General features: G+C 38.9%; 1 protein-coding gene across 2 annotated transcripts; it reads right to left on the bottom strand.

Moving 5' to 3' along the window:
- Positions 1-23824: 23824 nt before the first annotated feature.
- LOC126168177 (inositol polyphosphate 5-phosphatase OCRL) lies at positions 23825-114774 on the bottom strand. Of its 2 annotated transcripts, XM_049920537.1 has the most exons (19): positions 114588-114774; positions 114317-114448; positions 108377-108558; positions 108149-108283; positions 107839-107990; positions 100450-100592; positions 99818-99988; positions 90568-90730; positions 88432-88610; positions 73412-73633; positions 72705-72840; positions 58477-58656; positions 58292-58388; positions 54813-54950; positions 51289-51386; positions 51013-51196; positions 46657-46784; positions 42467-42578; positions 23825-27849 (listed from the first exon to the last, which is right to left on the bottom strand). In XM_049920537.1, the coding sequence occupies exons 2-19, from the start codon at positions 114370-114372 to the stop codon at positions 27689-27691; spliced, it is 2637 nt and encodes an 878-aa protein (XP_049776494.1). In that variant the 5' UTR covers positions 114373-114448; positions 114588-114774; the 3' UTR covers positions 23825-27688. The 2 variants fall into 2 exon arrangements, with proteins under 2 accessions (XP_049776494.1, XP_049776493.1); XM_049920536.1 differs by lacking the exons at positions 108377-108558; positions 114317-114448; positions 114588-114774 and adding an exon at positions 114100-114230.
- Positions 114775-144179: the final 29405 nt, after the last annotated feature.

The raw sequence follows: 144179 nt of genomic DNA, 5'->3' as shown, positions 1-144179 counted from the left end.
TGTACAAAGGCAATGGTTGACACCATGAGTACTACTGGTACTGATTATAAAGACTCAAATTGTTGTGTTGAACATGATTGTAGCAGTCGCAAGGCTGTTATAATTGTTAACTGACAGCATCTGGGATGCATGAGTGGTAATCGTCAGTTTGCAAAAAGCCATCAAAAATATGATGTATGTTAATAATGCATCAGAACCTGAACTAATTCTCCCCATACACAAGTCCATGGGTGTGTATCTGCAGTACAGATGCCACAGTCTATGCAGCAGTACTGGGAATCAAAATGTCTCGTGGCCACGACTTTGAGCATTACAATACCTGGCACCATACTTGTTCTGATAAAGATGACACCCTGGTGGTGCAGATACCAGCAGGCTGGATCACCAGTTGTATATGAGATATGAAGAGTGGCAGTAGAGAGTTGAAAACTGTCCTGTGCATGAACATTGCAATGTTAGTACAGTAAAACCCCACATTTACACTTTTAAAGAAAGGAAAAAAAAAAAAAAAAAATGGCGTAGACAAAAAATATGGTGTAAACTGCGGTAAAATGTAAGATGTGGGAAATGACTTTTTAAATTTTACTGGTTATGTATAGGGCACCCTTTCCATTTTCGTAGTTTTGTATGATATATGTCCCCCTCAGGAGACACCGCCTTAACGAAACACTGTCCGTGTGGGCAAGGGGGTTTGTGTGATCCAATGAAGTGGAGGGCTATGCTGGCGGTGGTGTAACTACCGGCAGGGCCTCCCAAGCTGGACAGGTCTCCATAGAGGATCCAGACAAAGTGTGTCTCACAACGTCCCGTCTAGTGTCCTGTCCTATCCTATTCTGTTCTGTCCCATCCTATACATTCCCTTCATTTCCTTTTCCTCCCTGTGATTGTGTGGCAGCAGACACAGTCCCCTAATGTGGACAACGGAAGATGCTTGGAAACCAGAACGACGTTGATGCACATAGGCCTTACTGCGAAGGGATGGATAGCGTTCTGTAGTCGTGGTGAAGACAAGCTATCTAAGGGGTAAGGCCCTGAAATAAAACCTTGGCAGGTGTCCAGGCCATGAGGTGGCAACCCCACCAGGACACTCGGGGGCTGTGGGCTGATAACCCGCACCACCAAAAAACACATATCACAGAAACTAAAAGGAGAAACAGCCGGATGGATCTTAAGGATATGACCTTTGGCCTGAAAAGGAAAACCCGTATCGGTTTTTGGAATGTAAGGACGTTGAGAGAGGCAGGAAGGCTAAGACAAGTTGAAAAAGAGATGGAGAACTATCGACTAGATATATTAGGACTAAGTGAAGTAAGGTGGCCAGAATCTGGGGAATTCCAAACACAAAATGGTAGAGTGTTGCTGTATGCGGGTCAGACTGGTGAGGACGCGATGCACAAGAATGGTGTAGGGCTCTTACTATCTAAAAGCAGCAAGAAGAGCTTACTGGAGTGGAAACCAGTCTCAGAATGGATAATAACCGCACGCTTTAAAACAAATGTGCGATATGTCACTGTAGTTCAATGCTATGCACCTACTGAAATAGCTGAAGGAGAATTAAAAGATGCATTTTATACAGAGCTTAACGGAGTTCTTAGACAGATAAATTCTAGGGACATAAAAATTTTAATGGGTGACTTGAACGCAAAAGTTGGTTCAGAAAATGAAGGGCTTGAACATATCATGGGCGTGCATGGCATGGGGATCAGGAATGTAAATGGTGAACTGTTGATAGATACATGCGCTCAACATGACCTAGTCATTGGAGGCACATTGTTTCCACATCGTAACTGCCATAAGGTAACATGGGTTTCTCCAGACCACGTTACCGAAAATCAAATAGACCACATAGTCATAAGTCGCAAGTTCCGACACTCTCTGTTAGATGTCAGAAATAGAAGAGGGGCAGACATTGGAAGTGACCACCACCTAGTTTTGGCGGAATTCAGACTGAAGATAGTGGCAAATAGAACCAAGCTCAATCATAGGTGCAAGAAAATAGAGGTGGCAAGATTAAAAGACCAACAGATCAAAGAAACATTTGCCCTTGAACTACAAAACAGATTCCAGGCCCTCTCTGAAGAAAACTTTATGGAAGAGGGAATTGAAACATGCTGGCAAAAAATCAAGAACTGTTATTTAGATGTGGGAGAAAAAATCCTAGGATTTAAGGCACATCAAAGGAAAGAATGGATCTCCGATGCTATGTGGAATGAAATCAGCCACAGGAAAGAACTAAAACTTAAGTTAAATTTTTGTAAGACAAGAGCGCAGAAGAGCTAAGCGCATAAAGAATACATGGAGGCAAACAAAAAAGTGAAAACATTGCTACATCGAGATAAAAGGAAATGGATAGATGAGCAAGCAAAACTAGCAGAAGAGGCAGCAAGAGAAGGAAATATGAAAGACCTCTACAACATTACCAAACGGTTGTCAGTGAAGAACTTCAGACATGAAGGACCAGTTAAGAACAAGAATGGTGTGATGCTTACAACTCAACAGGCACAGCTACAGAGATGGGAGGAGCACTTCAGGGAACTGTTAAATTGTGAAGACAACCAAGAGAAACAAGTACAAGATGTTCCAGAGGAAGTCGAAGAAGACCAAAATATAAATTTGCAGTGCCCCACAATGGACGAAATTAGGATTGCCTTGAAAACACTAAAAAATACAAAGGCTCCAGGCCTAGACAACATAGCACTGGAGCTCTTAAAAGCCGATACTGAAAGTACTGTTAAAATGCTCCATCCTTTGCTGAAGCATATTTGGCTTGAAGAGAAATCTCCAAAGGAGTGGAAAAATGGCTTGGTGGTAAAGCTCCCAAAAAAGGGAAATTTGTCAGACTGTAACAACTGGCGTGGTATTACATTGTTGTCAGTGCCCAGTAAGGTCCTCACCAGAATTATTTTAAACAGAATTAAAGAATCCCTTGAAAAGCGACTGCGTAAAGAACAGGCCGGTTTTAGGGCACAACGCAGCTGTGTTGATCTTATTAACACTCTTAGGATCATCTTAGAGCAAAGCAAAGAATTCCAAGCAACCATGTACCTGGCATTCATTGATTTTCAAAAGGCCTTCGATTCCGTGAAACATAAATTGCTCTGGCAGGTGTTGCGGAATTATGGCATACCACAGAAGATCTTAAACATCATAAAAGATCTATATGATGGCTATGAATGCTGCATACTCCACAAGGGAAATATGACAGAGCCCATAAAAGTAACAACCGGAGTCCGCCAGGGTTGCATTTTGTCACCAACACTTTTTCTACTCATTCTAGACTCTGTTATGAGAAGAGTCACAGCAGGCAGGAGACGAGGAATCCAGTGGGGGATCCACGAACGCCTGAAGGATTTGGATTTTGCAGACGACATAGTTTTATTAGCTCCAAGGCTGACTGATATGCAAGCTAAATTAAGCTTGCTGAAAGAAGAAGCAGAGACTGCTGGCCTCAAGATAAATACAGCCAAAACAAAGGAAATGAGAGTAAATTCATGTAACATGGAGACGCCCCTGTTAATAGGTGAGCAGCGAGTGGAGACTGTCAACTCATTCCTGTATCTGGGTAGTATAGTGGCGGAAGATGGCGGAGCTGGAGATGACGTGAAAAACCGCATTAAAAAGGCAAATGCTGCCTTCATACAATTGTATCCAATATGGAAAAGTAGAAATATCACATACAAAACAAAACTCCGTATTTTTAATACAAATGTGAAGGCCGTCCTTCTGTACGCCAGTGAAAGCTGGAAAATGGACAAAAAGACAACAACCCAGTTACAAAGCTTCATAAATAGATGTCTTCGATGCATCATGAATATCTGGTGGCCAGAAAAAATATGTAATGAGGAGCTTTGGCTAATAACAAACCAGATACCTATAGAAGACCAGATACGAGAGAGAAAGTGGGGCTGGTTGGGGCACACCTTGAGAAAACCAGATGGAGCCATCGAGAAAAAAGCATTGGAATGGAATCCCCAGGGAACAAGGAAGAGAGGAAGACCAAGGGGCACATGGAAGAGGACAGTGGAAGGGGAAGCAAAAAGAGTTGGCAAGACCTGGGCAGAATTGAGGCAAATGGCCAAAGACAGAGACGGATGGCAAGTTCTCCTGGATGCCCTATGCCCCCATAGGGGCCAAAGGAATTAAGTCAAGTAAGTCAAGTCAAGTATGATATATGTGGATAACATGCAACAAAATACTCATCAGGGAATGTTTATTATTTACAAGGGTAGTTTTTGGAATCACCACGAGACGTCAGCACTAGTGCAACAAACTGTTCACGTGATATTCATTAGACTGTTGCCTGTAAACATATGCCACATCAGTGTTCTTGGAAGAGAGCTGTAGCAGTGAGGTTGTTCTGTTGTTCCCCATACTGACTTGCGAAGATGGAAAAAAATCGAGATTCGAGCAGTGATTAAGTACTTCGTAAAGAAAGGCATGACAGCAAAGGACATTCATGCCGATTTACAGAATACACTGGGAGACTCTGCTCCTTCATATTCAGCTGTTGCCAAATGGACAAATGAATTTAAATTTGGTCGGGGGAGCTTAGATGATGATCTGTGCAGTGGTCGACCAAGATGTGTCACTATTCCAGAAATAATTGCAAAAATGCACAAAATGGTCATGGAGGATTGCCGACTGAAAGCGCGTGAAATTGCTCATGCTTGCCAGATTTCATCTAAAAGGGGACATCACATTTTAACTGTAGAATTAGAAATGAAAAAATTATCTGCAAGGTGGGTGGCGCGACTCTTGATGCTGGATCAGAAAAGCATGAGAGTAGACACATCGAAACAATGTTTGGCCCGTTTTAGGAGAAACGAACAAGATTTTTTGCACCGGTTTGTAACCACAGATGAAACTTGGGTGCACTTCTGTACCTCAGAGACAAAAAAACAGTCAAAGCAGTGGAAACATGCTGATTCTCCGCCACCACAGAAAGCAAAGACAATTCCTTTGGTGGGAAAGGTCATGACATCAGTGTTCTGGGATGCGAAGGGGATTCTGTTTCTAGATTATCTCTCTACTGGGCAAACAGTTACTAGAGAATACTATGCTAACTTCCTGGACAAATTGTAACCAAAGATATGCCAAAAAAGGTCAGGTTTAGCAAGGAAGAAAGCCATCTTCCATCAAGACAGTGAGCACCCACATGCGTGCAAATTGCCATGGCAAAGTTACACAAACTAAGGTATGAATTGTTGCCACACCCACCTTATTCACCTGATTTGGCTCCGTCAGACTTCCATCTCTTCCCATAGCTGAAAATTTTTCTTGGTGCACGAAAATTCACTTCAAACGAAGAACTGATAGCCAAAGTTGACAACTATTTTGCAGGCCTGGACGAAACTCATTTTTGAGATGGGATAAAGGCACTGGAACATCTACATCTACATACATACTCCGCAGTCCACCATACAGTGCATGGCGGAGGGTACCTTGTACCACAACTAGCATCTTCTCTCCCTGTTCCACTGCCTATACGCCTCTGTACGAGCCCTAATCCCTCCTATCTCATCTTTGTGGTCTTTCCGCGAAATGTAAGTTGGCGGCAGTAAAATTGTACTGCAGTCAGCCTCAAATGCTGGTTCTCTAAATTTCCTCAGTAGCGATTCACGAAAAGAACGCCTCCTTTCCTCTAGAGACTCCCATCCGAGTTCCTAAAGCATTTCCGTAACACTCGCGTGATGATCAAACCTACCAGTAACAAATCTAGCAGCCCGCCTCTGAATTGCTTCTATGTCCTCCCTCAATCCGACCTGATAGGGATCCCAAACGCTCAAGCAGTACTCAAGAATTGGTCATATTAGTGTTTTACAAGCAGTCTCCTTTACAGATGAACCACATCTTCCCAAAATTCTACCAATGACCTGAAGACGACTATCTGCCTTCCCCACACTGCCATTATCTGCTTGTCCCACTTCATATCACTCTGCAATGTTACGCCCAAATATTTAATCGACGTGACTGTGTCAAGTGCTACACTACTAATGGAGTATTCAAACATTACAGGATTATTTTTCCTATTCATCTGCATTAATTTACATTTATCTATATTTAGAGTTAGCTGCCATTCTTTACACCAATCACAAATCCTGTCCAAGTCATCTTGTATCCTCCTACAGTCACTCAATGGTGACACCTTCCCGTACACCACAGCATCATCAGCAAACAGCCGCACATTGCTATCCACCCTATCCAAAAGATTATTTATGTAGATAGAAAACAACAATGGACCTACCACACTTCCCTGGGGCACTCTAGATGATACCCTCACCTCCGATGAACTCTCACCATTGAGTACAACATACTGGGTTCTATTACTTAAGAAGTCTTCGAGCCACTCACATACTTGGGAACCAATCCCATATGCTCGTACCTTAGTTAGGAGTCAAACGCTTTCTGGAAGTCAAGGAATATGGCATCCGTCTGACACCCTTCATCCATGGTTCGCAAGATATCATGTGAAAAAAGGACGAGTTGCATTTAGCAGGAGCGATGCTTTGTAAAGCCATGCTGATGCTTGGAGAGCAACTTCTCTGTCTCAAGGAAATTCATTATATTCAAACTGAGAATATGTTCGAGAATCCTGCAACAAACCGATGTTAAGGATATTGGTCTGTAATTTTCAGGATCCGTCCTTCTACCCTTCTTATATACAGGTGTCACCTGCGCTTTTTTCCAGTCGCTCGGGACTTTACCTTGGGCAAAAGATTCGCAATAAATGCAAGCTAAGTAAAAACATCATTGGACCAAGTGCATTAATCTACAAGAGTACGTTGAAAAATAAAAAAAGTTTCAGTGATGTAAGTACTTCTTTCTACTCCGTTCCAAGAACTTTTCAAACCAACTTCATAATAAAGACTAACTGAATTTAGTGTTGTGTTTAGCAGGTGACATGACATTCACCGACACTTTAGCACAACAAATCACATTAAAAGTAACGCTAACCGAGTGACTGCCATGTTGATTTACATGTTCTAAAAGGTAAAGTGATGCAGTTGGAAGTTTTAGTATTTATACTTGACGCCTATGAAAAGTGCAGGTCAAGTGTATACTGCATTAAAGATCTCTCTCAACTGCATCATTTTTAGTGTAACTTTCCTGTGAAAGTGACATCAGCAGCTGTATACAGTACCGGCCACTTATCTAGCAGCCAGCCAGAGTGGCTGTGCGGTTCTAGGCGCTACTGTCTGGAAACGCGAGACTGCTATGGTCGCAGGTTCGAATCCTGCCTTGGGCATGAATGTTTGTGATGTCCTTAGGTTAGTTAGGTTTAAGTAGTTCTAAGTTCTAGGGGACTGATGACTGCAGCAGTTGAAGTCCCATACTGCTCAGAGCCATTTGAACCAACTTATCTAGCTGTTTGTTTTGTAAATATAGATGTGTGAAATATTGTAAAGTGCATTAAATATGGCACTACACTATAGATAAATCTTTCACTGCAGCACTTATTTCACATTCATTAGCTTCGTCAGCTCGCAGCCAAATTGTCACTTTCAAATCGATGTAGACACCGGGGTTATGATGGGGATAGATCGGTCTGTATCCACAGCGAAGATTACAGGGAAGGGAACCATACTACACTTAATCATTTTGAGCACACATTTACAAAACATTAATAAGCCATTTTTATTTATTATACTGACCTTTAATTTGGATGGTCTATAAATGCGATGTGAACAAATGGATACAGTAGTTACTACTTTTTAGCAGAAAAATCTAAAATTGTGGGTTTTTTAATTTTTTCTGATGAATTTTTTCAATGTGGTTTTCAAGTTCGTAAACCACAATGGAAAAATTTGTCATCAACATCTGCAGCTGAAATACATTTTTTTAATTGTTTCTGCTGCTGCATTAACATCTCCAAATGAGGGAACGTCATTACTATCACAGTCACTGTCACTTACTGCGTTTTCTTGTGTGTGAAAGTCAATCACGTCGTCAACAGAAACATATTCCGCAGTGACAACATTGTCTTCAGTGTGTACAAAATCATGAACTAGATGTTGCAGCTTTTCCCATGATGAAGTAAGCAGTTTTGCACGTAGTCACTAACACTGAGGTCTGATTTGTTGGATCCATTTCCATTGTTGGCTTCAATGAATCCCGCTTCTCAGAAGCAGTTGGAGATGCTGGCCACCGTAACTCCTGCCAATGCCTTCACAATATTATGCAAAGCATTTAAAATGGACACTTTAAAGGAGGCTGGGCCTTTCCCACCCTCAATCAAAGTTAATGCCTTCTGCACAGTTGCCTTCCTATAGTGTGTTTTGAAAGCACATATAATACCCACATCCAAAGGCTGTAATTTGCTAGTGCAGTTTGGTGGTAGAAATTCTATTTCCACATTACATAGACTTATATTTCCAGGATGTGCAGGGCAACAATCCACTAACGAGAATTTTTCTGTTGTGACCGTCCATTCTTGCATGAAGGCAATGTAATTGCTTCTTGAATAATTGTGATGTCATCTATGCTTTTGTGTTGGCGCTGTAGTTCATTAGTAGTGTTTTTATATTTTTAAAACACTGTGGTTTATTAGATTTGCCAATCGCAAATGGTTTAATTTTTTCAGAACCATCCGCATTGCTGCCTAACATTACTGTCAGGCGAACTTTACTGCGTTTACCTCCATGGCAGTTTTCGCCTTTAAGGGCAAGCATTTTATTTGGGAATATGCTGAAAAAGAGATCTGTTTCATCAATATTGAATATATACTTTGGTTTATATTGTTTCAAAAGTTCTTGTGACCTGCCACTCTGCAATTCCATAACAGATTTTATGTCCACACTGTTTTCTTCATTACAAACAGTTTTACACACTACATTGTACCGCTTCTTAAACCTGTCTATCCACCAGTTAGATGCTGTAAAGTCCTGGATTCCAAATACTTTGGCGATTTTCAGTGCCTTTTTTCGTAACATAACGATGTTTATTGGAATGTTAGAAGCACGTGCTGCCTGAAACCAGTTATTTGTAATTTCTTCCAGTTCTGCATATTTCGAGTAGCTGGCATATTTCATTTTTTTTGGAATTTGGTCCACTGTTTCTTGCACTTTCCAAACTAGAGTCTCTGTTTTTCACAATGATGTTCAACATAGATATGGGTATTCCTAAACTCTGCGATAATGTAACACATGTTCCACAGTGATCTTAAACTCTTTCCAGAATTTTTACCTTTTCTTCCATAGAAAGTGTTTTCCAGGCTCTTTTGGCAGTACCAGCCTTTTCCATCTTAAACTGTGACAGAAAACAACAGCATGAAAGAAACAACTAACCACAGACTTTGACCACTTAACACAAGGCTACAAACATGCTACACACAAACAAAGTCACAAACACAAATTCTTTGCACGGCAGGTGTTGACTGTTGAGAGTAGCTGTGTCAATTGAAATCAACTGCCTTCGGTTGTAGGAACAGTTACTCCTATCAGCCACAACACCAAGTAGTGGATGGCAGTGGCAGGATACAAATCACGATTTGTTCCGACTTAAGATTTGCTGGGTAGACCATCCTGATATCAAGAAAGTAAACGGTGTAATGTATGTAAACACTACTTGAAGGTCTACGCAGTGTCTGCATCATTTTATGCCAATCACACCATTTTTTTTTTCCTCCATGAATACTGTTTCCTAAAATGTAAATCGCGAGAAAATTACTGATATGTTAATTAACGGAAAAATGGGTGTGAATTAACACTGTGACCATAGAAAATTTGACAGGTGTGATGTTAAAAATGTTGTAAATGGTGGGAAAATGTTAATTACAGGAATGCAAATGTTGGGTCATACTGTAGTAAGAAATATGTTTTCCAATAAGTAAGATGTTATAAAGCACTATAGAGCAGACAGGGGCCACTTAATGATTCTTGTTAAGTATTAAGCGATAAATGGAGATTTGCCATGGTGGAATGACTAGTGTGAGGGAATTTTAAAAGTTGTATACTATATTTTACAAGGAGGTAAGTGGCTGTTAATTTGTGAGAATGGGAGGTTTGACCTGTTAGTTGTAAGTGACAATTCTGGAAGAATTACTGGCCACAGATGATCGATGAGACAGAGGGCTAAAGATGCAGGCTAAATTTACATTCTTTGAACCTTATGATTCAAGCTGCATGGTACTTAGGAAGAAAATGGTAAGTAATGTACATTTTTGTCCATGTATGCTGATTTTTGTTTGCAAACTGGTCTAGGGTAGAGCTCTGGGGCCAGAGTTCTTGTACAAGGGAGCCATTGTAGTGCAATCACTTTTTTTTTGGGTGGGGGGGGATTACTGTGGAAAATAGCAGCTCCGACGCACCAGCTGAAGAAGCAATAAGCAGCTAGCAGGCATCAAGGCATCAGCATGATGGTTGCAGCAGTAGAACTGTTTGTATACTGTGAGGCAGGCCAGGTCAAGCACCACAATCCTGTTGACACAGCAGATTCCAAATATGGCTGAAAGCAGTACGGCATATCATGTGTACTTCTAACCAGTGTAAATAGCCGTCAGTTCTAGCAGTGGTATTTGTTGCCTGGCAGCACCTACTATGACAAGAGCTTTCAGCAAATGAGGCTTTTGTCAGAAGTAGACCACACACACCCACTGAGTCGCTGATGGGTTCAACAAAAAGACTAGCTGAAAGTGAGCTTTCAGCCAACAAGGCTTTTGTCGGAAATAGGGTCTCCCCCCACTCACCCACCCACACACACAAACTCACTCACTCATGCCTTGTTGGCTAAAAGCTCACACTCTGACAGTCTTTTTTTTTGTTGTTGCAATCTGTGACTCAGTATCTTCCCTATATGATATGTGGTAGCCATCCTTTTCATAATATGTACTCTTCAGTTGGTATATCTCAAAAGTTAATATGATTCTTATGTGTTGGAATTTAGAATCGATGCCTCTGCTACATATTTATCTTGCCGCAGTTACTATGGATGCTTCTATAGACGTTCCTATTAACATGGTTGTGTTTTGCCTACCCTTGTGTTACGTTCATTCTGTGCATGTTGATAAAAGCATTTATGTTCACTTTTAAACCGTAACCGCATTTTTATTTCAAGTTCAATAACAACATTATGTTATTTTTCTATTGCGAATTTAATCTTTTTATGTATCTTCTCAGTTTTGGCATGTATTTGCTTATGCTCTTGAATCTCAAACTCACAAAACCAAGCACCACTTTGACACATGCTTCATAGACTCAACAGTGTAGGGCAGAGGGGGAGGGGGAGAAGGAGTGGAGTGTGAGAGTTGTGCTTATGTGAATGTGTGTTCTACTTTACAAGAAGGCCTTGTGACCAAAAACTAAACTGTATAGCAGTCTTTTTGTTCTGTCTGCAACCCAACACCTCCTGTATATTGTGAGTAGTAATCTATTTTTTCCATAATACTGCAGTTAGCGCAAGACCAGTTGTGTTCCACAGCAGTTAGCTTTTAAAATACAAAAGCTACAAAGCAAAAAGATTGTGACATAAAAATGTTTCAATGTGTTATAAGTGAAGTGACAATGCAATGTCTAATCTATGACCATATTGGCAGATTTTGGATGGAAAAATGAATAACTGCAAGTTAGTATTTATTTATTAATATAATAATTACGACATGAACTATTTCCTAATCTGTAAGTACTGGATATAAGAACAAAACTGTATTATTTCAGATTAGTCAACTAACAATGCCTTACATTAATGTATGTAAATCACTAAGAACAACAAGATGGACTGGAAGAACAAATGAGCAGCTTGCAGAGCTTGGCATGACAGCCAAAAATTTTGTAACACGGCATTGGGGCAAGTATCCTCCCTGGTTAGTATAGATGCTAAGTGTGTTTTTAAATCTGACGAAGTACACGAAATTCTGAACATCAGATTTTATTTTTGAACACTGCTTTTTCAAGAGGCAGAGAAATTCAGTAACTATTTACACCTATGGGCCTTACTGTCAGCTGCCCAGTAGTTTCTCACGGCTATCTCTAGGGATGTATTTCCACACAAAAATGGTCTTTGATATAAAGCTATAAGCAATCAAAGGCATTGTAGCAGATGAGATGCAATCAGTTTTGTTTGTTTTACTTTAGGGTGCAAAAAACAATTGGGGTCTACGTGCCCAAGTCAAAACTACAGGACACAAACACAGAGAGGAGTTAAACAACTACACTCCTGGAAATTGAAATAAGAACACCGTGAATTCATTGTCCCAGGAAGGGGAAACTTTATTGACACATTCCTGGGGTCAGATACATCACATGATCACACTGACAGAACCAGAGGCACATAGACACAGGCAACAGAGCATGCACAATGTCGGCACTAGTACAGTGTATATCCACCTTTCGCAGCAATGCAGGCTGCTATTCTCCCATGGAGACGATCGTAGAGATGCTGGATGTAGTCCTGTGGAACGGCTTGCCATACCATTTCCACCTGGCGCCTCAGTTGGACCAGCGTTTGTGCTGGATGTGCAGACCGCGTGAGACGACGCTTCATCCAGTCCCAAACATGCTCAATGGGGGACAGATCCGGAGATCTTGCTGGCCAGGGTAGTTGACGTACACCTTCTAGAGCACGTTGGGTGGCACTGGATACATGCGGACGTGCATTGTCCTGTTGGAACAGCAAGTTCCCTAGCCGGTCTAGGAATGGTAGAACGATGGGTTCGATGACGGTTTGGATGTACCGTGCACTATTCAGTGTCCCCTCGACGATCACCAGTGGTGTACGGTTTGTGTAGGAGATTGCTCCCCACACCATGATGCCGGGTGTTGGCCCTGTGTGCCTCGGTCGTATGCAGTCCTGATTGTGGCGCTCACCTGCACGGCGCCAAACACGCATACGACCATCACTGGCACCAAGGCAGAAGCGACTCTCATCGCTGAAGACGACATGTCTCCATTCGTCCCTCCATTCACACCTGTCGCGACACCACTGGAGGCGGGCTGCACGATGTTGGGGCGTGAGCGGAAGACGGCCTAACGGTGTGCGGGACCGTAGCCCAGCTTCATGGAGACGGTTGCGAATGGTCCTCGCCGATACCCCAGGAGCAACAGTGTCCCTAATTTGCTGGGAAGTGGCGGTGCGGTCCCCTACGGCACTGCGTAGGATCCTACGGTCTTGGCGTGCATCCGTGCGTCGCTGCGGTCTGGTCCCAGGTCGACGGGCACGTGCACCTTCCGCCGACCACTGGCGACAACATCGATGTACTGTGGAGACCTCACGCCCCACGTGTTGAGCAATTCGGCGGTACGTCCACCCGGCCTCCTGCATGCCCACTATACGCCCTCGCTCAAAGTCCGTCAACTGCACATACGGTTCACGTCCACGCTGTCGCGGCATGCTACCAGTGTTAAAGACTGCGATGGAGCTCCGTATGCCACGGCAAACTGGCTGACACTGACGGCGGCGGTGTACAAATGCTGCGCAGCTAGCGCCATTCGACGGCCAACACCGCGGTTCCTGGTGTGTCCACTGTGCCGTGCGTGTGATCATTGCTTGTACAGCCCTCTCGCAGGGGAGCAAGTATGGTGGGTCTGACACACCGGTGTCAATGTGTTCTTTTTTCCATTTCCAGGAGTGTATACGTTAGTCCCAATGGACAGAACAGGGGACAGCTAAAAACAAGCACGTGGAAAAAGGACTAAAAAAACACCATACAGGAATGGAGATCCAAAACTAAAAATTAAATGGCCTTCGCCATATTGCTTCAGCAGATAAAAAGTAAAATGCGGTCGACAGCCTGCGCGTCATTCGCTAAAACGGCTGATGAAGCAGGTGGCAAACCCAAGCTGGATAAAAAAATGGGCATTCCAGCAGGAAGTGGCAGACAGTTTAAAATTTGGGTGCAATGTGTACAAAGTGTTGGGGTAGCGTCACTCAGCAAATGACAATGGCTAAAAAGGCAGTGCCCAGTACGCAGTCAAGTTAAAATAATCTCCTACCGGTGGGAGGGCCGAGAGGCAGTCGCCCAAAGCTGGGAGAGGCTCAATAAGATGAAGCTTATTCCTGTGAAGGGAGGACCATTGGCGATGCCAAACAGACATCAACTCCTGACAGACGGCAACACAGAGATCATCGGAGGGAATATAGGTACTCGCGGGCTGAGGTACGAGGACTGCAGCCTCGACCACCAAGAGTGGGCACGTGACAGTTTTCCTGGACCTGCTGCACTAAGGGATGGGGGGTGTACAGCGCACATAGACTTTGAAGGGCGCTGAGTGAGTCTGAGCAGAGGACACAATTAGAAAGGCTGTGTCGCCGGAGATACTCCGTGGCCTGATACAAGGTGAAGGGCATGGCTGTCAATACTGAGGAGTGTGCCGGAAGCTGATATCAAATGACATGGGTGCCAATAACGAAGGCACACCTGACCCCATGGTCAGTCCATGAGCCATCAGTGTATACAAAGGTACTATCGCAAAGTTCCATGTGAAGGTCATGAAACTGGTGATAGACCGAGGCTGGAGTAGTGTCCTTAGGAAGTGAATGAAGGCCAAGGTTAACATGGGCCGCTTCAAGAAGCCAAGGTGATTAAGGGTTCACACCCACTGGGAAAGTTGCAGGTAGTGTGAAGTTAAGCCACTGTAGCAAGTGGCAACAGCAGACTCCAGGAGGTAACAGAGAAGAGGGACAAGCCCCACACTGATGATCAAAGGAATCATCAAAGAAGGAGGCATAGGAGGGGTGGCTGTGCATGGCTGACAAACGGCATGCATACCTCCTGAGGAGAAAGTCATGGCAGTAGGACAGTGGTAGTTCAGTGGCTTCAGCATACAGGCTCTCAACCGGGCTGGTGTAAAAGGCGCCTGTGGCCGAAAAGATGCCATGATGGTGGATAGTGTTGAGATGGCGTAAGAGGGACGGGCGTGCAGACGCATAAACAAAGCACTCATAGTCAAGTTTCGAAAGGACTAGGGACTGGTGCAGACAGAGCAGGGCAGTTCGACCGGCACCCCACAAAGTACCATTGAGGACATGTAGGAGACTGAGGGACCACATACAGCGGGCTGCCAGGTAGGGCACGTGGGAGGACCATGAGAGTTTCCTATCAAACACAAGCCCTAGAAATTTAGTAGTTTCAATGCAGACAGTTTTGTCAGTGGAAAAGCAAAAGCCATTGTCGATGCTCCAGGAGTAAAGACGACCAAGACAGTGCTGAAAATGCCGCTCAGTGAGACAGGCCCATGGAGAACTGCAATAGATGGCAAAATCGTCAGCAAAAAGAGGGTCGGAAAGGCTTGGCGGGAGACAGGCCATTATAGGGTTAATGGCGATAACGAAGAGGACGACGCTCAGGACGGAACCCTGAGGCACACCATTTTCCTGGATAAAGGTGTCTGACAAAGCAGAACCCACACGCTCCTTGAAAACTCGGTCTCAAAAAAAGGTGTCTAGGCCTTCCCCAAATTGAAAAACACAGCCACAGTCTGGGACTTCCGCAGAAAACCATTCATGACATGGGTGAACAAAGTAACGAGATGATCAACTGCAGAATGCCGCTCTCGAAACCCACACTGTGCATTTGTCAGTAAATTGCGTGACTTGAGGCACCACACCATCTGTGCATGAATCATACGTTCCATCACCTTGCAAACGCAGCTGGTAAGTGAGATGGGGCGGTAGCTAGAAGGAAGGTTTTTATCCTTACTGGGCTTAGGTATGGGTATGACAGTTGCTTCACATCAGCATCCAGGAAATGTGCCCCCTGCCCAGAAGCGGTTGTATGTGTTAGGCAGAAAGTGCTTGTTTGCAAGAGAAAGGTGCTGCAACATCTGAATGTGGGTGGTGTCTGGCCCTAGGGTGGAGGATCGGGATGAACTGAGAGCATGATCTAGCTCCCACATAGTAAAGGCAGCATTGTAGCACTCATGATTCAGAGAAGAGAAGGGTATCGCCCAAGCCGCCTCCACTCGTTTCCGATGGAGGAAGGCAAGCTGATAGTGGGAAGAGCTCTAAACTTCCGCAAAATGGCGGCCCAAGGTGTTGGAGATAGCAATAGGGTCCACGATGACATCATCAGCAACTGTCAGGCTGGAAATTGGGAAGTGGACCTTTGTTCCAGAGAGCTGTCAGAGGTTAGCCCACACAACAGAGGAAGGTGTGGAACTATCTCGAAGAACATGACGACACTTTGCACGCATCCGTTTATAATGAATGCAGTTCGCCAGCGAAGGGCGGCAGTTAAAAATGCAGAGAGCTCGTCTACATGTGCGAACTGCATCGCGGCATGCCTCAGTCCACCAAGGGACTGGGACATGACGTGGTAGAGAAGAAGTGCGGGGGATGGAACATTCTGCAGCAGTAAGGATAACGTTTGTGAGATATTCGACCTGGTCATCACGACTGGGCAAATCTTGTTCTTTGAAGGTCGCCAAGGAGGATTAAAGCCGCCAGTCAGCTGTAGGAAGATGCTATTTAGGCGTGCACACAGATGAGGTAGGAGTCAGCAAATGAACAGCACACGGGAATTGGTCACTCGAGTAGGTGTCAGAGAGTACGGTCCACTCAAGACGATGGGCAAGCTGGGCACTGTAGAAGGATAGGTCCAAATGGGAATATGTGTGCGAGGAGTCAGAAAGGAAAGTGGGTGCCTCAGTGTTAAGGCAGAAGAGGTTAAGTTGGTTAAGAAGGCCAGCCAAGAGGGAACCTCTCTGACAGGTCCTGGGAGAACCCCAAAGGGGGGAGGTAACTGCCCAGTAAGTTGAAGGAAGTCTGTCCTGGTGACAGCGAAAGATGGAGGGACATATATAGTACAGAGGGAAGAAGTCAGGTTGGGAAGGAAAAGACGAACTGCAAGCGCTTGAAGATTGGTAGTCAATGCCAGCCTCAGGGGGAAAAAGTCAAAATAAATCAGTAAGAAATGAAAAAGCTCAAAGTGGTCGTTAAGGCACAATTTCGTTTCCTGAAGGCAGAGTACAAGGGGACGGTGCAATGCTAAAAGCAGCCGTAAATCCTCTTTGTAGGACCAAAGGCCGCAAATGTTCCATTGGAGGAGAGTCATGATGAGGAAGAGATGTAGGGGTGTCACCTCGGCGGCTGCCAAGTGACAGCTGGGGAAGAGGTGCTACTATAGGGCACAGAAGCGGAAGGGTCTTGTTCCATGGGGTCCTCAGGAGCTTCAGTTTGCTTGTGCAGTCAGTCTGTAGAGTCTAGCCCAGAAAACAGTTGTTTGTTCGCACCGGTGACATGGAGGATGGATGGGCTAAGGTACCAAGTGCCGACACCATTGAAGCGGATCTTCGAGTTGGCAAAGGCGAAGACCATTTGCCCTTGGTGGACTTCTTCAAGCCCTTCCGGTTACATGAGGACTCGGGTGTTATTTGGCTGGAGGGATGGAGGAAGTCTTCACGGGAGTACTCCTTCTGCCCTTTCCAGCCTACTGGTTGTGTAGCTGGTGGTTTTGCCCCTTGAGGCGAGAGCTTTGACAGTGTGTTGCACAGCTGGACGGGGGGATGGCGATGCTACCTTCACACTTGGTGATTTCACAAACTCAAAGCTGAACTGGATGTCGCACGTCTGCATGGCCATGTCCTTCATGGAGCGAGGGGTAACAGGAATGGAACTATAGGTGTCTGATGGGAGAAAGCAGGGTTTGTGACTAGCCAGTAACTTGCGAGTGACTGAATAAAGCACCTTTTCCTTTACCCAGATCTCTTGAACAGCCCACTCATCAAGATACACTGGACACTCCCGAGAGAAGGCGGCATGGCCGCCATTGCAGTTCATGAAGCAGGGAGGAGGAGGTGGACGATTGCCCTCATGTGTATCCCTACCACAGGTGACACATTTGGCTGGGTGTCGATGAGACGTTCAAGTGTGGTTGAAATGATGACACTGGGTCGATGAGACGTTCAAGTGTGGTTGAAATGATGACACTGGTAGCAGCGCATTGGGTTTGGAATGTATGGCCAGGCAGTCACAATTTCATAGCCTGCTTTGAGCTTGGACGGAAGTACCACTCGATCAAAGGTGAGAAAGAGTGTGCAGGTGAGAAAGAGAGTGCAGGTGGGCACTAAGGAGGAATCTACCTTTTTTATTATACGATGAACGGCAATGATACCCTGATCAGAGAGGTAAGATTGTATTTCGGCCTCGGTTAAGCCATCGAGCAGCCTGGTGTAAATTACACCATGGGGAGAATTCAAAGTCCTATGGGCCTCAACATGAACAGGGTAACCGTGGAGAAGCGAGGCAGCAAGCAGTTGTTGTGCTTGAGAATCAGAAGTGGTCTCCAATAGCAAAGTGCCATTCCGTAAACAAGTGCAGGATTTCACAGGGCCAACAATTGCATCTACATCTTTCTGAATAATAAACGGATTTAAGGTGGAGACAGGCTGACCGTCTTCAGTATGTGAGACCATGAGGAACCGTGGTGCAGCGGGAAGGGTCTTTGAATCATTAGCCTCATTGCATTTACATTTTGTAGATGTCGAGTGGGAAGATGATTGGCTCATCGCGAGGAAATCCCCGATGATTGCCACCGTCACCGATGGCGTGCTCTTTCCAACTGGGGCACCTGCCTTAGGTGACTGTTCACACCTCAGGTTACATCTCCCGAACACTTGACGGATGGACCAATCGGCAATTTGGGAAGGTTACAGCTCAGGCAATCATCCCTACCTGGCCTGGCCTGTACCAGGGGGTATGTGTGAACCTTACCTGTCAACCCGGGGCTGGGAATTACGTGTTACCTAGTCACCTGTTATGCTTCAGACATGTGGGCCAGATTTGAGGAGGGCATGAGGAGGAAGAAGAAAAAAAGAGGATCCTCAAATGCTGAAGTGGAGGAATGAGAGGAGAAGGGAAACCAAGAAAAGAAAAGGGAATGAAAAACAAAGGTGAGACTGTTCGCACATCAGCAACAGAATGCAGAACATTCCCAATAATACCCCATACATGTTGCCCAAGGGAGAGGAAAAGAATAGCAAGAGGATAGACATGCAGCACAGAATGGAGGAAAAAAAAAAAAAAAAAAAAAAAAAAAAAAAGCAGCAAAGTCCGGGGCCCTGTAGTAACGAAACACGAACCTGCCACAGCGGCGAGCCACCAGGGTGGGGGGATGCAATCAGTAGAATAACTTTAGACTATATGAACTTGCACCAGATATTCAGCAAATGTACTTGACAGACAAAGTGGTCCGAAATGTACAAGACACACTTCACATACTATAACATCAAAGTTAGGAAGCATTATTATGGGTACCAGGCCATGTGGAAATCTTGAGAAATAAGCAAGATGACTTGATAGCAAGGAGTGCATGATAGGAAAGTTATGTATTAACCTATGCTGCCCCATGAGTGCTGCTATTACCTAACTGATGTGGAGAAGAACTGCCTGTCAGTGGGAAGAAGTGTCGCTAGAGGTACATAACAACAACAAGGCTGTAGTTTTGCCATGACAGTCAAAGTGGCTTCAACGCAACTTAGAACGGGGCATTGTCCTTGTGCCAAATCTTATCTGATTGCATTTTATATTCTGACGAGAGGATAGCAATATTTTTATCATGATTTGACCACTTTTTTAAACAATAAGAGGAGTGTGGAAAAGGTTTCATGCATAGACACTGTTTAGTCACTGATCAAGCCATCCACGATTGAATCTGTTTTGGACCTTTAGGTTGTGCAAATTTCTTTTCTAATATATATTTTAAATGTAGACTCAGGTTTTTATTTAAGTACTCTTATATCGACATACTAAACTGTTACCCAACATTTTCTTGTTCTCGTTGGCCCTTGTCCTGCTTTTGTTAGTGATACACCTGTCACATGTACCAAGGAATAGTTTTTAGCAGTTTCTTCAGCTAATTCTCAATGAACATGTCAAAACTTTGATGATGTATGAGGGTCATGTCAATATTTGTTGCAAATAAAACCATTATTCTTACAAGTATTATGTAATTTAGCTCACATTTGGCTATATTGGCTCTTGACTATATTTTTGTTTATAGGAGATGAATGGAATCTTTTTCTCTTGATGATTCAAGCAAGAAACTTCCCTCACATACTCTTAACACATTTTCTGTTATAGTTCTTGCTGATGTGTTGCAGGTTCCGCAAGAGTGTACACATCAGAGTGGTTGAAAAGATAGATGCTGATCTGTGGAAGAAATGGTCTTATTGTCATCTCAGAGCTACAAAATAAAGAGACTTTCAGAAGATTCTTGAAACTCTCAAATAATTCAGTTTATTGTATAAAATATAGATGGGAGTAAAGTTAGTTATCTAGAGGAAGTAATAGCCACAAAAGGTTCTAGAAACTATCTACATGTAATATTGCAATTAATAAACCCAAACATGTAGCAATTTCCACAGATACAAAAGCCACACAGAAAATAATTCCACACTATCTTTCCTCATTTGACAACGATGATGCAAATGTAAAATTGTTAGGTTTGAATTCTCTGAATTTTCCTGACTTTACACACAAAATTTCTGTTTCCTCCAACAGAGTAGGTGCGGCATTGTTTCAAAATGGCATCTGTAAGTGTCGTATTTTAACACACAGTGTCGCCATCGAATATTCACTGTGGAAAATCTTGAAACGTTTGTGTGAAATCCATGGAGCATCAGAAGTCAATAGTAGTACGGTTTGTTGCTGGGCATAATTTGCAGCAAGTGGGAAAACCTTCATGGCTGTTCCACCTGATATGGTGCATTGTGCTAATGTTCTCACTCACGGGGATCAATGCATTATGACTTTGCAGGTGCCACTGCTTCTGTCAATCAGCAAAGGATACTCAAAACAATGTGCAAGATGGGCTCTGTGCTTAAAGTGGAACCCAAATCTCAGAGAAAAAATATTTATTCTGGTTGTTTGCAACATTTTGTAGCTTAGAGGGAGGCTTTGCCTCGGATTGTGAAAGGTGATGAATCATGGGTTCATTTTGAGCCTGAAATAAAAAGACAATTGATGGAATGGCATCATCCTTAAGCTCCACAGAAGAAAAAATTCAAAGCAACTGATTTCGTCATTATGAACATGATTGTAAGAGTGTGATTATCAAAATGCAGTATCATTAATTCAGAGGCAAGCATGAATACAGTAACACCACTCGTGAAGCATTTCCATATCAACTCGGGATGTTTTGATTCAACACTATAATGCTTGGCGTGACAGAAGTTTGAGGACTTCTGAACAAATCACAAAACAGGGTTGGAATGTTTCACCGCATCCTCTCTACAGCTCTGACCTAACTCCACTGAACTGCCACCTATTTGGGCAGTTAAAAGATAACATTTGTGGTCAACATTTTGAGCGTGAGGAGAAAATTATTTGCAAAGTGACCAGAACAAGGCCTGGTACCAAAAGGGCATAAACACCCTTGTGCCTTGCTGGAGAAAGGCCATAGACCTTTAAGGTTATGTGGAAAGATAGTGTGTAGGTGAAAGTCTTTCATGCATGTAATTTTCGTTGTGTGGAGTAAGTAACAGTTTCAGGGAAAAATCTGGGGCATTACTTTCTGCGCAACACACTTTTTCTTTCATCTGGTGTCAGTAGGTTGAGGGGGTAAAAAGATATGTAGGAACTTTATTGACACATATATTAATTGGTGTAAATGATGAACAGAAGTGTGAAAGTTATAATTCTGATAAATTAGTCATTGCAAAGCTACAACTGGGACGAGCAAGTACAAAACTGAGAACATAGGACATGGAATGAAATTAACTACATCCTTTTCAAAGGAACCATCCTGTCACCATAGTTAATATATGCAAAATCTAGACTGGGATTCGAGCCCCAGTACTTAACCGCTCAACCTCCTTGCTTAGGTCCTTCATAACAAGGCAAAGGCATCAAATAAATGTCAAACAGTAAAGGTAAAATGTACATAGAAAAGAAGAGATTTTCCAAGTTAGACTATCATCTCTCATTTTTTGGTTAATGCTTACCAGCAGCCCAGTATTAGTACTCAGGACTGGACAAAAGGAAAGAAAACTTATGAAGAAAACATAGCATACATTATTGTACTCTGCATCTTGTAAACAAATGCCTTCTTCTGTGTAAGTGATCTTTGGTTCCATTTATTAATTGATTGTATCAGTTGCAATATTTCAACTGAAAATATTTTGTTCCAGATGTCTGGAATGACTTCTTCATATACCTCTTATTGCAGTGTGACTGATTTTACCTCAGGATTCTAAGATGTTCCACAAAAAGTGCAACATCCATACATGGGGAGACTAGTGTGTCTTCAGCTGTTTTATTGCTTTACAGGAACCACATCAAAGAATTTGGGCGGTACTCTTAGTACTACTGTCCTTTAGGAAGATAAAGTTGTTTCATGCACATGTATACTCAGCAAGCCACCATACAGTGTACCAATTTACTCATGTACCACAGTCATTTCATATTCGCATACTTCTGTACATGATTACATCATGTTGCTCATTATTCCTCCAATGAAATACAAATTTCAGATACCACTCCAACTTAATTATGCACCCCAAATACATGCAATGACTCCCCTCAGAACGTTGTGGTTGGAAATTTTGGACTGCAGCTCCTGATGTAATAGGTGTGAAGTTAAGAACATAAGGGAAGTCATCATGATAAGGTCACTGATATAGAAAAATTGTATTTCTTTCAGTAAAACCCGAAAAATGATTATTTTATTTTTTACTGACCAAGCATTGTACTGTTTGTCTTTGCAATTTTTCTGACTTAAGACTTTTGATTTTGAATACATACAACAATTTAGAGAAGATAGAGTACAACATTTCTCAAGAGGCTTTATGAGACTGAGAATTTGGCTATTTTTCTTGAATGCAACGACTGTCCATACTTTGTTAGGTAGCTGTGAGGGTACACCAGTCCTTTTCTACATGTTGGGCACTTTTTGTTGCAATTTGATGGCATGTTCAAATATGTTACCTCCTTTTGTCACTTCAGCCTACCATGTTGCACAGATTCTGTACAACTGACTGGCACACACACAAATCACTGCCATGCCTTACGTCATTAGTGGAAGGTTATGTGACACCTGGTACAAGCTGCACACCAGAGCACTCCAAAGTGACCTGTATGGCCAATATTTTGTATAGTCAACTTAGTACTTTGTGTGAATGATGTCTTTTAGGAAACCAACTGGAAGAACAGACTGAATACATAACCAAGCCAACTAGCTCTTGAGGGTGCTCCACTGCCAATGCTCAATGATTTTGATGTAAGTGCCCTGCAAGTCAAGTCAACTAACTGGCAATAAGAAAAAACTGTTAGGCAGGATAAGTAAGAAAAATGTGGAAGAGAGACCAATCACTTAATTTGGCAACAGAGATCACAGTCCCTGCCCAAGTTTTGGATCTGATTTAATAAAGCAATTCATTGCTCCAACACTGCTCACTCAAATTGAATTTCTGTGTTTATCAGGGACCTGCACAATGCCATACCAGCCACTTTCATTACCAATAAGTAAGTTTTGCAAAGCTTACCACAATACCTTAGTGCCAGACTCCTGTCTAAAAACTTCAACATTGCACTTTGGTATCACAAATTTGAGGCAGGCATTTAACAGAAACGCTGCCACTGCTGTGTTGGCGTTAAAATTTTTTTTTCATAATTTGTTTATTTCATACCGTTATGTGAATGATGTCCATGTACAAACATTGCAGAATAAATATTTAGCTTTTTGTGTCAAAGGGTAAGTATGAGAAATATTGAAACAGGTTCTGAAGTTGATAAATTCATAGAATTCTGAAATTGTGCTTTGTTTGTCAACCTGTCCTTATTTTCATAATGGTTATGTGTACCTCATTTTCTTTGCCGATGTTCAAAGCTTTTTGTTAGATGGTTTCTTATAAGCTACATTCAATTGACCACATGTTGTATATATTAAAAAGAGCAATTTATTAAGAGTTTTTATGAATGGAACTATGAGGTAGAAAACTATACATACAATTAACATTGCCAGTTGCTGCTACATAAATTTAATATTGCAACTGAAATTATAACAAAAGGACTTCAGATAACAACGTTCCACAGCAGGTTATGGAAAATTTAACACAAAAAGTTTAGATGATACAGACCAACTGAATACGAATTCAGCAAAGTGTGCTATAAAATATACTGACGTACATCACAACAATGTTAGCCCATTATCGCAAAAAGAGGACTAGAAATACTACACAAGCAAAAAGATACAGCTAATGGAAGGAAGACACTGTGATAAACAATGGAAGGAGTAAACAATAGTAAAAAAAGATGGCAATGACAGTATGGGTGTGTTGGGAGGAGGGCATATAACCTGTGAGGAAGGACACTTTTAAAAGCTTAGTGACTATTTCGATCTTGTTTATGTATGTGTAGCCCACTCCATGTCTCAACTACATGGCACATACTGTAACTCCTTCCATTGTTTGTATTCCATTGAGGACATTTAAGTATTTCACAAATTCAAAGGTTCTAAGTATAAGAAATAGACAAGGAAGCCATTTTAAAATATTTGAAGTGGAAAGTGCACCTACAGGTCATTGCTGAAATATACACACAACCCTAGACAAACCTGTGGTGCATAATAAACAAGTAAAATGAAAGTATCATTACTGCCCATTTGGGGGAAAGGTGAGAGGATAACTCAAAACAAGCAAGTGTTTTGACAACTGCTCCATTTCATGTATTAAATGCATTCAGTGATGTCCAATATTTATAGGAAGATAGGTAAAGAACAAAAGGGTCCAAAAATGGATTTTTTTAAACTTAACAAAGAAAATATAAAATGAAAACACATTCAACCCTCATAGATAAACAAACTACGTCAAAGCAACATAGTAATATTCAAATTTTCTGTGTGTATTCTTGAGGACTTCTTTGGAATGTATATTTTCCCATCTACATTACTTTCAATTGCCTTTGTCACCATTGTTTACTGAAATCTTAATCGGGGTATTTTAGTTGACAGTTCATGCACCACAAACTATTTACAGCAATTTTAGAGTTCTTGCTTGCTCCTACGGTATTTCTACAGGCTACACATTCTCCAGCTAGCTGCATGTGGACCACTGGTCAGATCCCTCCAGATTTCATTAACTGTGTACTGGAAACAATATTAACAATACAGAAATATCTTTATACAGAAACATTTCAAATGACTAGATTTCTGAGTGACAATTTTTTCAAAATATTTAAATAATAATACTACATTCATTTTATAAATATTCTAGTGCTTCATCCTTCTAGTAGGCCACCATTTAAAACCTAATATATACTAAAATTAACTACATATGCACAAAATATCACTGCTTTGGCTACATATAAAACTGACATGGGAGGGAAGAGGAGAGGAGACATTGTTTCTATTGTGTCAGAGAAGAAGCAAATATGTACAGGCACAACATAGAACTCCTCTATCTTCATTGCAGTTAATCATGCTGATGTTTCAAAATGCCTTGTGTGTTGGTTGGATGGGTTCCTTTGCAGAAAGGTGACAGAGCTAATGCGAGAAACACTGCTCTTTCCTTCCCGAATAAGTGAACAATTTGTTTCATATGGAATTTTTATTTAGTGGAAAAAATTTTCTTATGAACTCTGTGATTTCCATGTTAAATGTTCATTATGTATTTAAAAGCAAAATAGAAATGAAAGAAGGGGAGGTGGCATAACTCCAAGGTTTCAAAACTTTGGAAAATTACCAAAAAGTGAGTGTACATAGCCATAGTCTATGGTGAACTGTTGCTGTACATTTTAACTATGTTTATAACTGCACTCTTACATCAGGTCAGGTTCGTGAACAATTATTGCATTTTATACTGTCGATGTGTTCTCATATAGACTGTGCATCACATTGTGGCAGATTTAAATATACTCTAGATTAGAGACTATTGTCATTGGAAATCGCCGAGCTCATAAGAATATTTTTTCCACTAAATAAAAATTCCATATGAAACAAATCGTTCACTTATTCGGAAAGGAAGGAGCAGAGTGTTTCTCACATTAGCTCTGTCACCTTTCTGCAAAGGAACCCATCCAACCAACACACAAAGCATTTTGAAACGTTTTTTACTGAGTCCATTATATGGTACAGTAATGAGTTCGAAACTTTTTTGGTTCTGGAGCCATTAATATCAGAATTTTTCCATGGCATACGAAGTCAAACTATTCATCTATCTGACAGCTGATGTGAGAAGGCTGGTTTACAAATATTATGAAACACTTTAGATTCGCAAACAATTTATACAGTATATCCAACATTAATATCATATTCTGGTGGTGTCCTGTAGCACAAATGTGATGCTCCTGCAGCACGCAGTTAACAAATCTCTGCACTATAGTGTTCAAATAGATAAATTTAATTGGAGAGTCTAAGATGAGACATTGACTGCTGCTGAAAAAACCTTGTATGACCAGTAAAGCAGACATGAGTAAATGATAACTTTAGTTTTCCAATTAGCTACAGCAAAAGTCTGGTTCACAAACGAGCAAATGCAAAAGTGAGTCAATTGGTGGCTGTATAACTTGCAAAGATTCAGTGAGGGGCTAGGTAAAATATGGTTTTAATGTCTCATTATTACACATAAGTGAACTGACACAGATAAATTAACAACTTACAATATAATTCTTTTGAAACAAGCTCCAACCATCAAGGTAAAAAAAAACACAAGAATGGTGTTCAAGGAGGGTTATGATCATATCTCTCTCCATTGAGGCAGGCCACACTGTAACTGTTCCCTTAGAAGAACAATATGATGAACTGATGGAAGAGTATGTTTCACACAATTTTTCAGACAGTAAGGTCAAACATTATCCTAACTGATGACTCCACTGTCGCTTCACCATCCACTACCGCAATGCACCATATCAAGCATTTGTGGGAGCCGTAGAGGCTTTATATTGGGCTCTGATCCTAACACTTGAAATTTCAGAAAATATGACAGAGGAAATTATAATAAAGCTGTGGCATAAGGCATTAAATGATTTGGCATTTGTGTGTGCATATGCAGACTGACACACAGGTAGAGCATTTAAACAGCTAAGTACACACTATTAAACAAACCAATTTGTTTAAGACTAAAAAATTTGGCATATCATCATATTGTAATTTTACTTGGAAGAGATGTTGCAAGATATATTTATATGTACAGTTTTCTATAATTTATACACTGAACTCCAAACTGCTTCTTCATAATATCAAATAACAATGTCACCCTTGGTCATCATGCACACTGTAATGGGTCAGCCAAATCCATGTAAATTTGTTCATGAAGTTTTAATGTCACACATGACATAACTCTGCAGTTTCAAAATTGAAGGACTAATCACTACATGGATGAAAATTGTCAGACTTACTGTTACATCCAGTGCACATCATTATCACATAAAAATAACCATACTGGCTCCTGCTTAGGATAAACAATGTGTACTTTTGAAGGAAATAGTACAACGATATGCAGTCAAATTACAGTTTTTAATATATGGCAAGAATATCAGTTATTCTAGGATAACATTTTCTGATATTTAATTTCTTGCTGTAGCATAAACTGAAACCATTTTATTCTATAGTGCAGTACATGGTACTGCTTTACATATTTGCTTCTTCTGTACAAATAATTGCACATTGAAACACACACATGCAAGAATTTCTTAATTAAAATAAATATGCAATCTAAATATTAGATAACAATATATATAAATATGTGCAAGGTGGGTCCACTTTAATTTGAGTATAACTGCTTGTAAGTACTACACATTTAACAAATGCAAAAATAAAAAAGTTTCATCGACCAAGTATTAAATCACTTTGGTCATTCACTAGAAAATTGTAAACAAAATTCGCCTTCTTCCTGTCAAGTGCCTGCTGATTTGTCCGAACTCTTGAACTCAAATCGCCACGACTACGTGGTGGATCACGTAGGAAGATTGTCCCAAACAGTGTGGCTGAAAAAATTGCAATATGTAAGATTTTTTGTAATGGCCTTCACAGCTCACAGATTTTATTCTCATCTTGGGCAATAATTGGCACACCTAATGGAATAAGTTACCTTACCACTTTTAAAGATCTTTTTCATACTTAACACAGTTATTTTATATTGAAGAGCTAATACGCTAAATAATAATAACAATAATAATAATAATAATAATAATAATAATAATAATTCCCATGGAGGCCCGGGAAAAGAATAGGCCTCCGGTATGTTCTGCCAGTCGTAAAAGGCGACGAAAAGAACAAACCACTAATAGGGCTAACCCCCCTTTTAGTGTGATTAGTTAGTTCAGGACAGAACTAATGAAGCCTCGGACAAGCGCTGTCATGGTCGGGAACGACGCTTGAACCCTATGCCCGTCCACAATGGTAACGACACTGCTAGCCACACAGAAAATGATTTAAATCCAAATAGAGGTGTTTTGCAGGATATGCTTCTTGCAACCACTCTAGAAGGAAAACAAAGACAGAGGATGAGATGGTCAGATGAAGTTAACTGACACCTCGTGTTCTGTTATTACCAAGCAACAAACTTAGGAACCAACACAACTGGATACAGATCACAAGTATACACAACATTTATTACCAGATACCCAGAATTAAAATTTTTAACAGAACAACAACTAGCTGATCAGATCCGTGTAATAATAAAAAATAACAGGATACCCAATCAGAATTAGAAAACATCAAACAACAAGTACAACAAATACTGGAACAAAATAATGTGCAATCAGAAGAAGAAGAATATACAGTAATGGACTCAAACACCCCAGAGCAAACAAACAAAGAACAACACGCATCAAACAATCAGAGGAAAACAAAACCTTACAACAGCCACCAGAACAAGCACAAATAGAACACGAAGTGATACACATGTTAGATATAGAAGAAAAATTTTAGCTGACATATATAGAATACAGACACACAAATACAGACATTAGACCATTCTTGCATAGACCACCAAATAACCCACAAGTCAAAACAACAATAACAACTATCAACACAATCATACACAACAAAATAAATGAAAATACAACTATGGAAGAGTTACAACTACTGGTTTATATAGGAGCACTCACTACACTAAATATACACACTAGGCAGAGACAGAACCAACCAACACACAGAAGAAACCCACAAAACCAGCATGGCAACACAGGCTACAGATCAGAATAGAAAAACTGAGAAAAGACATTGGACAGCTAACACAATTTATAAGAAATGAAATATCAGACAAAAAACGAAAAAGGTTAGGTAACATCTCACAACAAGAAGCGATAGAGCAATTAGATGAAATTACAAGCATTGGCGAAACGACTTAGAAGATACAAAAAAAAGTGAATAGAAGGAAACAAAACCAAACATTCAACACAAACCAAAAGAAATTTTACCAGACATTAGATATCACACACATTAAAATAGACAATCCACCAAACATAACAGACATGGAACACTTCTGGAGCAACATATGGTCAAACCCGGTACAACATAACAGGCATGCACGGTGGATACAAGCAGAAACAGACACGTACAAGATGATACCACAAATGCCCGAAGTGATAATTTTGCAACATGAAATTACCCGAGCAATTAATTCTACTCAGTTGGAAAGCCCCTGGAAAAGATAAAATAGCAAATTTCTGGCTAAAGAAGTTCACCTCAACACATTCACATCTAACTAAATTATTAACAGTTACATTGCAGCCCCATACACATTCCTGATACGCTTACACATGGAATAACTTATCTGAAACCTAAAGATCAAGCAGACACAGTAAACCCAGCTAAATATCGCCCCATAACATGCCTACCAACAATATACAAAATATTAACTTCAGTCATTACACAGAAATTAATGACACATATAACACAGAACAAAATTATAAATGAAGAACAAAAAGGCTGTTGCAAAGAAGCACGAAGATGTAAACAGCAACTGATAATAGATGCAGAAATGACATATCAAGCTAAAACTAAACAAAGGTCGCTACACTACACATACATTGATTACCAAAAAGCTTTTGATAGTGTACCCCACTCATGGTTACTACAAATATTGGAAATACACAAAGTAGATCCTAAATTGATACAGTTCCTAAACATAGAAATGAAAAATTGGAAAACCACACTTAATATCCAAACAAATTCAAATAATATCACATCACAGCCAATACAGATTAAGCGTGGAATATACCAAGGAGACTCATTAAGTCCTTTCTGGTTCTGTCTTGCTCTGAACCCACTATCCAACATGCTAAATAACACAAATTATGGATATAATATTACTGGAACATACCCACACAAAATCACACATTTGCTATACATGGATGATCTAAAACTACTGGCAGCAACCAATCAACAACTCAACCAAAGATAACAGAAGTACTCAACAATGATATAAATATGGCTTTTGGAACAGACAAATGTAAGAAAAACAGCATAGATTATTACATATTGGATAACCACAGCGACTGCATAGAAGCAATGGAAAAAACACTTGCCTATAAATATCTAGGATACAGACAAAAAATAGGAATAGGTAATACAAATACTAAAGAAGAACTAAAAGAAAAATATAGACAAAGACTAACAAAAATACTGAAAACAAAACTGACAGCAAGAAACAAGACAAAAGCTATATATACTTATGCTATACCAATATTGACCTACTCATTTGGAGTAGTGAAATGGAGTAACACAGACCTAGAAGCACTCAATACACTTACACAATCATAATGCCACAAATATAGAATACATCACATACATTCAGCAACAGAAAGATTCATATTAAGCAGAAAGGAAGGAGGAAGGGGATTTATCGACATAAAAAACCTACATTATGGACATATTTAACAAGAAAGATGATGAGACTTACCAAACAAAAGCGCTGGCAGGTCGATAGACACACAAACAAACACAAACATACACACAAAATTCTAGCTTTCGCAACCAACGGCTGCCTCTTTCCTGACGAGGCAGCCGTTGGTTGCGAAAGCTAGAATTTTGTGTGTATGTTTGTGTTTGTTTGTGTGTCTATCGACCTGCCAGCGCTTTTGTTTGGTAAGTCTCATCATCTTTCTTGTTAAATATATTTTTTCCACGTGGAATGTTTCCCTCTATTATATTCAATACATTATGGACAGGTAGATAATTTAAGAAAATTCTTTATAGAACGAGCAGAAACTAGCAAAATACACAAAGCAATCGCTCACATGAATACATTGGCTACACCACTGTAGTTTCATAACCACTTCTACAACCCTTTAGATCACATAACATCAACAGATACAATGAAAGTAAATTGGAAAAAGAAAACACTACATGGCAAGCACCCGTATCATCTAACAGCCACACACTGATCAAGACGCATCCAACACATGGCTAAGAAAAGGCAATATATACAGTGAGACGGAAGGATTCACGATTGCAATACAGGATCAAACAATAAACACCAGATATTATTAAAGATCCCAATACCAGAACAGATAAATGCAGACTTTGTAAACAAGCGGATGTACAATACTAGCAAATACAGAATACCCCAGAAGACATGACAATGTAGCAAAAATAATACATCAACAACTTGCCAAAGAACATAAACTAATAAAACAACACGTTCCCACATACAAGTATGCACCACAAAATGTACTGGAGAATGATGAATACAAATTATACTGGAACAGAACCATTATAAGCGATAAAATAACACCACATAACAAACCTGACATCATACTCACCAATAAAAAAAAAGAAATTAACACAACTAATCGAAATATCCATACCCAATACAACAAATATACAGAAGAAAACAGGAGAAAAAATTGAAAAATACATCCAGCTGGCTGAGGAAGTCAAGGACATGTGGCATCAGGATAAAGTTGACATCATACCAATTATACTATCAACTACAGGAGTCATACCACACAATATCCACCAGTACATCAACGCAATACAGCTACATCCAAATGTATATATACAACTACAGAAATCTGTAATTATTGACACATGTTCAATTACCCGAAAATTCCTAAATGCAATGTAACATATACTGTACAGTTAAAAGGAAGTCACGCTTGATCAAGGTCCGCGTCACTTCCCATTTTTAACCAGACATAACGTCTGAGACAGGAAAAAGAAATAATAATAGTAATAAAGGTATAGTGATTAAGTGGATACTCCACCCTCTTCAAGTGGTTTTATTATTCTGTAGTCATGCAAACGCTCGGTCTAGATATATTGGGGATCAGTATAGTGAAAATGGGAAATTTTTTTTAAGGATTTCAGGGCAGATGAATATAGGGCAATATCAGTAGCACCAGACGATGAAATGGGGGTAGGATAATCATGAATAGCAAGGTAGAGCAGAAAGTGAGCTATTGCGAGTAATTCAATGAAAGGATTATGCTTACCAAAACAGACAATAAATCAATACCAACAACAACTGATCAGATATACATGCCGAGGTTGCAAGCAGAAGAGAGAGAGAGAGAGAGAGAGAGAGAGAGAGAGAGAGAGAGAGAGACTACATGAAGGTATTGAATGTATAATTCAGTATGGAAAGGGAGGTGGAAGTCTAATAATCACTGGTGACTGGAAAACTCTATAAGGGAAGGAATAAAACACTGTTATAGGAGAATACGGGTTCGGTAACACGAATTAGAGAGGAGGAAGACTAAATTCTGCAGTAAACTTCAGCTTAATGGCAAATGCACTATTCAAAAATCTCACAAGGTCATGGTGAACCATGAAAAGATCAGCAGACACACTATCATCAGACATAAATTCCGAAATAAGATACAGCATTGTAAGGCCTACTCAGCTCATAATTTATAAATTATGAAAAGTATGCTGAAGTTCAAGAGAATTATCAGAAATAATCAATGTCGAAATAAGGGAGGTACTGGAGTACAGAAGAATGGTGAGATGCATTTGAAGTACTTTAAGACTGTAGATACTGCAATAAAGAATACCACAAAAGGTAGATCAGTTCAAGAAAAATTGAAATCTCAAAAACTACAATGTCACAAAGTTGGTCATACAGTTGTAGATATAAGGAACACAGCTGTTTGTGAACATTTCAGCTTCACCGAGTTACTGCTGTGTCAGATTTGTCCATCTTGAGCTTTTGATGACTCCCTACATCATCACCACGATATTTCAATGTCTATGACTGAAGAACATTGGTAGTAATGCCAATTTCTTTAGATAAGTGGCTCGTTGATTTATCTGTCACCTTTCAGTGTCAAGCATCAATTTCCATGCACCACTAAGCGTGTAACCGCTGACTCGGTTAAAGTAGCTGTTACACATTCTGATGTTAACACCTTCATTGATGACACAATCACAGTAAATAGATGCACAGGACAATATTTGTTTCATCATACATAATCACGTGCTTGTTCACGAGGCTACAATTTGGAATAGCAAATCTGAGAAAATCACAATATTTTGTGTGTTGTTGGTGCTCTTTGCAGTCTCTGAAATTAGTGGTATTGACTGACCAATCCAACTGCTACCACAGTCGAGGTATTTTGCAAATTCCATGAACACTGAGACTGAGGCTGTCTTTTCCTGGGTGCAGCATTTCTAATTTTCTTGGGTGATAGTAAAAAGCACTGAATAACTTTTCATCTCACTGACACTAATAAACTCGAGGACACAATTGGCTGAGCATGTGTCATCTCCTAAAATGGTAGATATATCAGACGACAGCTGTAGAAGGGCGCGTAGCAGAGTAAAATAGGGGCACTCAAGTAAAAGATGTCTCACCGTTCACAGTTGAGAGCAGTGGGGACAAAGCAGGGGGGGATTGCCACTTGAAAGATGTCGATGGTTAAAAAGACAGTGCCCTATCCGGAGTCTAGTTAATATTACCTCCTCCCGACGACGAGTTTGGGAGGAAGAGGTCCAAGCACAGGGAAGAGCCTTGATGTCCCACAATTTATTATTGGGAAGTGTAGACCAGTGTGCATGCCAAAAAAGAGCAACACGCCGACGCTGTAGATCGGCGAAGGGAACAATGCGAACAGCAGGCTGAAGAAGAGAGACTGCAGCCTTGGCCACTATAGTGGCCGCCTTGTTTCCATGGATATCAACGTGTCCTGGGATCCAGAGGAATACCACAGAGACGCCGCCCAAGTGGAGTTGGTCCTGAATCCGGTGGACCAGAGGGCAGATAGGGTAAAGAGCTTGGAGACTGAGGAGAGAGCTGAGTGAATCTAAGCATATAATATACTGTATCCGCTGATGGCGACTGATGTATTTGACAGTCTGGAGAACAGCGTAAAGCTCCGCAATAAAAACCGAAAACTGGTCAGGAAGCCTAAATTGATTAGGGATGTCGCTAACAATATAGGCACTCCTAATACCAAATGATGTTTTTGAGACATCAGTGTAAATATCCTTCATTTGTGCGCATAGACCAGCAAATGCCCGACGATAAACGAGAGAAGGGGTACCATCCTTGGGAAGCTGACAAAGGTCACAGAGCAGGCAGGTCCGGGGGCGGAGCCAAGGCAGTGCTGTACTCCCAGTTGTCAAGAAAGTTTTAGGAAATTGGAAGGAAAGAGAATGTAGCAGTTGACGGAAGCAGACTCCCGGTGGTAGGAGAGAGGAAGGGTGGCCTGCATACCCTAAATCCAAGGAGGCATCAAAAAAAAGGTCATGGGCCGGATTAGCAGGCATGGAAAACAGATGGCTAGCATAGCAACTCAGAAGGACAGCTTGCCAATTGGACAGCAAAGGGTCAGCAGTCTCAGCATAAAGGCTTTCCACAGGGCTGATGTTAAAAAGCTCCAGATGTTAAACGCAATCCACGGTGGTGGACAGAGTCGAGACGCCGAAGAATAGACAGCTGAGCAGAGGAAAAAACTATGCTTCCATAGTCCAATTTTGAGAACTAAGGCGCAATAGAGGCGGAGAAGGACCCTGGGGTACCCTGTTTTCTTGGGAGAAAGTACAGGAGAGAGTAGTGTTCACCGGCACTTTAAATGTGTGCTCTGACATAAATTCAAGAATAAAAAGGGACAGCCGACCCCAAAAGCCCCAAGAGAACAGTGTGTGGAGGATGCCTGTCCTCCAACAGGTATCGTATGCTCTCTCCAGATCAAAAAATATTGCTACCGTTCGGCATTTTCTGAGAAAATTTTTCATGATATAAGTGGAGAGAGCAACAAGATGGTCAACTGCAGAACAATGCTTTCAGAAACCGCATTGGGCAGGTGTTAAAAGGCTTCGGGACTCCAGCCAGCAGGCTCCAGCCAGCAGGCTCCAAAACCTCACAAACACTACTAGTGAGAGAAATGGGGTGATAGCTGGAACGGAGATGTTTGTCCTTTATAGGTTTCGGAATGACGATAGCTTCCCACCACCTTCTGGGAAAAGTACTGTCGGTCCAAATTCGATTATAAAGGCAAATGAGGTAATGCATACTATGGTAGGATAAATGCAGCAACATTTGGATGTGGATACCATCCGGTCCTGGGGCGGAAGAGCGAGAAAAAGAGAGTGCGTGTTGGAGTTCCTGCATGGAGAAAACAGTATTATAGCTTTCGCTATTTTGAGAGGAGAAAGCAAGAGGTCGCACTTCCACTGCACGTTTCTTTGGGAGAAAGGCTGGCGGGTAATTTGAAGAGCTCGAAATCCCAGCAAAGTGTTGACCCAGTAAGATAGAAATTGTGATGGGGTCCACTAAGGTATCGTGCGACAGTGAGCCCACAGATCGGGGAGAAACTAGGCGCGCCATAACCGTCGAAATCGACTCCAAATTTCCGAAGAGGGAGTGAAGGTGTTGAAAGAGCTAGTAAAGAAGTCCCAGGTTGCCATCTTGCTATTGTTGATGACGTGACGGCATCACACACGTGACTGCTTATAGCGGATACAGTTGGCCAAAGTAGGATGGTGGCGGAAAATGCGAAGAGCACGTCGCCACTTACATATTGCGTCATGGCACGCCTCGTTCCACCAAGGAACTGGGGGGCGCCGGGGCAAATTGGAAGTGTGAGGTATTGAACGTTCTGCGGCTGTAAGAATAACTTCTGTAACATCAGTGACCTGATCATCGACACTACGAAAGTGATGGTCATCGAATGTTGCTAGCCAAGAAAAAAGTGTCCAATCGGCTTGGGCAAACTTCCAGTGTCGTGGGCGCATATAAGGCAGTTGTGGCTGCAATCTAAGGACACATGGAAAGTGGTCACTCGTGTGTGTATCGGCAAGGGCGAACCATTCGAAGCGCTGAGCACGGTTTAAACACACACACACACACACACACACACACACACACACACACACACTCCATCTCCAACTGCTGCGTCAACAATCTCTGAGAATCAGATCGAAACGAACGACTCCTCACTCCTCCCTGCCTCTGGTCAGCAGCTGCTAGGCTAGCGGGCGGCACGAAGTGGTGGCAGCACTGGCTGCAGGCTGAGGGGAGTGGTAGAAAGGGAAGAAGCAGTAAGAATGAGAGAGTAGGGGAGCAGCACACACATTCAGTGGCCCCAGCCAACAATGATGCAGGATATCTCAGCAAAGAAACGATTTCACCTACCGAGACAAAAAAAACAGTGTATAGAGTCTGGAGATATCCTCCACAAAATTCGTCACATAGCAAAGGCAGATAACTACAAGAACAACTGCACATTCAGCTCACCAATTCAAGCATCCAGACTGCTAACAAGAGTAATATACAACAGAATGAAAAAGAAAATTGAAGATCCATTAGGTGGCTTTAGGAAAATTAAAGGCATCACACTGTGCTTGATAAAGGATGCCACACTTATGAAACATCAAGACAGGTTTCTAGGATATATAGACCTAGAAAAAGCATTCACATTATAAATTGGTACAAGATGTAGGTGAAGATGGATAACACAAAATATGAGAGTCATTCAATAAGTAAAGCAACACACTTTTTCCCCGCCAGTTTTAGTTGAAAAATGCGAAATTTGTTGTGTGACATCGTGGAATTTTCCTGCTTCAGCACATACAGTTTCACTAAGTTTTGATAGTTGACAGTGATATACATAGTCTTCAAAATGACATTTGTAATGGAGGTGCGTTCCAAGCTGAGAGCTGTCATCGAGTTTCTTTTGGTCGAAGCCCAGGGCTTCACAGATATTCATAGGCACTTGCAGAACGTCTACTGAGACCTGGCAGTGAACAAAAGCATAGTGAGTCATTGGGTGAAGCACCTGCAACCATCACAAAAAAACTAACACAAACCTGTCCAATTTCCCGCATGCTGGCTGACCACCCACAGCTGAGACTCCTACAATATTGGAATATGAGAACACTCATTCGAGTTGGTCAATGAATAAAAATCAAAAGCCTCACTGCTCTCTTAGATGTCTGTGTTGGTAGTGCTGACACACTCATCCACCAGTTGGGGTACTCAGTGGTGTGTGTCCGCCGGGTTTATCGCCGCAAAGAGAACCAAAGACCATTTGTACAGAATTTTTTGCATGTTATGATGCTGATCGTGATAATTTTTTGTCAATCACCATCACAGGTAATGAAACTTGGGATCATCAGTTCGAACTGGAACCAGACCACCAATCTCACAAAGATAAAGTTCAAAGCCGCACCCTCAGTTAGTAAAGTCAAGCGACAGTCTTCTGGGACTCTGACGGAGTTATTCTGTTTGATTTCCTCCCTCACAGTGCAACGATCAACTGAAATGTATCGTGCTACCCTCAGGAAACTGAAGAAACTACTTCAGCATCTTTGTTGCCACAAAAGCATACTAACTTCTCCTTCACCAATGACAATGAAAAGCATCACATGAGTCTGCACACCCAAACAGAGCTCACAAAACTTCACTGAACTGTTCTTCCTCATCCACTTCTATCTGTTTGGCCAAATGAAGGATGCACTCCACAGAAAGCAGTACATGGATGATGATGCAGCAAGACACTGGCTCTGACTTCAACCAGTAGAGTGGTACCATGCGGGCATATACCGTATTTACTCGAATCTAAGCTGCACCTGAAAAATGAGACTTGAAATCAAGAAAAAAAATTTTCCCGAATCAAAGCCGCACCTGAAATTTGAGACTCGAAATTCGAGGGAAGAAAAGAGTTTTAGGCCGCACCTCCAAATCGAAACAAAGTTGGTCCATTGTAATATGAGAAACAATTTAGGTCGAATGAATGACGATACAGCTACAGTAGTTTGGTTCGAGTCTTAAGCTTAGCAGTTAAGCTTTACCAGGTAGCCACTGCTATGCGTCAGGCGCTCCATCCGTATTTATACAGATACCCTTCCTTTTTCACATGCTTCGTCTGGTTTGAATTGATTGCTTATTTTTCTTTGATCAGATAAGCGCCGTTGTCTTTGTTATAGGTGTTTATGTCACCCTAAGCTGAAAATGCACTACTGTACTGTCATGCATTGTTTGTCGCATTCTGATAATGAATGTTTACGGCGTATCACCGCTCGCGGCATGGGTTGCTTTTGTGCACGCTACCGCCGCTTACAATTACAAAAAAAAGAAAAAAAGAGAGGAATCGTCTTATTAGCGTGACAACGGCAAGTGACTGCTATTTGTTGTTACTTACGCTGCTGCTTTCTTTGATAATGATCAACAAGAACCAAATAATAGACTGCGTATGATAGATGTTCTGAACGAGAGTTTACCGAAAAATTTTCTCAGTTTGAAAATCTTTGCAGACGCCTCTTTAGTACTTTACATTCTGCACAGAATGTAGAGTCATCTTAGATTTAAAAATCTAGTCAATTGCCGTGCTTCATTTCTGACTGTATCACTATTAGGTATAAGAATAATACGAATAAAAACATGACATAATATGTATATTCTTCACAGTTCGCTGTTGCCTCACTCTAGTTTCGTAGTTTATTAGGCAGACAGAATTTAAATGAGATAGCAGCAAACCCGAAAGAATACATGGCAAAATGTTTATATTCGTATTATTCTTATGGTGTAGAGAATACTGCATGTGATTCACAATTCATAAACGTTCCCAACCATCTCGTCACAGGTAGGAAAAAATTCTGAACGTAGAGTTGGCCATATTGGCAAACATCCCAAACAGTCTTGCCAGTCGGATTTTCATAGTACATTGAAATGCTGCTACATTTGAAGATGAACAATACGGAATTTGTATTTACTTCGTTGGATAATGTATAAAATGCAGTGGTCGAAACTAGGGGCGGAGAAAAAAGCTCGTCTTCCAGCTTTTTTATTTATTTATTTATTTTACTGACGCAGAGGTTTTGGCACCAGGATTTATCTTTGTGCCTGCAAAGCATGCCTGTGTAGCGCTACATATATTCGACGGCAGAAGTTAGTTGTGGCGGCACCTACCAACATTTTTCAGAACTTCCGCTTACTTTGCACTCAATTCTAAGCTGCAGGCGGTTTTTTGGATTACAAAAACGGGGAAAAAAGTGCGGCTTACATTCGAGTAAATATGGTAGGCACTCCCAAGTAAAATGGTATAAGGTTGTCACGCTGAATGGAAATTATTGCGAAAAATAGGGTTTCATAGCCAAAAGAGTGGGGAATAATATAGTGTATTGAATCCTGAATAAAACCAACCTGCTTTCAGAAAAAAATATGTGGTATTACTTGTTGAATACCCTTCGTACTGTACGTAAAAGAATCAAGAGGGGAAAAATAAGAATATAAGATTAAAAACTTAAGTGTTCAGATTAGAAAGGATATCAAACAAGAATACAGTCTTTCACACCTACTGTTTGGTCTGTAAATCAAAGAAGCAATAACACATTTAAAATAAAGATTCAGAAGTGAGATTAAACAACAGGGTGAGAGGGTGTCAACAGTAAACGGCGATCACATTGTTAGCTGCAGTGAAAGTGAGGAGGAACTGTAGAATCTGTCAAATGGAAAGAATAGCACATATTAGGGATTGAGTGTAAATGTAAGGAGGATGGAAGTAATGAGTCGCAGTATATACGAGATTAGTGAAACTCATCAAAATGGGGGCCATGAAGTAGATTAAGTTACAGAATCGTGGTATCCTGAAGCAAAATAACATGACTAATTAAGCACGAAGGACATAAAAAGCAGACCACCAGAGACAGGGCATTCCTGGATAAAAGAATTCTACTGTTATCAAATATTGTCCTTTATTTGATGAAGGGATTTCTGGTAATGCATAATGGAGGAAAGTAAGCGATTCATGGACTCTTGGGGGGAGGGGGGGGAGCATCCAAGATCTTGTGCTTTGGAAGGATACTAAAAATTAGATGTACTGATGAGAAATGAGTAGATTCCGCACAGAAATGGTAAGGAGAGGAACATGTGTAAAACACTGAAAGGGGACAGACAGGATGACAGGATGTATGTCAAGGCATCAAGAAATAACTTCTATGGTACTTGAGGTAGCCACAGAGGGTAAAAACTGTAAAGACAGAGATTGTAATAAATGCAACAAATAATTGAGATCACTGGGTGCAAGGTGCCAACAACCTAATTATCTCAGAGTATCATTTGCACCCAATGATCTCAATTATAAAGAGAGAGAGAGAGAGAGAGAGAGAGAGAGAGAGAGAGAGAGAGAGAGAGAGAGACGCGCGCGCCAGAGAGAGACGCGCGAGAGTTAAAAAGGAGAGCCAAAACAGATTGATAGTTGAATCTACAGTGCAAATTTTTACAAAAGATAAAACTGAGCAGAGAGAGAGAGAGAGAGAGAGAGAGAGAGAGAGACGTGAGGGATAGAGAGAGAGAGAGAGAGAGAGAGAGACGTGCGAGAGAGAGAGAGACGTGCGAGAGAGAGAGAGAGAGAGAGACGTGCGAGAGAGAGAGAGAGAGAGAGACGTGCGAGAGAGAGAGAGAGACGTGCGAGAGAGAGAGAGAGACGTGCGAGAGAGAGAGAGAGACGTGCGAGAGAGAGAGAGAGACGTGCGAGAGAGAGAGAGAGACGTGCGAGAGAGAGAGAGAGACGTGCGAGAGAGAGAGAGAGACGTGCGAGAGAGAGAGAGAGAGACGTGCGAGAGAGAGAGAGAGACGTGCGAGAGAGAGAGAGAGACGTGCGAGAGAGAGAGAGAGACGTGCGAGAGAGAGAGAGAGACGTGCGAGAGAGAGAGAGACGTGCGAGAGAGAGAGAGACGTGCGAGAGAGAGAGAGACGTGCGAGAGAGAGAGAGACGTGCGAGAGAGAGAGAGACGTGCGAGAGAGAGAGAGACGTGCGAGAGAGAGAGAGACGTGCGAGAGAGAGAGAGAGAGAGAGACACACACGTGCGAGAGAGAGAGAGAGAGAGAGAGAGAGAGAGAGAGAGAGAGAGAGTGTGCGCAAGTGGGGGGGGGGGGACATTATGAAGTACGGGCTATTTCCTAGAACAATCAATGGTGCAGTGGGGCTACTATGAAAAACAGGCTATTTCCTAAAGCAATCAATGATATCAGACTAACCTTACAGAGGAAGATCTTTGACGAAAACATATGAGAAGTTCTCATCTATGACAAGAAGCAAGAGAGAAGTTAAAAAGGAGAGCCAAAACAGATTGATAGTTGAATCTACAGTGCAAATTTTTACAAAAGATAAAACTGAGCAGAGAGACTACCCTTAAGGATGCATTTACCAAGAACTTCACACATTTATTACATTATACACTAAAAAAGAAATTGACTATTAAGTTATGTTAACATCTTACAAAAATTTTCTTTAACTGGAGAGTCATTTACTTTATGGTATGTCACTATTAGACTGACATATGCATCACAATCACTCCAACTGCCATCATCAATGCTCCTTTCATACCTTGTCACAGTTTGCCTTTTGAATAACATGACATCACTTTTATTCTTAAAACTAGCTGACATATCTGGCACTGCCCAGGTATGCATTATGCCAATTTCCTATCAGAAACAAAAACAAAAAATTAACGGTGTTTTTAGTGAAGCACAGAAAAAATTTCGTTTCCACATATTCATGATAATGACCTTTGATATTATGACACAGTTGTACAAACAAATATGCATAATGAACAAAAGAATAAGTTCTGTAACCACATTAACAAACATGATCCTGTGCACTGGGTGCAGCTGCTTCACGTGTCTACAACACAATTTTGTAAACATCTCTATGGCAATGCCTCTTCATAGGTCTACAGATGGCTATAGTTTTCACCTACAGCTGTTTGCACTTCAGAGTTCAAAGCTGTAAAAAGCACTGCCAGATGTCAGCAATTTCCTTACGTCACCTCGACTATAAGAGCCTCTTAGGCGGCTGTTTTTCCATGCCTCTCGCTCTTTATGACATCTTATCTGCTGAACTAGAATAGGTAGGTGGTTCTTAGCCCCACAGCAATTGTTGCCTGACAGTAACAGGTGTGTGTACTAAGTCTGATTGGAATCGGTCCAATGATTTAGGGGAGATATGAAACACACACACACACACACACACACACACACACACACACACACACACACACTCTTAACATATGTATGGATGGAGGACTGTGTAACACTAGACTGTATTCCATAGGAACATGGAACTTTTTTTATTCAAGTGTTTCATAAATGTGGCATTTAATCATACACACTAACCCTCAAACAAAACATTTTAACTACCAGTAGTTCCTCACCTACTGTTTTTGCATCCAGGCCGTTATCATTCATGTGACTCAGTACCTCTTGTAGAAAGGTACACAAATACAGGAAGACATTCTTCCTATGTTCAGGCAGCTGCATGACAATCTAAATTTGAAAACCAAAATGAGCAAAATAGGAAAATTTACAACAAAAGATACTACTTAAATTTAAAAACAATTATGTTATGAATCCTGCATTATGCTCAGACCACAAGAAAAGATGATATTTTTGTGACTTATTAAGTAGTTAATTGATTATTCATTCAAAAATCAATATTACAATGATGTTAGACATTTCAAGTTGGTATAAAGAGAAAACAGAATTAAAAATTAATTGATTCATACATGCAAACAGGTAGTTACTTGGAAGTCTAGTTTAACAACTACCTATAAAGTGTTCTTTTGTATATGCATAATTTCAAACATTTGTTTGATGGTATGCCCTCTTGCCACACCTGTGGATTAAAATGAAAAGGCTACTTCAACAAACAGCCAACCAAAGTATATCATGCTATACAGATAAATTACTTTGAAGTATTTTTAAGATAATTATTGTGTCATTAAAGCTGTAAATCTCCGAGTTCTCTTTCAAATTAACTTTCTATGAGGATGACATGATGGATATTTTTCATTTTACTGGACAAAATATTAAGTCACCCTCTTATACGAGCATGATGGTACCACCACTGATAAACATCACAGCAGTGAGGTAATGTGTATGTTCCAGTCAGCACAGTCAGATGGGTCAACATGGACACGATACAGAAAGGAAGTATTGTTTTGGATGTGCCAATGACCACACCATGAATGGAGTTGCTCACTTTTTGGTATATCAATGTGGATTTTCCAACTCGCATACAAGATATAGTGTATCACATGAGGCTATATAACATGGCATATGAACAGTTGTTGTCAAAAGATTTTAACTGACAGGAACCAGAGGAGTGTCACATCTTGTCAATGACAACTGGTTTCTAACCTGACAAAAACTGCTGCTGTCAGTGAATGTTAGTCCATCTCAACCAGATCCAAAGCAAACTTTGTTAAGGTAATGCAATGGTCATGCGGCACATAAAGCAGCACTAGTTCAACAGGCCAGACACACAAACTGGACAGTAGAGGATTGGAAGCATGTAGTGTAGCCTGATGAGGTGAAATATTGCCCCTTTTCAATAATACAAGACACTGAAGGCACAAAGGCCCAGTGAATTGTTTAACCTCTAGTGTATGGAAAGTGTAATTGAGGCTGGAGATGGGTCTTTGATGTTTTAGGGGTGTTTTCCATATCCTAACTTTGACTGACTCCTTTAGATTCTGGTGAACAGAAATCAAGTGACCAAGTGTTGCCTTTTCTTCACAATTGGCATAATGAGCATGCTGTGGACACTTACTTCTTTTAAGATGACGACAGGTGTGTTCATATGGCTGCACACATTTGTTCCTGATTGACAGAAATATAGGCACTGTATTATACCTCTACTGGCCTGCTAATACACTGCCTTAATCCTACAGAAAGTATCTGGGACAATTTGGACCAATGGGTGAAAGAAAGCAATTAACACCCCGCCTATTTTGGTAAATGTACAAGCTCTCATTACCAGTGAATGGCTTTAACAGACACAGCATACCTGAGAAAATTTTTGGTCACTCCTGACTAAACTGAGGTCATTATCACTGCTAGAGGTGTGTTACATGGTATTAGCATGTCATCTTCTGCCAGTGACTGTCTTGTGTACTTATATAAATGTGTGTGTTTATGTAGAAATTTGAGTGTCAGTAGCAAAAATCATCATCTGTATTAGAATGTGCTATTATTGAAATTTCTTTAGTCTGCAAACAAACAAGAGGCAGAATAATGTTACTGGGTCTTATGCAGTCTCTCAACTCATTTGGCTCACTGCCTTCTCTATGTGCACAATTTAGTCCTAGTTGTGTATTACAGAAAAAAATTGGTAATACACTATGAATGTGACAAGTGGAGGGTAAAAGTTTTCACCCAATATGGTTTTCACACTTTGCAAACAATGAAAATTAAAACTTCCTGCCCAATAAAAGGTAGGGTAACATTTGAAAGCAGCCATGTTCTGTATCAGCTTTGCTGCAATTACTGTACAGCATTCTATGTGGGTATGACATGTAACCAAATGTCTACTCACGATTGGCCACCGTCAAACTGTGGCAAACTGCAATCTGAACTGTCCTGTTGTTGAACATGTTGCACACCACAAATAAATTACTTCAGCAGCTGCTTCACTACAAAGGCTATTTGGATACCCCCTCCAAGCACAGGTTTCTCTTAACCAAGCAAATGGGAATTGTCTCTCCAACATGTCGCACGCACTCAGTATCCCACTGGCCCAAACCTTTGCTAATCTGTTTCACTTTCTCACCTTGCCTTTTCCCCTTCACTCTTCTGCCCATACCACTACTCTTCCATCCAGATCATGCACTGCCTTCTCTCCACCCCCCTCCACCCTTTTCTCCCCAACCCAAACCCTTTTCCCTCCATCACTTTTTATTGTGCCATCTGCACTTCTTGTGCAGCTATGAAGTCACCTGTTCAAAGACCTAGCTCTTTTACACTACCCCCTCCTTGCATTCTTGCCTATTCCCTCTCCACCTCTATCAGCTCAGGCACCTGCTTTCGAAAATTAGTCTTGCTGTAGCCATGGGAGTGTGCGCCTGGGTGTCTGTGTAATGTGCGTGCAAGCGTGTTGTTGCTGGAAAAACTGCTAGTGCTTGAAAGCTAGTGTGAATGTTTTTTTCTGTTCTGTGTTATTGTGTTCCACGCATTGATCCATTATAGGTAAATGGTTGCCCTTCCCTTATTTTACATATTACTACATCCAGCAATTTTCGTTACTGTTAGAGAGCAAAAATTTTTTAATTAAATTTTCAACTATGTTTTTCTGCCTTCTTTTGTTTGTGTTGTTGTTGTCCTCAGTCTGACCACTGGTTTGATGCGGCTTTCTGTGCTAATTTATGCTGTGCAAGCCACCTCATCTCCAAGTAACTACTGCAACTTATATTCTTCTGAATTTGCTTACTGTATTCATCTCTTGGCCTCGTCTATGATTTTCTATTAAAATGATATTAAAGTGGTGATCCCTTAATGTATTAGAATGTGTCCTGTCAACCGATCCCTTCTACCAGTCATTCTGTGCCACAATTCTTTTTTCCCTCCCCAGTTCTATTCAGTACTTTCTCATTAGTTGTGTTACCTACCCATCTGATCTTTAGCATTCTTCTGGAGCACCCCATTTCCAAAGCTTCTATTCCCTTCTTGTCTCAACTGTTTAGCACCCATGTTTCACTCTCATACAATGCTACACTCCACTTCCTAACACTGAAATATATATTCAATGTTAACAAATTTATTTTCTTCTAAAACGCATTTTTGCCATTGCCAGTTTGCACTTTATATCTTCTCTAGTTCAGCCATTGTCAGTTATGTCGTTGTCCAAATAGGAAACTCATTTGCTGCTTTAAATGCCTTATTACCTAATCTAATCCCCTCAGCATCACCTGATTTAATTAGACTATATTCCATTATCCTTGTTTTGCTTTTGCTGATTTTAATCTTATTTACTTTGAAGACACTGTCCATTCTGTTCAACTGCTCATCCAAGTTCTTTGCTGTCTCTGACAGAATACAAAATCTAAAATTCCCCTCTACTACACAACAAGAGGAAAAATTCCCAACAGGACCTCTTGTACTTACAGCAAAATTTACAATCTAATTGCTATTATAGTGTTGTTGTGGTCTTCAGTCTAGAAACTGGTTTGGTGCAGCTCTCAATGGTACTCTATTCTGTACAAATTACTTCACCTCCAAGTAACTACTGCAACCTACATCCTTCTGAATCTTCTAAATGCACTCATCTCTTGGTATCCCTCTATACAAAAGGAAAAAGTGACAATCTGAGTGTTAAATCAAAAAAGATGTCTCCCACAATCTGGAGAAACAGCCAATGCCTTTGATTTTTCTGCATATCTGTTGAATTTAATCTTTATCTTCCTATTTCATGTTTTCATAAATATCAAAATATGTTAAGTTCTAAACTTACTCGTGTTTGCTGTTGACTGATAGTGATTTGTGATACATAAATACAAAAGTATCAATTATTGACAAAATTATTTAATTTTGTCAATAAATACAAAACTAATATTTATGAAGTAATTACCTGTTTACACTGCAGGTAATTGCTGGATGCATTCAGGCAAATATTATGTAAATTGTACGGTATAACTGGCTCTGCAGTGGATTCCAGAAGTAAGAGTAAAGCTTCAGCAACTGAATGAACACTGCCAGCTATTTAACAGTTAAGTGAAAAAGTCAAATGCAATACAATACATGGAACCCGTTAAAAGTATAAATAATCACATGTTACAAAGCAGCTATAAAATTTATCTAGAAATATTCAAGTTACAATTTACAGATCTATTATATTGGCCTCACAACATAAGAGAAAAATAAAAAATCTTACACTGTTGTGTGTTCTAGTATGATTTTGTCCGACTGCAGTGCAGTTAGTGAACCCTTTGACTGCAACATGTAAAACTTTGTGGCCATGGTGGAACACTGCACTGGCACAGCTCATGTGCTGGGTGCCTAATACTTCCAATGCAGTTACTATTTTTCAGTGTTATTATTACTCTGACATTTAGACTTGTATTGGGCAATTTAGAAGCACTTATTTACAATATTTACTGCAGCTTGTAATGCTAACACATCATTTCAACAAAAAAATTGAAGATGCAAAATCAATGGAAATCGCTGGTTTTATAGCAAATAAAGTGTGGTGAAATTCTGTTGGAAGCACTTACAATGAACAAACAACAGAGTCATCCATCTGTTAGATCTACAGTATACTACAAAGTCTGGAGCAGGAACAGCAAAAGTGCACATGTCTAACTGGGAATGCAGTCGTGTACGCCAAATTGAGGTTAGAGCAAATGATAGTGTGTGGTGAGAGTCTGCTAGTTATGATGCGCCATATGGACTGTGTTCCACCACAGCGAAATGATAAGACCACAATATGGCCCTGTTGACACTGAATTGCTGTAGCACTCCACTGCAGTTGGAACATGGTGCACACTGACTGCTGTGGCAGTCCACTGCAATCAAAGGGTCAACTGTAAATACCATCCACATTTTTGGTAAACTGACTCCCTCTATTAATCTATTCACCTATAGTTCACTACTTACTTTCACTTATTTTCATCTACAACTACACGACTCGTCTTCCGTTCACATTTAAGTGTGAGGCAGACGATTCATCGAACCACATTGACTATTACTCCACCATTCCAGTACCTACCAATGTGCAGGAAAAATGAACACTTGCATCTTTTCATTGTAGCTCTAATTTATTGTATTTTATCACATGATCATGTCTCCCTATGTAGGATAGCACTATCAGAATATTTTCGCATTCAGAGGAGAAAGTCTGTATTGAAATTTCATGAGAAGATCTCACTGCAAAGAAAAACACTTTTGTTTAAATGTTTGGCACTTGAACTAACATATAATATGCATGACACACTCACTATTTCACAAAAATTCAATATGAGCTGCCTTCTCTGAACTTTTTTGATGTCCTATGTCAATCCTATCTGTGCGATACCATATCGCACAGGAATACTACAGAAGAGGACAGACAACATTAGTGTACACAGTCTCTTTATATGACCTGTTGCATCTTAAGTGCTCTGCAACAAAACTGTCTTTGGTTCACCTCCCCCCACAACTTTATCTATGCCCAGCAGAACTGACAGACTTTAAATTTGTGTGATTAATAGCATAGCTGAAAGTTAATCAATTTAGTCAACTGCCTTTTTGCACTGTACAAATCTCTTATCAATCACTATGCAACTGGTTTTGATCACAATAACTAGTAAGAAACAGTGTCAAAAGCCTTCTGGAAAATCAGAAATACAGAATCAATTAGAGATTCCCTATTGAAAGCACTCATTATTTCGTACGAAAAAAGAGCTAGCTGTGTTTCACAAGAACAATATTTTTTTGAATCTGTGCTGACTGTGTCAATAGTTCATTTTGTTCGAGGTAATCCGTAATATATAACTTATTTAATTCTTGTAAATAATCCTTTACTAATTAAGACCACAAAAATTATTTATGACGATATTATGAAATGGATATACTGTTACTCACCAAATAAAGGAGCTATTGAGCTACAGGCAGGCACAATGAAAGGACTAATTTAAGCTTTTGGCCAATAGTAAGTGCACAAACATTCACACAAGTGCAAATCATACACATGTGACCTCTGTCTACAGTTGCTGTGGCCCGACTACAGACTGACATGAGCAGCAATATAGAGAGTGTGGTGGGGCTAAGGAAGAGGTGTGGGGCAGGAAGATCGAGGAATAGCAGGGTAAAGGTGGGGAAAGGAAGTGTGCTGCCCTGTCAGAGTGAAAGAGAGCATACAGGGATGTGGTAGGAAGATTGTAAGGCTGATAGGTGCTTGGGGGGGGGGGGGGGGGGGGGGGGGGAGAAAAGGGAGAGAGTACAGGGAAGAAGTATAGAAGGGGAAATGCTGGTGGTTGCTTTGGCATGTATAGTGCTGGAGTGGAAGCAGGGAAGGGACAGGCAGGTGGAAGACTGGAAATAGTGAATGTTGCTGCCAGAGGTTTAAGAATATGATGAAGGAAAAGTTCCCACCTGCAAAATTCAGAAGAACTGTGTTTGTAGGAAGGATCTAGATTGCGCAGGCTATAAAGCAGTCATTGAGTAGGATCCTTCCTACCAACATTTTTGAATTGTGCTGGTAAGAACCCTACCAACAACATATACATCATTCCTGCAAGCCAGAATGTCATAAAAAAACTTCTTCATTCCAATTTAATAACATTTTCATTTAAAACCAGTTATGATTTTATTTTTTGTGGTATAATACATCTGTTTCATATACACACAAAACCAATATGCCAAGTTGGTGTGCTATTTAGACACAAAAAACATTTACCATGCATTTAGGAAAGGTCATCTGCAGCAATGCCTTTGCAGAACTGAGCATTTGGCTGTATGTGGCTTTTATCACTTACATATACTTTTTTTAACAACAAACTACATAGTTGTAGATGTGGGGCAACTGGCTCAAGCAGTGTACAGTGTAGGAGAAAACCCATCTGCTGCTTGGATGGAAAATGATACTTAAACTGATACATACATTGGGGCACAGACTGCAGAGCACATGTGCAAATATTTCTTTTCACTCAATGTGCAGAATACAACAACAGATAATGACAACTATTTATATGGAATTAGATTTTCTACAGCTGTCAGTTCAGTTTATGCCCTCAATCTCCTCTTCTATTCACTCCAATGTAGTAATTATACGTGTAAGTCACCAAAACTGCCGTAAGTTCATATATTACACAAATGGCAGAACTACGATCATTTTCAACATACATCTTTACTGATGTATAACTACCCATGTACACAGGAGGAAAATCGTACATCTGCAACAGCCATTTGATTGCACATGCTGTGGAAACTCGCTTGCAGTACGTCAAATCTGTATACAATTGTGCATTCAATGTGAGAACATTAAACATTTCCTACATGTTTTGCTACATCTTTATAGAACTGTTAAATCACAATTTTTTTACGAGAAGATTTATGATGGTTGTGGGGGTTACACTGTACTTTAATAGACGAATTTTCGTTTTGAACCTGGGGATCATGCAAAGATACGGTCAATAAAGATGGTTTAATTATGACAATCTAACTAACATGTGACAATTAAACCAAAATGCTCTTGGACACATTATTTACTAAACAGCTCCAGTAAGGGAGGAGGGGCGGTGAAGATTTTGAAGTGCCACCTTTTTACCACCAATGAAGGCTGGCAGTGAAATGGAGATCCTTTATAAGATTATCAAGTGACAAAACTGTGGAGCTAAGAAGTGGTGAAAGATTAATAAAAAATTTAACACTGAATAAGTAACATGAAAACTGTACATTCCTTCTTGAATAATATTTTAGGTTCAATCGAATTTTAAGGAAATTCTGAGTTATCAGGTACGCCAATAAACACAACTTTCAGATGAAACGGCATTGTGATTTACAGCAGCACAGAGTAAACCCAATAAAAAGAAATTGAACAGGGTTCCATCAATGCAACAAGGCATAATAATGCATGTATTCAGCATTTGCAAAAAGTTGAGCAAGATCACACCATTCTTCTCTACCCTTCATAGTCATCATACCTTCAAATTTAACAGTATAGCATGTAAACCAACACCACTGCGAATCCTGGACTTGTGAAAACAAATCATTTAACATGATTTCCATTGATGAAAAATATTTTAATGTGATTAAATGCCTAAAAGTAGTGAATAAATATCCAAAAGAAAAATCTTGTAATTACTTTCACAGTACAGCAACGCAGTACCTGTTGTTCTTCATCCAACTCCTCTTTATGGGTCAACATACTGTTTTCTTGTTAAGTGAATTTACTGAAACATCAGTCAAAGAACTACTGAAAAGAAGAGTTGTTTGCTGCAAAGGATACGCAGAGGATCAGGTGAGCCATTATCAAGCCAGTTTCTAATTTGCAAAATTTCTGAATGCAAACCAGGCTGTTCAAACAAGTGTGGCTGTTTTAGTCCATGCCTGTAGAGGTGGTCAACCAGAAACCATATTTCCTTTGGTATTGGGTATGGATCCTGCGTTGATGTTACTTCCTTATTGCTTTCCTGTACAGAAGGAAGGGAAAAAAACAGTCCTTTATTTACAAATTAAGTTTCTGAGGTTGTTACTATAGTCTTATTCAATAGTCAACACTTACCAGTTCAACAAGCCTGCCAACAGGTATTTCACGTATTGGAAGTGTAATATACACTAGTGCTTCAATTGATGCTCCAAAGCAACTACGCTCATATGTTCCTGTAAGAACAGTGTGCAAATGTGAAACTATTTTATGCCTAACAAATTATTATCTAATTTCCAGGATCACAAAAAAAGTGTATTACAAGCCATAAAGTTATATAAGCTCAGAAAAGAGTCAACAGGAAGTACCCTACAGATTTTCATGGGTGAGTTTTCCATTATCCAAAATATATGACAGAAATGAACATATCTTCTGCTTACATCGACTTAGAAGTTTGAAATTTTTACGCTGTCAAGAGACCATAGACTTTAATACGTGACAAATTTGAATTTGATATATCCATCCATTCTTGAGAAAAAGGGTTCTAAGCAGTTGGACAGACAGACAAAGTGACCATATAAGGGTTCTGTTTTTACAGATTGTGACATGGACCGCTAAAAACCAGATATCAATTATTTCTTCCAGGAAGGAAATAGTAATCACATTGTATGACAACAGTAATAATGAAATATTAGCAAAGGTAGTATTCGGAACTTGTGAGGGATCATCAACATTAATTTTAACCCTCAGATGGAGTGTAAGTATAGGATTTTTTGGCAATCACCACCACTGAATAGGCATGCTTGCTGCAAGTGCAGGGTATGTATTTATAGTAATGTTTTGGAAAATTCTGCAGAAAGATTTTTTATTGTAACCCTATGCAGAATCCTGAGGAGCTAAAAGAAAGAAAAATATCCATCTAAGGTTACCTGAATGGTGACAGCTAGCCTACAAAATGTCAGAATTTATGGAGTATTGGAGCCAATGCAGTGACATGAAGCTCTCGAAATGATGCTTGCAGAATTTTAGTTTCCTTGTGGATTGTATACTGAACAGCTCAACACATCAGGCCAAGCTTATACTGAATATTGAATGTAACTGAACTTTCAGAAAGTTAGTCAGCAATTTTAAGGTGCATAGAATGTACCTTTTGATTCAAGAATATATTCAATATACATTACACAAGTACTCTTCATTGTGACTTGTAGACTGGTGTCACATGAACTGATGTTATTTGGTAGTGATTGCTTGTTCCAGTTTAACTTTGAACAGTTTGTTCAATTTTGAGTGAGATTAATTACTACACATGTGCATTTTAATAATTATTCTTAGGAATTTATATGCTCTCCATGTGGCTTTAACTTTCATCAGTAGTGAGCAATTTCAAACTCCAAGCCTAGGCACTTAGATGAACATTTTTATTAGGGCTATATTGTCTATTACTCCTAGCATGTTCTAAGTGGAAGAGATTTGGCTATCTTTTATGAGTAATCAACAAAAAAAATTTTTAACTTCTCGTGATGCTCTACATCTTTAAAATGATGTGATAAAGTAAAAAAATTACATTAAAAGAAATCGAGTGAATAAAAATAATGGTCAAAGTCATTTCAACATAGATTTAAAATTAAAAAACTTCAAAGGACTTTATGAGATTCGAACCCACAGCTTATGGCATGTGAGACCTATACCTTAATCATTATGTTACACGATCAGTCTGTTTAACATTCTTTTTCTAAAGCTACAGAACATCACATTTTTTTGGTGATTACTCACAAACAAAGCCCCACCAGGATGAATGGTTGCAGGGTGTGATATCTGGAACTTTAACTTGCATAACCATATAAATGGTTTCAAGAAGTCGGACCCACCACTAGGGACCTCTACTTATAAAGTCCCTTTACTTGACACTGCACGTGATCCAGGTCTAATAATCTTTATGCATACAGTATTAGGAAGGTGGGAAGTGAACTGGCTCTTGACACCAAATATAATATAATATTCACCCCCCCCCACCCCATAGGCAGTCCACCAAAAAGTAAAGATTAGACAGACTCTACAATAAATGGGAAAGTAATTTTACCAGCTTTCTCAAGATGACCAGAGTTTTATAAGTGTACAGTTTTAAGATAGCGACATGTTTCAATGTACTGAGACAGACTTGAGGCTTTGTATACTGTAACCTAAATGTAACATGAACCCATAAAGTTTATTAATTTATGAATCAAACTTTCCATGAGTAAAATTAAATTGCTTCCCCACATGTGAACACAATGAATGTTCCCAGAATGAGATTTTCACTCTGCAGCGGAGTGTGTGCTGATCTGAAACTTCCTGGCAGATTAAAACTGTCTGCCCAACCGAGACTCGAACTCGGGACCTTTGCCTTTCGCGGCAAGTGCTTTACCATCTGAGCTACCGAAGCACGACTCACACCCGGTACTCACAGCTTTACTTCTGCCAGTACCTCGTCTCCTACCTTCCAAACTTTACAGAAGCTCTCCTGCGAACCAGGCTGTGGTTAAGCCATGTCTCCGCAATATCCTTTCTTTCAGGAGTGCTAGTTCTTCAAGGTTCGCAGGAGAGCTTCTGTAAAGTTTGGAAGGTAGGAGACGAGGTACTGGCAGAAGTAAAGCTGTGAGTACCGGGCGTGAGTCGTGCTTCGGTAGCTCAGATGGTAGAGCACTTGCCCGCGAAAGGAAAAGGTTCCGATTTCTAGTCTCGGTCGGGCACACAGTTTTAATCTGCCAGGAAATTTCACAATGACTGTTTTTCCCTAACACGGGAAAGAAATAATACAAGTTTCCTAGAACAATCATCGGAAAAACTAAGAAAATTCATTATAGCTGCACTAAAATTTAGATCTGTGAATTCATTATTTTACTGCTACCCATTTCTGAGGCTTCCTCAGTTTTGCACACAGTTTTGTAAAATACAGGGCTATTACAAATGATTGAAGCGATTTCATAAATTCACTGTAGCTCCATTCATTGACATATGGTCACGACACACTACAGATACGTAGAAAAACTCAAAGTTTTGTTCGACTGAAGCCATACTTCAGGTTTCTGACGCCAGAGCGCTCGAGAGCGCAGTGAGACAAAATGGCGATAGGAGCCGAGAAAGCATATGTCGTGCTTGAAATGCACTCACATCAGTCAGTCATAACAGTGCAATGACACTTCAGGACGAAGTTCAACAAAGATCCACCAACTGCTAACTCCATTCGGCGATGGTATGCGCAGTTTAAAGCTTCTGGATGCCTCTGTAAGGGGAAATCAACGGGTCGGCCTGCAGTGAGCAAAGAAACGGTTGAACGCGTGAGGGCAAGTTTCACGCATAGTGATGTGAAAGATTCAGTGTTTAAACCTCCTCTACCAAGAAACGTGCCAGAACTGCGAGCTCGCATCAACAATGCTTTCGAACTCATTGATGGGGACATGCTGCGCCGAGTGTGAGAGGAACTTGATTATCGGCTTGATGTCTGCCGAATCACTAAAGGGGCACATATCGAACATTTGTGAATGCCTAAAAAAACTTTGAGTTTTTGTATGTGTGTGCAAAGCATTGTGAAAATATCTCAAATAATAAAGTTATTGTAGAGCTGTGAAATCGCTTCAATCACTTGTAATAACCCTGTATATGCGTCACATAATATACCATACCTGTAACTGTGATAAAAATATCTTTTCCTCCTTCTAAATGTAGAACTAGAATGTCGTAAAGCTTATCCTCTCCAGAATTCAACTTAAATGCCGATTTCTTGTCAACAAAAACTTCCAGCCTGATATCACATTTTTCACCTAAAACAAAGAAATGTATATTTTAACAGGAATGGAACGAGAATAAATATTAAAACATCACAGTGAAACTTTTAGAAGAACTGCTGATGCCAATAAGTTGTTCCTGAAATAATTAACCCACTGTTTATTGCTATCAAGCTGTAACAAGCTTATTACATACTCAACAGGAGTGTGCACCTAGGCCATTCGCTATCTGATCAAAAGTATCCAGGCCCATATTAGTAGATATTAATATGGAGTGTCTCCAGTGTTCACCTTCATGACAACTTTAACTGGTGACAGGTCATTGGGCCCCCGGCAAACAACACTTACCAATTACAAAGAACTTTATTGATCTCGATATACGGTGTAGCGAGGCAGGCACATCTCTCTTTATTGACCCTGGCTGGGGTTGTAGTATGGGTGGCAGCTTCCACCTGGCACTGCTGCTGAGACTGGCACTGATGTTAGCAGCATGTCGTGTAGCACTGCAATAGCATCTCACTCGGGAAATGGCCCCTTGGCTCCGCAAATGGGCGCAGTGGTAGCATGAGGAGTCTAATATGAGTGCCCTCTGAAGAAGTCTGGCAGCAGCTGGTGTTGTGGTGGTGCCCTGGATCCCACCGGGAATTCAGTGTGAATCAGAAGGTGCAGAGATCAGATCTGTAGGGCTGAAACACCAGGTACCATGAAGGACTTAGTGCAGACAGCAGGTGCAACCCTCTCATCCCACTGTCCGGCATCGTCTTATTACTTGCTTCTGGCGACAATGAGTGATATCTGCCCTAACACAACAGCTTCGTCGTATTCCTCCAGTGCCCATTTGTTTCACTAAAACCCGACACCTAGTCACGCTATCAAAACAAGAGACTTGCCTTAACGTGGTGACCTGCCTCACCTGCTACACAGTCACGACTGTGCAGCACCATTCACTGCTGAGCTCTGCTACCCTCGCTGCGCAATTACTGACTTGTCTGTTACTGTAACCCACATGTTGCCACACTGGTGGCTACCAACCAGTGACGGTTAACGCAACACTCTGTGGTCCTTCCATCTTACTTCTCCTTACTTTTGTTAAAGACAATAATTTTCTGACCAAATACTGGGTCATGACACTACAGAGCTGTTTGAATGCCTGTGGAAGAATGGCAGCTCATTCTTCTTCAAGAACTGAAATCAGAAAAGGTAGTGATGTTGGACATTGGGCTCTGGTGCGAAATCAGCTAACTCATCCCGAAGGTGCATCAGTGGGTTCAGTTTAGGATTCTGGGCAGGCCAGTCCACAAACGATTCTCTCAAAGATGATTTCTTAAGAAAGGTCTGTTTTCATGTTGGTACACACAATTATCTCCAAAGTGTTTCTCTACTGTACACAATACACAGTGCTACAATGCGTTCATGTCCTCCTGCATTTAGCATTCTCTCAAGTGCAATCAGGTGAGCTGTGGAGGACTTTAAATTACTGAAAACTAATTACCTTAAGCAATACTTAACATAAAAGTTTCTAGCTACTGCCAATTTCCACTATGAGTTTACAGAGTGATTATTAACTTTTGTTAACTTATTTTTCCATACCAACTGACATACAGCATTAATTAGCTCACCTTACTAAGTTTTGCAATATGGCACTCATTCATATAAATAAGGAAATTCACACTGGCATTACAATAATAGTTCTTCCATGTATTTTTCTAAATGGGACTAGCAACATTTTATATAAGTGAAAATCTTATTAATCCTTGCTGCTCATCAAAAACAATAAACAGCACATAAACGATTTTCAAAACATGCGCTTTTCAAAATATTTGTTTGTTTTTACACCCATTTACAAATAGTCTGATGTTACCCGACAGACAGTTCACAGTTTGAGAGCTAAAGAGTAACACCTATGCCGCCGGCCGGTGTGGCCGTGCGGTTAAAGGCGCTTCAGTCTGGAACCGCGTGACTGCTACGGTCGCAGGTTCGAATAGTGCCTCGGGCATGGATGTGTGTGATGTCCTTAGGTTAGTTAGGTTTAATTAGTTCTAAGTTCTAGGTGACTGATGACCTCAGAAGTTAAGTCGCATAGTGCTCAGAGCCATTTGAACCATTTTTGAACACCTATGCCGGACATTCTCTTGTTATCTGACTTATGTTTCTATTACGTATACTCTGCACATGAGAATACAGACTCCAGTCACCAAAACTCACAGACTTTAATGTTTAATTACTTTTGAGTGACTTTAGTTATCGAAGTTGTATACGATTACTGTCACTGAAGTAAGGAACTCGTTGTACTTAGTCATTTGTGTGATGGATGCACTCAAATGAAGCACCGGAGCCTAATCGTGTTTAATAGATAGCTAAAGGACTGTGCTAAATGTGAACTGTGTTGTTTTTAGATAAACATGAACTGTTTATTTTGTACCACTATTGAAAACTGTGTTTGCTTGTGCTGGTCTGTAAACTTGCAAAAATGATTGTTCATAGTGCAAAACTGAATCACTATTGTAGCTAGAACGTATAATAAAGAGAGAGAGAGAGAGAGTGTGTGTGTGTGTGTGTGTGTGTGTGTGTGTGTGTGTGTGTGTGTGTGTGTGTGTGTTCGTAGCCACCATTCCACACTTATATGAACTTTCAGCTTCGAGGCGATCAAGATTGGTGCTACTGAAGAGAGACTACAAAATTCACCTTAGTTCCCTTGCAAGAAGTTGCCCCTTTCCCTTATTTTAAAAGTTGGACTAGATTCACAACCATTATCTTACTACTACTACTACTACTACTACTACTACTACTTGCAGTTATTACTTCCAAAAACTGGAATGTTAGTTCATGCATTAATAGACAGCTTTACGCAAAAATAGTACCAATCTACTGTAAATATCGTGATCTACAGACCTTGGGCAACTAAAAAATTCAAATAATTCAAGTTTCTGGAAATTGTGGTATTCTCTAATTGAGCCTACCATTGCATTCCTTTGTGATTATTATTATTATTATTTACATCGAGCACAGATATATATAACAATATTTACAACTTCTGGAATGTGCCATTACAAGGTAGGCTACATTTTTAAACACATTTCAAGTGTGAACGAACTGTTTTTCAAAGAAGAAAGAAACATGGTTTTACACATAAAGGAATGAACCAATGCCGACAACTAAGCACTTAAGAACAAATATATAGTATGGGTTACTGTGCTAACTGCATTAATCTATTTGTCTCCTGATGTGGACTTACTTACGATCTATTAACTTAATGTAAGCCAAAAAACTTGTCAGATTATAACCAATATCCATATTCAACACTATACAAAATTGTAATTCCTTAACATTATATTTTTGAAATTTTGGAGAGACTAAAGGAAGCCTCAGTTGCATACCTGGCATTATAAATCCTGCATATGGTTCTATATTCAACCAATCCTTGCAATAACTTGAATCATCCAATTTTTTTATGAACTCAAATGTGACAGGAACCTGAAACATTTTATCATTTAAAGATATAGTTTCTAATAATATACGTTATAGTGTGCCTAGCTCATACTATGACAAATTTTACAGTTACCTGCCCTGTATTAGCAATTATCAAATCTTTGGTCTGCGATTCTAAGTAGTAAATAGTGTCAAATATTATTTCTGTATTATCCACCATCACTTGAGGAAGAAATTCATTTTCCAATTTATCCAATTTTTTCATCACCTCCTCGTGTATTTTTCGATATTTGGCAGCATCAATCACTCGTATCTGCAGTAAAAAAATATCAACTGGTTTTTACAATAATACAAAAATATTTAAATACACAAGCAAACCAATGTAAATCAATCACACAACAAGTATAAGCTCAATATGAAATCATACATGGTTTGTCTTTGGTAGAAAAATACTTGAATGGGTTACAACATTTTGTAATTTTACTAATGTACCATCTGGTATTTAACTGAAGTATGAAAAATTGGTTTCTTTGAACTTATAATTGCCTATAATAGCAACCAATTTATTTTACTGCAAAAGTATAGTACTGTATGCATTACACTATTGCTTCAATTATCTATCTCATTTCTCCAAAATGTCTACTAAACCATACTCTGTATGGGTGCTTTGAAAGACATGACAGATATATTCCATTTAAAGTCCTTGCCTGTATTGAAAGAGACCAACTTCATTGAAACTTCCTGGTAGATTAAAACTGTGTGCCAGGCTGAGACTCTGACTTGGGACCTTTGCCTTTCGCGGGCAAGTGCTCTACCAACTGAGCTACCCAAGCACGACTCACGCCCCGGCACACAGTTTTAATCTGCCAGGAAGTTTCATATCAGTGCACACTCCGCTGCAGAGTGAAAATCTCATTCTGGGAACAATTTCATTATCTGGGTATATTAAGAGAATTTCAATGGACTGTGACTAAGTGCTCTAGGATCAATTTTTCTTTTGCCTTCCTATGGATTAGCTTTTCCAATATTCTTTACTTTCACATCTATCTCCAATACAACAGTGTATTTTCATACAAATGGACATTACAATAGTCCTTTGCTACAGGTCATCTTCCTAGAGGAAGAATTTTGCTGCTATCATCCCATAACTCTGTGCAATAAAATTAGTCTGAAAAATTTCTGCCCAATCTGACAACTGCTATGCAATCCCCCAAAAACCACAATGTTTGAAAATTGATCTACAATTCAGGCCATTGAAATTACAAGCATTAAATTAGCATAAAATATACTATATCCTTGGGTAAAATGTTTAGCATTTCAGAGTTACCGCACAAAGTAGGAAGAGAGAACGCCATCTACATCCTACATATGAACAAGTTTAGGCAGGAGATATCTCATTCAGTAAAAGTGCCTGAATGTTAATTTTTGTGAGAAGATCATTATGCCTCATGTAAGAAGGAGAAATTCTAGCAGCACATATTGGAATTTGATAGTGACAGGATCATGGCCTATTGAGATGCCATTCATTGTTCTGCAATATTGCAGGACACGTTAGTCGAGACTGCAGGATAGACATGGTAGTATGGAATGGATTGTAGGGGGCTATACTCAATGCCATGCTCAATCCCCAAGTGTTGCTTGAGAGGTCGGAAACACTCTTTGCTCTGCTGTGCAGAAACACACAGGTACATCACACATCTTGTTATGTCTTTACCGTCATCAATATTTCAATTTTTGTAATTAGCTGGTTTTGTGTATTTGGATATGAATCTTTCAAAATACACTCCCCTGAAAAGTGATATCTGTGGTGGTGCCACACTGTGACTTAGGTTGCCAGTAAAAAGAATACCGGAGGAGCAAAGTGTATTGGTGGCCACTTATGTATGAAACAGTGCAGGAAGGGGTTGAGTGGAATGACCACTTCAAAGTACGGTATAAAAATATATATTGAATAAAATATATTCTCAAGAAAATACTATATGTTGCTCAAATCATAAATATGAAACCTGGAAAAACCCGCATTTCATATGTCTTGAGTTGTAATCAAGAATAAATGCATCAACAAAGTGCAGTGGCTGGTAAGGCAAATCCAGTGTTCAAATATAAGTGGAACTAGGTGCTATAGAAGACAGGAAAGTGTAAACTAGCCACACAACCTTGAGTTGGGAAATGGACTTGTTTGCAGTAAGAAGATTCCACACTGACAGTGCTACAAAGTCCGGTGCACCACGAGCTGCAGCATGATTACCTTCGTTCCAACTTCCATTGACAGGACAGCAGAGAGATGTGCCGATAGTGGTGTGCGCAACAACAATGCTGGGCAAGAGTTAATCACACTTTCTTTCTTATAAGAGCACAATCCTGCATACAGTATCATGACAGACATAATTCATGCACAGAGACGCCAACGAGAATGCAAATTGCATTTGTTATTGTAATATGAGCCCAGCACCTGGCAAGATGGTATAGTGTGCTGCTTGTTACACAAGATTATCACTTCTCGTTAAGTCCCATAGTGCTCAGAGCCAATTAGCCATTTTCCATGAATTTATTTTTTAACATAATAATGTAAGACCACAAGTTGCCTTTGCTCTCTTAATATACCTTGATACAGGGTGACTGTTGTCCTGACCAGCACATTCTCCTGGTCTTATACATTGCGAACATTAGTCGCGGGTTGCCAAGAGACTAGCATGCCACCACTCACCATCCACTATGACTGATGAACTCTGGCACCAAGCTGAAGCAGCATGGCATTATGTACTTATATTTGTGATCCGATTCAGTCTAACTCTACGTCCGGCCATACTGAAGTCAGTGTTGCTGCTGAAGGTGCCAGCTATGTGTACATTTCACCATATGCATATTTTATAGGGGAAATTTGCATGTAAAGTTTTCTAACTCATTAAATACGCACAAAATTGATGTGTGATTGCAGTAATTGGATTTGTAATTTCCCCTCCAGTGCAAACTGTCTGTAACTGAATTCAGTACCTTCCTTTAAGTGCTGGGCAAAACCGTCACTAAGGCCTGCATCTACATCCTCCACAAGCCGTATGGGGCAGAGGGTACCCTGTACCACAACTAGTCATTTCCTCTCCTGTTCCACTCGCTCAGCGAGGCAAAAACTACTGTCTATATGCCTCTGTATAATCCTTAATTTCTAGTATCTTATCTGCGTGGTCCCTAGAGTAATACATGTTGCTGGCAGTACGATCATTCTGCAGTCAGATTCAAATGTCAGTTCTCTACATTCCTTCTTCGAAATAAATGTCTTCTTCCCTCCAGGGATTCCCATTTGAGCTTCCGAAGCATATCCATAACAGTTGCATGCTGATCGAACCTATCGGTAACAAATCTAGCAGCTCACCTCTGAATTGCTTCAGTGTCTTCTTTCAACAACCTGATGCGGATGCCTTAACTCTAGCAGTACTCAAGAATAGGTTGCACTAGTGTCCTATATGCTGCATTCTTTAAGATGAACCACACTTCCCTAAAATTTTCCCAATAAACCGTTGCCTTGCCTAACACAATCCTCACATGCTCATTCCATTTCATGTCACTTCTCAATGTTATGCCAGAAACGACTTGACTGTGTACAGCATGACGCTACTAATGCTGTATCCGAAACATTACGGGTTTGTCTTTCCTATTCATCCACATCAACTTACATTTTTCTACATTCATCAAACCAACAGAAATGTTGTCTAGGTCATCTCGTATCAACCTACAGTCATTTATCTTTGATACCTTCACGTACAGGACGGTATCATTGGCGAACAACTGCAGATTGCTGCCCAGCCTGTCTGCCAGATCATTTATGTATATAGCGAAACAGCGACAGTCCTATCACACCTCCCTGTGGCCTTGCTGATGTAACCCTGTTGCTGTCAAGGACAACATACTGGGTTCTATTACTTAAGATGTCTTTGAGCCAGTCACATATCTGGGAGCCTATTCCATATGCAAGTTCCTTTGTTAACAGTCCGCAGTGGTGTACAGTGTCAAATGCTTTTCAGAAATCTAGAAATGTGGAATCAGCCTATTGCTCTTCATCCATAGTTCACAGTATATCATGTGAGAAAAGAGCTAGATGGGTTTTTGCATGAACGATGCTTTCTAAGGCCATGTTGATTCGTGGACATAAGCTTTACGGTCTGTAGAAAATTTATTATGTTTGAACTCAGAATTCTGCAGCAAACCAATGTTAAGGATATTGGTCTGTAATTTTGCACATATATTCTTTTACTATTTTTTTACAGGAGTCACCTGCACTTTTTTCCAGTCACTTGGCACTTTGCACTGGTTGACAAGATTCACAATATATGCAAACTAGGTAAGGGGGCAAATGCTGTGGAGTACTCTTTGTAAAACTGAACTGGGATTTCATCCGGACCTGGCAACTTATTTCTTTTCAACTCTGCCAGTTGTTTCTCTATCACAAGGACACTTATTACTACATCATCCATCCGGGACACTGTGTGATGGTCAAACAATGGTACATTTGTATGTTTCTCCTGCATGAATGATTTCTTAAATGTGGAATTTAAAACTTCTGCCTTCCTTTTGCTACCTTCTACTGCTGAACCAGACTGGTCAGCGAGTGACTGCATGGAAGACTTATACCCACTTAGCAATTTTATATACAAACAGAATTTTCACGGGTTCTCTGCTAGATCTTTGGCCAAGGTATGACAGTGGTAGCTGCTGTATGCTTCGCACACAGATGCACAAATCTCTACTAATCTTTACCTGTTGTCATTTGTGTATCCTCTTTTGAACTGAGAGTTCTACAGCCTTTGCTTCCTCAGCATTATCGCATTATCCGAATTTCGTTATTAAATCATGGTGGTTCTTCTCCATCCTTAATCCACTTACTGCATGATTTATAATCTGTTTAAACTTTGCCCACAATTCCCCTATGGCCATTATTCTGGAATTTCATGACTGCAGTTCGTTGTCTAAGTGAGATGCTAACAACTGCTTATCTGCTCTTTTTAGCAGAAACACTCTCCTAACCCTCTTGACTGATTTATCAACTTTCATAACCATAGTCACTATGATGACATCATGGTCACTAAACCATATGTGCACAAAATGTTTAGTAAAAGTCTCAGGTTTACAAGGCAGTGTTCAAGAAACCAACAATGGTAGACGTGACATATGACAGGAGACGTACCAAGGTAGTCTGTGCGGCTGTTGTGAGCACTATGTCCAGATGGCGTAGTGGTCAGCGTATCTGCCTAGTAAGCAGGCGACCTGAGTTCAAATTCCAGTCCAACACAAATGATATAAATCAATGACCATTGGCAGTAATGTCTTTAATTCTTTTGTGTCTTGAAACTTGACATTGACAGGCACTGGCTTGCTACTAGTTACATAAATCTTCTTTAGTGTCATTCAGGTACGTGTACATCTTTTGAAAATCATCATGTCTGGGCCAGAAGTTAAACTATCAGTGAGTCGGAGTAGCTCCACAAAATGACAACATACGACAATAGGTAAGGTACGACAGATCACAACCAAACAGTTTTCCTACATTTTTTCAAATACAAAACTGCCTGCTATCTCATCAGAGCAAAGTGCTTTAATTTTGCCATTTATACCGCACCCCTCTGCTGTCTAACAAACAGGTGTGGCTTGCTTTTCTCCTGGATATGTTTGCATTTCAGCAAATGGCTCTGAGCACTATGGGACTTAACATTTGAGGTCATCAGTCCCCTAGAACTTAGAACTACTTAAACCTAACTAACCTAAGGACATCACACACATCCATGCCCGAGGCAGGATTCGAACCTGCCACCGTAGCAGCAGCGCGGTTCTGGACTCAAGTGCCTAGAACTGCTTGGCCACAGCGGCCGGCTCTCAACAATTCAGAAGTTTGTTAAAGACTGAGTTCGCAACCTTTACGCAATTACTGTATGTAGCCATTCCCAGCAACTGTTCCTAGCTGTGAAAAATCATTATTACCAGTTTGTAAACCTTTTCAACAGCTGAGAGAGCTGGGGGCATCTTACTACTACTCTGATTCTTGGCAGTCACTAAGATTAAATTTGTATCTTTTTCTGTGTCATTTGCCTAATTTTTTCAGAGACTCTGAAGAAAGGTACAATGTATTACTAGTTTTTCAGCATCTCACAAATAAGCTTCTCCAGCAGATGTTAATATGGAAACACAATTTTCATCGCTTTATCTTGCATTTAGCAACAACCAGAAGTACAGAAGTGCAAAGTTCCTTGAGACTTGCTGTAAATTTTGCTGCTGCTGCTACTGTTGTTGTTGATACATATCACTGCTGAGTGATGATTCATGATGTTTTACAATTGTCACCAGTATCCCTGCTTTTGCTGGTTTATGTTGAATAATTTGTTTTAAATCTACAAAGCCAATGAGTGTCAAAGCATTGGTTCATTTCTTCATAAGACCTTTTTCTCCTGGCAGTTTCCATGAGTAGGCTTCAGAGATCTTTCTTCTTCATGTATTTTTCTAATCAATGCCAATGAAGGTGACCTGTTGTCATTTTTAGTATTTAACAATTGGGAAAGTCGTGCCCACTTCTTTTTTACATCTGAATGAGCTGTGTGATAGGAATCCTCAATCATTTCCACAAAAGTATGTGTTTCTCCTTTCTTCTTTTCAGCAAATGTAATTAAATGTTTCTATAAACCTTTCAATTACTTGCAGAGTCTGAGTAGCTAAACATCACATTCAAGGGTGGGGGGAGGAAACTCCCATGCTTAGGGACCTGAGAAGGTAGCATCTATTTTTGCTGAAATTTGTAGATCTCTTTGCAAATGATGAGACATATAAATTAAAAAAGTTATCACGCTATCTATTGGCCTTAATGCTCTGAGCTAAATTTCTGGTGATTCAGGAGCTTTCCGACTCCAATGTTTGCTTTTGCAACCACATCAGCCTCCCCCCCCCCCCCCCCCCAATACGTCTTTACTTGTTTTTTTCTTTTGGCTCAATTTAAGCTACCAACAAATAACTTTCTGTTGAGAAGCAGCTGCCTTTTCCAGGCAGAGAAGAGAGTGATTTTCCGATTAAAGGTGTTTCACGACATCGTTTTATCTTTTCACACCCAATTCGACATTTACAAAATCTGCAGAATATTAATTTCTATCATTTGTGGGCATTGAAAGCCATGTGACCCACACTTGACAACACTACGGATAGAACCGAAAGAGACATTTAGTGTAAAAGTGGGACCAAAAATAACTTATTTGCGCATTATGGTAAGAATTTCAACAGTGCTGGCATATGTTGAAAAGTTTTGTTTCTTGGTCACTGTAGCACAGAGTGTGGATAGTATAAACTGACAGTTGGCTGCAAGCATAAACAAATGAATTGTAACCACCACAGGGGTAGGAGCAGTGTGGAGAAATAAGCCTGCCTCCCTCTCGCAAGGGAGCAGCGTACACACATTCTGCATTTCATTTCAGTAAAAGCAGAAATGACACATTATCACAGGGATCATTGATCTCTGCTGGTGTTGCCAGTGAAGTAATCTATTTCTACAGTGGATCAGGATTAGTCTCTTCACTCATTTCAAAATAGGAAACAAAAAAAATGAACAACTTACAAGATAAAACATTCAGTAATGGCTGCGGACATAGGCAGTGTGGTAAACAAGGTGTTCAGGCCCATCCTCTACTGGCATTTGACATGAGCACAGTTCTAAACACCTGCCCCGGAAACTGCTGCATTAAATGTGTTCGCATTAGATCATTTTTTAACTTTACCTGACACACAAACATGTGTGTTTGTTTCTTCTAAAATGTCGTGTCTCACAGCTGAGTTGCATTATGTGACACGTATGTTATACATACCATTCCATCGCCCACAAATGGTGTTGCACCAGAGCATTAAGCACATTGATATGTAGTTAGTTGCATCTGTGCACTTCTTATTTCGCAAACATGATCTTATGCATGTTACCTTTGTAAATTGGGCTTGTCCAGATGATGTGCAATATCAGTAACTGAAAATTGGTTAAATTTTTTACATTCATATGTAAAAAGGAAAACTTTATCAAACTATCTCTGATAAAATACCTCATCTGGATACAATTCGCTATGGAAGAGCATCTATTTGGAGATATAATCTATTACAAAATACAAATTTTGCAGGTTACTGCCAATGATGGGCTTCCTCTGTTGTAAGCTTCATGAATCTTGAGACTGTAGACAAAACATTTAGAAACTTGACAGTTTTAGGGTAATTTGTCTCCAGCAATTTAGTTGGAAATGTAGCCAACAAGAGAAAAAGTGTTTTCTGTATCTGTGTGATGAGATAGTGGAAAATGCTGATGTTTTATAAGTCAAGGAAAAAGATGTCTTGAAATTCTCTCCCACCAGCAGCACAAACTGTTTGATAACAATAACAGAAAAATCATCCCTGAAAGACAACTTTGTCTCTCATTATATAATTTGTAAGTGAGCAATTAGTTAACCGGCTCAGCTTTAACACATTACATCGAAAGCTGCATCTGACGTATCAATAACTGCTAACTGATTGCCTTAGCATTACCGTATTTACTCGAATCTAAGCCGCACTTGAATCTAAGCCGCACCTGAAAAATGAGACTCGAAATAAAAGAAAAAAAAATTTCCCGAATCTAAGCCGCACCTGAAATTTGAGACTCGAAATTCAAGGGGAGAGAAAAGTTTTAGGCCGCATCTCCAAATCGAAACAAAGTTGGTCCATTGTAATATGATAGACAATTTAGGTCGAATGAATGACGATACAGCTACAGTAGTTTGGTTCGAGTTGGAAGCTTAGCAGTTAAGCTTTACCAGGTAGCCATTGCTATGCGTCAGGTGCTCCGTCCGTATTTATACGGATACCCTTCCTTTTTCACGTGCTTCATCTGGTTTGAATCGATTGCTTATTTTGCTTTGATCTGATAAATGCCGTTTTCTTTGTTATAGGTGTTTGCGTCACTCTTAAGCTGAAAATGCATTACTGCACTGTGTCATGCATTGTTTGTCGCATTCTGATAGTGCGTGTTTATGGCCAGTCGCGGCTCACGGCATGGCTTGCTTTTGTGCGCGCTATCGCCGCGTACAATTAAAAAAAAAAAAGAGAGAGAGAGAGAGAGAGAGAGAGAGAGAGAGAGAGAGAGAGAGGAATCGTCTCATTAGCGAAACAATGGCAAGAGACTGCTATTTGTTGTTACTTACACTGCTGCTTTCTTTGATAATGATCAACAAGAATCAAATAATAGACTGCGTATGATAGAACATGTTCTGAACGAGAGTTTGTGAAAATTTTTCTCCGTTTGAAAATCTTTGCGGCCGGTTCTTTATTACATCAAATTCTGCACAGAAATTACAGTCATCTTAGATTTAAAAATCTAGTCACTTGCCGTGCTTCATTTCTGACTGTATCACTATTAGACATAAGAATAATATGAATATAAACATGACATGATATGTATATTCTTCCACGTTTGCTGTTGTCTCACTCTATAGTTTCGTAGTTTATTAGGCAGACAGGATTTAAATGAGATAGCAGCAAACACGAAAGAATACATGGCAAAATGTTTATATTCGTATTATTCTTATGGTGAAGAGAATACTGTATGTGATTCAAATTTCATCAGGTTACTATTAGCAACCATCTCTTCTCACAGATAGGAAAAAATTCAGAACGTAGAGTTGGCCATATTGACAAACGTCCCAAACAGTCTTGCCAGTCAGATTTTCGTAGTACACTGAAATTGTGCTACATTCGAAGATGAACAATACGGAATTTGTATTTACTTCATTGGATAATGTATGAAAATGCAGTGGTCGAAACTCGCGGCGGAGAAAAAAAATCTCGTCTTCCACTTTTTTTTAAAAAAATTATTTACTGACGCAGAGGTTTTGGCGCCAGTATTTATCTTTGTGCCTACAAAGTATGCTTGCGTAGCGCTACATGTATTCGCCGGCAGAAGTTAGTTGTGGCGGCACGTACGAACATTTTTCATAACTTCCGCTAGCTTTGCACTCGATTCTAAGCCGCAGGCGGTTTTTTGGATTACGAAAACCGGAAAAAAAGTGCGGCTTAGATTCGAGTAAATACGGTAATGTAACAATGAAGTAGAACAAGTTTGGGCTGGAATACAATAAACGGTAATAGAACATGTACCAGCTCAGGCTTCTGATACTATAGCGTACCGCCACTTATAAGACCTAAATGTGTACCAAGCAAGTAACATTGTAAATGATGACGATAATGAACTCTTAATAACAACAGGACATGTTTATCCAAAAATAATAATGAATCATTAATATAATTTGGATGAAAAATTTGTTGTTTAACAGCAGCAAGTCACGTGCTAATGGAAGTAAAGAATGTGTTAATGAAATTAATAAAACTTGACTTAATTTCTAGTACCAGTGTCTGACAGTCATTGCAAATAAAATAACTAAAAAATTACTTGAAAAAATGACCTTCTGGGTAAAACTTTTATTACTTCATCATTGCTGGGGTGTTGCCTTGCATTGGTAGAGTTAATATTTTGCACTTTATTTATTTATTTATTTATTAGAGGATAAAGGGGTAGAGGCTGAATTTGTTGAAAGTTTAAAAATAAGCGCCACCATACTCTACATGGAAGAAAGTTGCTATGAAATGCCTAAAAGAGTGGGACACAAAAATTCATTGTTACCAGGGGCTTGTGAAGCATATCAAGAATATTCCATTTTCATTATTACTGCGTTCAGTCATAAGTGCTACATTTAATAACATTTCACCACTGAATTCAGTCACAAACACCTGTAAAGTTAAAATAAGACTAATTTTTAGCCACATTTTTTTAGGGTTTTTAATAAGATTATAAATTTTGTACCTGAATATACTCTCTTTTGCAGTTCTATAAGCCTGATGGTAATTCACATGGTGATTCCTTAAATAATATTCAATGTACAACAGTATGACATGAATTTTATTTTATTTAGGTTGGTAGCAAGTGTAATTGTCTAGCAGAAATAGTAAATCTCTTACTTTTCTTGTCCCTCTTGAAAAAATCATTTGTAAAATGACTCCCCACAAACTACAAGGAACTCATCATCAGACCACCTTCTGACATGTGTCTACAAATGTTCCATAATCTTCCTTAACGGACATGAATGAAAGTTTACTTCAACCTTTATCATACCAAATATAAAGTCAAAATTAAAAGAAACAAACAACATCTGACGTACTCTTGTAATCTATAATATATGGTCATTTCCTAACTTTACAGACAAGTTGAGATTTTTGCCTGTTTGAAACTTCCCTTTGCTGGTCTTTTTCAGTACCACTTAGAAGACTATCAGGCTTACGTGATCCATCATTTATGCCATTATTTAAAGCATTAGTGGCACGTATATAACTGATGTATCTTCAAGCAGTCAAGGGACAGGTAGTGTGATGTCCATACATGGTTCTCCTACAAAACATGTCTAGCTTTTGAGCTACAAGTGGCCCGCACGTCAAGAAAATCACAGCTTTACCTATTCTACAGTTTGGTCTTTCTATGACGAAGTTGTGGACTACCGTATTTACTCGAATCTAAGACGCACTCGAATCTAAGCCGCACCCGAAAAATGAGACTCGAAATCGAGGAAAAAAATTTTCCCGAATCTAAGCCGCACCTGAAATTTGAGACTCGAAATTCAAGGGGAGAGAAAAGTTTTGGGCCGCACCTCCAAATCAAAACAAAGTTGGTCCATTGTAATACGAGACCCAATTTAGGTCGAATGAATGACGATACAGCTACAGGAGTTTGGTTCGAGTCGTAAGCTTAACAGTTAAGTTTTACCAGGTAGCCATTGCTATACATCAGGCGCTCCGTCCGTATTTATACGGGTACCCTTCCTTTTCACGTGCTTCGTCTGGTTTGAATCGATTGCTTATTTTGCTTTGATCTGATAAGTGCCGTTTTCTTTGTTATAGGTGTTAACGTCACTCTGAGCTGAAAATGCATTACTGTACTGTGTCATGCATTGTTTGTCTCATTCTGATAGTGCGTGTTTACGGCCTTTCGCCGCGCGCGGCATGGCTTGCTTTTGTGCGCGCTACCGCCGCTTACAATTAAAAAAAAAAAAGAAAAGAGAGGAATCGTCTCACTAGCGAAACAATGGCAAGAGACTGCTATTTGTTGTTACTTACACTGCTTTCTTTGATAATGATCAACAAGAACCAAATAATAGACTGCATATGATAGAATATGTTCTGAACGAGAGTTAGGCGAAAATTTTTCTCCGTTTGAAAATCTTTGCGGCCGCTTCTCTAGTACGTCAAATTCTGCACAGGAATTAGTCATCTTAGATTTAAAAATCTAATCAGTTGCCGTGCTTAATTTCTGACTGTATCACTATTAGGCATAAGAAAAATACGAATGTAAACATGACACGATACGTATATTCTTCCGCGTTTGCTGTTGTCTCACTCTAGTTTCGTAGTTTATTAGGCAGATAGGATTTAAATGAAATAGCAGCAAACACGAAAGAATACGTGGCATAATGTTTACATTCATATTATTCTTATGGTGAAGAGAATACTGCATGTGATTCACATTTCGTCAGGTTTCTATTAGCAACCACCTCTTCTCACAGGTAGTAAAAAATTCAACACGTAGAGTTGGCCATATTGACAAACATCCCAAACAGTCTTGCCAGTCGGATTTTCGTAGTACATTGAAATTCTGCTACATTCGAAGATGAACAATACGGAATTTGTATTTACTTCGTTGGATAATGTACGAAAATGCAGTGGTCGAAACTCGGGGCGGAGAAAAAAGCTCGTCTTCCACCTTTTTTTTTTTAATTTATTTAGACGCAGAGATTTTGGCGCCAGTATTTATCTCTGTGCCTACAAAGCATCCCCTTGTAGCGCTACATATATTCGACGGCAGAAGTTAGTTGTGGCTGCACCTACCAACATTTTTCAGAACTTCCGCTTGCTTTGCACTCGATTCTAAGCCGCAGGCGGTTTTTTGGATTACAAAAACCGGAAAAAAAGTGCGGCTTAGATTCGAGTAAATACGGTAAGCTATGCTCGGGTTTGGTCTCCAAAGTGTTGAACATTGACATAAAGAAGGCTGTTTTCCTTGGTTAGCACACTTCACTTACCCTTTCACAAAGCACCATATCCTTTATGTGTATGTTGGTCTATCTGCAAGAACAAGTATACTCAAATGATGATCACTGACAGATCAACTTAGTAACTCCAAAGTTGTCACTTTTTCTTGTCTGAGAGAATAATATCATTTCTTTTGAGTATAAACATGTTACACAATAGAAATGCTTTGATAGTCACAGTACAAATGTTTATTTTAAACTTGTTTTACTTGTATAGAACATACTGCTTGATAAACAACGAACACATGAAGTTCATTAATTTAATCTTTTCTTCCATTAAAGCTTGTGAACATGCAAAAATGAGAATCATTCTTGCAGTGAGATGCTGAGTCATTTGCATAATTAAATGAATGAAAATAATTGTTTGCAGTCAAAGACCTCACAGGTTTTTGCTTTATTAGGAATTACAGCTTTGAATTAGGCTACATGGCCAAACAGCATAAATATTTCTCAATTTTTTTGAACTGCCTCTTACACAAGAGTAAAGAAATGATGAAAATAATACTTTGGTCCCAAAAATAAACCACAACTCCAAAGAATAGCCACAAAAGCAGTGCTGTGTTTGGGTCTAGGGTAGGATCAATGCCAGCACAACTAAGCCCAAACTTCTGAAGAAGCCATCAGCCCAACATGGTTCAGGCAAAGTCCGAACAGAATCTCTTAATTATGAAGCACCCTCAAAAAACTGAAATTGTTTCTGGACCTAAACACAGTGTGTACTTAAAATTCTTAAAAATAAGGGAGCCTTAAGAAATTCCCATTCAACAGCCCATTCCTGGGACATGTTATGACTTCCTTCATAGTTGCAATTAACATTCCAGAACTGCCAGTGAATGGATCAAATAGCATGTTGTAACATGAGCCACAATCTCATGAGAGATGGAGAGGTGCTAACTCTCAGGGATAGTGGTATCTGAGTGGTGGGTGAAAGGGGGCATTAGTGTAGACAATCGGCAATTTGTATATTTTGCAGTATCCATCCAAACACTGCCAAAAAGCAATTAAAACCAACACCAAGTGACAGCTGAATTTCATGTACACTTCCAAAGGAATGCAGTAGATGACTGTGTGTTCACATTCATACACATTAAATCTACAATGGAAATCAATATAATGAGATTACAGTAACAATGCATACAAATGTCTGTCTAAAAACAAAAGTTAATTTACAACAAACTACGCTTGGTGTGAACTGGCAACCAATAAATAGGACTTCAACTAATGAAATGAGATGAGCAAGCCTTACCTGTGAATCAAATAATGCACTAACTGGCTTATGATCACTAATTTTGAGTTCTGGATGACTTCTGTAAGCTAACTGTTTGATACCATCACCTTTCCACAGTATTCTATCACACCATGCTGGTGCTCTATTTTTTTCACTGTGAATAAAATGTACAATGTCAAAAATTAGGAAAACAGTGCAAATGTGAACTGTAGCAATTTTATTATCAAGTTTCCAGGTTATCTTCAGATTATAATTGAATACTGTAGAAAAGGTAACCCAAAGATACAAAGTAAGAACTATAATCAGATGTAAAATGATTGCCAAACAAATACCCTAAAAATTGGAAGAGATATACAAAGACGATATCTGAATAATCAAAACTGAAGATGGGAACACACTGTGGGATGGTTACAGTTTTATTATGTAGTGCAACACATTGTCAATACTCAACCTTAATTTGCCTGCTACAAACACTTCTACATTAACCCAAAATTTAAATTCTGCACCTCAATGACATTTACATTCCTTCACCCAATTATTGTAGTAATCATTATTGAAGTGCACTTAAAACATTATGAGCAGGAAGAACTGGCACAATTGTCAAGTTTTGCCATTTTTATTTGGTAAGACGCTTAATCAAATACTCTAATACACATAAAAACTTATATTTCAAATTATACACAAATTTAGTATGTTAAAAAGGAAATAACATTTTACAGCATTACCTCGAATCCCAGTTGTCTGATCCTGGGTCATATTTATAAGTTGGTCGGAACGTGAGTGACCCTTCTTGGTAGCCTACAAAAACATTTTTGTTCTTGTGTTGTTGCCGTAGCTGGTCAAATTCAATAATGGTCTCTAAATTATTTTTATCAATACAATCCTTCACAATCTTCGGATCAAGATCTGTTATTCGGTAATTTAAATCTCCGAGCCAAAAAATTTGACTGCAAGTACAAAAGAAAATCTGATATAGATTATACCTCATAAATATCTTAAAATGGCTCAGGTATTCTGATCCCAAACCATATTTTAATGTACAGGTAGTATCATTCAAAAGTTTTGTTTGACCTTCTGTTTGCTGCTTAGATTTTTCCAAGCACAAATAACCAAAAGATGAGAATTTGCACAATGTTTGGGAAATTGCTTGAATAACTGATCAAAACATAAACAAAAATAACTTTTTACATATACAGACTGACGCAGTGAGTGAAAACCTGTACAAACGCCAGGAATCAAACCCAGGTCTTCTGATTACTAGGCAGGTGTGTTAGCCACTAAGCAACCTTGGCACAGTGGTCCACACAACTGCACGGATTACCCTGGCAAGCCTCCCTCCTTGAGCTAAAGTTTCACAGCTGCCCCAGTCTACTTGAAATTCCCCCTTACACACAAACAGAATTGCTGAGGCTCTCCATGTTCTGAAACAGCATCTCAGCATCAAACACAAATTGGAGATCCAGCCTGAAACCCACGTGCAGGTACTTAAACAGAAGCGTAGTAAGTAGGAAGCCGGGTTCGATTCCTGGCCTTGGTATAGGTTTTCACTCACCACTTCAGTCTAAATACATGAAATCTTATCTGTGTGAGACCAGTAAAGTCTCTGAAACTGGGTCATTTCATCTGTAAAAATAATTTTATCTTTCATTTATTATAATAAGTTACAGCTTTGGCATTTACATATCTGGTACATCAGTGAATTCCTTAATATCTAAATCAACAACCTCTCCCAGGTTTTCCTCTCCTCTACGCAACCCACAGATCTTGTCCACAATGAAATCTCCCAGACTGCCTCCTCTTCACACCCTCTGTTAAGTACAGCTCCCACTTCTAAAGGAAACTTAGAATCACCAGCTACTCCACAAACACTAATAAGGGGACCATCAGAAGAGTAAATAACGGATTTTGAGGCACCTTGGATATGTTTTAGAGGGACATGCCCTGAGTATGAAGCTAACTGCTTTTTCTAGCGACAGGCCTTGGTTTCCGAGAAAATTGATTTTGAAGCTCACTGTGCATTGTAATACACACAATGTTAGCCATGTTCCAACCAAGTGAGCGTGCGGCAGCAGTTAAGGTCTACAGCTACCACACTGGAGGTATCTTGTTCGGGTCATTTCCATGTTTTTGCTTTTTCTAAAATCAGAATAATTTAATATTTTTCCATTTTATTTTACAGAATATCAACAAATAGTGTAATTGTGTGAAATTATTAAGAAGTTTAAATTGTGTAGGTTCAATCAAACAGAAAGCGGACTATCCATGCGGACTTCTCATGCGAACTCTGTGTATTGTGAGTGTGTATCAGCCCCATCACCGGCTTTTATTTGGCTACGGTGATACAATTTCATAATACGCAGAGTTCGCATGGACAGTCCTCAGCATTATGAATTTGTATCACCATGATCAAACAAATGGTGGTGACCTAGCTCCTGAACCAATAGTTTGCATATCTCTTCAACGTCTGTTGCGCGTAACGCGTTGTTAATGCAGTGCATGTTCAGAGACTACAGTGAAATGGATGACCCAAGTGTGTTTACAGATGTGCAGCCAGAAGAAGATACATCAGAGGTAGAGGAGTTGAATTAACAATTCAGAGGCGAAATCACTAAAGCCATCAAATACACTGAAAAGTTACTTCGTGATTTAAATCTTCTAACAAATACACCGCCCAGCACGATCTCTGCTAATTCAATTGCAATTGGCAATGAGATATGTGAGATATGTATCGCAATACAAGACCTGTTGGCCGAGAGACGGATCATCGATGACCATGAATTAATAAACATCAACAAAGAAGACAAGGTACACGAATATGAGGCGGTAAGTTTCAGTTTTGGGTGGATGTTCTCTTTCTTGTGGGGGAATCAACATAATATAAATCTGTTTATTTTGTAGTATATGGGAGTAGAGGGAGATGGCAATTTCGTTGCCAACGAATTCGCACATGAACCAGCAGATAATGTGCCTCTATCCTACAAAAAATGAGCAGCTGCTCTTGCAGTACCTCATCTGAAATGGAGCCTAAAGAGTTTGCAGTCCTCCAGTGTCTCTCATTTAAATAAAAAATCAATGCTATATCGATGGAAAGAGTATGTGAAACGAGGCGGAACTCATCATGATAAATGGAACACTATCAATCGTGAGACGGTTCGTTGAAGCAAGACAATTTGGAACAGGTAAATCACATCAAAATATATGTCAAATACATTGTGAGAAAGAGACTGGCTTGTGAAACTAATATAATGGATGATGAATGTTGCTGCTCTATTTTTATCGGATACCTTTAATTTTGTGGCCAGCTTGGTTTGAATCAAATGATTTAAGCAAAAGCATAAAATCAGGCAAAGGAAGATTACGAAGTTTATCAGTTGCAAAGAATGTGCAATGATGGAAGAAGTATTAGTAGGTGCGGAAGAATTCCGCACACATACGAAAATACATGTTGGTAATTTTAACCTCTAGTACATAACCAACACTGATCAAACGGATAGTCAGTATCAATCAACTTGCATTAGATCCCTATTGGAGAAATGCACGAGAACCATTCTCATGCAGAGAAAAGATTTAAACAAGATAAGTTCACACTAACTGCATCAGAGAACGTGATTCCGTACGATTTTTTATGTATGCAGCAACTGTTGGGAAAATTTGGCCCTAATATACAGAAAAGAGTGGATGAATTAACCCTCAAATTTAAAAACTTAATTGAGTCCTGCACGAAATGAAGGAAGTTCATGAAACTGGTGTATGAAGACTTTTTAAGATCTTTGATTCTTCCATACATGGGACAGGAAAAGTTTCTATACATCATTGATAATGGGGAGGGCACAGACTGATCTGACCATATATGATCACATCTTCGTGGATGAGAGGAAAATATGCACTTGCACCATAAAAGTTATCCCACCATTGTTTACTCCACTTTGCCAGCCATGTGACATATTTTTTACCAACACGTTAAAATTTTCACGAAGAAAATTCAGAATGCTCCCGATTTGTTTGAAGACCACCAGAGCAATCACATCCAGTGACGATTCCATAAAACTACTCATTAATTTTGCATCAATTTACGGCACCTGGTTTTTCGAATATGAAATGGATTAACAGAAACTTTTTTGAAGGTAAATGAACAATGTTTCCCGTATCACTCTTAAAAACGCCGCGCGCCTGCAAGACAGTAGCTATTATTAAATGTGCTAGGTGCTGTAAAACATTGTGTCTCTGTTACTTTTATGACAAATATCATCCGGAATTCTGTTGTGGCATAGCAAGCAATGCAGGCAATAGTGAGTACGATTTTGTAATACTGATGTGAATATTAAATTACTACAGCAAAATTGGATATCTCTTAATAATTTCGTTGTGCCCAACAAGGATGTGCAAAGTTTGTATAAAATACAAAGTACGAATTGAAACGATGTTGGGAGTGCTTTACATCTACCACAGTGCTTTCAAAACTCTGCAGGACTACAAATTTTTAGAGTTGTAGGTACAGAGTATCACAAATAAAACTGATACGCCTCATGTACTGGTTAATTATCTCTTGTCAAAGTGCTTGTGAAGTGGCAACAGTCTCAAAAAATTGGTTACACTGCATTTTATCAGAAAGTTGCGTGCACTATGTGTTTGTGCATCAGTTGTTGTGAAAAGCTCGTATTGTTAATTTCTTACAGAAATGAGACAGCGCTCAAATGGTTTAAATCATACTTAACTGGAAGAGTGCAGAAAGTTTAAATAAGTAGTTCACATAATATGCAAAAAACTGGTGATTTCTCAAACTGGGGAACAATCAAGAATGTGGTGCCACAAGGTTCGGTCTTGGGTCCTCTGCTGTTCTTAAATTATATATTAATGACTTGCCATTCTATAGTCAAGAAGATGCAAAGCTGGTACTTTTTGCTGATGATACAAGTATAGCTATCACACCCAATGGACAAGAATTAACTGATGAAATTGTAGATGATGTTTTTCAGAAAATCATTAGTGGTTCTCTGCAAATGGGCTCTCATTAAACTTTGACAAAACACAGTATATACAGTTCCACACAGTAAATGGAATGACACCATCAATAAATACAGACTTCGATCAAAAATCAATAGCTAAGGTAGAATATTCAAAATTTCTAGGTGTATGCATTGACGAGGGGTTGAAATGGAAAAAACACACTGAAGATCTGCTGAAACGTTCGAGTTCAGCTACTTACACTATTAGGGTCATTGCAAATTTTTGCGATATACATCTCAGTAAATTAGCATACATCTATTTTCATTCTCTGCTTTTGTATGGCATCATGTTCTGGGGTAACTCATCATTGAGTAAAAGAGTATTCATTGCACAAAAGCATGTAATCAGAATAATTGCTGGAACTCATCCAAGATCATCCTGCAGACACTTATTTAAAGAGCAAGGGATCTTCACTGTAGCCTCACAATATATATATTCACTTATGAAATTTGTTATTAACAATCCGAACGAACTCACAAGTAATAGCAGTGTACATGGCTACAACACTAGGAGAAAGGGTGATCTTCACTACTCAAGGTTAAATCTAACTTTGGCTCAGAAGGGGTAAATTATGCTGCCACAAAAGTCTTTGGTCACTTACCTAATAGCATCAAACGTCTGACAGATAGCCATATAGCATTTAAAAGGAAATTAAAAGAATTTCTGAATGGCAACTCCTTCTACCCATTAGATGAATTTTTGGATGTAGTAAGTGGGCAATTTCCCCACCTCCCACAAAAAAAAAAAAAAAAAAAAAAAATAAAAATATTAAGTGTCATGTAATATTTTGTGCAATGTAATATCTTGTATAGACACCTTTTATTAACCTGACACGTTTCACATAATTACGAAGTGTCGTATTCATAATCTATGGAATGAGTACTAATAAAAAAAAGGGGGCAATTTGCATTAGAACAGAGATTTTTTATTGTAGAGAGTTACATAAAGGCACGCTCAATCGATGAATGTAAAGAAATGTTTCAAGCGAAGTATCTTGGTAGGAAACTCCCCATGATCAGCACATTCAAGATCTGTACTTGAAATGGTGGTCTATAGGAACCATTCAGAACGTGCAGAGTAACATGCGCCTACAGTGACGACCCCTGAAACTATAGGCAGACTTCGCATGGACATTACTCCCCCAAGTCAGTAAGGAAGTTATTGCAGAAGGTTGGTGTAGCTCGTACATCATTTCATTGTGTACTAAAAGAAATGAAATTAAGCCTGTGGTGTGAGTATGGTGCGAAAGTTGAAATTTGAGGATCAGGAAAAAAGAGCTGATTATTGTAACTGGCAGTTACTTGAACCCCTTGATTACTTCATGTAAGATGAGGCTTTGTTTCATTTATCAGGTTATGTAAACTCCCATAATTACAGATCCTGATCCAGGACAAACCCACATATTCTGCATGAAGAACCTCTCCACTCAGAAAAGGTATGTTTGGTGTGCATTGTCTGGCATGTGCACTACTGGCCCCATATTTTTCAATTACACCTTAAAAAGTGCCAGAGATCTTTGACTCTTTCTATGCACAATTAATAGATGTAGAGAAGCCGATCGAGCAACCACTCACATATCCAACCAAAGTATGGTACAAATCATCAATGTGTTGACTGAAGACAGACTTATCAGTAGAAGTCTCAGACCTCTGAGGTCACCAGACTCAACATCGTGTGAAATTAAGAACTTCACGCCTGCAGAATTACAATGTGTTGCTGATAATGTCATCACACCAAGTCAGCAATGCCAGGATGGTCATAGTCACCATCTCTTATAAACAGGTGACTACACGAAACTTCCTGGCTGTATAAACTGTGTGCCAAACAGACTTGAACTCTGGACCTCTGCCTTTCAGGCGTCGTCAGTTGTGTTTGGGTAGACCAGTTGGTAGACCACTTGCCTGTGAAAGGCAAAGGTCCTGAGTTCAAGTCATGGTCCGGCACACAGTGTTAACCTGCCAGGAAGTTTCATATCAACACACACTCCACTGCACAGTGAAAATTTCATTCTGGAAACATCCCCCAGGCTGTGGCTAAGCCATGTCTCCACAATATCCTTTCTGCCAGGGGTGTTAGTTCTGCAAGGTATGCAGAAGAGCTTCTGTGAAGCTTGGAAGGTAGGAGACGAGGTACTGGTGGAATTAAAGCTGTAAGGACAGATCGTGAGTCATACTTGGGTAGCTCAGATGGTAGAGCACTTGCTCGTGAAAGGCAAAGGTCCTGAGTTTGAGTCTCAGTATGTCATACAGTTTTAATCTGCCAGGAAGTTTCATATCAGTGTGCACAAGGCTGCAGAGTGAAAATTTCATTCTAGATGATTACATGTGTTTTTAATGTCACTATTATCTGTTCTTTACTAGTTAGTTCATTGTTACCTGAATCTTGGGCATGAGGCGTACTGGTTTTATACAAAACATCCTGTCTTTTCGTATTAGAAATACATTCAAGGGCAGCAATTCTTTTCGCAATTAAAGATTTTTTTGACGAAGCCTACTTTTAAGCATTGTGTTATTACATTCCTTCTGAAGGTGTCACACCTGAAGACACCCAAGAGGACTGTAGTTTCTAAGCACTGTTTATGTAAAGAAATTTATATTTTGAAGTATTTTTTGAAGTAGTGTGTTAAAAATATATGTATAAAAAGGGAACAAGAATTAAATTAGTGTTGATGTTCACACGAATAGTATTGCATGAAACAGATAAAGAGTACAGCTACATAATAAATCTGTTTGTACTGTGATTGCCTCGTGCATCATGCTCGCACATTTAGCACGCATCATTTCATTCCAACTGCTTGGGCATGGACTTCATCAAACTAAATGGAACAACAAGGGATTAACAATCCCTGGGCACTGTTAACTTTAAGTGTGAGCGACCTGCCCCTGGAGAAGGAACTAACAGTTCCAAAGTCTTGGTTAAATTGTGCTATGCTTGGAAATAAAAAAGCAGTACTTATAGTTTCATACCCCGAGTGTAATAACTGGCTAAGCTTTCCGTCTTGCTATAATTTTATAGTTTTTCAAGCAAATTTTCCTTTTGATACAGACAAAACAGATGGCACAACAGTGCCAATCATAGCTAAAACGGGTGCCAAAGATAAAATTATGCGAATACTGAGCTAAAATGAACAGAGCCGCTTGAGAATCTGCAAATCCATAATGATTATGAACCACTACATAATTGTGGATGCACAGTTTTTGGTTGTATTTTATTTATATTCCATATTTCATCTTTGATATGTAAGTTTTATTATTTTACCAACTGTTACCTTTCATATGTGGAACTGAAACTCCCTAATATACGCCGAAGTCTTACACTTTTAGCATGTAACAATATTATGAGAAGGAAAGTTGTTACTCCTCATATAGCGGAGGTGCTGAATGGCAGATAGGCACAACAAAAGCTATCAGCCAGCCAATAAGACCTTCGTCAAAAACACACACACACACACACACACACACACACACACACACACACACACACACCTCAGTGGCTTCAGTTGGTTGCGACTGCAATCACGTGTATGAGGTTTGCATTTTGTGTGTGTGTGTGTGTGTGTGTGTGTGTGTGTTTTTGACAAATGCCTTACTGGCCGAAAACTTTATTTGTGGCCGTCTTTTTGAATGCCTATCTGTTACTCAACATCTCCACTACATGGAAAGTAGTAACTTTCCTTTTCATAATATTGTTACATCCCATCCCGGATTTTCTATGTCATAAGATAAACAGACGCACTTAACATTCAAAGCAGTTATTGATACACTTAGGCAATTACTGCTGGACTCCCTGCCAAAATGTACTCTGAAGAATTATGTCCTAGATGCAAACTCATGAAATCCTGGAAGGTTTAAGGTTATTGTTGAGTATGACACCCACATCACATACATATTCTTGTAACAAAAGATTAAGGACAATGAGGCAGTCTAATCTCAATGCCACGACCATTAATAGTATATTTAAAAAAGGTTTAATGAACAAAATTATATTACAAAATCAGTAGTCAATGGTCTCTCTGACCATGGTTGCAGTTCACTTCGCTAAATGTTAATACTGAACAACATAAAATATTACTAAATATGAACTGCGGATTATTTCAGGATTTTCCTTATTTTGATCCTACAATTGGTTCTCAGTAATTAACTTTCCAACACAGGTGGATAAAGACAGCTAGACCCTAATTCATATGGCTTTCTCTGATGAAGCTCAATATGTGTCAATAACTGTATACCCAGTAACAAATGCTCTCTCTGTACGACACACAGCTGGTTAGGATAAATAAGATAGTGCTTAGAATAGTTAATGACTCCAGAACAAACTTTTTTAAGGACAGTTTACATGAGATGCCTGGAACGAAATTTATAATGAACCAATTTAATCTATTCCATGATAAATTCATATCATTATTTGAAAATAGCTTTCTGCATAAGCTAATCAGAAAGGGTATCAAACAGTCTTGTAAAAAGAACCATTTGTCACTAGAGAGATTAAAGCATCTTGTGAAAGGAAAAGGGACATGTATCTCTTGACAAGGAAAAGTAGAGATCTTGCAGTAACTGCACACTGCAAGAACTATCCAAAATTATGGAGAAAGTTACTAAAATCAAGGAACGTGCACATTATGTCAGAAGTAAGTAATTCTGAAAACAGACTTACAGTTACAGAAATTTAGTGAAATGAGAGATAGCACAACCACCCACAGTACAGTATACCATCACTATTGATTTAAATGGAATGAAATTAAGAATATTCTGCGTTTACGAACATTATATATTCTCTCAAAAATAAAAGCTCATTTTTATTTGATGGTGTTTCAAATGAAGTGTACTGAAGATTTGCTCCACTACCCCTATAGTAAGCCTTGTCTTATCTGAAATATAATGCATCACTACGCATGTAAAATAATCCCAATATAAGAAAGGTGATAAATATCAGCGGCGGCTGCTGAGGCATTCCACTGGTGTGTGTGTGTGTGTGTGTGTGTCGGGGGGGGGGGGGGGGGGGGGGGGGGGGGGGGGGGGGGGGGGAGATCTATCAAACAAAACGGTACAAGGAAACAGAAATAAACACTTATTACAATAGTGCCCTTCTTATTTACAATACCCAGGAACATGATAGCAAGCATTTGTATAAAACACACACACACACACACACACACACACACACACACACACACACAAACACACACACACACACACACACAAAAAGAGAGAGAGAGAGAGAGAGATGTCTGCATGAGAATGACAACAAGAACACAATTCTTCAGGCTCACAGAGTATGTGCAATCACTTTTACGTGCCAGTCTTAGGTAGGAGGTGTTAGGATGTATGGTTGGTTAAGATACTACTGGAGATTAGGCCTGAACTATCGCCTTAATGACACTGTCAACGTCAGCTAACAATTGCACTTTAGCCGTTACTGAATTATTTATGCGCTCCACTTTGCTTTGAGTTATGCTTGTTGGTGTTTCCTTTTCTTATTTTGAAATGAATGCAGAGAGCAATCTTGTTCTGTCACAGGGTTGAAATACAACTCCCACTACACCAGATGGAATCTGCGATCGATATGTCCATTATTACGTCAGTTCTGCCTTCCCAGGAGCACAGATCACAGACGTAGAATGCCAGCCCTGTGAGAGGGAGGCATGTCTTATCACCACACTCCGCTTGTCTCCCCTCAACTGCCAGAACTCCTCATTTATTTTATGTTCGTGGCCAACTGCTAGAAAAGTGTCCCCTACAACATGAGTGCCAGTATGAGAAATAATAGGCCATGTATAAATTATTATTCGAACTTATTAATTTGGATTTTGCAAAGCAAATTTAATCAAATTACCAACACTTAAAACTAAAATCATTGTACTCACCAAAAGCAGTAACTCCATGACTTTGGGAAGACAGTTTCAAAATAATTAGTAGGAATGGTATTTGAAATCCATTTGTCGCTCCTTGTTGGCAAATAAATCTGTCCCTCTCAAATTGAAATCCTCAATTTTACACATGAATGACTTTTCACAGGATAGCATCCCTAAGGCACTCAGTCATTCTTCTTTCATGGTGTTTTGTAGGAAAGTTTATTCAGCTTCTAATATCAAGACAGTCGTCTTTATCAGCAATTTCTAAACTTTAACAGTCTCACCGAATGTGTCACAAAGTTTCTGACACAGTTCCATTTCTTTCGCTGATTCTAGAGTGAAAGAAACTGAACTGTGCCATAAACAGTTCTCAATTCAGGCCTAGCATAGAAGACTTGAAGCTCACCCTTCAACTTTCATTTTTCCAGAAATGTACGTGTGTCAAATTTCAGGGCATTTGTCTGCAAAATTTGTAATGTACTTGTCAAACTGATTTACATCAAATAAGTTGGCTATAATTAGGTGTCCAGTGAAATGAAAACATAATTTTATTTCAGAAAGGGTGGCATCACACACTTCCAAAGCATCTCTTTTTTTTATGCCCATCAAGAATCCATGGTTTCTTGGCTGGTATCATTTTGTCATTTTCAAACTAATATTGTAAAGGATGGAGTCAATCTCTGATGTTCTGCATTACCACTTCAAAGTTCTGGATGTTTTGTTTTGCTTTGGTCAGTTCAGTTGTTTTCTTCTGAGGCTGATTATAAAGTATGTCTGCATGAGGCATTATCGTACAGCAAAATGATTGCCAGAAAATGAATTTGTTATCTTGCAGTCTTGGTTTGCATGAACCAGCTTTTTCAATAGTAGAAGATAGTTTTATGCTCCCACTTGTTTCAATGACTTCCGTAACAGTAATAAAATTTTTCCTGTTTTCAAAAACATCTTGTGACACACACACACACACACACACACACACACACACACACATGCGCGGGGGGGGGGGGGGGGGGGGGCAAGCTTTTTTGAATACTGCTATGCGACACTTTTGATCTAGTGTCAAGTCAGAAAAGAAAGAAGAAATACCTAAATACCTGAAAGATGTGCAAAAGAGATGTGGGCTTTGTGATTAACAGAGGCTGCCGTAGACATATTAAGGTTGAACTGATACACATTTGGGTATTTGTTTATAATTAATTTCTGAATCCCATTTGACTCGCCACTCAATGTTTACACCGCCTTAACTCTCAGCTGTTAGTTTTGATTGGTCATCACCAACTAACTGTTAAATGTCTTTCAGAATACTCTCAGTTATAGTAAGAGCATTCTGACTTCCTGGATTTAAAAAGTTCGAAAATCTTTCAACAGGTTTTCCCTCAAAAACATAACACAAAACAACAACCAATTGAAATTCGGAAGACACATCTGTGGTTTCATCCGCGATTATTGCAACATAATCAGCATGTTTTATTTCTTTATGATCTTCATCTTGGTACACTTTTAACATGCATTCTGAACAGTCTTAGAAATATCTCGAGATGAACTTTAAGGTCTTTATCCAGTTCTGTGCTGAACTGATTAGCTCACGAAAAATGCCCTTATTTTGAGAGGCATCGGATTCATCATGGCCCCTGAGAGCCAGTTTCAAAGCACCGCAGAACCAAATACAGCTGACAATTCAATTCATTCTACATGTTTGTTGTGGCTGTCAATTGTTTGTCTATATTGTGAATGTAATTTCTGCTGAATGTTGGTTTTCCCCTAGAAATGAAAAGACTAAGCACATTATTCATGTGACACTTTGACATTTTATGTTCTTTCATTTTCGACCATATATGCCCAACATCAGTTATTCCAGTCTTACATCAATGAACATCTCCCCCCAAATAACATGCAAGAAAGAAAAACAACAGTGTTGCTTTCTTCACAGCCACAAATCCATTTGTTCTTTTGGTAAATTCCTGGATTGACCATACGGCATCGATTTTTTTGTTTGCTGCTGCGGATTCAGATACGGGAGTTGCCTACCTAGTGTTTTTTATCTGACATTTTTCATTGTGAGTACTTTCGCTAAATGGCATTTTTAATAGCTCACTCATTTTGTTCATGTTTGCTAATTTCATAGTCAACTGAATTTTCCCTTACAGCTAACACTGTGCACACAGCCATATATGGTCAATTACCTGACCTCACATTGGCTACAATGTGTTTGTACAGAATCTTATTACACGAACTTAATAACATAAACAGAAATACTACACTGTTGTTTGGAAAATAGATGCTAAACAGGTGGTGAACATGTTAGTTTTTCTGTTCTATAGCAACAGTCCTGCTGTTGTGAAATATACCAATATTGAAATAATGTCTCAGTTTCAAAATCTTGGGGCATAATTATATTCAAATCATATATAGCTATTTGCACAATATTTAAGTGTATTATTTCTCTATTTGGTTTAATAAAGCATTAATTTGTGTTTAGCATTGCATTAGCATTAATTTGCAGCCAGATTGTATACTGGATTACAAAAAATTTGTGCCCCAATGTATTCTAACATGATCGTGAGATGGCAGATCGTGCTTCTGTTAATTTTCTACTTTACTGCTCTCTGGTGGAAGGAACATAAAGCTCCGAGTCAAACTAGCTGTGGCTCCATCTCCTCCATAAGAAGCATGTAGAAACAAATGGCCATACCTTTTACACAGTGATTATGATGGCAGACGGTGCCAATTTAAGTTGGCTCCAAGCTTCAGAAAACTACAGTGAGAGCGCGCGTGCCAGAATGCACCTATTCAAATCAGATAACAAATACTTCAAAACAATGTTTTATGTGCAATTCGCATAGATTTCTCTTTCTTTCTTTATCACACAAATGGTAACATGGCACAATGGCACTACCTCAGAAGCTGCCCCTGATAGAGTTGTTAGTAAACACCAATACATTTCACTACCAACATTTTTCAAAAGTTTTGAGAAGGTGATGTATGTACTCCACAATAGTATTTCAGCTGAGCAACAATAATAGCCTTACTGAACCACAATTTGGATTCAGTGAATGCAATTTACATGTTCACTCACCAAATGTTACGAACATTAAATAACAATAGTGCCGGTTGAAATATTCTGCAAACTGTCTGCAGCATTTGTCTTGGTGAATCACACTATTCCCCTACATAATTGAAGTTTTATGGGATTGGTGGTATAGCCAACCAATGAATTACGTCATATCTAACCAAAAAAATTCAGAAAAGTTTTACTCACTAATTCAACCAATGCAATTAGGGGGCGTAACTCACGGGGGAGAATTCATATGCGGGGTTCCCAAGGCTGAGTCTTAGATCCATTATTGTTCCACATACATGTAAATGATCTTTTGTCTAATATACAACAAGCAGAATTATTTCTTTTTGCAGATGACGCTAGCGCCATAAGCAATCCAAGCATACATAGAGCAACACAAGAAAAGGTAAACAATCTCCTCAAAAATTTTATTTATTATTTATTTATTTATTTATTTTGGTGGATGGTATCATCCTCAATTTTAAAAGACATAACATATATAGTCCTGCACATCTAGAGGTACTACTCCAGTTTTAAGTGAACATATGGTGAGGAAATAGTAAATAGAGTGGAAACTTCACATATCGTTAAAAATTGAACTGGAAGATGCACATTTTGGAACTCCTAAAGCAACTTAGTTTAGCCACTTTTACAGTCAAAACCACCACAAATATTGGAGAGAGACAAATCAGTTAGCTGAAATATTTTGCATATTTTAATTTAGACCTAGGGTAACTCATCTTTACAAAAATTATCCAAAAATGTGCTCTAAGAATATGTGGTGCTTGCCCACAATCATCATGTAGATATCTGTTAAAGGAGTAGGACTGTAATGTGTAAAATGTGATGGGCAGGAACTACTAACTCACATGTGGCTTTGTAAATAAATATCATGAAGATAAAAGGACTTATTTCACATCATTACAATTTATGAAACAAATGATCCATGGAACATGAAACTAATTAACTAACATGAGCTGGAATAACGTATACAATGCTCATGGCATGAAAGAAAAAGAAAAAAAATCATTAAGTAAGTTCTTCTCTTATTTGATTACTGATTTCCCCCAATACTAACACAAATTACACCAAAGTCTACAAAGAAGCCACAGATTGCTCATGGAATAAAGGTATTTCGTGAAATGAAAAGGAAACAGTACCCATAAGTCAGGAAAAAGTAACCTGTAAGTCAATCAGCTCTGATGATGATGTTATAGCTCATTGCAAGACATATTGCAAAATATTAAAGACAGTAATAATGACATCAAAAGCAAATACATTACAAGAAAACAATAACTTCAGATAGGAAAATAAAGACAATATGGGATACAGTGCAGAAGAAGACTGGTAGAACCAAACATTTCACAACTATTACTGAAAAAATGTGGCTATCATGTTCAGTCGATGCTGGCACAGAATGTATCAATCCAGTCACTACAAGTAACTTCAGCAACATGACTATGATCCTCTGTACAGTGGTAGAAGTCCACCATAAAATCTTTAACATCAAAATATTCAAATGGTTATAGTAAAACATCAACAATGTTAATTAAAGAAAGTGCTTCTAGGTTTAGTAACATTAAGTTACCTGTGTAATGAGTAATTTATCAATGCAACATTTCCTGAATGGCAGAAGTATGCTGAAGTTAAGTCTTTGTTTAAGAAAGGAGATAAAGAAATACTTCTGTCCAATTTAATTCTTTCTACCAAAGACAATCCCTATAAATTACATTCACAGAAACCTGTGTACAAGGATAAATTCTATTCAGTCTTACTGGTACAAGTGCATAAACAAAAGATTTCACATGAGGCAACAGAAAAATACTCACTCATGATCCTTAATCCCTTTAGGTGGCAGAAACCTTGTAAAACTCATTCTTTGGCAAATGTCATGATAATCCTGATTTCTTCTTTCATATTCCTCAACATGAGCTGCTAAGTGGGAATTCACAAAACAAATTGATGTACTGTGGAAGTCTAGTCGAACACCCACGCCACCTTTGTTTCCCTGAAAGAAAACACCACTATACAGCAGAAGTTACATGCAACCTTATAGCCATCTACTCTGCAAGAGCAAAAAATTATGGAAGACTGGGGTTTAAAATCCCATCAACAAGATTAGATACTGAACATAAGCTCACACTGTAGAGATGAGAGACGATTGCTGGACACAAATTAGGACTACTACTCTCCCAAACCAGAGTTCAGCTCCATTAGTGCAATATAAGTTGTCATTTATTGCCTCAAAACTATCAAAGATACACCCTAAAAATGAGAGAATTTCAGATGTCTTTCTAAGTTCAGTTCATTTGCTTCCTTCATGAGTCTCCAAAAACTAGAAGTGCTGAAGAGGTTTCCTTGTAGCATTGATATACATGAGTACAACTTTAAATCCAGTAAGCTCCAATCCTTCCATCTGCTCTTCCTGCACTTCTACTAATAACTACAAGTTTTTGATTTTTTAACTTCCACCTAAAGTTAGTCAAACACAATGTGTATATGTAGAGTGTGCCTAATCTTAATATTATATTTGGGCCATATATTAGGTAATTATCATTCAGGTGCTAATTGTCAATATGCTGATTACAATAGTAAATTTAGACTTGCTGAAAAATATTGGAAAATAATGGATTGAAAAATTTTACTGAGCATGTAAGGAGGAATTTCAACTGAGACAATCCGTCATTTTAGAGACTTTCACACATAGCATTAGACTGGAATGCAAGCTTTACAGCAACATGCTTTTATTTTTCTGAAACTAACTTGTCAAACAATGTAAACTTGAGGCTGGGATGATAACAACAACTATGAAAAGGACAGATTGTTACTCACCATGAAGACAGCATTTTGAGCTTTCGGTCAAAGCCTTCTTCATAAAAGAAAGGAAACCACTATCTCCAGCTTCTTTCTTTTCTAAAGAAGGCTTTGGCCAAAAGCTCAATGTGCTAGTTTTTCGTTGTGTCTGCCTGCAACTTAACGTGTCATTTTTTATGGTGCATAACAACCTATCCTATTCATAATTGTTAGCTAAATCATTAGGTAATTAGTACCGAAGTTCACATTCACCTAAAACTACTGTAGCCTTTTGTGCCTTAATAAATATTTAATTACAAAGTTTAACACTATACTTTTGTTGTCCGAAATTCCTGGACCATATGACACCTTTCATTAACTAATTAAGAATCTGAATATTTTATCATAATTTCAAATATGACAATTGCACTCAAACAGATAACTCTCAATATAGGCAAATAAAATAGATCTTATTGGTAATAATGAGCTGGACTATATCTTGCTGCAATATTTGTAATGTGACTTCGTTCATACAAATACAAGTTAAGTAAATTTTCTGTTTATTGTGTTAACTTGATTGCTAATCGTTTCTGCTCCTGTCCAGCTTTCCCATGACAGCAGTTATTACCCCACTCTGTAGCTCATTTCTCCTAAATGTTGTGTACAAAGTTGTACAAAACAGCTTCTTCAACAGACAGTATTATTGACAGTGTTTGTCCCTCTAGGGTAAATTTATGATAATGTTGCTTGTTACATGGCTTTCATTATCTTTCACACTTCTTATCACAAAATGGTATTACAATGGCAACTCAGCTCAAACTCTCCCACACTCCCAATCTGGCATTGACAGACTCCTTGACAAGTTTCAGAAAGCTGTGGTAGCTTAACTGAAAGAGATTCAGTTTCATGGTTTCCAGAATTAATCACAAGGAACATCAAGGAAACTATTCTAATGGAAATACACTGTGAATGAACATAAAAATCTGAACCGTGTCATGCGAAAATATCATGTTTTAAAGGGACCTTCATGTGTCACAGACTGCATAAACTGATGTAACGGAGAATGCCAGATGATGAACTGTAAAATATGTGTAACAGTTATGCTGTACACATTATTACTTCATTGAAAGACATTTTAGTGTAGAGGTTAAAGTGGCAAATGAAATACAAACCATTTTGCCCATTATTCCTGTTCCTACAGTTTCTGTGGCAACACCTCTAACATATGCCACATGTTGCTCTTGAACAAATATCAGTAACATCATCCCAACAAGCCTCACAAGTGCAATTTTACGATACCGAGCTTTGGGATGAAGACTGTTCATAACAGCAGATCTGAAATAAAAAAAGGAAAAAGAAACTCAGCACAGACAACAAAACTATAATTTTACAACTGTTGCGAGATTCATCACTTTGATATGCCATTATTCACTAAAAACTGCTTTGGTACTGCACTATTTTCATATTATTCCAGCTGCTAACCACTTAACAATTAGAAAAGGAAATCTGCATCACAAAATATATCTGCACTTCCCTGTGAGGTTAAAAGATAGCTAGTAAAAGAAATGTGCCAGCTTTGGTTCGACATACCATCACTGACATCTTTATGAGATGAATACAAGAAGTGGGACAGGTGAGAGCAAGAGGCTGAGGGGTAGGGCGTGGGTTGCAGGAGAGTGGAGTATTATACGCACACTGGGACCATAACAACATCCTTGATTTATAGAATAAGCAAGTTTCAGACCACACATTATATATTACAATTCTCATTTTGTGTGCTTTCTCAGAATTCTTCTAGGTAACTGACAAAAGGTTTCCTTCAAAACATAATTGCCATTGTACATGAAAAGTAATTTTAAGGGCTCTAAGTTCACAGAACAAGAATATCTGGATGCATACTACTTTTGGGAATTTGTAACTGAAACGATCCCTTCTATAAAATTTTTATTTCAGATGCTGTAACATGAAAAGTTTTCACAACAACTAGGAGTCCTATGCCACACTTGCCTGCAACAAGTCCATCAGAACAGTATACTGAATTTCATTAATAGAATTTCAGCTCTTGACTACTGACTGCCTTGAATTAGAAAGGGCTCTCTCTCTCCTTGGTGCAAGATATTTTAATCTCAGGTGTTACCTTATCTTGTCTTTGCTTTTATCCAATTTTACACATTTGTAAATAAGGTGAAAACAAGGCTGAGTCCTGTACAGGTTTGCTTAAGAAAAAGTTACAATTTTACACCTACACTATTGGCTTTCCACAAGTCTTCCCAGCATCTTCCTATAACTTACCTTTAAACACTCTTAATCATTATGGTTCTATGCCAGTACTTTTCTTCAGAGATCTGAACCCAACTAACTAGGATGGTCAAATCATCAACTATCATTGTTACATCACTGAACTTAGTTTGGTCTAGGAACAAACAACCAACAGCTATTACACTATTTCCTTTGATTCTCGTTAGGCACTTTCCTGTAGCAAATAATCCAAATTTGGATATCAAACTCCTTTATCAGCATTACTGACAGAAAATCAACACTAAAGTCTCTGCAAAAGTATGATTTTCCCAAGTTTGTGCTACTAGCTCGTGAATTTCCTCATATTATATTACAGCAGCAGTTCAGTGTCTTACCAGTGCACCAATTAACTTAGTTTACTGTGAGTGATTTACTTATGTATCACTGCCAGTACACACTTTTCTCATTCTGAACGTCCTCTCTCATCTTTGTTTGCTAGCCGAACAATATTATTAGCTTTACATTGCCTATGAACAAATAAATTATTTGAAAGGAACTTTTTTGTTCAATTCTTATTAAGTGTAATTCTTGAAAGAAGTAGAAGTCAACCGTATAAATTATTTGAAAGTTTTGTCTAAGGAATGGAGTGTTAAGTTTACACCACCATATTTTAGAATCATTCTGAAGTTTTGTTTAAATTATATGAATTAGATTTTGAAATCTATGATGCTTTTATCTTCGAAATGTCTACCAAAAAATACAGTTTCAGGGATTGAACCATGCTCTTTCCTTCTCACCAACCTTTCTTTACTAGGTTTGAACAAGTACAAGCAAACACATTAACCCTGTGTCATTTTTATCTTCTATAGTGTTTCCATCTATTCATGCCACACAAAAAAATCTTACAGGGAGTGAGGGAGCTTGGTACTAGATATTCTGCAAAATCAAAAAAATAATAAAGGGCAGATGGCACCTAAAATAAACTAATAAAGCTATCTATGAAATTCCTTGGAGCATATCTGAGTAACAAGCCAAAACTGTCAACACTCAAACGCTAATAAACTTTGGTTACACATTATGCACTCAGAAGTATCTCTCAGTGTATTGACTAAGTTCAGTTTCAGGCTTATTTAGCATACTTCCACTCTCCGTCGTCTTATGTCATTATCCTCTGTTGTAATGCAGATAAAGATTACAAAGTATTCTGTCAGCAGAGTTGGTAATACATAAAATTGGTATGAGGACATTTTGACAAGAACTCTTAAGAGACAAACTTTCAAACTTATTCCTTGATGGCACTTGTTTCTAATAATTCTAATAATAATAATAATAATAATAATAATAATAATAATAATGTATTTATTGGTCCTGTTGTCTACAACAGCATCTTTTGCATAAGACATTGAACATGTCAAGCAATGAGTACACTTCTGAAAGCGATTTCTAGGCATACTTATTTAAGGTTACAATAAAACACTTAAAGCAATAAGAATTTATACAGCATACTTCATAATTTAAATATTCTTCAATGGAATAGAAGCAATGATGCTGTAAATATGACTTAGAGATTTCCCAAAGCTTTTGACCTCAAGCATAATTTTATGAAGTTTGTTATAAATTTTAACTCCCATGTGGAAAGTACCTTCTGGCACAAAGATGTGTTAATTTGGATTATATGTAAATTTGTTTTTTTCTGGTAAAATGATCTACATCTACATCTATACTTTGCAAGCCACCATTAGGTGCATGGCAGATAGTACATCCCATTGTACCAGTTATTAGGATTTCTTCCAGTTCATTCACACACGGAACGTGGGAAGAAAGATTGGATGAATGCCTGCATACATGCAGTAATTAATCTTATTCTCACAATCCCTGTGTGAGTGATACGTTGGGGGTGGTTGTATATCCGTAATAATTTAAAGCCTAACCTTGAAACTTTGTTAACTGACTTTCTCGGGAGAGTTTACGTCTGTCTTCAAGAGTCTGCATTTTCAGTTCCTTCAGTATTTTCGTGACACACTCCCATGGAGTAACGAAACATGTGATCATTCGTACTGCCCTTCTCTGTATACATTCAACATCCCCTGTTAGTCCTATCTTGTACAGGACCCGCATACTAGAACAATATTCTAGGATGGGCCACACAAGTGATTTGTAAGCAATCTCTTTTGTAGACTGATTGCACTTCCTCTGTATTCTATCAATAAACTGAAGTCTACCATATGCTTCACCCATGACTGAATCTACGTGATCATTCCACTTCATATCCCAACAGTGTTACGCCCAGGTATTTGTAAGAGCTGGTCGAATCCAACAGCGACTATAGTCATAGGATACATTGATTTTTTTTCTTTCTTTCTTTTTGTGAAGTGCAAAATTTTATATTTATGAACATTTAGAGCAAGTTTCCCATCTCTGTACCATGTCGAAATCTTATCAAGATGTGACTGAATATTTATGCAGCTCCTCTCAGTTAGTACATTATAGATAACTGTATCATCTGCATAAGCCTGATTTTATTATGAATACTGTCTGTAAGGTCTGTAATATACAACATGTACAGAAAGGGTCCCAATATACTTCCCTGGGCCACACCCGAAGTTACTTCTACATCTGACGATGACTATCCACCCAAGAGAACATGTTGTGTCCTCCCTGCCAAAATGTCCTCACTCCAGTCACAAATTTCACTTGATACACCATATGATTGTACTTTTGACAATAAGCGTAGATGAGGTACCGAGCCAAATGATTTTCGGAAATCAAGAAAGACTGCATCTACCTGGTTGACTTTATCCAAAACTTTCAGTATGTCATGTGAGAAAAGTGCGAGTTGGGTTTCACATGATCAATGTTTTCGAAAACCATGCTCGTTGGCACTGAGGAGATCTTTCTCTTCAAGATACCTCCTTATGTTTGAGCTCAGAATGTGTTCTAGGATTCTACAACAAAAGTATGTCAAGGACATTGGAAGGTAGTTTTGTGGATAACTTCTACTATCATTCTTGTAGATGGGTGTAACCTGTGCCTTTTTCCAAGAACTGGGCACATTTTTGTTCGAGGCATCTATGATATATTATCGTCCAAAAATGATTGTTTTATGTGCATCCCCATTGAAGTTGAGATCATTTATATACAGAAGGGGGTCCCATTACTGATCCTTGGGGTACACCACATTTAATTCGTTCAAATGTCTGATAAGTGTTCGGATACTGCTTCTAGCTAGATATTTGTGTATTTGAAGCAAACTGCTGCTTAAGATTGCTCAGGAAGGAACTGATCCAGCTGTTGGACAGACATCGAATACCATATTTTTCAAGCTTTGACAGCAGAATCCTATGGTCTACCATATCAAAAGCTTTTGACAGGTTAATAAATACTCTTACCGATTCGTTTTTCTCATCCATCAGGCTTAATATGGAATAATAATAATAATAATAATAATAATAATAATAATAATAATAATAATAAACCCCGTGGAGGCCCGGGAAAAGAATAGGCCTCCGGTATGTTCTGCCAGTCGTAAAAGGCGACGAAAAGAACGAACCACTAGAAGGGCTAACCCCCCTTTTAGTGTGATTACTTGGTTCAGGACAGAACTAAAGAAGCCTCTGACAAGCGCTGTCATGGTCGGGGACGACGCTTGAACCCTATGCCCGCCCACAATGGTAACGACACTGCTAGCCAACTGCAAAACAATTTAAATCCAAATAGAGGTGTTTTGCAGGATATGCTTCCTGCAACCACCCTAGAAGGAAAACAAAGACAGAGGATGAGATGGTCAGATGAAGTTAATCGACACCTCATGTTCTGCTATTACCAAGCAACAAACCTAGGAACCAACACAACTGGATACAGATCACAAGTATATACAACATTTATTACCAGATACCCGGAATTAAAATTTTTAACAGAACAACGACTAGCTGATCAGATCCGTGTAATAATAAAAAATAACAGGATACCCCAGTCAGAATTAGAAAACATCAAACAACAAGTACAACAAATACTGGAACAAAATAATGTGCAATCAGAAGAAGAAGAAGAATATACAGTAATGGACTCAAACACCCCAGAGCAAACAAACAAAGAACAACACGCATCAATTAAACAATCAGAGGAAAACGAAATCTTAAGACAGCCACCAGAACAAGCACAAATAGAACACAAAGAGACACACGTGTTAGATATAGAAGAGAAATTTCAGCTGACATATATAGAATACAGACATTAGACCATTCTTGCATAGACCGCCAAATAACCCACAAGTCGAAACAACAATAAAAACTATCAACACAATCATACACAACAAAATAAATGACAATACAACTATGGAAGAGTTACAACTACTGGTTTATATAGGAGCACTCACTACACTAAGTATACACACTAGGCAGAGATCAGAACAAACCAACACACAGAAGAAGCCCACAAAACCAGCATGGCAACACAGGCTACAGATCAGAATAGAAAAACTGAGAAAAGACATTGGACAGCTAACACAATTTATAAGAAATGAAATATCAGACAAAAAACGAAAAAGGTTAGGTAAAATCTCACAACAAGAAGCAATAGAGCAATTAGATGAAAAGAAGCAGAAATTACAAGCATTGGCCAAACGACTTAGAAGATACAAAAAAAGTGAAAATAGAAGGAAACAAAACCAAACATTCAGCACAAACCAAAAGAGATTTTACCAAACAATAGATAACACACACATTAAAATAGACAATCCACCAAACATAACAGACATGGAACACTTCTGGAGCAACATATGGTCAAACCCGGTACAACATAACAGACATGGAACACTTCTGGAGCAACATATGGTCAAACCCGGTACAACATAACAGGCATGCACAGTGGATACAAGCAGAAACAGACTCATACAAGATGATACCACAAATGCCTGAAGTGATAATTTTGCAACATGAAGTCACCCGAGCAATTAATTCTACACACAATTGGAAAGCCCCTGGAAATGATAAAATAGCAAATTACTGGCTAAAGAAGTTCACCTCAACACATTCACATCTCACTAAATTATTTAACAGTTACATTGCAGACCCATACACATTCCCTGATACACTTGCACATGGAATAACCTATCTGAAACCTAAAGATCAAGCAGACACAGCAAACCCAGCTAAATATCGCCGCATAACATGCCTACCAACAATCTACAAAATATTAACTTCAGTCATTACACAGAAATTAATGACACATACAACACAGAACAAAATTATAAATGAAGAACAAAAAGACTGCTGCAAAGGAGCACGAGGATGTAAAGAGCAACTGATAATAGATACAGAGGTGACATATCAAGCTAAAACTAAACAAAGGTCGCTACACTACGCATACATTGATTACCAAAAAGCCTTTGATAGTGTACCCCACTCATGGTTACTACAAATATTGGAAATATACAAAGTAGATCCTAAATTGATACAGTTCCTAAACATAGAAATGAAAAACTGGAAAACCACACTTAATATCCAAACAAATTCAGATAACATCACATCACAGCCAATACAGATTAAGCGTGGAATATACCAAGGAGACTCATTAAGCCCTTTCTGGTTCTGTCTTGCTCTGAACCCACTATCCAACATGCTAAATAATACAAATTATGGATACAATATTACTGGAACATACCCACACAAAATCACACATTTGCTATACATGGATGATCTAAAACTACTGGCAGCAACAAATCAACAACTCAACCAATTACTAAAGATAACAGAAGTATTCAGCAATGATATAAATATGGCTTTTGGAACAGACAAATGTAAGAAAAATAGCATAGTCAAGGGAAAACACACTAAACAAGAAGATTACATATTGGATAACAACAGCGACTGCATAGAAGCGATGGAAAAAACAGATACCTATAAATATTTAGGATACAGACAAAAAATAGGAATAGATAATACAAATATTAAAGAAGAACTAAAAGAAAAATATAGACAAAGACTAACAAAAATACTGAAAACAGAATTGACAGCAAGAAACAAGACAAAAGCTATAAATACTTATGCTATACCAGTATTGACCTACTCATTTGGAGTAGTGAAATGGAGTGACACAGACCTAGAAGCACTCAATACACTTACACGATCACAATGTCACAAATATAGAATACATCACATACATTCAGCAACAGAAAGATTAACATTAAGCAGAAAGGAAGGTGGAAGGGGATTTATAGATATAAAAAACCTACATTATGGACAGGTAGACAATTTAAGAAAATTCTTTCTAGAACGAGCAGAAACTAGCAAAATACACAAAGCAATCACTCATATAAATACATCAGCTACACCATTGCAATTTCATAACCACTTCTACAACCCTTTAGATCACATAACATCAACAGATACAAAGAAATTAAATTGGAAAAAGAAAACACTACAAGGCAAGCACCCGTATCATCTAACACAGCCACACATAGATCAAGAGGCATCCAACACATGGCTAAGAAAAGGCAATATATACAGTGAGATGGAAGGATTCATGATTGCAATACAGGATCAAACAATAAACACCAGATATTACAGCAAGCATATTATTAAAGATCCCAATACCACAACAGATAAATGCAGACTTTGCAAACAACAAATAGAAACAGTAGATCACATCACAAGCGGATGTACAATACTAGCAAATACAGAATACCCCAGAAGACATGACAATGTAGCAAAAATAATACATCAACAACTTGCCATAAAACATAAACTAATAAAACAACACGTTCCCACATACAAGTACACACCACAAAATGTACTGGAGAATGATGAATACAAATTATACTGGAACAGAACGATTATAACAGATAAAACAACACCACATAACAAACCTGACATCATACTCACCAATAAAAAGAGGAAATTAACACAACTAATTGAAATATCCATACCCAACACAACAAATATACAGAAGAAAACAGGAGAAAAAATTGAAAAATACATCCAACTGGCTGAGGAAGTCAAGGACATGTGGCATCAGGATAAAGTTGACATTATACCAATTATACTATCAACTACAGGAGCCATACCTCACAATATCCACCAGTACATCAATGCAATACAGCTACATCCAAACATGTATATACAACTACAAAAATCTGTAATTATTGATACATGTTCAATTACCCGAAAGTTCCTAAATGCAATATAACATATACCATACAGTTACAAGGAAGTCACGCTTGATCGAGGTCCGCGTCACGTTCCATTTTTAACCAGACTTAACAGTCTGAGAAAAAAAATGTCAATAATAATAATAATAATAATAATAATAATAATAATAACAATAACAAAAGTAACATATGGCTGAATAGCCTGTATTTTTCAGAATTAAATACAAGTTGGAATAATAATATCCGTGTGGACTGCCACCTTGTTTATGGTTCAGAGTATAATTCTGCATTCTGATTTCATCTTGCACAAAGTTTTAAAAAATTAAGAATTTCTACACATTCAAAAAACATAAATGTATACTTTATTAGCAATTTCTTCTAAAGGTTATCCAATCAGTTATATGACTAGCTTAATGATTACTGTTGGGCATATGAACACTAGCCATAATCATTGTGAATTGGTTTCTTGCTTAGAAGTGACAGGTAACTGTTATTCCATGATAAATGTAAATGTGGTCACGTAAATACTAAGTGAGAAATAGAAGATAAATGGAATCCATCTAATATAACAAAGGAAGCGGCTATTTGTCCCCCTCACAGTAATAGCATTCTTTTAAAATTGTATATGGCTGAACATAGTTTGAGCAAGCACAAGTAGTTTAGAGTAGTCTGATAGTAGTTTCAAAACACTACTATACTTTGTTAATGAATGAAGACTGACTAGATTCTAGTATTTTGTCCACATACTCGGCAATATACATCACAGTTCAGTGGCAAACTCGCACCAAATGAAGGTTTATCTTTTTTTCAAGCTGTTCATGCAATTTACTTGATGATTCAAAAATACAATGGATTCCATGTCAACATCTAGTAATATATCAAAAATTATTTTTTCTACAATCTAAAAATAATGTAATGAACTGCATTATGTCACACTCATTTATTGCATTTCCCACCATATGAGTATCAGGAGGAATATAAAAATGTAAAAATAATGGCATATTAGTAAGGACTCAACCAGCAACAGCAAAACTTACAGCCATTCTTCTTCTCTTGGTGTATCATTGAACAAAAATGCTTCTTTGCTCAAGTCAAGCTCCTGAAATCCAATTGCGTATATATCAGGTGGTTCAGGGTCATGGGCAAGCCATTCTGTAAGTGGCACAGTTGGCGGCTGTCCATTGACATTCCAAGTGCCAATGAAAACCCTAGAGAGGGAAATCTGCATAATGATTGACATTTCAGAATTTATAAGCAGTGTAATAAAATAATTTTTTGCACTTTAAATGCCCAAAATAATTTTAAAGAAAGCTATAAAAAGTCATTATAAAGCAAGATGTTCAATACAGAAGAGCTTACAGCGTCTAGTTCAAATATTCACTGCTCTTACTCTCAAAACACACACACACACACACACACACACACACACACACACACACACACTCACTCACTCACTCACTCACTCACTCATTCTCTTTACAGCTTTTCAGCGACTTCACAAAAAAATCACAAACACTGTAATCTTCTCTTAAAATACCATCTGTGCTTCCCCACCTGTTTTAGCCAATGTTCAATCCAATTAAACTTTGTTTACTTGTTATTACATATAATTGAAATATATTTCAACATGAAAAAATAATAAAGAAAAAATAATAAAGTGTCTACTTACTTCAGTACTTGAGTGTATGTATAATGACGTTCTTTCATTGCCATCTGATATCTAATAACACTTTCCCTTGCTGCTATAGGCGTGGTCCCTTTAGCAATGCTTTGACGTGGTAATGTAATATCCGGGCTTTCAAGCTCCAGCAGCTTAATTAAAAAAGGCAATTAGCTAATTACACAGCTGGCACTTAAAAGCTACTATGCATTGCACATAGTATGAGGGTGGTGTAGCATAAAGTAACAGTCTCAGCTTACTAAAAAGCTGATGCTCTAAAATTATTCTAATATGGTCAACCTAATTTAAGAAACAGCCATTTAAAAAAAACCATATTTATGGAATAGGAAGAATATAAAAACCTGTATGCAAATTATAAATTTAGTGTAGCCAACTATTAATGTACCAATCAAGTCTCTGAACAGCATACCAGAACTACAAAAGTTCTGCACTAGCACTGTAAGGTAAGTTAACATTTACATAAAAACAAGTATTACTAAAACACTTACATATGTCAATCTGTTTTACTGCTGCTACTAGTCTTCCAACTGAACCAGATTCAATAAGTAATAATATGTGTAAGTAAATGAAGACAATGTCAAATATTAATGGGCTACATCAACAATTAATCTCACAGGCAATGTTTTCTTGTCACATAAGGAGATCATTAAGAACTCCTAACAGTGGCATCAGAAATGGTGAAAGTCATGGTATCAAATGATTTTTATAGCATACTTTGTGTTGTCATTCTCTACAGACCTATAAATCATTTGAGAAACAAAGTCTGGACGCACCACGATCCTAAGAACCACAGTATATCCCCCCACTGTCAAATCTCTGAATAGCCTCTTACCACAAACTACAAACCCAAAGAAACTTGCAAAGCAGACCTCTCCTCCAAACACCTAAATCTTTCAACAGTTCAGTCCTCCCCACTGAGCTCATCTTCAAGCCAACAACAACAGTAAATCACATAGACCAGTCACAGATCTACAGCCCATAGTGAACACACACCTTTACCACCCACTTTAGAACAAAGTAAGTCAGATGTTCGTGCCAAATATCTCATAATGCTTGCCAGCAGGTCAAATATGCAGAATGCCACAGCAATATTACAAATTTTTCAAGAAAGTAAAAATTTGGAAACTAACATTACTCTTAGAGTACTCTTTTGGATTTTATCATTTGACACAATGGTGGTGATCTTTTCTAACGGATACTGTACCACCTCACGCATTTACCTGGTCTACTTTTTCCTTTTTCGGTTATGTCTTTTGTGATAAAAACAAATTCTATAATGCACAATTACCTTTGCAGTTTTAAAATGACTCATTCATTAAAATTTGGTTATCGGCTGGGCACTGAATGCTAGCTCATGCAGCTAAATCTGCAACTTGCCTCCATTTCAATCACTTGGTAGTTTGCCCTGACTTGATCCAAAAAAATTCCATTCTGCACTCACATTAAAATCTCTTTGATGATAACAATTGAGAAAATTCTCAAATTTTTTGTATTGGACAGCAGAGCCATCACTAGAATAGTGAGAATAATGATTATGTTTCATTTCTATGATGTTGCATTTAAGCAACTTTACTAGTGCAACCTAAAAGAACTGCACCATATCTGTATCATGTTTTAGGCATGCAGCAATAATGCAGTAGCTAATAGTAATTTTTTTCATTTTCATTATCTTTGTAGTAAATGAGAAATGGGTAAACTGACATTTAACTGTTTTCTCAGTGAGAGCCATCAACTGCATCTTTAACAACAAAGGCATGATTTCTAGCTAAATTCATTGACATAATCAACTCACTAAGTGAGAAATATCTAAAACACTTGGAAAGCTTACTTTGAGTCTTAGCGATGCCGAGTACAAAACCCAATTTTTTTATTTCTAGTTCTGCAATTAATTCTTGCAATGTCAGTTGTGTCTTCATCAGTGTGAATCCACCATTAGCCTATATTTTAAGATAATTATTTTCAAGTTCAAATCTATCTTCCAGAATTTTTTTGATATAGCCTCTGTTCCTGAACTTCCTGGTTCCAATCTACAGACAATTTTGTTAAGCAGCACTTTACAACATTTTCTAGTGGGCTGCATGCCACTACTAGTTTCCCATTCTGTTGTGTTGTGCAAAAACTGAGTATGAATCTGTTAATTTACAGTGAAGTGCTACATCACTTTTGACATACTTCACAAAATTCAAATCAATTTCTGTTTCAATAAGCAATCTCTGTTTCTTTGCTACTGAACAATTTGGAAGAGTTGGGCTTCTGAATTTTTTCTCTGTATATTTGAACGGAAACATAGTCTTCCTTGCCACGAAAGATTTAATTAAATTCTTTATCTTCAACTACTTCAATGATCTTTATACTTAAGTTTCAAGAAACTTTCTCACACTTATATTTTGGACGTGCCACTATTCCAAGGATGGCAAACCAATGGCACGCATGTCACTAGTGGCAAATGATCAAATAATTTGGGCACAAATTTAAAAGATGAATTTAGGTAGGCCTATCTAACTGAAATAATTCATTTGTTTGTTTGCATTTGAAGTCCCAGCAACAGTGTTCATTGTGAATGGGCTATCGATACCAAGGCATCATAAAAGTTTTAGATGACAGATTTTCACTCGTGCTCACTCACTGTGAGCCACAGTGTACTCAAACGCTTCAGTAAAAATACACCACTGTTCAATGTTAGATTGCAGCTGCTCCAACAACCATGACTAATGACTTCTACTGACAAGTACCACACTGCCAAACAGTTTCACTGAAACACATGTTCACAAGCTTGTTTTTCATTGTTACACATATAAGTTGTGTGCTGCAAACAGCACTATTTTTGAACTTTTGAGTATTATTCAACAAGGTTAACTACGCAAAACAAGTGCAAGGTAAGTGTGATAGAGAATTTCAGACTTGGTGGACAGGCAACTTGGATAAAATTAACAAAGGCAATAAAGCAGTGTGTGTCATATGCCTAGACTGTGGTATGTAGATCTTCTGTAAAACAGCACTGTGAAACAAATCACATATCTCTCTGTCAAAAAAAATTGAACCAGAGCAATAGGAATGCATTGTATGTTCTATTAAAACAGGAATAAACAGACAGCATCTATGATTAGGTATTTTAACAAGGACTGTCGTACCAGTGCTGCCAAGAAAAAGAAAAGAGAATGAAAGGCATCAAGTCCTTTCCTTATATTTCACTGTATGTTTATGAAAATACAGAAGTAACTAAATCTGCTTGTTTAACTGTTTTATCGATATTATGTTGTAAATGACATAAAAAAAAACTGACTGTAATAATATCATTGCCAGCAACTACTAAGCCAGATATGTGTACAACTGTTGAAAATTCACTTAATGAAAAAGAAATAGATTTAAGCAAAATGGTTTTGGTAATGACAGAGTGTTCCCAATATGCTGGCCAAAAAGAGTTTTATTATTTTATTCCAAGCAAACAATGGACATTCTATTCTTGAAATCCACTGCATCACACATCAATAAGTCTTGTGTGCAAAGAGTGGTTCTGCTTCCCTTGACAATATAATGACTGTAGTTATTTTGAATGTGTCATTAGATATGGTAGAAGTCCAAATGGTGTTTCTCTAATACTGGAACTGCAAAAAAAATTATTATTATATATGTACAGCAAACAGAATCTTGTTGCCCACTATTTTGGAAATGTCAACTCCTAACTGTTCCCTCCATACACGTTTATGATGGAATAATCTTCCCACATAGCAGAAAAAAAATGAGGTAAATAATTTTAACCACACATACAACATGGGAAGTAAAAGTAATTTTATGCTACCTACACAACAATTGAAATTATATGTACGGACTTCACAGGAAATGAGGATGACAATACATAACAAGTTCATGGGCAAAAACATATTTAATATGAAGCCAGAGATTCTAAAAACAAAGTTAAGCAGGTTCTGTGGGAGAAATGCTGCTATTCAGTAGAAGAATTCATAGAGGATGAAATTATAATTTAAGCATAGGGAAATTAAGTATTAAATTTTTTATTGTCTGTATATACAACAATGAACTCAAAAATTTATTGAAACAACAAAAGAACTGAAAGTAAACTTATCAGAAAGACCATCATGCAATATGAGAAAAAAGCCAACATTAAATTTATCAGAATGTGGAATTCAATTCCAGACACATGCAGCCAGTTACAGAAGCCAGCACTTGCTACCTTGACAGCATTATCATCTAATTATGCCTGTGAGTCATTATTTCCTGAAATGAATAACATTAAAGACTTGCTAAGAAAGCAGTGATCAGACAATCTGAGTTCAGCTTCCATTCTGCTAAAAGTTACGAAGCGTGCATCTAATATAAATTATATAGCATTGAATTTGCAACAGCAGTAATCACATTAATTTTTATTTTATTTAGATAAACTAAAAATGTGTATTTTATTATTACTGTTTCAATGGTCTATTTCTGGTTGCAAATCAAGAGTATTAATATGGAAATATTTAGTTTTTTTTTTCCTTCATTAATTGGTAGAGTTCATATTTCAGTGCACTAGCAAATCTTAAACACACATGCATTCATGAACTATCTCATGTGCAAAACATGTACAAAATAAATACAAAAGAAAGTGTAATATATGATACCAAAACTTAGTTCTACACTTAGTTTGATGGTAAACCATTGCCTTATTAAAGATTTCTCTGGAAAAAAATGACACATAGATGTACAAAGGTTCAACATCTCTGCACTACTTCTTTTTTCATCTTTAACTTCCTTACTTCTTACACCATTATTTCTTACTTACTTTTTATGCCATTATTTATGAAACACGAAGTTGTGCCATAGCATCTTTAATTGACCAGCCCTACTGAGTTAAAGTCTAAAGGTGATTTTTTCCTTGAAAGTTTGATATATTTAACTTTTCCTTCATTTCTTTGATCAGCAGGTTGCAATCTAAACATTTTAGGGACTTTTCACACACTAGGTTGCCCCAATTCACTATAATCAAGTCTACAACTGCCGTAATTTTCTTGATAATTGCATCTTCAATTTGCTGCACCTTTTGGTTTACACAGCTTTTTATCTCCTTAACTAATCTATTTAAATTTAAATGACAATAGCCCAACAAGTGAGAAGTTTATATTCAAATCTTAAGAACATCTGTTGAACATGGTATTAAATGTGCAGTTTTATTTGTAGGAAACCATTTTCTGTGTTCAGGTCTGGTTTCATATCAGACTATCATAGATTTCAGCTGATAAGCCAGTTCCATAACAAATGAATGCAGACATATTTGTATTCTGCAATTATTTTTGATAAAAGGGATACACCATCACCTTCATAAAAGATCATACCCACATAAGAGCAATGCTTTAACATGAACACTGCCTTTGAGCACCTTCATTCACACATTGTCAATTCAGTGGGTCATGTTCCTACAAAGGAAATTATTTTACAGCTTCTAGGCCTTTACTGAATATGTACAGTTGAGTGGCACACAGAAATGTTTACATTTTCAAATTTCAAGGCCTCAATTGCTCATCTTTTACCTCTATATCACAAATTCACTGCTGACGGAACTACGACAAGTTTTCAGTCACTACTACATAAAATGCAGTGCAGTAACCTGTCTTCAAATCCTAAGTGTGCTTATTACTATAAATACTTAAAAGAGCACATAAACCAACAGTGCTCCAAATAAATTCAGGATGGAAGCAAGAAACTGTTATTGTACTGATCATGAAATAAACAGTACTTATATACACAGATAAAGGTAGAAAATTTTAGCCAAATTTTTGTACACTAATTGAAATGACACCAAAATTAAAATAAAAGTTTCTTATTGACTTACATGATTCTTCAATGGTGTAAGTAATTATACGATCAGTGCTATTAATTTTAAGATACACAATGTGAAATATAGCCGAAGTTTGGTCTTTTTTTTTTTTTCTTTTGGAAATTTTAGATGTTAATTTTTCCTAATGGTAGACAGACAAACCACTGACAAATGATAATGCTTCCAGTCCCTTTAACTTAATAATGTACATGAGCTAAAAAAATAATATTGATTATGACTGGTGAGAGAAATACATTATCTGTGGTGACCTCGTCACACGAAAGACATCTGAATATGTTTTACTCCTGTCGTCCTGACAACATCACAGAGTACTGACTACTGGAGGTGCAAGCTTTTGCTAATGGCCTATTTGTTAAATTCTACATAGCACGATACATATCCAAAAGGCCAAAAAAGTAGTAAAAACCGTTGTGCTTATTACTGTTTGCTAGTTGACCAGCTTCTTCAGATCATTGACTGCTAACTTCTCGCTCTAGAAACCGCCCACTTTCACCATATATAGGCTGCCTGCTCTTCACTGTTGGTGCCATCTCCATATGACTGTTCCCACCCCACTCCCGAACTGCCCATCGCCAAAACAGTTTATCCCTGTGGCCATGCTGCACTGAACTAGCAGTGCTGTTCCCACCAACTGCTTTTGGGGCTTTGAATTCAATATAACCACAGACCTAACCAAGGCTGATTTGCAACATAGCACTATAGAGTAACATACATGGCTTGGAACTGTTGGAGATGATGTGAGCCTTAACATCCCCCCCCCCCCCAAAAAAAGGGGGGGGGGGACTGAACATAGTTCAAGCTAGAAAGAAAACTGATTTAAGTACCAACCAAACCTGGTATGCTGGTTTTCATTAAGCAACTGTCTATTGACTAACAAACAACTTTAAAACAAATGTACTTTTCTACACCAAACTAGAAGGTCGGTGTCAATATTATTCAGGGTTAAATGCAACATTCCACTATCTTGTCAAAACAGATAAAGGCATACACTGTATCCTCTCTCTCTTCTTCTTCTTCTTCTTCTTGTGTCTTCCAGTGGTAGATGACAATGAGGAGTTTTGCCAATGACACTTTTTGTGTACCTTGCATCAGAATTTGTTTTCTACAAATGTGGACACTAATGTGAAAATGTATATTTTTTTCAAATCTATACAAAAACAAAAGGGACACATTCATATACCAAAACATAAAAAATATCATAAAATATTTAGGTTTCCTTTTCTCTCCTTTCCATCTTTCTTTTTTATACAACAACATTAGACATTTCAGTTCAAAGTGAGAAAATTATCTGAATGTGTCACCATCCCAAACTTATACTGTCTTATTTCTCGTAAGCATGCTGTAAGTTTTGAGTAATTTGGGGAAAATCTGAAATCTGATGCTGAATCCCGTATCATATACAAACTGCAATAAATATGTACCAATTCCACATTACTCTTAACTTTCAATTTTATTTACCACCCATCATAAATTAACAAGAATTATTTTTTGTTGTAACACACTGTCAATAATATTAAATTAGACTGTAAAGTAACAATCCTTACAGAGGTGGCCAACGAGTCATCCTTGGTTGTAGGCTGTATTTCCTTCACATCTACTGGTTTTTCAACATTAACTAAGGCGCTATAAGAATTATCTGCAGCATACTTGCGAAGCCACTGGAATTCTGGAGGTGGGCCCCTCCTTTTACTGTAGACTGAAACATAGAAATAAAAACAAAAGGGACACATTCATACACCAAAACATGAAAAATATCATAAAATATTTAGGTTTCGCTTCCTCTCCTTTCCCATCTTTCTTTTTTATACAATTACCTACTAATTAGGAGCTACACTGACAACTCTCAATTGTTACCTTCCATTACTCTGAACAATTCTCCAACGAAGTTGCTTGTTTTCACTCCAGGCACCATTTCAAATAAGAGCTTAAGTTTATAAGAAGATATGTTGACATATACATCAACACCATCTTGATGTTTACTTTCAGGGTCTGAAATAAAAACAGCAACCATAATTACATAATGTGTCAATGATGAATCACATTAACACTCGGAAAAATAACAAAACAAAAATGAAACATCACCTATTTCACACCTGAAGTCAGCATCTACTGGCAATGTTCGCTCAATAGTCAGATCAGTAAAACTTTGAGGGGGCACTCTTGAGCTCAGAAAAACAAACAATGCATGATCATTCTCATTTTCAACCAGAGCCAGAACTCTAGATGTGCGCACCCATCCTTGCATTAAGCTTGCTTCGTGGACATGTTTCAGTTAAGAAACAGATATATGGAAAAAATTACATAGCAGCACACAATCTATTAAGCTTTGAATTACTAATGTTTTACCAACAATAAAACACTTTAGCCTGCAACACAGCTGTCAATTTCCTTTCACCTAAAACAATTAAGTTACCTGCACTTTACCATATTCTTGCAAATATCTCAGCAACAGCCATGCCCAAACCCATAAAGCTTCTGTCTCTATTGATTCATAATACTCCTGTAGCTCCCTTAAAAAAGGGGGAGGAGCAGAATGGGACACAAAGTATTTTGATTTTTTGTTAAGGGATACAACAATGTCCGCACTAGTGAGCTCCATTTGAACTAAACTGTCTTTAATAGTAATTGAAAACGTACATCATATGATTTTTTTTTCCTACAAATTATAGAAGTGTGTCAATTTTTTCCATTTGATATTATTATTGAAGCAAAACTGGCTGCAGAAACTGTCTTTAAAAACCTTTCAACATACCAGTTCACAGAACTCCTTGTTTTTAGAAAGTTTTGTGATGTTACTAACTTAAGGGTGTTTTGTGACGAGGAATTCTTGCGATTAACACGACAGACAAATGGGAGAGAAAAGAAGTTGTGGGTTATACAATGAATATTAAATGTGAATAAAATTCATTCAGTATTTGATTTCTTACTTGAAGCCTATCTTCCACATTCACTGTAAGGGCCCATGTGTTTAAACATAAGTGTTAAGCTTTTAGTATGCATATCAGTCAGTGTTAGGTGCAGGTATGTGAGATCATAATTGTTGATAATAGGCAATTCATTTAGATGACTACAACATGACACAGGGCAGACTGTTACTCATCACACAGAGCAGGCATTGTGTGTGTGTGTGTGTGTGTGTGTGTGTGTGTGTGTGTCTGCGCGCACTTAATAGCTCCTATTTCCATTCTGGATTTTCCATTGATTGACTTCAATTAGGCTAAACAATGGTCCTATATTTTAGTCCAACTGTCTATTCATAAATACAGTTACACTAAAGAATCCCTAAGCTATTACATCCATATACAACAAAAATGAGAGTTTATTTCTGTTAATTACATTACTATGTGGAAACATTTAATATTATTGCTAAAGCATGAATGTGTCTAGCTCAGAAACTTGATGAAGTTTAGCATCAACAAGGTACCCAGGTTCCTCTTTTAGAGATCCTGCAGTAGTTACATACAACTACTCCAAATTACTAAAAAAGGTCACTAAAACACAAAGAAATGTGCACATAATGTAAGATATCAATAATTCCAACAACAGTCTTAGAACTATATGGAATGTAGTGTATCAAGACACAGGACAATCAGCCATTGTTGTTGTTGTGGTCTTCAGTCCTGAGACTGGTTTGATGCAGCTCTCCATGCTACTCTATCCTGTGCAAGCTTCTTCATCTCCCAGTACCTACTGCAACCTACATCCTTCAGAATCTGCTTAGTGTATTCATCTCTTGGTCTCCCCCTACGATTTTTACCCTCCACGCTGCCCTCTAATACTAAATTGGTGACCCCTTGATGCCTCAGAACATGTCCTACCAACCGATCTCTTCTTCTGGTCAAGTTGTGCCACAAACTTCTCTTCTCCCCAATCCTATTCAATACTTCCTCATTAGTTATGTGATCTACCCATCTAATCTTCAGCATTCTTCTGTAACAATCAGCCATAGAACAGGATAAAATCACTGCTGAACTGAATGAAAGGGCTACAAATGACGAGTAGCAAATATATATAACTCACATTTTCTTAAATAGTAGGAACTATAGGTAGAAACAGTTCAACAGAAAGTAACAGCAGTATGTTTAAAAAATATCTCTCATAAAATTCAGTCATATGTATGCCAACAACTTCTGAAATTCATAAAACTATATAGTCTCCCAAAAATAAAATTTCATCTAGTTTTCATGGTGTTTCTAATACAGTATTAAAGAGCTGTTTCCACACATATGTAATGCTCTATCTCAAGGCACTTTTCCAGGAAGACTGAAACATGACATTGTCAAACTCCTATTTAAGAAATGTGATATGAGAGATGTCAATAACTACCGAACTATTTCACTGCTGACAACATTTGGCAAAATTTTGAAGGTCGTGTATTCTAGAACTGTATCTCACCTTAGCAATGATAATATCCTCAGCAAATGACAGATTGGATTTCAGAAGTTTTGCTCTACTGAGAATGCCATTTACATGTTCACTCACCAAATTATACAAGCATTAATTAATAAAATAGCACCAGTTGGTATTTTCTGGAACCTATCTAAGGCATCTGAACATTTGAATCACAGTACTCTCCTATATAAATTCACTTTATATGGGACTGCTGGTGCAGCAAACAATGAATGATGTCATATCTAAACAAAAGAATGTTAAGCTGTACTTAATAAATCAACCAATATAGTCCAGTGATGTAATTCTGATGGGAGAGAATTCATGCAAGGTGCTTCCAAGGCTCAATTTTAGGTTCATTATTGTTCCTCATATGTGTAAATGATCTTCCATCTAATATATAACAAAATCTTAAATAGAACTATGTTTCAGCATCTGTATAAAATTGAAGAGGCTTCTTCTGAAGAAGATATTTCTTTTTGCTACACCCACAAGACCACAGGAATCTGACATTGCCCTTGAAATATATAGCTCAACTGAGGATATCGATACAAAAAAGCAACACCCACAATGCCAAAAAGTGGAATCTGACATTTCACTTTACTTATATAGCTCAATCACAGCTATCAATACCAAAAAGCCAACACCTACAACTCCGAAAAGTGCAACCAAACACCCAAATACTTCCATTTTCACTACATCATTAAAAAAACAAACAGACCTACCATAAATATACTAAAGACAAGATATCACAATTACTACACAATAAAGCTCGAAGAAAAATTACTTGTGAGCAAAAGCCTTCAGCAATGTCGCCTAGGTTGGCTACACAAAGCACATGCACGCACACCAAAAACAAAAAATCTCCTTGAATACACACAATCTCCCACCCATAAACCAACCCCAACCCACTCAATATCATCCCCAAAAAGACAACCAACAAAAAAAAAAACATATGGAAACCAATTACACCTAAAAGCTACAACCAAACTGGTTCTCTCCAACATAATTTCTAAATGCCCCCCAACTCGCCCCATTAACCCCACAACCAATATCCATTCAACTCACCTCCATCACCTTATACATTCTCCCTACAGGCCCCCCCCCCCAAAAAAAAAAAGAACACTGTCATAAAATCAATACTGTGGTTAACTACTAAATGATTATAACACCTCTCCCCAAACCACTATGTAACAAACAGACATTACAAATTATAGTACTAACCCCTCAATATATTTATCAATCAGCCCCATTAGTTTTCTCCTACTATGACCGTGTAAAACTGTAAAAACAATCAGCAACCCCCCCCCTCCCCCCCACACAACACCACCACAACCACAACCACAACCACAACCACAAACACAAACCAAGCCGAGCCGAGAACTGCCCCTCCCTAAGTTCCTCTTGCCAAACTGTGATTCACCAATTTCAACAACGACCTCCAGCCCACCCAACTTCCCACTATATTTTACATTCTCCGAACAAACCTCTCAGCAGAAAGAAAACCGATCCAAAATAATTCTCCATTCACACCAGCCCTATGGCCACAGAAACTTATAGACGACGAACAACAAAAACAGGAAGTAACCAAGACAATCACCCTTATGCCCAACCTAGATTTCTCGAACCAGGTACCACGTATTATCAAACACCATATATTATTGCACCAACACCACCACATATACATGGCCCTGGTCCAAGCTGTCAGAACTCTCATCAATCTCACATTGCTGCCACAAGCGAATCACCTCAAATATATTCAGCATGAGACCGAACATCTGCAGAAACTGTATGACAGGTGACATATCATCATCCATTGCTGAACGTAATGTTACACTCTTGAACGTCACTGTCATATCCATGCTTAACAAAAAGCAATAAGAAAATTTAAGCTTCTTTGTGCACAATGAACACCAAACTAATCAGATATAACAAAAATGTCAAACACTAACTACCCCAACCCAAAACCACATTAGCACAATGACAACCAAACCTCAATTGAGCCAAATACCACATGTTAAACTCAGCATGTCAACATCCACCACCAGAGAGAACCATCAAACACAACATAATATCTACAAACACAACTGACTCAAAAACACCGCACCTTAGTGACTTCACACATGACAGAATTATATCACAGGCGAGAGCAGATGGGTGGAATCAGACACTTCCACTGACCCCAAAATGCTACCTCATAAAATAGTTGGCACAAATTACAATACAACTATCAGCAACACATTAAAAGAACAGTAGCCAACTGTTTTCACAGGCACTATTTATGATCTTCATACACCATCTAAATTCTTGCTTAGCACTTATCTTGATGTTTAGATATTTCTTGAATGGTAATTACATAACTCTACTAACTTCTGTATTAATAATTCACTGATTTTATAAAGTACTTCATGTCATAGATTTTGTGTACGTTCCTCTTTATAATCTTTGTTTGCTGACACATACAATTAAAACACTTGTAAATAAAAAAATTAAAAGTAATATGAGATTAAAAAACATTAAAATTTTATTTATACAACAGGCAAATGGGTCCAGAGTACAAGTAATCACAAATGTTAGTATAAAAATATTTTTCTGGTTGCACAATGAAAGTAAATTACAAATACTGTATTTAACGAAACTAGCCACCAGTTACACAGAAATATACAGACTTGCTTGAACTAGCTAGCTCATGTAATGACCGAATAACATTGCTCTGCACTCACAGATGACAATTCCTTCTACATGTGTGCTTAAACTGTCATAATTTTGTTTGTCAAAGAGTTCAGGTCCAACAACTAAAAATTTAATTCTCTTAACTAGTTCCACAACTTGTATGCCTGTGGGAAAATATGAACGCAAGTAATAGAGTGGCATCTCAAATTGGTCAGCAGCACTACACTACGCACAGTACTGTACTCAGAAGCTAACATCAATTGCTGGCATTCTATTGTTTCCTAGTAAACTGGTACAGTGTAGCTATTTTCTCCCTTTAAATCACAATCCAAGGGTACCTTATGACTCTCTGGACAATCTGCTAATAATCTTCTACATATTTCCCTTTGTGTTTTCTTAAGTTTGGTCGCCTATACAGCAACGCAGTTCCTTTTCAATGAATAAAGAAGCAGGTGATAAACGGTATTGCATACAAGAAATCAATTTAACATCCACTCAAAATTTTAGTTTTCACTGTAGTGTGTATTTAGCTGAAGCAGCATTATCACCGTTCTATTACCAGATAACTGTCACAAACAGCAAAGAAAACAATGACTGTTACCGTACATTTTTTGTTAGCGCCTCATGTTCGTCGTACAATAAAGATGCGACGTGAAAAATGCTTATCACGTAACATTTGTAGTTTAAATGCTAGCATTAAAATAGCATGCTCAACCAATCCCAACGTAAAAAATAGAGTTTACCTCTTTCAACAACAAAGCATTTACTTGCAATTCAAATCTTGACGGGAGGGGAAACCGCGAAAGTATACCCTTCTTTGCACTGCTACCAGATACTAGGCTTCACGTCCGAGTAACTCCTCCGTCACTGCACGCTACGTTTCACATAGGGGGCGTTCCGTAAACAAGTTTCCGGCAATCACCGCTAGGCTGAAAACGAATATTTAAGGAAAAGGATACTGAAACCACACTGTCTTCGGCGCTCAGTTTGGTCTGAACAACAGTTAGCACATCCATGGCCAGTCAGTGTGTCCTTTCCAGCGCCCTTACAGTAAATAACGCGCTGGAATTAAGAATGCATTTTCTTCTGTCACTGGAAAAGAGGTTAAGAGTAAGAGTTTTATACAATATTTTGAACATACTTCTTGTCTAGTCACATTTATTTACATCATTACACAATAGTTAACAATGAGCAAAATATGACAGGTAGTCAGCTTCAACTCTCAAGTTACCTTAGTTACCTCTGCTACCGATCGGAAGAAGCCTGTTGACAGCTTTGTGTCTCTTATTGACAGTTATGTGTTTAACAACAACAATTTTCAAGTTACGTAGCATTTCAGTTGACAAAAATAATACTTAAACAATCGTTACACAAAAACACTACATATAGTATTCATAATAACGCACGTAAAGTTCGCATTGAACAATTCTACCAACAGTGGAAATTTACCATCTAATCTCTTCGTACTACAGAAGCCTGGCTGTATAAAATGTGGAATAAGGTAAGTAATGCTTCAAACATCGATTTTTGTAATATTGTGTGTCATTTGCAAACCTTAATTATCAGCGAAGTCAGACGTACATAAAATACAAAAAATTATTTTTCCTGAAACCAGTTGTAACTAAAGTTCCTCAAAGTAGAAAGAAGGAAATCGGCAACATTTCTACACTGAAACTCACAATGGTGAGCGTAGCAGAGGGTACTCCCCATTGAATTGAACTGGGTTTATTTGCCTGTAGATAACTTGTGTTGTATAAGGCATTGGCACTCGTAACATAGTATCCTAATTAGAGCTTCTGCCCACTCCATTCACGCATGGAGCGCAGGAACAGTGTTCAAACAACTACATGCGCGCTGTAATTAGACTAATAGTGTCTTCCTTATCCCTATGGGTACGGTAGGTAGTATATTACTAGATACGTCATTTAAACCTGGTTCTTGAAACTTTCTAACCGGGCTTTCACGGTATAATCTGCGTTTATCTCGAAGCGTCTGCCAGTCCGCTCTCCCATGGGTCAAGCAAACCTGCGAGTCTGCGACCATTCATGCTGCCTTTCATTTTATACAATCAACATATCCTAACGTCCTAGTTGGTACGGGTCTCGAGAGCTTGAGTAATATTCTAGGATGGGTTGCACGTAGGACGTCCATTCGTCCCGTTTTTTCCAGGACATTCCATTTTTTCGGTCTCCTGCCTCCCCGAAAATTTTTGTGGGAATCATGGAGGTAGAATACGCACATATGTCGCGGTTTTTTTTAGATTGATGTTGGCTACAGTAACCTCTAAGACAAACAAAGACTCACCATGAATAAATTATCGGAATGGAACGGTAATCGGTAGATGTGATGTAGGTACACAGTGAAACATTCCATTTAAATTGTTTCCAGTATTTTTTTTGGTTAATGTTGGTATGCCTAAACATTGACCATGAACAAAGACAACTTTGACTGTAACTGTGGACTGTTTGGAGGATTGTAACCTTTTTTCATAAGTGTATGTTTTTGGTGGCCATTAGCTACAATTAACGTCCCTGTATAAATTTAATATTTCCCTTAAAATATACAACTAATAAGAATTTGGTATCTTATGACCAAATATACACTTTTAGCTGTATATCGACAGGTATTACATGTGGTAGTTAAGTAGGTGTCTATGGTAGGCAGTGAAACACATGTATGTAGTAAACAGTGTACCATATGTAACAACTTAATTTTATTTTCATACAGCTTAAGGATGTAGACCTAGTGCACAACACAAATAACCTTCCTACGGACTGCAACCAAAGTGGCATTATGAAATTGTAATCAGTGTCTTAATATATCTCTCTAGCTTTACCATGGTTAGACAGAAAGAGATACCTCATAAGATTGGAAGAACTGATGAGTAGCAGATCCCCTGGTAGGGGTTGGACTAAGGGTTAACATACCACTCTGTAAAAAAAAAAAAAAACTGTTGCGCAACTTCTACAAAATAAAGTCGGACGGATGAAGGAAGACGGATCTGGCATGGAAAAGGGCAAAGAGGATGGAATACAAGTAAATGAAGGAGGGAAAATTAAGAAGAAGAGAGATATAAGGCGTAGATCAGATCTATATATTGGTACTTGGAATGTGAGATCCCTATATCGACCAGGAGCACTGAAAGGAATGCTGGATCAAATAATGAGTCTGAAGCAAAGTATAAAAACACTATAAGAAATTAGATGGACAGAGAGTAGAATTTTAGAAAAGAAAGAGGCGAATATATTCTATAGCTGCAGTGAAAGAATCACCAGCTGGGGACAGGATTTGTTGTACACCATCAATTAAAGCATTTGGTAATAGGGTTTACACCCATTAGTCCAAGATTATCAACACCCAGGATAAAGGGGAAATTCTTTAACTACTCCATATTCGCTACGGTCGCAGGTTCGAATCCTGCCTCGGGCATGGATGTTTGTGATGTCCTTAGGTTAGTTAGGTTTAACTAGTTCTAAGTTCTAGGGGACTAATGACCTCAGCTGTTGAGTCCCATAGTGCTCAGAGCCATTTGAACCATTTGAACTACTCCAAAATTAATGCCCATGCACCAACAGAAGAATCTGAAGAAGAAGAGAAAAAAGTATTCTATGAATCTTTGGAAAGAATATATGATGAGTGCCCAGGTCATGATACTAAAATAATAGCTGGAGACCTAAACGCTCAGGTGGGGAAAGAACAGATTTAAAGACCAATAATTGGCCTCCACACCAAACACGCAACATGTAATGAGAACGGAACAAGGCTTATACTGTTTGCAGCATCTAGAAATATGGTAATAGGATCAACACTGTTCCCACATAAAGAAATACATAAGGGAACATGGAACACACCGGATGGAAACACAGTAAACCAGATCGACCATGTGTTGATAGATCTGAGACACAAATCAGACCTATTGGACGTGAGGAGTCTCAGAGGCCCAACCATAGATACAGATCATTTTCTGGTATGGGCTCAGGTGAGGGCAAGGATATATAACGCAGCGAAAGGAGACTGACCCAGGGCACAGAAATATGATATAACAACTTTAGAATCAGTGGAAGTAAGAGAACAGTATCAGGAGAAGATAACTCGGATTCTGGAAAACGCTGAAGAATATAACAATATTGAAGATCAGTGGGGAGCGATAAAAACGATGGTGGAGACATCGGCAAGAGAGATACTTGGAACTGGCACAAGACAAGTAAGACCATCATAGTTTGATACTGAATGCGAAATAGTAACTGAAGAAAAGAACAAAACATATAGAAGAACACTGCGATCACACTGTATGAGGAAGATAGTAGAAGAATACAAAGAAAAATGGAGGATGGAGAAGAGGACTCACCAAAGAAAAAAGAGAGAAAGGATTAAAGCAAGTGTCAAAGAAATACAGCTCATGAGAAGCAAAAATGAAATAAGAAAATTCTATAGATAGGCGAATGTGGCACAGAAACCTTTTGGTAGCAAAAGAAGCTTAATAAAATTCGAGACAGGGAATATAATAAATAAAGGGAAGGTAATATGCAAAAGATGGTGCAGGTATTTTGATAGTCTCCTCAACCCTAGAATAACTATACCAGAGAACCAGACACAAATGGTGAAGAGGACCCAGACAACAACACTTCCCCACCAAATATAGAAGTGAAAACTGCCATGGAGAAATTGAAAAACAACAAGGCGGCAGGGACAGATGGTATTCCAGCAGAACTGATTAAGCAAGGAGGCAGAGAGGTGGAACAAAGCCTTCTGAAAATGGCCACCAGAATATGGGAAGAGCAGAAAGTGCCCCAACAATGGAAAGAGGGCATCATATGTCCCATATATGAGAAGGAGATAAGATGGAGTATAGCAATTACGGAGGGATCACACTACTTAATTTGGGATTTAAATTCTCTCTAATACACTATTCAACAGAATACTCCTGATCATACAGAGGGAGCCGGGGCCGTACCAATGCGGATTCCTTCCTAGGAAGTCAACTATAGATCAAATATTCATCTTAAGACAAATCCTGGAAAAAAACAAACGAATATGGAGTTGGCACGCATCACCTCTTTATAGATTTCAAAGCAGCTTGTTATTGTTGTCCTCAGTCCTGAGACTGGTTTGATGCAGCTCTCCATGCTACTCTATCCTGTGCAAGCTTCTTCATCTCCCAGTACCTACTGCAACCTACATCCTTCTGAATCTGCTTAGTGTATTCATCTCTTGGTCTCCCCCTGCGATTTTTACCATCCACGCTGCCTTCCAATACTAAATTGGTGATCCCTTGATGCCTCAGAACATGTCCTGCCAACCGATCCCTTCTTCTGGTCAAGTTGTGCCACAAACTTCTCTTCTCCCCAATCCTATTCAATACTTCCTCATTAGTTATGTGATCTACCCATCTAATATTCAGCATTCTTCTGTAGCACCACATTTCAAAAGCTTCTATTCTCTTCTTGTCAAAACTATTTACCGTCCATGTTTCACTTCCATACATGGCTACACTCCATACAAATACTTTCAGAAATGACTTCCTGACACTTAAATCTATACTCGATGTTAACAAATTTCTCTTCTTCAGAAACGCTTTCCTTGCCATTGCCAGTCTACATTTTATATCCTCTCTACTTCGACCATCATCAGTTATTTTGCTCCCCAAATAGCAAAACTCCTTTCCTACTTTAAGTGTCTCATTTCCTAATCTAATTCCTTCAGCATCACCCGACTTAATTCGACTACATTCCATTATCCTCGTTTTGCTTTTGTTGATGTTCATCTTATATCCTCCCTTCAAGACACCATCCATTCCGTTCAACTGCTCTTCCAAGTCCTTTGCTGTCTCTGACAGAATTACAATGTCATCGGCGAACCTCAAAGTTTTTATTTCTTCTCCATGGATTTTAATACCTACTCCAAATTTTTCTTTTGTTTCCTTTACTGCTTGCTCAATATACAGATTGAATAACATTGGGGAGAGGCTACAACCCTGTCTAACTCCCTTCCCAACCGCTGCTTTCCTCTCATGCCCCTCGACTCTTATAACTGCCATCTGGTTTCTGTACAAATTGTAAATAGCCTTTCGCTCCCTGTATTTTACCCCTGCCACCTTTAGAATTTGAAAGAGAGTACTCCAGTCAACATTGTCAAAAGCTTTCTCTAAGTCTACAAATGCTAGAAATGTAGGTTTGCCTTTCCTTAATCTTTCTTCTAAGATAAGTCGTAAGGTCAGTATTGCCTCACGTGTTCCAGTATTTCTACGGAATCCAAACTGATCTTCCCCGAGGTCGGCTTCTACTAGTTTTTCCATTCGTCTGTAAAGAATTCGTGTTAGTATTTTACAGCTGTGGCTTATTAAACTGATTGTTCGGTAATTTTCACATCTGTCAACACCTGCTTTCTTTGGGATTGGAATTATTACATTCTTCTTGAAGTCTGTGGGTATTTCGCCTGTTTCATACATCTTGCTCACCAGATGGTAGAGTTTTGTCAGGACTGGCTCTCCCAAGGCCGTCAGTAGTTCTACTGGAATGTTGTCTACTCCGGGGGCCTTGTTTCGACTCAGGTCTTTCAGTGCTCTGTCAAACTCTTCACGCAGTATCGTATCTCCCATTTCATCTTCATCTACATCCTCTTCCATTTCCATAATATTGTCCTCAAGTACATCGCCCTTGTATAGACCCTCTATATACTCCTTCCACCTTTCTGCTTTCCCTTCTTTGCTTAGAACTGGGTTTCCATCTGAGCTCTTGATGTTCATACAAGTGGTTCTCTTATCTCCAAAGGTCTCTTTAATTTTCCTGTAGGCAGTATCTATCTTACCCCTAGTGAGATAAGCTTATGATAGCATAAATAGAGAGCAGTTATATCAAGCTCTAGATGAACTGGGAATCTCTAGAAAGTTGGTAAGGCTGGTGAGAATGACAATGAGCGAAACACAAGGTAGTGTAAGAGTAGGAGGAGTGATGTCCAATACATTGAGTATTAAAAATGGAATGTGACAAGGGGATGCATTGGCATGCCTTCTCTTTAATGCCGCCCTGGAGAAGGCGATGAGAAATGCAAACCTTCTTAATAGGGGAACGATCTCCTATAAATCAGTACAGGTACTGGCCTACGTAGATGACATAGATATAATAGCAGGAATCCAAAAAGCAATGGAAGAGACACCTACAGCTCTTGAACAGGCCAGTAGGAACATGGGGTTAATTATTAATGAACAAAAAACAAAATATATGGCAGCTGGAAAAGCACATAGAGAAAATATGCCAAATGCAATAACAATGGACAATTATACATTTGAGAGAGTTGAACATTTCAAGTATCTGTGTTTGACAGTTACACATATAAATGATACTTCCTATGAAATTAAGCAGATATTAATACTAGCCAACAGAGCCTATTTTGCCCTAACAAGACTTCTATCCTCAAGGCTCCTGACTCGTACGATGAAATTAACTATGTATAAATCACTTATAAGACCAGTGCTTAAATATGCCTCTGAAGCCTGGACTAAAGATATTAAAACACTGGATGCATTTGAAAGAAAGGTACTTAGACGAAATATCGGCCCAATCTGTGAAAGAAGAAGATGGAGGAGGAGATACAACCATGAGTTATATATCATATTCAAACAACAACCCATCAGAAGGATAGTGAAATCATCCAGACTGAGGTGGGCGGGACATGTGGCTCACATAAATGATACAAAAGTACCAAAAAGAATATTACAAGGAAAGCCAGGAGGGCAGAGAGGACATGGTCGACCAAGAGCCAGATGGGAAGATGGAGTAATTGAAGATCTTAAGAAGATGGGCTATAGAAACTGGAGAATATTGGCAAAGGACCGAGAGAAATGGAAGGAAATTGTAGAAGAGGCCAAGGCTCATCATGAGCTGTAGAGCCAAGAAAAAAGAAGAACAAGATGAGCAGCAGATGGCTGAGCAGTTCATTTACTGTGACGAAAATAAGTGCGACACCATATGGCACTTTGTTTTGAAATATGGCAAGGAAGAATAAAAATCCTGACACTATTATGAAACCTCATTACAATATTCGAAAAGTTTTTACCGATAAAAAGGAAAAAGATTGAGCAGATTATTTGCAGAAAAGTAGCAAAAAGTGTTTTAGGTTGTCTATGCCTTGTCTGAGAGGTTTAGACTATGAAATGGCAGAGAAGAATGGAATAATAAATATCCCATAATACTGGAAAGTTTCCAAATCAATGGATTTGGAATGGATGAGAGATTTCGTTCGTCGTAATCAAGGATTTAGAATTAGAAAACATGAGTTGTGAACTCTGTCAGGATTAACATCTTTCAACAAACATAATGTTAAAATGTTCTTTGACAATTTAACACTCATTTATTCACAGCAACCATATTTTGCACACAGATTGTGGGAGTTGAACTTGGTTGAGAAAGGTGTCACAACTGTGCAAACGCCAAGAAAAATTGCTGATATAAATGGTTCAAAATAGCTATGGCATTGGACTAATGAAGAGAGTGCTCCCAGTGACACATTTTCAGTGTTCTTTTTAATTGCATATTCACTAGTTAATTAGCTACAAAAGTAGTACTGGTTGATTGCAAATGGTAGACAAAGGATTGTTCTTTTAAATAAATAAAAAATTTTCTTTCTGTAAGAAACATTTTCTACAAAATCATCAAAGTACCATTTTCGTTTCACTGTGTGCTACTCTTTCATACATGTACAGACAAACAAATGATTGCAATTTCAGAAAAAATTTGGAATATTTATTCAAAAGACAGAGAGTCACAAATAGAGCAAGTCAGTAAAGCGCTGGTGTATCTCTGGTCCTTATGCAGCTTCATATTGATTGACAGATCTGTTTGATGTATTCCTAAGGGATATCATGTCAAATTCTGTCCAGCTGGTGCATTAGAAAATCCTAAGATTGTTGGAGGACCCTGCCCATAATGTTCCAAATGTTATCAACTGGGAACGCTTTGGCAAGCAAAAAGACAAGCAGTAGAAACTCTTGTCGCGTGCAGGCCATCATTATCTTGCTGAAACATAATCACAGGATAATTTGCCATGAAGAGCAATAAAACGGGCTGTAGAATATCATGGATGTACTGCTGTACAGTGAGGGTGCTATGGATGACTACCAAAGCGGTCCTGCTATCAAAAGATATGGAACCCCAAACAACCACTCTTGGTTGTGTAGGTGACAGTCAGGTTGATATCCCACTGCTCTGTGGGGCATATCCAGACACGTTTTCGGCCTGGAATCTCTTTGCCTGGAGTTGAATTGTCTTCAGTGACGTGCCTCACTTTGAACTGAATCCTGATGACCAGCAAAGACGTGTCTGGAGATCCACCAGACAGCGATGGGTTACCAACCTGACTGTCGCCCGCCATTTTTTAATTTATTTAGCGTCCTTGTGTCTTATCATTGCAAAATGATACAGGATATAGGATGTCATACATGAGCGTACACAGATAATAGGACATGAAAGACTTACAGTTATAAGTTGGCTAATAAAATATTCTTAGGTATAACATGAAACCTTACACATAACAAGTCACAACATACTAAATTAGAATAATAAACAAACACAGTTTGTTTTTCAAATGAGCACTTTGGGTCACTATGATGAAGGAAATAAGCTGCTCTATATTCAATGCTGATGATTTAAGTATTGTTTGACAATGTAAAAAAACTTTGATAATCAGCATTTTTTCAGTTTTTTTTTGAATACCTATGTGGAATATTGATATTCTTTGAATTTCGTTTGGTAGTTTACCAAACAAGATTTTAAGCTAGTAATGAGCACTTTTTTGATACATGACTTGTGTGAATTTCTGTATGAAACTCGTCTCTATTTCTCATTTTGTAATTGTGGACTTGACAGTTTAAGACACAATGTTCCTGGTGTGCCTTCAGAAAAGATATACTTTCATAAATTTAGATACATGGTAGGATAATGTGGTTTAGTTCCTTGAAAAAATGTATATGATTCTCTATGCGTCACCCCTTTTATCACTTCTGTTGCTCTCTTCCAAAGCACAAATGCAAATGTATGTTTTGCCAGACTAGTTTTCACCCAAAATATGATGCCATATTTTAACATGCTATGTATGAGTTCAAAATATGACCATAACACTGCATCAATACTACAGGAATTTTTTAGCATTCTAACAAGTAACAATACTGACTTAATTTTTCGTTTAACATTTATGTTTATTTCGCCAACATTAAATTTTCACCTAGCTATATTCCTGAAAATTTAGTATGGGGGTTTGCTCTGTGTACCTCTGTTCAAGTCTATTGTTAGGTTGGTTCTCATTTCGTTAGTTATATGTGTGAAGTTTATTCAAACTTATTTTTTGTCTTTCACAATTATTTATTGCAAAATCATATGTTTCCTGCTTCTGCAGGTACTGTAACTCTCTCCTGTAGATCAGTTTCATTTATAGCTATAACAATCAGATTGGTGTAACTGACAAACAAAATTGGGTCTGCTGCCGATATATGGATTGGCATGTCATTTATAAATATTATAAACAACTATGGTCCCAGTATGGAGTCTTGTAGCCCTGAGTCTTTGTTATGCAATGAGTAAACTTTGTCTTTATGTTGTATCTCTACCATTTGAGACCAGTTAAAAAGATTGGATTTGATCCGGTCCATGAATCACATAGCATTATAGTTCCACAATTTATTTAATTTTTTTCTACAGGATTTATGATCAGATTTAAAAAGTTATAGATTGCTGTGCCAGGTTCGAATCCTGCCTCGGGCATGGATGTGTATGATATCCTTAGGTTAGTTAGGTTTAATTAGTTCTAAGTTCTAGGCGACTGATGACCTCAGAAGTTAAGTTGCATAGTGCTCAGAGCCATTTGAACCATTAACACTACAGAATATAAGTCACTAAATACCAATATCAAATTCCTATTAGGCCTACTACAAGCAAAAACTTTTATGTTCGGAAATAGTTTCACATTGCATTCTTATGCTCCAGTTGCTCGAGCATGAGATCGTAAAAAAGTAGTACTACGAAATTTTTATATAAATTTAGAATCGTCATATTCTTGTGTGATGTTCCCGTTTCTTCTCCTACCTCGTTCTAACAAACAATCTTGTTGTCTTTAATTCTGTATGGACTCCTGGTACTCTCATAACTTATTCTCCGGTTAACTTCGCTAACCCTGCCGGAATCTCTGGTTCAGTTATCCCGGGCCTATTCTCCGGTTAGGCGTTATTACGTAATAGTACAACGCGTTTTCCGCCCTATTTCGAGAATAGAACTTGAGCGGCTGCTAACCGGGAAATGTACAACTGGCCCTTAGTAGTGTAGCGTTCTAGCAAAAATTTTCTGTCAAAATTTCGTTTTCTTGAATGCACGGAGAAAATTGATATTTAATCTTTCTTACGTGTTATACCTGTTAGTCGTTTATTTCCACTCTGGTAATCTGAATCTATGGATTTCGCTAGTAATTATAGCAATGACGATCATTCGCACACCCAGTCGACTTCATAAGCAAACAGCGATTGGCATTCATCCATTCGGGTTTATTCGGCTCAGCTCATGTAGTCCCGTCTCGTTTTGTCCGTAGGAAAGTTCTTTATTTCTAGATGCGACGGGAATTTCGTGGCAGAGACATCACGTACACTATGCATGCATTCAATCAATTTAAGATTCGTTGAGAAATCAATCTAGAATGTGGTCGAAAATGTTGAAAAACCAACAGGTATGCGTTTCCAAATCATATGAATATCGACAGACTAATGTGCATTGGATCCTAGGCGCTTTGTGAAACAACGCCTTTTCCTTCCAAAATATGAATTTGGCGACCCATGAAATTGCCGTCCGGGGCAGATACCCCGGTTTGCCCCTCTCTAGATCTGGGCCTGAGCCTTGCGGATGTCCACTATTATGACTACAACATATTTATGCGGAGCGTTTTTTGCAAGTCTTATCACCTCTTTCACAGTGTCTTCTGCTGACTTTCTGTTTCTTAATCCATATTGTTTGGAATACACGTCATGAAGAAATCTTTTCTCGTGTAGTTTACTGCATAGTAGTTTCTCCAGCACTTTAACTAAGGTATCAAGAAGACAAATAGGTCGGGAGGACGTTGGAGCTAGCGAATACTTGTCTTCACCATTTTTCAAGATAATGACATTTACTTTCTTCCATATAACTAGTATTTTTCTCTGCATTAAACATGCATTGTAGAGTTGACACAAACATGAATTTAAGTGCACGTGAAGGGTACGTAGAGCTTCAGGAGAGTTGCCGTCAGTATCAGGTAATTTCTTCCTTTTCAGTTTCAGGGTTTCTTCCCTCATCTCTCCTCTTCCGAAAATGGACAAATTGCCCTATCTCCACAGTACCCTTCCCTTTGTTCCGCAGTTCTCTGTGTTAATCAGATTCGTCTGCTGCAGTGTGCCTATTAGTAATCGTGCAGATTGCCGTCAGTTTTCTGTTATGCTGCCGCCTGTTCGTTATAGAGTTGATAATACTGTCAGAGATTCTATCTTTTGGCAGACGATTTTGTATAGCATGTCCCATGGGTCAAGATGTAGATTCTGTACCACAAATCGTTTGCGGCTCTCTATTCTTGCCTGCCACAGGTGGTCTTGGATTCATGGATGTATTAGGGGCAGTCAAATGAAAAACAAGAGAGTTGGAAAAAATATGTCAGATGTTTATTATTTCGAAAATAATCGTCATAATTGTCAACGTGTTTATCCCGTTATGAGACAAGACAGTCAATGCCTTCATAGAAAAACGTTTACGGATGCCTATGGGACCTTAATTGCACCTATTTGTACAAGCAACTCAACGGTCACGAGAATCATTCTTCGGTGTTCCAAAAATATGGAAATCACATGGGGAGAGATCTCTGGCTACATGAACGACACATGCAGGAAGTATGTCAGCAGCTGTATAATTATGGTATAGTACTGAACGAAGAGAAGTGTGTCATCATCAAAGCAAAAGTGACTTTCCTGGGACAGACGGCTTCGGCAGGTGGTACTCATTCATTGCCAGAGAAAATAGCAGCTCTCGAAGTCCCTCCAGAGCAACAGATTAGCAGCAGTTACGAGGTTTCCTTGAAATGGTTAACTTTTATCGCCCCCACCTCCCAGCAAGGACGGATGTACAGTCGCACTCGAACGACACAACACCACAGGCCGGCGATCCCTCTGGTAGCCCATAGAGATGGAAGAAGATTCCCACAATCTTCAAGTGAGGGTAACCGGTGCACTGCTCCTCGCTCACTCAGTGCCGTTGTGTGCTCCTGGCAGTACTCGTAGACGTTAGCCAAACAGTATAGGTGCAGTCTTACACCAACAAATCGACTAACATTGGCAAATATAATTTTTTTCCGAAATGCAATGGATCACATTTGACAGAGAAGTGCCTGCAGTCTATGGAGCTGTTAAATATTTAAGACCAGAATTTGAAGCTCGTCCTGTGGCAGTTGACACTGATGACAAAGCGATGCACTCCAGAACACCGGTGACTAATGTTCCCCTCTTCCTCTTAGCACTCCAGACAAATAGAGTTTGTCAGTTTAAGCTGGATGTGTGCCACATAAAAAGGAGCAGAAAAATCATGGCCGATCACTTTTCATGCATCTGTGGTTTGGCACGTAACATAGATTACAAAGAAAACACATTAGCTCAGACTACAGATCCACAACTACAGCATTTACTGGCCATTCCTCCAACAGGACCGTGCCACAGCTCAGGCTACAGGTCCACCACAGCTTAGGCTATAGATCTACAGCTACAGCATTTATTGGTCGTCACTGTCATAGGTTTGTGACTCTCCCAAATCCCAAGTTAACACTATGGCGCAACATTTCTCAGCAGAAGCCAAGACCCTACATTTCACCAAAACTCCGGGTAGTTCCTTTTGACAGGTTCACGGTCAGTCATATCCAAGATTAAACATGATCATCAAGTTCCTGACTGACTGTTTTGTGTCTTGATTGCTTAAAATAATGCCAGTCCTTGGTCACCTTCATTTATTCTACCCCAGGAATATAGAGTGGGAAGACATGTATACGCCAACATTTAAAAGCTCTCCAGTAATATTCTTCCATATCAACGTCAATTTCGAGGCCCCCTTCCATTTGTGCATGGCTACAGATACCTTCTCACAGTAGAACAAATGTACTTGGTGGTTAGAGCTACATCCACATGGGTATTTCTGCCCAGTCAACAGCAAAGATCTTCGTCGCCACCTGGACAGCACGACTTCATTGCGCCCTACATGTCGTTACAAATAAGGGTTGACGGTTAGAATCTCTTTTGTCCAGGAATTGCCCAACATGTGCAGTACGCCTTGTTATCATGACAAGCTACCATCCTGTCAGCAAGGAGATCATAGGAAGATCGCTTCGGACCTTAAGGGCAACTCTCATGTGCCCCTGTGAGAAATGGACAGAAGCCTTTCTCTTGGTCCTTTCAAGCCTTTGTGCAGCATTACTTCCGGATATCAGTACATCATGTGCAGAAATTGTGTATGAGCAACTGTTATAAATTCTGGCAGACTGTCTATTACTGACACTGCTTCCATCCATGGGGGACATTCCACATTTGGTACAAGAGCTCCAAAACCGCATAGCCAAAGTCCGTCACACATCTGCTTCGCGCCATGGCTAACACACCGTTTTCGGCCAGAAAGCTTTCGGCGACCGTATTCAGACCTTGATCCATACAGATCTCATCAAATCGCTGCTCCAACAACTGTGCACTGAGGTGGCAAAAGTCATGCGATACCTGCTAATATCGTGGTGGACCTCCTTTTGCCAAGTGTAGCACAGCAACTCGACGCGGCATGGACTCGGCAAGTCGTTGGAAGTCCTTTCCCGAAATATTTAGCCACGGTGCCTCTACAATCGTCCAGAACTGAGAATCTGTTGACGGTGCAGGAATTTGCGCATGAACTGACATCTCGATTATGTCCCACGACGGTCGATCTGGGTGGCCCATCATTCGCTCAAGTTGTCAAGAAAGTTCTTCAAACCAATAGTGAACAATTGTGTCTCGGTAATATGGAGCATTATTATCCATAAAAATTCTTCATACTTTGAGAACATGAATGGTTGCAAATGGTTTCCAGGTAGCGGAACATAAGCATTTTCAGTCAATGATTAGTTCAACTGGACCTGCGGACGCAGTCCATTCCATGCAAGCACAGCCCACACCATTACGGAGCCACCAACAGCTTGCATAATGCCTTGTTGGCATTTTGCATCCACTGCTTCGTGGGCTCTGCGCCACACTCGAGTCCAAGTATCAGCTGCTACCAACTGAAATCGGGACTCAGCTGATCAGGCCACGGTTTTGCAGTCGTCTGGGGTCCAACCTTTATGGTCACGAGCCCAGGAGAGGCGCTGCCGACGATGTCGTGCTGTTATCAAACGTACTCGCTTTGGTCGTATGCTACCACAGCTCATTAACTTCCAAGTTTCGCCCCACTGTCCTAACGGATACCTTCGTTCTACGTCCCACATCGACTGCTGCGGTTATTTCAGGCAGCGTTGCTTGTCTGTTCGCACTATGCCGCTGATCTCGGTCGTTAAGCGAAAACCGTTGGCATTGCCTGTGGTGATAGGTAATATCTGAAATTTGGTACTATCGGCACGCTCTTGACACTGTGGAACTCGGAATATTAAATTCCCTAACCATTTCTGAAATGGTATGTCCCGTGTGTTTAGCTCCAAATACCGTTCCACATTCAAAGTCTGTTAATTCCCATTGTGCGGCCACGATCACGTCGGAAACCTTTCCACATGAATCACCTGAGTATAAATGACAGTCCCGCTAATGCACTGCCCTTTTATACCTTTTGCGCTGTCCTTTCGTACCTTCTTTACGTGATACTGCCCCCATCTGTATATGTGTATATTTGTATCCCACGAATTTTGCCACTTCGGTGTATACTGGTCCCTTCCCAGTGTTGTGACAAGGAATCCATGCCATCGAGCTCTTGCAAAATCACAGGTCTCTATCGTGCAGGTAAAGTCAGCATAGGTCCTACTTTCGCCCTTCGCTGACGCCGCAAGCCTCACCACACCCATTGACAACTTGCATACTTCACTTGTAATTACCATCCCTCTCCACCTGCAACATTGCACCAACACCGCGGCTAGCAATCCGCATGAGAGAAATCTGGCAAATAAAACAAATAAAATTTCAATTTCTCTACATTTCAGGTGCTCCGCAATACGGGGGGGGGGGGGGGGGGGGGGAGGGTGCGCGTGCGTACCTGTAATACAAATACAAGGGCTATATTTAAAGTTATTCTGAGTGTTAACTGTGTTGATTTATGGATGTGTATTCGTGTTGCTAATAACAAAACTTAATTCTGTACCCTTCAATTCTGTGTACATTATTTTATGTGATATGTAAGCCTTACCCACATGTCAGTATGGTGTTGCAATTTTAGTTGTTGTTGTGGTCTTCAGTCCCGAGACTGGTTTGATGCAGCTCTCCATGCTACTCTATCCTGTGCAAGCTTCTTCATCTCCCAGTACCTACAGCAACCTACATCCTTCTGAATCTGTTTAGTGTATTCATCTCTTGGTCTCCCCCTACGATTTTCACCCTCCACGCTGCCCTCCAATACTAAATTGGTGATCCCTTGATGCCTCAGAACATGTCCTACCAACTGATCTCTTCTTCTGGTCAAGATGTGCCACAAACTTCTCTTCTCCCCAATCCTATTCAATACCTCCTCATTAGTTATGTGATCTACCCATCTAATCTTCAGCATTCATCTGTAGCACCACATTTCGAAAGCTTCTATTCTCTTCTTGTCCAAACTATTAACCGTCCATGTTTCACTTCCATACATGGCTACACTCCATACAAATACACTCCTGGAAATTGAAATAAGAACACCGTGAATTCATTGTCCCAGGAAGGGGAAACTTTATTGACACATTCCTGGGGTCAGATACATCACATGATCACACTGACAGAACCACAGGCACATAGACACAGGCAACAGAGCATGCGCAAAGTCGGCACTAGTACAGTGTATATCCACTTTTCGCAGCAATGCAGGCTGCTATTCTCCCATGGAGACGATCGTAGAGATGCTGGATGTAGTCTTGTGGAACGGCTTGCCATGCCATTTCCACCTGGCGCCTCAGTTGGACCAGCGTTCGTGCTGGACGTGCAGACCGCGTGAGACGACGCTTCATCCAGTCCCAAACATGCTCAATGGGGGACAGATCCGGAGATCTTGCTGGCCAGGGTAGTTGACTTACACCTTCTAGAGCACGTTGGGTGGCACGGGATACATGCAGACGTGCATTGTCCTGTTGGAACAGCAAGTTCCCTTGCCGGTCTAGGAATGGTAGAACGATGGGTTCGATGACGGTTTGGATGTACCGTGCACTATTCAGTGTCCCCTCGACGATCACCAGTGGTGTACGGCCAGTGTAGGAGATCGCTCCCCACACCATGATGCCGGGTGTTGGCCCTGTGTGCCTCGGTCGTATGCAGTCCTGATTGTGGCGCTCACCTGCACGGCGCCAAACACGCATACGACCATCATTGGCACCAAGACAGAAGCGACTCTCATCGCTGAAGACGACACGTCTCCATTCGTCCCTCCATTCACGCCTGTCGCGACACCACTGGAGGCGGGCTGCACGATGTTGGGGCGTGAGCGGAAGACGGCCTAACGGTGTGCGGGACCGTAGCCCAGCTTCATGGAGACGGTTGCGAATGGTCCTCGCCGATACCCCAGGAGCAACAGTGTCCCTAATTTGCTGGAAAGTGGCGGTGCGGTCCCCTACGGCACTGCGTAGGATCCTACGGTCTTGGCGTGCATCCGTGTGTCGCTGCGGTCCGGTCCCAGGTCGATGGGCACGTGCACCTTCCGCCGACCACTGGCGACGACATCGATGTACTGTGGAGACCTCACGCCCCACGTGTTGAGCAATTCGGCGGTACGTCTACCCGGCCTCCCGCATGCCCACTATACGCCCTCGCTCAAAGTCCGTCAACTGCACATACGGTTCACGTCCACGCTGTCGCGGCATGCTACCAGTGTTAAAGACTGCGATGGAGCTCCGTATGCCACGGCAAACTGGCTGACACTGACGGCGGCGGTGCACAAATGCTGCGCAGCTAGCGCCATTCGACGGCCAACACCGCGGTTCCTGGTGTGTCCGCTGGGCCGTGCGTGTGATCATTGCTTCTACAGCCCTCTCGCAGTGTCCGGTGCAAGTATGGTGGGTCTGACACACCGGTGTCAATGTGTTCTTTTTTCCATTTCCAGGAGTGTACTTTCAGAAATGACTCCTGACACTTAAATCTATACTCGATGTTAACAAATTTCTCTTCTTCAGAAACGCTTTCCTTGCCATTGCCAGTCTATATTTTATATCCTCTCTACTTCGACCATCATCTGTTATTTTGCTCCCCAAATAGCAAAACTCCTTTACTACTTTAAGTGTCTCATTTCCTAATCTAATACCCTCAACATCACCCGACTTAATTCGACTACATTCCATTATCCTCGTTTTGCTTTTGTTGACGTTCATCTTATATCCTCCCTTCAAGACACCATTCATTCCGTTCAACTGCTCTTCCAAGTCCTTTGCTGTCTCTGACAAAATTACAATGTCATCGGCGAACCTCAAAGTTTTTATTTCTTCTCCATGGGTTTTAATACCTACTCCGAATTTTTCTTTTGTTTCCTTTACTGCTTGCTCAATATACAGATTGAATAACATCGGGGAGAGGCTACAACCCTGTCTTACTCCCTTCCCAACCACTGCTTCCCTTTCATGTCCCTCGACTCTTATAACTGCCATCTGGTTTCTGTACAAATTGTAAATAGCCTTTCGCTCCCTGTATTTTACCCCTGCCACCTTTAGAATTTGAAAGAGAGTATTCCAGTCAACATTGTCAAAAGCTTTCTCTAAGTCTACAAATGCTAGAAACGTAGGTTTGCCTTTCCCTAATCTTTCTTCTAAGATAAGTCGTAAGGTCAGTATTGCCTCCCGTGTTCCAGTATTTCTACGGAATCGAAGCTGATCTTCCCTGAGGTCAGCTTCTACTAGTTTTTCCATTCGTCTGTAAAGAATTCGTGTTAGTATTTTGCAGCTGTGACTTATTAAACTGATAGTTCGGTAATTTTCACATCTGTCAACACCTGCTTTCTTTGAGATTGGAATTATTATATTCTTCTTGAAGTCTGAGGGTATTTCGCCTGTTTCATACATCTTGCTCACCAGATGGTAGAGTTTTGTCAGGACTGGCTCTCCCAAGGCCGTAAGTAGTTCCAATGGAATGTTGTCTACTCCGGGGGCCTTGTTTCGACTCAGGTCTTTCAGTGCTCTGTCAAACTCTTCACGCAGTATCGTATCTCCCATTTCATCTTCATCTACATCCTCTTCCATTTCCATAATATTGTCCTCAAGTACATCACCCTTGTATAGGCGCTCTATATACTCCTTCCACCTTTCTGCTTTCCCTTCTTTGCTTAGAACTGGGTTTCCATCTGAACTCTTGATGTTCAGACAAGTATTACTCTTATCTCCGAAGGTCTCTTTAATTTTCCTGTAGGCAGTATCTATCTTACCCCTAATAAGATAAGCCTCTACATCCTTACATTTGTCCTCTAGCCATCCCTGCACATCCTGTCGATCTCATTTTTGAGACGTTTGTATTCGTTTTTGCCTGCTTCATTTACTGCATTTTTATATTTTCTCCTTTCATCAATTAAATTCAGTATTTCTTCTGTTACCCAAGGATTTCTACTAGCCCTCGTCTTTTTACCTACTTGATCCTCTGCTGCCTTCACTACTTCATCCCTCAAAGCTACCCATTCTTCTTCTACTGTATTTCTTTCCCCCATTTCTGTCAATTGTTCTCTTATGCTCTCCCTGAAACTCTGTATAACCTCTGGTTCTTTCAGTTTATCCAGGTCCCATCTCCTTAAATTCCCACCTTTTTGCAGTTTCTTCAGTTTTAATCTACAGGTCATAACCTATAGATTGTGGTCAGAGTCCACATCTGCCCCTGGAAATGTCTTACAATTTAAAACCTGGTTCCTAAATCTCTGTCTGACCATTATATAATCTATCTGATACCTTTTAGTATCTCCAGGGCTCTTCCATGCATGCAACCTTCTATCATGATTCTTAAACCAAGTGTTAGCTATGATTAAGTTGTGCTCTGTGCAAAATTCTACCAGGCGGCTTCCTCTTTCATTTTGTAGCCCCAATCCATATTCACCTACTATGTTTCCTTCTCTCCCTTTTCCTACACTCGAATTCCAGTCACCCATGACTATTAAATTATCGTCTCCCTTCACTATCTGAATAATTTCTTTTATTTCATCATACATTTCTTCGGCCACAATAATGCGTTCACTATGCTGTTTGTAGTAGCTTACCCGCATTCCTATTTTCCTATTCATTATTAAACCTACTCCTGCATTACCCCTATTTCACTTTGTGTTTATAACCCTGTAGTCACCTGACCAGAAGTCTTGTTCCTCCTGCCACCGAACTTCACTAATTCCCACTATATCTAACTTTAACCTATCCATTTCCCTTTTTAAATTTTCTAACCTAGCTGCCCGATTAAGGGATCTGACATTCGACGCTCCGATCCATAGAACGCCAGTTTTCTTACTCCTGATAACGACATCCTCTTGAGTAGTCCCCACCCGGAGATCCAAATGTGGGACTATTTTAGCTCCGGAATATTTTACCCAAGAGGACGCCATCATCATTTAATCATACAGTAAAGCTGCATGCCCTCGGGAAAAATTACGGCTGTAGTTTCCCCTTGCTTTCAGCCGTTCGCAGTACCAGCACAGCAAGGCCGTTATGGTTATTGTTACAAGGCCATATCAGTCAATCATCCAGACTGTTGCCCTTGCAACTACTGAAAAGGCTGCTGCCCCTCTTCAGGAACCACACGTTTGTCTGGCCTCTCAACAGATACCCCTCCGTTGTGGTTGTACCTACGGTACAGCTATCTGTATCGCTGAGGCACACAAGCCTCCCCACCAACGGCAAGGTCCATGATTAGATTAGATTAGATTAGATTAATACTAGTTCCATGGATCATGAATACGATATTTCGTAATGATGTGGAACGAGTCAAATTTTCCAATACATGACATAATTAAGTTAATTTAACAACATACTTAAGTTAATATAACAACTTTTTCATTTTTTGTGTTTTTTATTTTTATTTTTTTATTTATTTTTATTTTTTTATTAATATATTTTTTTTTTTAATTTATATCTAAAAATTCCTCTATGGAGTAGAAGGAGTTGTCATTCAGAAATTCTTTTAATTTCTTCTTAAATACTTGTTGGTTATCTGTCAGACTTTTGATACTATTTGGTAAGTGACCAAAGACTTTAGTTCCAGTATAATTCACCCCTTTCTGTGCCAAAGTTAGATTTAATCTTGAATAGTGAAAATCATCCTTTCTCCTAGTATTGTAGTTATGCACACTGCTATTACTTTTGAATTGGGTTTGGTTGTTAATAACAAATTTCATTAGAGAGTATATATACTGAGAAGCTACTGTGAATATCCCTAGATCCTTAAATAAATGTCTGCAGGATGATCTTGGGTGGACTCCAGCTATTATTCTGATTACACGCTTTTGTGCAATAAATACTTTATTCCTCAGTGATGAATTACCCCAAAATATGATGCCATATGAAAGCAACGAGTGAAAATAGGCGTAGTAAGCTAATTTACTAAGATGTTTATCACCAAAATTTGCAATGACCCTTATTGCATAAGTAGCTGAACTCAAACGTTTCAGCAGATCATCAATGTGTTTCTTCCAATTTAATCTCTCATCAATGGATACACCTAAAAATTTGGAATATTCTACCTTAGCTATATGCTTCTGATTAAGGTCTATATTTATTAATGGCGTCATACCATTCACTGTACGGAACTGTATGTACTGTGTCTTATCAAAATTCAGTGAGAGTCCGTTTACAAGGAACCACTTAGTAATTTTCTGAAAGACAGTTTTGACAATTTCATCAGTTAAGTCTTGTTTGTCAGGTGTGATTACTATACTTGTATCATCAGCAAAGAGAACTAACTTTGCCTCTTCATGAGTATAGAATGGCAAGTCATTAATATATATTAAGAACAACAAAGGACCCAAGACTGACCCTTGTGGAAGCCCATTCTTGATAGTTCCCCAGTTTGAGGAATGTGCTGATCTTTGCATATTATGAGAACTACTTATTTCAACTTTCTGCACTCTTCCAGTCAGGTACGAATTAAACCATTTGTGCACTTTCCCACTCATGCCACAATACTTGAGCTTGTCTAGCAGAATTTCATGATTTACACTTTCAAAAGCCTTTGAGAGATCACAAAAAATCCCAATGGGTGGTTTCGGTTATTCAGATCATTCAAAATTTGATTGGTGAATGCATATATGGCATTTTCTGTTGAAAAACCTTTCTGGAAACCAAACTGACATTTTGATAGTACTTCATTGTTACAGATATGTGAAGCTACTCTTGAATACATTACTTTCTCAAAAATTTTGGATAAAGCTGTTAGAAGGGAGATTGGACGGTAATTGTTGACATCAGATCTATCCCCCTTTTTACGCAAAGGTATAACAATAGCATATTTCAGTCTATCAGGGAAAATGCCCTGTTCCAGAGAGCTATTACACAGGTGGCTGAGAATCTTACTTATCTGTTGAGAACAAGCTTTTAGAATTTTGCTGGAAATGCCGTCAATTCCATGTGAGTTTTTGCTTTTAAGCAAGTTTATTATTTTCCTAATTTCTGAGGGAGAAGTGGGTGAGATTTCAATTGTATCAAATTGCATAGGTATGGCCTCTTCCATTAACAGCCTAGCATCTTCTAATGAACACCTGGATCCTACTATATCCACAACATTTAGAAAATGATTGTTAGAAATATTTTCAACTTCTGACTTTTTTTCGTAAAGTTTTCATTCAATTTGATGGTAATACTGTCTTCCTGTGCTCTTGGTTGACCTGTTTCTCTTTTAATAATATTCCAAATTGTTTTAATTTTATTATCAGAGTTGCTGATTTCAGACATGATACACATACTTCTAGATTTTTTAATAACTTTTCTTAATATAACACAGTAGTTTTTATAATGTTTGATAGTTTCTGGGTCACTACTCTTTCTTGCTGTCAGATACATTTCCCTTCTCCGGTTACAAGATATTTTTATACCCTTAGTAAGCCATGGTTTGTTACAAGGTTTCTTATGAGTATATTTAACTATTTTCTTGGGGAAGCAGTTTTCAAATGCATTTACAAAAATGTCAGGAAATAAATTATATTTTAAATTGGCATCAGGTTCACGGTACACCTCATCCCAGTCTAACTGCTGTAGGCTTTCCCTGAAATTTGCAATTGTTAAATCGTTGACTACACGTACTACTTTAGAGGACTGTTTAGTATCGCTGAATGGAGCTATGTCATATATTGTAACTAGCTGTGCACCATGATCACAAAGACCATTCTCAACAGGCTGAGCATTTATCTGGTTAAACTTATCTTGGTCTATAAAGAAGTTATCTATCAGTGAGCTGCTATCCTTTACCACCCGAGTAGGAAAATCAATAACGGGTGTCAAATTGAAAGAACCGAGTAATACTTCAAGGTCATTTTTCCTATTACCCTCTTTCAGAGAATCTACATTGAAGTCCCCACAAATAATAATTTGCTTCCCCCTGTCTGACAGATAGCACAACAAGGAGTCCAAATTTTTCAGAAATAGATGAAAATTTCCTGATGGGGACCTATATACTGTTACAATTATAAATGTGCCTTTATTTAATTTAAGCTCACAGGCACATACTTCTATATGTTTCTCTACACAAAACTTTTTTGTTTCTATACTTTTTGCACAATGATAACTTTTGACATATATGGCAACTCCTCCTTTCTCCATATTTTCTCTCATTACATGTGCAGAGAGCTTATATCCACTTACATTTACCTTATCCATATCAGTAACAATGTGATGCTCAGACAGGCATAGTATATCTATTTCATCCTCAGCTTCTAAACAAACCAGAAGCTCATCTATTTTATTCTTTAAACTCCCAATATTTTGATGAAATATACTTACATTATTTTTAATTATACTTTTATGAGAACCTTTCCTTATTCTAACATTTGCAGTACTCTCCTGTCTGAGTTTCTCATTGTGCTTAGGCCTAGTTGCTATACCAGTGTTCACATGGTGTTCAGAGAGGCAGATTGTGTCAACTGGGGTGGGTGACTTTAATTCATCAATGCAATTACCTAGGACTGAGATACAACTTGGTGGAGATAAAATTTCTGGTGATTGGTGAAAATTTATAATTGACAGCTGTGATTGGTGATCCAATGTGCTAGAATTGTGCTGTTTAATTTCTTTCCTAAACTGAAGATTTGTTTCAATCCTGACCTCTCGTAGAACTTGACATCTTTCTGTCTTACCTATCCTAAAAAATGTGCTGCTCCAACACCTGTAACCACTGGTATTTTACCATTCGTGGCAGTGCCTCCCCCCCCCCCCCCTTAAATTTCCTGCTATTACCCCAGCCAGTTTCCCCTTCCCTTTCCTGTTGAGATGTAGGCCGTGCCTGGTATAGTCCCACCTACTGAGAGAATCAACAGGAACCACACCAATATGAGCCCCCGCACCCGACCCGAGCAGCCGTTCCAACTCCAAATTAACTCTCCCAACAGAAGAGTTTAAATGAGGCCGGTCATGGCGTCTCAGGACAGATACAAACTCAACATTGGTATGTCTCGATGCCGACGCAATCTTTACCAGGTCACACTCTATACTGTACCCAGGATCTCTGTCGATGCTGTTCCCTGGCCCTCCCACAATAACCACGGTGTCTTCCATGGTAAATCCTTTACAGAGTGCACCTAAATCCTCTGTCACCTGATCGAGACTAGCATTTGGTCTGAAAAAAATTGTGACCTGGTATTCTGGTCCTAATTCCTCCTGCAGAAGTTGGCCTACACCTCTGGCATGAGAACTGCCTAACAACAAAACTTTCTTCCTTTTCAGTGGCTTTCCTACATTCTTTTTCAATTTCCTATTGAAAGTTTGTTGTGTCCTGTCTACACCTACCTCTGCTTGAGGCTCATCGGTTTCTAACTGAAGCAACAGGTCAAACTTATTTTTGACATTCACCACAAAACTGTCAGACTTAGTTCTAGGCCTGTTCCTTCTGCTACCTGTTGCCACTTCCCACCTCTCTTTGCCCTTCTCCCTCCTTAACCTATCCAGATCTTTCCTAGCCTGATCTAGCTCAGCCTGAAGGGCAGCAATTTTCCCCTCCTGTTCCACTATCTTCCTATCTCTGCTGCAAATCCTACATAACCACTGATGAGCCTGATCCACTTTCCCGACACCCACGCCACTGCAGTCCCCCCAGTGAAAAAAACTACTGCATCCATCACACCAAATCCCGGAACTAACAATTCTACGGCAAGTCAGGCACTTCTCACTCATGGCAAAAATAATACTTTAGCTAGAATAAATCAATTAAATTACCGAAAATCAAAAAAGACGTTACAAGAATTAAGCCTATTCACAAATGTATATAAGCAAGTTTCTGATTTAAAATTCCGCTGTTTTTCTGAGATCTGCATTAAAACAATGAAGGTATACGCTATTTATTTTATGTTTCACTCGATGGAATGAAAAAAGGACAATTAAACGAGATACTTTAACTTTGATTCTCCAAAAACGTTACGAGAATTAGGCCTATAAACAAATGTATATAAGCAAGTTTCTGATATAAAGTTACGCTGTTTTTCTGAAATCTGTATTAAAACAATGAAGTTATACGCTATTTACGGTAGTTTACTTATTTGTTACCGAGAAATTAGTTAAATTATCGTGAAACAAGAAACAAACACGTTTACAAAATTTAAGCCTAAGCGCGACTTCGCGAAGTTACGATCTTTTCGTGTTTTCTGAAAAAAATACGCAAAGAAAAGTCAAACCTTTAACGGCAAGACTAAATGATACACTAATGCATGTATTTAATTTGTTGTCGGCGTTAAACTAAATTATATTCCTGTCTAAATCACTTAACTTTCTGGAAATGGTTTCTGGCGTCACTTACTCGGCGGCCATCTTGTCCCCCCCATGGGGGGGACAATTTTAGTATGTTACCCATTTGAATGTCCAAGAATTTCACACATATAGCTTTATCCACGTAATGTGCCATAATTCTGTGGTAGACGTTACGGAGAAAACTTGTCGCCTGAAATCATTACGGAAGCAATTTACAGACCGATCTAGGAATAAAGGGATTTCGTCATTTGGAAGAATGTTCTGTTATATTTCTAAGTTTTATGTATGGATTGTTGCGAAAAAGTGTGGGAGGTGCAAAGGACGCCGATAATTCGGTGGTGACGAATGTTCCAGCTAAGTAGCATTCTGAGTGACTAACGTATTACTGAAAGCTACAGCTGGCCACTATCTGACGTCACGATGCCACACTAAGATAATTTGAAATAGTTAAAAGTACTATTCATGTTGTTCGTTTATTCGTTCTTATTGGTTCCTCAGTGGTTTTAATGGTTTGAATTATCAGCGCAGAGCTAGAAGGGGAATGGATTAGGTCGTAGGAAGATTATCTGCACATGTGTGAACTCGAAGTTAATGAGGTAAGTCACTGAGAGTATAGAACGTTTATATAAAACGTGGCAGTTAAGACATTTAGTGCTAATTTTTCAAAGACTGCCACAGGTTCCGGGTTGTGTTGGGCAGTTGCGATTTTAAGTCGGTATTAAATCGCAGAAGAGTTCTCACTCGTCATTGGCAATTAATAAGGTGCAGATAAATAAATGTTTCGTTGGCGATTTTGTCGTGAATTGGCGAACTGATAGTCGTTTTGTGGTGTGGGATTGATGGGATTATTTAATCGGTGTGGAGTCTGATTAGTGTTCCAATATCTTGCAACAGCGATGTGGCCTAGAACCCCCTCATGGTGAAGAGTTCTATCTTATTGTAGTGTGGGACTGGATATAAGGAAGTTGCAATGAGTGTGTAATAACAACCCACCTGCGAATTATAGTAGAGGCCTTAAATATTCTTTACGATTGCGGAACTTTTGATTTATATAACTGACCCAGAATTGTGTAAATATACTCACCTTATTTCATTACGTATTTCCTCGCAGTAAAGGAACAGTTAGGATGAGCCACAAACAACAGTATTAACCACTTAAAGTAAAAATCAGTGACGACTGTGTGAAGTGTTGAATGGTTGATGGGATAAAGAGTTACTCAAGGGACAACGTCTGAAGAGGTTGGGATTTTGCTGCGGCAGGCTGCATCAAATCAGTGAGAAGACTTCTGACTCAAAAAAGAAAATGTTAAATGTGCGGCCAAAGTGGCTGTGACGCGTATTTTTGTACTTCTTTAGAGTCTGAGTAGGTCTATTGGGGGACATGGACACTCGTGCATATCAGCAATTGATTGTACAGGCATTTACAGAAATAATTATGGCGTTATTTATAAAAAGGAAATACAAGGTTCTTTACTTTGTCATATTACCTCACAAAATACGGAAAAAGTAAAATTAGTCTCCTGATCTATGCTGAATACCCATGCAAGCAGTGGAGTGATATTACAAAAAGAAAAGAAATACAATCAAAAGAATATGAGAAGTAATCTCAACAGTATTAATAAGAAAAAATAGTGCTAATATTTATACTGAGAATAACTTCAAAACAATGGGCAAGACTGTATTATAGAAATGCTTTAGAGCTCTGCTGCTGATTATTTGGTTCTTTGCAGAAGAATAATTGTAATCACATTAAAGAAAAGAGATTGGTAGGGTGATACAAGGACAATTAAAATTACTATAAATAACTATACTTAAGACTATTGAAAGAGATATTGTTTGCACAAATAATTTTAATGAAATATTAAAAGAAATTTAAACAGTATATCACTGACTTGAGGAAGAAATTATATCTTTGGTTGCTTGTTAAAATCGGGAAGTTATCCAGTTTTGCATCAGCGTAAATAATATAGTACATCAGTAAAATTACATTTAGTTGTTGCACTGTGTATTACATGATGTTAAGCAGTAGGCCTATAATTTTCAAGAGTCTTGACACAAAGTATCTTTCTACAAGATTTAGTCTCAGAGACAGGGTTATAAATAGAAGTTCACAATTCACAAGACAGAATTGTTACTGAATATCAGTATCAAGATAATTAATTTCTGCTATTGTTATTTATGCGTTCCATGCAAGGTCTGACGAGTATTTATGAATAATAAAGAGTAAATTTTTTAAAAGGAGAAGACAATTGTGTTGACATGTCATCTCAAAGAAAATAAAACAATATATATTTTCAGTGGCCTATAGTCACACATTTTCTTTCTTCTTAGATTAAATATTATATAGTAATGACTAAAACGTTTATCATCCAATTATGTGGACTACATAAACTATGTAAGATGGCAATGTAGCACTGGTTATAGCTATCATTTCAGTAAGAGTTGTTCTAACTGTTAATATTCTATATAAACATGAGAGAGAAATCACATAGTATTTATCATGCACCAACACTCTCTGAAACCTTAGAACTGGAATCACTGAAATGTAAATCGCTTTAGATGTGTTGTAACAAGACTTTTGATGTGTGTGCTTAGGGATAATCAGTATTGATAAGAAGAGATGTACTCTGTATACTGATAAGGCATTACTCACTTTGTTATAATACTTGACTATGCACATAACTGTACAAAACCAGAATTGCCCTACAAGTTATTATAGGAAGTGTTGACTATTGACGAGTATCTACTTTACGTTGCATTCAGCACCTGCCTATTGACCACCCAGTCATTTTTGTTTTTTTGTGACTACATAAAATGAGCTTTTGTATGACCAAGGATTAAACAGTTTTCTGTGAGTTTATCAAAGTTCAATTCAATTATTGTCCTGTATCTTACATGAGCGCTTTTGGACACTTTATTAGTATACTAGTGTCGTCAGTCAACGATCAGGTTTTTGAAGAGTCCTACAGTGCTTCTGGTAAATCATTTATGTAATTAAAAAATAGGACTAGGCCAAGTGCTGAACCTTATGGAACACTATTTAGAATGTTTGCTTACTCCAAAAGAAATTTTATTCCTTTGGTATTAGTCGTTCTTATTATGACTCTCTGTTTTCTGCTGTTAATATACAACTCCATCTGTGTTAGGAAAGAACCTTCAACGCCATAATAGGAGGTCTATCCAAAAGATCCATAGGAAGGGATGTGGAGTGTTGAATGAAATAGTCACTACAATGACACACCTTATGTCATTGTACTCAGAGCTTCATAACGAGAAAGTCACAACGCTTATTGTTCAAACCAAGATTTGCAGTTGAAAACCCTGCAAAATGTGAAGTACGTTCAGTAATATGAGTTTTTAGTGGCAAAAAAGTTAAATTGTTGACGCTAAAATTTGTGCTATATACAGACCGAATATGACATGTTGTCTTCTGTTTAAGTGTGGACAGAGTAAACGTTGATGGTGATAGGTTAAGTGGCCATCCTACTGGAGGCAGCAACAAAATGGTGCGGTACGGTGATGAACAAAATTGTGAAAAACGAGCATTTTACACATCAGTCAGCCACGCGGGATTAGCCGAGCGGTCTAGGGCGCTGCAAAAAAAATGGTTCAAATGGCTCTGAGCACTATGGGACTTAACTTCTGAGTTCATCAGTCCCCTAGAACTTAGAACTACTTAAAGCTAACTAACCTAAGGACATCACACACATCCATGCCCGAGGCAGGATTCGAACCTGCGACCGTAGCGGTCGTGCGGCTCCAGACTGTAGCGCCTAGAACCGCTCGGCCACTCCGGCCGGCAGGGGCGCTGCAGTCATGGACTGTGCGGCTGGTACCGGCGGAGGTTCGAGTCCTCCCTCGGGCATGGGTGTTAGTGTTTGTCTTTAGGATAATTTAGGTTAAGTAGTGTGTAAGCTTAGGGGCTGATGGCCTTAGCAGTTAAGTCCCATAAGATTTCACACACATTTGAACATTTTTTTGAACACATCAGTCAACTTTCCACACATTTCTCGGAGTGTATTCCATGAGATGCTGAGTACGAAATTAGGCTGCCTCAACTTCTGTGCTAGTCGGATTACACAACTATTTTGCAAGAACTACAAAACCTAAAGGATGATTGCTTCTCTGACATTCTTTTACATGAAGATATAAGATGAGAAGATCTTATCAACGGAATCGTAACTAGCGACAAGCCTGTTCAGTCCCAGTGATAAAGTAAGTAAAGTAAAATATTTTTATCATTTATTTTATTATTGCCACACATAGTTAACTTCTAAATTATGTAGTTTAAATTTTTATTTTTATATTTTCTGAAATGTTGAAGGTACATATTTGCGTACTTCAGATCTTAATCAGTAGAAGAAAATATGCTTTATAAGACTTATTAAGAATTTGTTCATGGAAATTTAAAAATGAATTGTTTGAAGCATATGCAAGTGTATGTCATAATTCTTGCACAAAGTTGGTTCTTGTTGTGCATGAAATGCCCACTTCATAGCGACTGTCATAAGCATTCTTCGCCTCTAAATATTGGGAAGCGTGATCAACCTGGTCATATTGCTTTAGGTTTCTTGCCCAGGGGCAAATTTTCTTCTCTTGGGTGTATTGTCATCATCAGCTCCAAAATAATCATAGTTTTCCTTCTCATCCACAAATATTTCTCTGGAGAGCTTCGAGGAATACGATGCAGAGTTCCTTTGGACATGCATGTATGTCCACAACGACCTTTAATCGTATTCAGAATAATACAGGC

This window comes from Schistocerca cancellata, chromosome 1, assembly GCF_023864275.1.
Source record: "Schistocerca cancellata isolate TAMUIC-IGC-003103 chromosome 1, iqSchCanc2.1, whole genome shotgun sequence".
In the NCBI taxonomy this organism is placed as follows: domain Eukaryota; kingdom Metazoa; phylum Arthropoda; class Insecta; order Orthoptera; family Acrididae; genus Schistocerca; species Schistocerca cancellata.
Note: the sequence above shows the minus strand (reverse complement) of the source record. Positions and strands in the feature narration are given on the sequence as shown.

Bases quoted from the DNA above. Each gene is read 5' to 3' on its own strand.
- LOC126168177 (XM_049920537.1), bottom strand. From the start codon at position 114,372: ATGGATGTGCTAACTGTTGTTCAGACCAAACTGAGCGCCGAAGACAGT. The intron at 72,841-73,411 runs GTAATGCTGTAA...TTTTATTCACAG, and splicing joins TCAGACAACTGGGATTCGAG to TGAAAAAAATAGAGCACCAG. The intron at 58,657-72,704 runs GTAAGGCTTGCT...TTTTTACTGCAG, and splicing joins GTGCATTATTTGATTCACAG to ATACGAGTGATTGATGCTGC.